At 35.8% G+C, this 139428-nt stretch overlaps 16 protein-coding genes and 2 pseudogenes across 25 annotated transcripts in view; 10 read left to right on the top strand and 8 right to left on the bottom strand.

The window, feature by feature from the left end:
* The window catches only part of LOC114713333 (replication protein A 70 kDa DNA-binding subunit B), a 3560-nt gene extending 2056 nt beyond the window's left edge, over window positions 1–1504 (bottom strand). Inside the window, exons 1-5 of the mRNA XM_028897956.1 lie at window positions 1300–1504; window positions 742–888; window positions 427–645; window positions 131–308; window positions 1–43 (exon numbers count right to left, since the gene is read on the bottom strand). The exon at window positions 1–43 is cut by the window's left edge and continues 228 nt beyond it. Of these exons, the coding sequence (XP_028753789.1) occupies window positions 1–43; window positions 131–308; window positions 427–645; window positions 742–888; window positions 1300–1427 (715 nt within the window). The 5' untranslated portion in view covers window positions 1428–1504. The remainder of the gene's footprint in view (window positions 44–130; window positions 309–426; window positions 646–741; window positions 889–1299) is intronic.
* A 7534-nt stretch (window positions 1505–9038) lies between these two features.
* On the top strand, window positions 9039–11938 carry LOC114713332 (exocyst complex component EXO70E2). The gene has a single exon (XM_028897955.1). It carries the CDS (start codon window positions 9787–9789, stop codon window positions 11722–11724), a length of 1938 nt encoding a protein of 645 aa, XP_028753788.1. The 5' UTR covers window positions 9039–9786; the 3' UTR covers window positions 11725–11938.
* A 5658-nt stretch (window positions 11939–17596) lies between these two features.
* On the bottom strand, window positions 17597–19172 carry LOC114713334 (presenilin-like protein At2g29900). The gene has a single exon (XM_028897957.1). The coding sequence runs from the start codon at window positions 19059–19061 to the stop codon at window positions 17685–17687; it is 1377 nt and encodes a 458-aa protein (XP_028753790.1). The 5' UTR covers window positions 19062–19172; the 3' UTR covers window positions 17597–17684.
* Window positions 19173–19442: 270 nt separating this feature from the next.
* Window positions 19443–22384, top strand: LOC114713337 (glycine-rich RNA-binding protein 3, mitochondrial). Of its 2 annotated transcripts, none has more exons than XM_028897959.1 (5): window positions 19443–19518; window positions 20121–20281; window positions 20384–20452; window positions 20573–20679; window positions 21007–22384. In XM_028897959.1, exons 2-5 carry the CDS (start codon window positions 20140–20142, stop codon window positions 21934–21936), a joined length of 1248 nt encoding a protein of 415 aa, XP_028753792.1. In that variant the 5' UTR covers window positions 19443–19518; window positions 20121–20139; the 3' UTR covers window positions 21937–22384. The 2 variants fall into 2 exon arrangements, with proteins under 2 accessions (XP_028753792.1, XP_028753793.1); XM_028897960.1 differs by lacking the exon at window positions 19443–19518 and adding an exon at window positions 19573–19687.
* A 1115-nt stretch (window positions 22385–23499) lies between these two features.
* Window positions 23500–25745, top strand: LOC114713335 (60S ribosomal protein L4). Its single transcript, XM_028897958.1, has 2 exons — window positions 23500–24759; window positions 25386–25745. Exons 1-2 carry the CDS (start codon window positions 23515–23517, stop codon window positions 25497–25499), a joined length of 1359 nt encoding a protein of 452 aa, XP_028753791.1. The 5' UTR covers window positions 23500–23514; the 3' UTR covers window positions 25500–25745.
* An 800-nt stretch (window positions 25746–26545) lies between these two features.
* LOC114713295 (uncharacterized) lies at window positions 26546–30932 on the bottom strand. The gene is made up of 3 exons (XM_028897904.1): window positions 29192–30932; window positions 27856–28277; window positions 26546–27341 (listed from the first exon to the last, which is right to left on the bottom strand). Exons 1-3 carry the CDS (start codon window positions 30093–30095, stop codon window positions 26586–26588), a joined length of 2082 nt encoding a protein of 693 aa, XP_028753737.1. The 5' UTR covers window positions 30096–30932; the 3' UTR covers window positions 26546–26585.
* Window positions 30933–35097: 4165 nt separating this feature from the next.
* LOC114713310 (phosphoserine phosphatase, chloroplastic-like) lies at window positions 35098–38346 on the bottom strand (annotated as a pseudogene).
* Window positions 38347–44898: 6552 nt separating this feature from the next.
* On the bottom strand, window positions 44899–45753 carry LOC114713294 (uncharacterized). The gene has a single exon (XM_028897903.1). It carries the CDS (start codon window positions 45507–45509, stop codon window positions 44958–44960), a length of 552 nt encoding a protein of 183 aa, XP_028753736.1. The 5' UTR covers window positions 45510–45753; the 3' UTR covers window positions 44899–44957.
* Window positions 45754–46208: 455 nt separating this feature from the next.
* LOC114713307 (mitochondrial substrate carrier family protein E-like) lies at window positions 46209–49862 on the top strand. Its single transcript, XM_028897923.1, has 9 exons — window positions 46209–46346; window positions 47225–47340; window positions 47517–47574; window positions 47788–47937; window positions 48285–48495; window positions 48838–48883; window positions 49015–49135; window positions 49208–49280; window positions 49453–49862. Exons 1-9 carry the CDS (start codon window positions 46289–46291, stop codon window positions 49673–49675), a joined length of 1056 nt encoding a protein of 351 aa, XP_028753756.1. The 5' UTR covers window positions 46209–46288; the 3' UTR covers window positions 49676–49862.
* Window positions 49863–54901: 5039 nt separating this feature from the next.
* Window positions 54902–58251, bottom strand: LOC114713316 (PLASMODESMATA CALLOSE-BINDING PROTEIN 3-like; annotated as a pseudogene).
* Window positions 58252–64760: 6509 nt separating this feature from the next.
* LOC114713306 (DExH-box ATP-dependent RNA helicase DExH14) lies at window positions 64761–87020 on the top strand. The gene is made up of 49 exons (XM_028897922.1): window positions 64761–64985; window positions 65297–65358; window positions 65456–65624; window positions 65925–66354; window positions 66434–66499; window positions 66762–66866; window positions 66964–67266; window positions 67612–67728; window positions 67900–67959; window positions 69001–69072; window positions 69170–69286; window positions 69372–69533; window positions 69874–69939; window positions 70034–70186; window positions 70263–70346; window positions 71137–71211; window positions 71293–71424; window positions 71511–71576; window positions 71862–71927; window positions 72035–72157; window positions 72313–72462; window positions 73308–73520; window positions 73839–73994; window positions 74074–74298; window positions 74382–74483; window positions 74574–74654; window positions 74763–74843; window positions 75970–76173; window positions 76272–76388; window positions 76495–76617; window positions 77226–77315; window positions 77400–77525; window positions 77650–77712; window positions 78109–78197; window positions 78522–78612; window positions 78993–79142; window positions 79216–79407; window positions 79498–79563; window positions 81772–81927; window positions 82006–82149; window positions 82604–82671; window positions 82749–82914; window positions 83076–83138; window positions 83469–83564; window positions 83669–83836; window positions 84841–85011; window positions 85663–85812; window positions 85880–86011; window positions 86583–87020. The coding sequence occupies exons 1-49, from the start codon at window positions 64879–64881 to the stop codon at window positions 86667–86669; spliced, it is 6255 nt and encodes a 2084-aa protein (XP_028753755.1). The 5' UTR covers window positions 64761–64878; the 3' UTR covers window positions 86670–87020.
* Window positions 87021–87525: 505 nt separating this feature from the next.
* On the bottom strand, window positions 87526–90681 carry LOC114713344 (flavonoid 3'-monooxygenase-like). Its single transcript, XM_028897973.1, is given in 4 exon segments — window positions 87526–88411; window positions 88743–88945; window positions 88948–89185; window positions 90137–90681. Coding segments are annotated over 4 exon segments (1521 nt in total). The 5' UTR covers window positions 90581–90681; the 3' UTR covers window positions 87526–87775.
* Window positions 90682–97247: 6566 nt separating this feature from the next.
* Window positions 97248–104071, top strand: LOC114713301 (diacylglycerol kinase 1). 3 transcript variants are annotated; one of them, XM_028897912.1, is made up of 9 exons: window positions 97250–97454; window positions 97563–97702; window positions 98044–99593; window positions 100165–100531; window positions 101016–101092; window positions 102137–102256; window positions 102407–102571; window positions 103046–103183; window positions 103653–104071. In XM_028897912.1, exons 3-9 carry the CDS (start codon window positions 98415–98417, stop codon window positions 103800–103802), a joined length of 2196 nt encoding a protein of 731 aa, XP_028753745.1. In that variant the 5' UTR covers window positions 97250–97454; window positions 97563–97702; window positions 98044–98414; the 3' UTR covers window positions 103803–104071. The 3 variants fall into 3 exon arrangements, 2 of the variants coding, with proteins under 2 accessions (XP_028753745.1, XP_028753744.1); XR_003737328.1 differs by lacking the exons at window positions 97563–97702; window positions 103653–104071 and adding an exon at window positions 102840–102924 and having other exon boundaries at window positions 97248–97454; window positions 103046–103118; XM_028897911.1 differs by lacking the exon at window positions 97563–97702.
* A 4361-nt stretch (window positions 104072–108432) lies between these two features.
* Window positions 108433–114125, top strand: LOC114713302 (SWR1-complex protein 4). 6 transcript variants are annotated; one of them, XM_028897917.1, is made up of 20 exons: window positions 108433–108604; window positions 108726–108759; window positions 109254–109310; window positions 109413–109561; window positions 109649–109735; window positions 110295–110360; window positions 110457–110516; window positions 110654–110710; window positions 111164–111293; window positions 111469–111536; window positions 111672–111764; window positions 111838–111885; window positions 112027–112179; window positions 112317–112427; window positions 112644–112739; window positions 112946–113008; window positions 113158–113194; window positions 113281–113315; window positions 113424–113511; window positions 113703–114125. In XM_028897917.1, the coding sequence occupies exons 4-19, from the start codon at window positions 109451–109453 to the stop codon at window positions 113502–113504; spliced, it is 1296 nt and encodes a 431-aa protein (XP_028753750.1). In that variant the 5' UTR covers window positions 108433–108604; window positions 108726–108759; window positions 109254–109310; window positions 109413–109450; the 3' UTR covers window positions 113505–113511; window positions 113703–114125. The 6 variants fall into 6 exon arrangements, with proteins under 6 accessions (XP_028753750.1, XP_028753749.1, XP_028753751.1 ...); XM_028897916.1 differs by having other exon boundaries at window positions 108726–108805; XM_028897918.1 differs by lacking the exon at window positions 108726–108759.
* A 1003-nt stretch (window positions 114126–115128) lies between these two features.
* LOC114713304 (uncharacterized) lies at window positions 115129–116422 on the top strand. 2 transcript variants are annotated; one of them, XM_028897919.1, is made up of 5 exons: window positions 115129–115466; window positions 115548–115666; window positions 115777–115965; window positions 116056–116107; window positions 116217–116422. In XM_028897919.1, exons 1-5 carry the CDS (start codon window positions 115188–115190, stop codon window positions 116325–116327), a joined length of 750 nt encoding a protein of 249 aa, XP_028753752.1. In that variant the 5' UTR covers window positions 115129–115187; the 3' UTR covers window positions 116328–116422. The 2 variants fall into 2 exon arrangements, with proteins under 2 accessions (XP_028753752.1, XP_028753753.1); XM_028897920.1 differs by having other exon boundaries at window positions 116042–116107; window positions 116217–116329.
* A 241-nt stretch (window positions 116423–116663) lies between these two features.
* LOC114713305 (nifU-like protein 1, chloroplastic) lies at window positions 116664–118032 on the bottom strand. The gene is made up of 3 exons (XM_028897921.1): window positions 117655–118032; window positions 117269–117405; window positions 116664–117164 (listed from the first exon to the last, which is right to left on the bottom strand). Exons 1-3 carry the CDS (start codon window positions 117992–117994, stop codon window positions 116973–116975), a joined length of 669 nt encoding a protein of 222 aa, XP_028753754.1. The 5' UTR covers window positions 117995–118032; the 3' UTR covers window positions 116664–116972.
* A 2731-nt stretch (window positions 118033–120763) lies between these two features.
* On the top strand, window positions 120764–123123 carry LOC114713330 (UDP-glucose 6-dehydrogenase 1-like). Its single transcript, XM_028897953.1, has 2 exons — window positions 120764–120854; window positions 121503–123123. The coding sequence occupies exon 2, from the start codon at window positions 121525–121527 to the stop codon at window positions 122953–122955; it is 1431 nt and encodes a 476-aa protein (XP_028753786.1). The 5' UTR covers window positions 120764–120854; window positions 121503–121524; the 3' UTR covers window positions 122956–123123.
* Window positions 123124–123980: 857 nt separating this feature from the next.
* LOC114713331 (plant intracellular Ras-group-related LRR protein 7) lies at window positions 123981–128059 on the top strand. The gene is made up of 9 exons (XM_028897954.1): window positions 123981–124237; window positions 125192–125261; window positions 125457–125503; window positions 126012–126120; window positions 126259–126344; window positions 126564–126654; window positions 127383–127468; window positions 127758–127844; window positions 127941–128059. Exons 1-9 carry the CDS (start codon window positions 124139–124141, stop codon window positions 128049–128051), a joined length of 786 nt encoding a protein of 261 aa, XP_028753787.1. The 5' UTR covers window positions 123981–124138; the 3' UTR covers window positions 128052–128059.
* Window positions 128060–139428: the final 11369 nt, after the last annotated feature.

The raw sequence follows: 139428 nt of genomic DNA, 5'->3' as shown, positions 1-139428 counted from the left end.
TCCTGGCAGCCTCATTAAACATTGTTGCTTGAATTTGAGTGCCCTGCATTGTTACAACCAGATGGAATTAAAAACTGCAGAAATACTCAATCTACAGTTAAAGAATAGTTTTTCACAGTTTGAATATTACATCTTCATCTGTCAATTCCACGTTGAAGACACAACCTTCCCCTCTAGCATTCTTGTAGGAACGCATATTCCCTTTGTTTGTTACACGAACCTTTATAGTCCAATTACCCTGATAAGGATTTAAGGAAACAAGAGGGCGCACCCTGCGTGTCATGGCCATCCGTACAGAAGGGGCAGTGCTGAAATATCAATTAAAAAAGCGTCAAATGCTCAGAGTCAAACCAATAAAGCTTAAAAGATTTTGAGCCTGAAATTTCATCAGGAATAGAATACAAACAATATCACAGGAATGCCTACTTTGTGTGTTGTTCGTATACAATCTGAGCGGCAGATTTGGACACCATTTCTTGCTTTGGTCTCAAAATAATGCCAGCAGCTTCACTTTTCGCCTCACTATTGATTTCACACTCTTGCTTTGGATTCAAAAGAATGGTGGGGCACTCACTCTTGACTTCTGTTTTTATCTCCATCTCAAGAGCGGGAGAGACTGATTCACATTTTGTAACAATAAGATATCTACAAAATAAAAGCAAAACAAGACATGGGATCTCAGCATATCATAAAAGTAGTTAATATATGAAGTCATGTGTTAGGGGCATCGCAAACACTTACTTCTCTGACTTATTTGGGATATCATTGAGAGTATAATCAACTATGCGGATAAGACCCAGGTTCTGAATACTTCCTGAAATGACTTGGGAATTTTGATTAGAAGGGAGGATTGCCCTTAACTTCACCTTTCCATCGCTAGCCGTGAACCTATAGCAGATCAGCAACCAACAATGTCAAAAGTCAATAGATTTCATGAACACAGGCACAGAAAACTATCAAATATCAGGAATAGCGACTGACGGGTTTTATTTTCTCCGAATAAAGATCAAAGCACAAATATAACAATAGATTACAAAGTCATAAACATCTCGGGTAAAAAGTTCGAGCACGGAGCCAAAAGAAGATAGTTTCAAGAATCCCAGTTTGCAAACCACAAAACCCACTCGTATTATAGTGGGTAGGAATCAGTTGATTATGCGAAGGAGAAAGAAATCCCCAGATAAAATCCCACATCACAAAGACAAAGAAAATAGAACACTTAAGCATAGCATAAAATTTGTACAGATTAAATTAAACAAACAAACATGTGATAGCAGAAGGTAAAGGGCGAAGACTCACATGAATCTATTACCGCTTTGCTTGAGATCCAGAACTTGGACGATGATCTCTGGAAGCTCCGAGGAAGAATCTGGCGAGGGGTTGGCAAGCAATATCGAAATCGCGTCGGAGGTAACTGATTTCGCCATCCTCTTTTGCTGTATATGATTTCAGGCGCTTGAAGCTAAAAGATGAACGGAACAAAATGACTAAATGAGTTCTGAAACTAAGTGAGTGGGTGTATTTGTATTATTGTATAAGCGTGTTCTGGCGGGAAATGGTCTCGAATTGTTTTCCTCCCGCTGCCACCGCGTTTGGGCCCAAAAGAATTTCCCTCTTTCAAATTTGCATCTAGTTTCGCGGTACTTTTTCAGCTGCCTGTCATTTCTTTTCTTTTTCCCTTTTTTTTTTCCAATTCTCAACCAGCATTTCTCGGCCCACCCCTTATGATTGCTAATTTCCGTCGGAGAATGAAGAAATAAATAAATACAGTGCTTGCTCAAATATGCAGGTCAAGCAAATTGATGGTAAAAAATTAAGAGCCAATGAGTTTTTTTTTTTGGCCTGAGCCTCTGAGTATTTTTTTAAATTTATAAGTTTTTATTGTTTTTGAAAGTTTAAAAAAATATAAAAAATCTTTTAAAATAATTTAAATAGTATGTGTAGCTTTTTCAGTTTTAAAAAAAATTGAAACAGGGCTTAAAAGAGGAGAGTTGTCAGACTCAAAGGTTAAGGCCATAAGAAGACTATTCTTGTAGAAAATAAGAAAAATGAGAGAAGCTGCACCAAATTAATCGTCTGCTAGACTATTAATTTGTAACTTTGTATCGTAATATCCATTAGGTAGATGCAGAGTTGTTAATAATTAGGAATTATGAGTGATGATAATGCTTATATGAATATAATATTAAAAACGGGTAATATGCGCAGCTGATTTTTTTTTCAGATAATTATCTGATATTTTTTTGAACAATTACCTTGTCGAAATTAATTAAGTTGTGTAAATGAAATTAAATTTTTATAATTAAAGCTAAAAAATCTGTTATACATTAATTGCAACATGTTTAAAAGTCTTACCTACGCGGCCCAGTGAAACAAAGCGGGTAATGGATTTGATGTCCATCTAGGTAGGTGATTTATTATTCACGTCAATATTAATATTATTACCTGTGTATTGTATAAATTATTTGTGTTTGATGCTGGTAAAAAAAAAAAAATTTGTGTTTGATGAACGTAAATTCACTTATACTACATGTCTCATATACAATTTATAAAACAATGCATTTTTATTATATACTAAGTCCAATACTTAATATAACAGCTACTTTGACTTTTAATTTAGTCATAAATATAAAAGTTTAATCCATTTTATCTCTTATATTTATCTATTTTTTCCTCATATAATTCTTATAGTACCTGTATATGTTAAGGAGTTACTGTCAATAAGTAATTCAAACACACATGATTAATAAGGGTATTTTAGGAAAGACAACATCTATTTACTACAAATAACTAACTCAATCAACTTCTTTAATCTCTCCAAATTAATTAACTATGTCTTATATTAAGAACTGGAGATAGTACTTATATTCTAACATGTGTTTCCCTGTTCAGTGTTAAAAAAATGATTCAAGACCAATGGCAATAACAGCGCGTCAGCACACACTCAAATGAGGTTCACACTCTTAACTTGGGTGTTGATATGTATATGCATATATGTGTTTAAATGGCATAAAATTAAAAAAGTTGAGTTATTTGCAGCTCTATAAATGATGTTACTTGCTATTAATACCAATTTCAACTGAAGTTTTTTTTGCTATAAACCAACTTCAACTGAAGTTGATAATACGTACAGCATGACTGAAGCAATCTGGCCCACCTTAAACTATGCGCAGCACACAACCCCCACATTAGTTTATGAGTACTGTATATGTGCGTGTCCAGGATTAACACTGAGAAAACTCTACAAACCAAATATTATACAGTGTTGATTGGAGGAAACCAATAAATGATTCCCCAACCAAGGTGTACAGAATGAGCATGCCACAAAAGAAATAACAAATTGAAAAAATGGGTCGTAACTGACTAGTCTAACTAGAGATATTATCACGTATTGCAGAGAGCAATCATGCATATAATTAATAAATTAATAAATAAACTAGCCTGTACGTTAATAAGATTATTGCATGGCATGCTTATAATGAAGCAACGGTTCTGGCAATTTATGCTAAGAGGCTTCTGGGAGCTGATGATAACCCAGCGACACCACACGTATCATTATTTAATGCAGCAAGTGAAGCAACAAAACCATTTGAAAGGAGCATTTGAAGATTGCTTTGATGCTTGAGATGATGCTTTTGAATTTGATGATTCTTTTGGGGTTCCTGTTTCTGCCGGCGTCTTCTGCTTTGGCTTCTCTTGTACCCCTTTTGGAGAACGCTGGCTCTTTTCTCCTTCTGGCCGTCTGCAAATCGCAAACACATACACAAACATGTTTCAGTTCCAAAGAGAAATTTATGATTCCAAAATGTAATATATTGAACTGGAAAATTGCAGGGAATGCGATAGGATTTACGAGAAACTCACGAGTTAAAGGCAAAAGACTTGGTGCTGCAATCTGAATGGCGAGAAAGTTCGTGAATATTATTAGTATTATTATTATTATGATGAGACTCATCGGCACGAGACGCCACAGAAACAGATAACAAATCGTAATCTTCTGAGTTTTCCATTATAACTTGTCTCATTGTCTCTGCAGCTTTTGCTTCAATCATTGGATCGTAATCTTCATGGAACCTCCCTACACTCTCGCTCATATCGCTGAACTTGTTTGCTTGGCTTTGATCACCTGTGCTTGTAACGTTCGGTTTGTTCGTTTGGCTCTGATCACTTTTGCCTGCGTCGTTTAAATTGTTCACTTGGCTTTGATTACTTGTGCTTGGATCGTTCGGTTTGTTATCTTGGCTCTGATTATTCGTGTTCCCACCATTGTTGTGGTCGCTAGTTAATGGAGGCAGAGGACCTGACATCTCGCTGTTCAACCAATTCAACTCTTTCGAGAAACTCATATTCCCCATGTGGATGCTGAACAGTGATTCGTTCGACGCAACGCTCCATTCTGGTGTGCCTGTGTTTGTTCTATCGAATACATGGGAAGGAATCCTGTACGCCGACGGTGTGTCGGGTTCCTCTGCTCGTTCCATTACCTGCACCGGAGGATTTTGTATTGCTGGTCCGGGATCTGGCATTGAGCTGACTGGGAAATCATCGTCGCTGCCGTCTGAATGTGCTCGAGAGACCGACGTCGATTTAGGGTTTGGAACATCAATTTTGGGTGGCGGCGGCAGCGGCGGCGACGGCGTCAGCGGCAGCGGTGGTGGTGAAGACGAAGAAGGATCTGGACTTTGATGATTTGTGGGGGAGGAAGATTGGGTTTCAGGCCTAATGGAGGGATTACCTGAACGATTGACGTTGATTGTTTCAGAATCTGAAAGTTCTTGACGGTTAGCAATTGCACGTTCATTGTTCGTTGCACTACTCGGTGTTTCCAATGAATTTTGCGGTGACGGTGGCTTATTTCCCGAGTTCTTCACGGTGCTTTCATCTGGTTGCTCCATTACTGGAAATGCTTTCTGCAGATCGAGCTGGCAATGGTTTGGTTGAAGAATGTTCTAGGTGATTGCATTCTTTGGAACTGAAAGGGATCTTTTGTCGCCAACTTTGACAATGCAGAGAATGAAGATGATCATGAAAATCTGTTGCAGCACCAGTTCTTCGATCGCCACTGGATCCATCGCCATAAACAGGTTCCATTAGCAAAAACCTCAGGTGATTCTCTATTTTGTGCCATGTTCAGAGCTAAAATATCATATCTCAATGCACAGACCCAAACAAGAACACGCGGATTTGCTTTGTTTCTTTGTAAGATTTATTACTTGTCCGTACAAGAATTGAGAACAATTTTTTTTAGCCGTGTGAAGTCAGAACCCATATAAAGTAAATGCAAATTTATCACTTCGCCATAATTAATGCAAATGCACATTTTACAGTTGACCACCAAACAAATTTACACGAGCACGTGTCAAGGAATACCAAAAATAGTTCTGGTCTCAAATTATTGGTATAACTGGAAAAAAATCACTAAGTTTAGAGAATATGTGTAAAGTTTGTGCATTTTTGAGACTTCAACTATCTCGGTTCCATTCTGCCCAAAGAAACTTGACGTACGAGCCTTGCACAAATGTAGCTATTTATTGACGATTTTTCGTACCAGATAACATGGAAGATATCCAGATTCCAGATTCTTAAAGAGACAGCCTCAGAAAAAAGATTCGATTTGAGTGAGTGAATTGAGGAAAATGGAAACTTACGTGGGAAAACCAATGAGCCAAAGAAGAAGAAGAATACAGAGACTGCCGACTGGACCCCTAAATCAGTTAAATTTGTGATGACCGGGAAATCAGCAGCCCCCCATGCCTCCAGACAATAGAGAATAAGAAAGGAATGAAGAAATAGGTAGGAAAAAAAACAGGAGAAGAAGGCGACGAAGTGAAGAGAGAGAGGGATTTTGGGGTGAAGAGATGGTATAAGAAATGCTTCAGATAAAAGAGATGGCGTGCCATAAATTTAGGCGTCTTATTCTGGCATAATTTCGTCTGTTTAAATTGCGCCTTCTTATTTTATCTTTGCTTGCTATATAGTTTCATTGAATGGGCGATTCAGAGCTTTATTCCCATTATGCCAGTTGCCTTAGAATCTTAGAAGATTGCTCCACGCAAAATACTCAAGGATTAGAAGATTTCCATCTAAAAATTACCTTAAAGTTTCCGATTTCCTTGGCTGAATAAGGAAAATATTTAAATTTTTCTATAAATCTTTTCAATTGTGGAGGGTTGCATTCTTATCAAAATAATCATTGATATGAAAATAACATGATGCTAGTATTTTTTTTTGAGTCAAACATAATACTACCTCCAGTCTTTAATATAAAATCTTATTTGACTTTTATTTTAATCCTAAATATAAAACCTTCAATCCATTTTGTTTCTCATATTTACATATTTTTTCAAGATAGTCCCCCTAATAATAGTAGTTATAACCAATACACTTAATTAGTAAGGATATTTTAGGAAAGACAGCACATATTTATTACAAATAACTAACTTAATTTCTTTTCTTAGTCTCCTCAAATTAGTCAATTAACTCTTATAATTAGGACCAGAGATAGTATTAGTATTTTTTTCCTTCAGTCCTTGGCAGTTCTCCCGCTGGGCTACTTTGGCAACCAAGAACTTGGAAGAGGCGTGCATCACCAAGAAACCTCTCGTAGTTTTTTTTCTCTTTTTGGTGGTTAAAGAGCAGATTAGAATTTTTTTTTTAATGTGAAAATTTAAAACAGTAACAGTTTTGTCTCAGCCTGAGATTACGACTCTTTCCTCATATTTACAAAACCTTTATTTTACTGGGCTATGAGACTATTGAGGAAGAATATGTCAAATTATGCTAAATGCACCACGACATTTTCCTTTTTGTTGAACATAGGTATCCTCCTTCGCATATGATCATGTTCAAGACACAATGAAATTAAAAAATATGACCACCTCTTCTAATAAAAATTTAAATATTAATTCCCCGTGTTTGTAACTTGTGAGGACCGGCTCATTTCATTAAATTTAAGCCTCTGTTGGGGTACCATATTGGTTTGTCTAGGGATGTCAAAATGGATCTGTTACCCCTTTTTTATGTACTTGTGTAGTGTTTTTCCCCCCTCGTTTTTTTTCTTCCATGGTTTGTTATTGTGAATATGATATGAAGTCATCTCACCGGCGGAAAAAAATTCGCATGACTTACAACTGCACCTAAAAAACAAATAGGAAAATAAGTCAACAGAAAATGATGCATAATTTTAAGGTATTGACTGAATTATTGCTGAAATTTTAAAGGAATATGAATAATAAAATGCTCAATATTCTCATAAGTCACACGAGTTATACTTTTTCTTTTCATTTTTCCACACAACACACAAAAGAAAATAATAATTAACTTGCAACTTTTTTCAAAAATCATGGTCATTAATAATGATCACTGAGTTTTTTTGGGGCCCCATTTCCTCCCACGTCCATTCATTAGGAATAGATAAGTATGATCGCAAATCCGTTGATAATCTCACGCTTAACATCAAATTCAAAGTAAACATTTTGATTGTCTTGATGGGCAAGTTACATGTTTTCCAAGCAGACAGCTAATAGTCCTGATTTGCAAAGTCAAGATTTTTTTTTTTGCATGACCTTTGAAAATTGGAAATTTCTTCCTAACTAACCCAGCCAATCAGCTTCATACGCGCCACTCCTGTCATTCCAATTGCCCTCAACGACCCAATTGGTACCGAAAGTTTTATCCTTGATTAAGTGTAAAATAGTACTACATCCGATCCTTAATATAAGAGCCTATTTGACTTTTATTTTAGTCCTAAATATAAGACCTCAATCAATCTTATCTCTCATATTTATACATTTTTTTCAAGGTAGTCTTTCTAATAATTGTAGTTCTAGCCAATATAGTTGATTAGTAAGAATATTTTAGGAAAGACAACGCCTATTTATTACAAATAACTAACTTAACTTCTTTCCTTAATCTCCTCAAATTAGTCAACTGGGTTTTATAATTAGGACCGGAGGTAGTAACACTCTTTTCCCCACCTTTGAAACCCAACTAAAGCTTGGACTTGTTCACTTTATTTTCATCACTTTCTCCATTTCCCATAGGCGTCAATAATTATTTTCAGATGTACATTTCAGACTTTCACCACTGAAATTTATTTACTGGTCATGCATTCAGTTATTATAATTTAAAGAACACTCGAATTATTAATTATTGAATTCATAAACAATTTTTGTCACCACCCAAACCCAATTACACGTTCCTTGAGTTCTATAATATAATATGGCACAAAAGCTTCTATACATTTGAAAAGAGGTATTATTGTGGCATAGCACTAGCCCACGCCTCCCTTTGAAAAACGTATATTTGGTTACTTGAATATCTTAAGGTAAGTTGCAAACTTGCATCTCTTGTTAAGTTTATATATTAATCAAATTATATTTTCTTTCAGATTAGAAGTATCCTTCACTAACATTAAAACTAGTGTATTTTGCAGGCCAGTATTATGAAAACTCTTCTATTGGTTCATTTTAATTAAGATTCTTCTGCACATAGCCATACTCACACCAGCTAGTTAGTAATTGCGCCACTTTGTTTTTCGTTTTGATTTTTACTTTTTAGGCACTATAAAAAATATAGAGAAAACGGTGGAAAAAAACCATTGAAATAGAAAAATTGCATACAAAGATGAGTTTGTAAAATTGTTGTTAAAACCCTACTGATATCATTGTAGGTCCTTATTTACAGTTTTTTTATTTTGATGATTTTTTTTTTATCATTTTTCCAAAAATATATTCGTATACAAAAAAAAAAAATATTGGGCTCTTTACAAACGAGACAAATTTTGGGTGTAGGAATACGGAGATCAGTATTTTATCGGAGCTACGACTGCTGCCCAATTTCTCGCAAGATTCAATGGTTATTTTTTATTGGCTAGTCAAATGCCGGTACGAGTCAAAAGTCAAAGCATTGTTAAAGGTGTAATGAAAGTGCTTTTGAGGGAGGAAAAAGCTCCGCCTGCACAATTCTATAGCTCCTTGAAGCTCCACTTTTTAGACGTCCCTTCCATATTCTTAGCTGCATAATCCCATTTTCTCTCTTGACCTCTTTGCCTCCACAAAATTTTCCCACACTTTCTCAGTTTCTCGTAGCAATAGCCAGCTTCTGCATCGGGATAACTTCTTGTGCCACTGTCTCAAATTTAAGTTTGGTCGGGGCACCGAACTCCTCCGGGTTTGTCGTTAATTTTCATCCATTTCTAGAATTTAGACTTGTGTGTGCGTCCTCTCCAGACTCCAGTGACTTGTGTGTGCGTCCTCTCCAGACTCCAGTGTCAGGAATTTCCTTGTTCAAGCTTCCCAGGAAGTTGGTGGGAGAGTCAATGGGCGGAGAGTTATCTTTTCTTTGCTGCGACTTTGATTGTGGGTTGAGTTTTGAGTTTATATTTTCTGGGAAGTGGGCCTGATTGTTATTAGTATCTGATTACTAAATGGGAATGAGGGCCAAACGGTCACACGACAAAAGTAGAAAGAAAGTTCTGATATTGTTCTTCCATACATGTTGTTCCTGATCCTTTTTAGATCGGGAAGCTTCACATTTTAAATCCATAGGGATGATGAAATAAACTTTCTTTTGTTCTGGTTTCTTTTCAATTTTCTCGTGTGAAAGATTCTATACCATTTTCGGTTCTGTATTGGACCTCCAAATGCTTCTCTGAGATCATCGGGTTTAGATTGTTAAAGAAGCATTTCAGAAATCAGATCCTATTCATCTGCAGAGGGTGCTCTCGGTTTTCAATTTCTTTCTCTCTTTCTTTGTTTTCCCGCTTTCTTTCCCATCCTCACCATAATGGAGGAACATGAATCTAGCATCTCTACCTATGAAGGAGAGCAACATGTGGTAGCTGCGGCTCAGCACATTTTAAAGGCATTAGCAGCAAGCAAGAACGTCAATGATGGTCTAAGAAAATCTCTCTTGGATCTTGAGAATCATTTGTCTTCAATGCCTACCAGGCTCGCTGACAGAAATGGAAAAGGTATCTGGGAATTAGAGAGGCGTCTTAAATGTGCTGAGGACAAGGTAATGAGTTGGGAGGCAAATAATTTGATGATATGGGATTCTGGCCCTGGGGAATCTTCCGAGTATTTAAATGCTGTTGGTGAAATCCAATCTGTGACTCAAAGTTTGCAGACCCTCTCTGTGAATGAAAAGGGGAAGCAGAAGGAACTTGTTCAGCGAGCTGATGGAGTGCTGCAAATTGCTATGTCGAGGCTTGAGGAAGAGTTGGTCCACATTCTTGTTCAGCACAAGCAATTTTTTGAGCCTGAATACATGTCTTTTCATTCTAATAGAGTTGATATGGTGTTTGATGAATCGTTTGGTTCAGCTGAGGATGAACCAGTTGAGGAAGTATCCCAGAGTGATGGTGATTTTAGCCAACCTGAGGCTTGCACTCTAGATTTGGTGCGTCCTGATGTAATTCTGGATCTCAAATGCATCGCAGACGTCATGTTTGCCTCAAAATACCATCAGGAATTCTGCCAGGCTTTCATCACTTCCAGGAGGCATGCCTTGGATGAGTACTTTGTTATTCTTGGAATGGAAAAGTTGAGCATTGAGCATGTGCTGAGAATGGATTGGAGTTGCTTGAACTCTGAGATGAAGAAATGGATTCGGGTTATGAAGATCATCGTCAAGGTATATCTTGCTAGCGAAAAACGTTTGTGTAAACAGATTCTGGGACAATTTGGATCTGTTTATGAGTCTTGCTTTTGTGAAATATCAAGGAATTTTATGCTGCCCCTTTTGAATTTTGCTGAGGCTATTGCAGTGGGAACCCATACCCCAGAGAGATTGTTCCGCTTACTTGATATGTACGAGGTTCTGGAGGATCTTGCTTTAGTTGTAAATATCTTGTTCTTTGAAGAAGCTGGTTGTTTCCTTAGGAACGAGTTTCAGAAGCTGGTAAGGAGCTTTGGTCACACTGTAAGGTCAACATTTCTGGCATTCGAAAGTACTATTGCAACTTATCCATCAACAAAGAAGTTCCCTGGAGGGGGAATCCACCATCTCACCAAGTACGTCATGAATTACATCAAGACAATCACTGGATATGAGGGCACCCTTGGTCCGCTTCTTGCGGATGTAAGTGCAGAAGCTCCACCAGATACTGAACATGATAGCACGACAGCCCTTGCAACTTGTCCAATGGCTTGCCACTTCAGGTCAATAACAACCGCATTAGAATCCAACCTGAGGAACAAGTCCAAGTTATACAAAGACGTGTCCTTACAACATATTTTCATGATGAATAACATTCATTACATGGTCCAAAAGGTTAAGAGCTCTGAACTAAGCCAATTCTTTGGGGATGAATGGCTTCGCCGAAACACAGGGAAGTTTCGGCATGAAGCTATAAGCTATGAGAGGGCCATTTGGAGTTCAGTCCTCTCTATGCTAAAGGAGGACAGTAAGGACAGTAGGCAACATTGCGCTTTGAGTTTAAAGGCAACCTTGAAGAGAAGATGCACAGATTTCAATACTGCCTTTGAGGAAGTGTATATAACCCAGACAGGATGGTTTATCCCAGATCCTCAACTTCGGGAAGAGCTACAGATTTCAATTTCTCAGAAACTGATTCATGCTTACAGGACTTTCATTGGGAGGATCTCATCCAGCATCAGTGAGAAATGGATCAAGTACACAGTAGGTGATCTGGAAGGGTTGATTTTGGATCTTTTTCAAGGTTCTTCAAAATCTTTGTCAAACCGTCATCGCCGAAAGTGAAGGGTTTGAGTTTTAACCATGGCAGCTCAAAGATTACTTGTCAGGCTTTCATTCTAGATGTAATCTTATAAAATTTGCTTGTCATTAGCAAATGGCTAGTTTAGCATTATTAAGTCCTGATCTGATCATCACTCGAATGAAATGGCTTTTTGCACTGTCTGTAAATTTGTATGAAATTGGCAGATTTGTTTTGTCAACACCATTTGCTTTTGCACTCCTATTCTTTCTAACAGGATAAAAATTTCAGAGTAGGGAAGGTTGGTACAGATGATCAGACATAATAAATATGGGATTTATCTGATCTCTCAAGTCTTAAACGCTCCTTATATGTGGCAAAAGTGATAATAAGCTCTGAATCTCTCGTGAATTAACATGTTTCATGTCTAACAGTAAGGAATAATCCAAATAACCACAACGATGACTGATTCTAATTGCTTTATGCCATCTATTGTTTTTATATGGATGCAAGTTTTCTTATTTTAGTTTCTTCATCCAAAGAGAGAAGTACGTTGGCCCTTTTCATTATTATTATTATTTTAAAAGAAGCCTCATCCCTGTACTTCTGAGTCTGGCTGAACAGTTGCAGAGGCAAGTAAAAGCTGCCTGTCCTTTTACAAATAATTGTGAACTTGAAGAGGCCAGATTCTGCGGGTCTTTAGGAAACATCGATTCATTGAATGTACAACAATTGGCTCAGGAAAGACCACATACTTTTCAGAATCAACTGAGGGGTAAACTTTATCTTCATTTCTAGCATTCAAGCACAAAAAGAAAAAGACCACCAAGAAAAGTTCATTGTGTTCGTATAGTACATGTGAAATGTATGTAACTAATCACATGTATAGCAGACGAGAAAGAGAGATGCTTCTTATTTACACGTACCAAGCGACGAAGTTTCCACAATCATAACTGCATGGTGCAAGGTAGAACTTTTCAAGATCTGGACAATTCTTCTGGTGGGACTTTCTTGTTTTAATTTTGAGTGCGAGATAGTGCTTGGTTAGTGTTCTCTGAGGTCACTGGAAAGTGGGAAGTTAATTCTGCTGTTATTGTTTTATGCAGGTTTTATTTGACACTGACGCATTTAATGTTTGAAATGAACTAGACCTTCTCTTTAATATCAGACTAGTCCCGTTTTTTTTGACCAGCTATCAGACTACTCCTTGGATTAAACTTTGTCGCTCACATTTCTCATTCCACATGGTTGGTTCCTAATCGTCTTTCTCGTGTCTCCCTGTTATACTGAGAATTTCTTATACTTTTTTCTGTTCAAGTGGAATTTTAGAATTCTACGCTCTTCTTTTACATTGTCTTTTTGCACGGACTCGAGGGTCTGGCATCACTTCAGAACTAAGAAATCACTATTTCTACATGGAACAGGCCAGTCGTGCAAAGCTAAAGAAGAACATTTAGTCTAAGTTTTAATTTTAAGTTCAGGTTGCTTCTCTGACTTATTCGTGTAGAAGAAAACCATGCGGTCCAGAAAGTTATTTCGGGTCTGACCTGCACATGACATTTGAGTTTCTTGGAGGCCAAGAATTGTCAACAACACGGGAGACTGAAAGGAGCCACTTGATGAGACGTCGAATTGATGGCATCTTTTGATTTCACCTACATCCTGCATGTGTTATTTAATGCAATATGATATGACTATGTGCTCAGTCTGATTTGTGAATTCAACTTTAATTCCATAGATGCTGTGCTTATAACACAACGCGAGGAGAATTCCCCCCTCAACGGGGAATATCTCCAGACGGGAGGCACGGGTTGGTGAGCTCAATCAAGGATAGTTCTTTTAAGATGTTCTTTACAATTACGTTCATGCGGATTCGATCCCATGGCCGTAGCCTTTTAACTATAAGTAAGATTCGAATTTTGACGGAGGAAATATCTACATTTGTTAACTTAAAAAAGAAATCAAATTTTGATAATTTTGTAGAAGCTCTTTTACTCTTAGGGTCCGTTTTCCATGGGGGAAATGAAAGGAAGGGAAGGGAAATTTTGAGGTGCTTGGTTTAAAAAATTAAAGACGCAGAGTTAAAAGTTTTTAATTAATTTTTATTTTACATATTTTCTTTATTAAAATTTTATAACCTCATATCTCTAACTTTTAAGATTTTCCCTCCCCTCTCCTCCCTGGCTCCATTTTCCTCATATGAGACAGGGTGTAAAAACTGAAAAATATGTACAAACTTTCAAGATATGCACAAAATACATATACTTTTAATTACTTTAAATTTTAAAAACTATATTTCCACAGTAATCAGCTGGGTATTTAATACTTGTTATACTATATATGTGTACATTTTCAAAATATGGAGCAAAACGGCGAAGTTCGAAAAATCAAACATTCAGAATGCAATATACGGGGAAATAAAAGGCTAGGATATCTCGTGAGCAGCCCGAGAATCGTAAAATACTTTATCGTGATTAGTTGGTGATTTTTTTGGTCCAGGGGCTTGAATCGTTCACGTGGGCGTATGGTAAATGGTAAGAATGTTGTTATGGTTGATGCCGGGTCCTCCCGGATGTGAACTCTACCAGAGAACGTGAAAGAAACAACAAACCAAGAAGCTGAGTTGTTATGGATTTTCCCTTCCTATTCATCATAAAAAGGTCGCGGCTCGCGATTCATCTGGAAGAAGCCTCTCAATTTTCAAATCCCCTTGGCTGTATTTTGTTTTAGAGCTTGCTTAAATTGGATTGCTAATTCTCCTTTTTTTTTTAAAAAAAAATTATGCATTAAAAAAGTTTTCTTCCGCCTCTGGGAGCGCATCCTCATTCTGAAGATGTCATTCATCAAGATATTACTTTCGGTCCTAATTATAAGAGCCAGTTAACTAATTTGAGCAGATTAAGGAAGTAAGTTGAGTTAGTTATTTGTCCTAAATAGGTGTTGTCTTTTCTAAAATATCCTTGCTAATCAAATGTATTGACCAGAACTATAATTATTAAAAGGACTATCTTGAAAAAAATTGAGTAAATATGAGAAACAAAGTGGATTGGAATCTTATATTTATGACCAAAATAAAAGTCAAACATGATCTTATATTAAGGACCGGAGGTAGTATTAGGTTTTCCCTTCAGTTCCCCTCCCCTTGTTAGGTATTAAGGTCTCTCCTGTTGTTGATCCTAGTTTGCTTTAGGGCTGGTAAAACGGGCCAACCCACGGGTTGCAGGTTGGCTTGTGGCGGGTTGTGGATTATTTGGGTCGGGTTCAAAAGGCCCGTTTTCTGGCGGGTTGGTATTCTACTAACCCTAACCCGCCAACCCGCCAGATTTTTTTTTAAATTTCTTATAAATAATAAAAAATTTAAAAAAATCAGAAATGATTTAAAGTATTCTAAGCATTCACACAAAATTATAACACATTAAAACACAAAATGTACAATTGTTCAAAGTTCAAACTCCAAACATGATAAAACACAAGTTCAAATATAAATTTTTTCCACCTTTCCAGCCCATTTCCTAATATTTTAATATATATAAAAATTAAAAAAAAAAATTGGCGGGTTGGCGGGTTGCGGGCTGACCCATGGCGGGCTCGGGTTGTGGCGGTGCAGACTTATATTTAGGTGGTGGTGGGTTGACCAAAGCCCAACCCTAACCCACCTCTTTTGGGGGTTCAACCCGCGAGTCCAACCCATATTACCGGCTCTAGTTTGTTTAGGTTGTTTATTAATGTATATTTTGTTTTTTTGGGGGGGGGGTTGCTGCCCTGTGGACTACAAGTCGTTTTGACCGCATCCCCTTCTTGGTTCCTTTTTCAAGGATTACCAAGTATCCTAAAGCAAACAAAATCGGCAAAACTAAACTTTGATTAAATAGAGATGACAATGATAGTTTCGCAAAGTTTCAAAACATGAGCACTTCGGGTGAGTAAGGATGACAATGATATCTTAGAAGAGACATAAAGCACCAACCCGTCTAACTTCATCTAGCTTTTTTTTTTTTTTTTTTGGGGGCGGACGTTCTATTTTCGAGTGAAAGGTAATTTCATAAAACGGTTATTTACAAGATGAGACTGTTACAAAAAGCAAAGTTTAGTTCAAGAGTACAGAATGATAAATTCTATTGGCCTTGATGGTATAGTCAGCCATTGCTAAAACTTCATTGACCGCTCGAGAAGCCAGCAGATCTTCCTGGCAGAAGATTTGGTGACTCCTTGCATTCCATAGCTTACAGCAAAGTAGACCAAAGGTTATGCACCAAGTCATGTTTGTCTTGTAAGAGTTCAGATTACTAACCAGCCAGTCGTTAAAGGGGCACCTGTAAAACTCGTGTTTGCATTCATTCGGTATGAAAAGAAACGGGGGGGGGGTGCGGGGTGGGTTTCTATTCTTCGAAGCTATAGCCTCTCCATCCATGGCTGGTAAGTCATATTATGTTATTGGAATATTCTCATGTCGTTCAAATTCAATTTCTCCATCTTCAACTCCACTCCTTAACTATGATTCTATAGCTATGAACAAGTGTAGCAGCTGTCAAAATAAAATACGAGTAGAATAAAATATCTGTGGGTATAAGCCTTTAATCCTTTGCAAGATTCAAAGCCTCCTCTAGCGCCTAGTTTTCAGTCTTGAAGGGCTTGCAAATAGGGATAGAGTATTCATGAAATGCACTAAGGAAAAGTAGCGATGGCCGTACGGAAAATTAGTACAAGCTCATTGAGGCCAAAGCTGTGTGCACGTTCATTGGGTTTCTAGTATTCAGTTAAAGTTTTCATGTATGTCTTCTATGTGATTTACACCCAAGTGACATGGCAGTAAACTGAACGATCTTTTCAACACCCTATATATAACACTATCCTGCTGGCTTCTACAAGCTAAAAGTTTTCCTTACTTTATAAAACCTACTTTCGAATTGGCCATAATCTGGCCTTCTGAATCTGGACCCATGAAAAATGAACCCTTCATCAGTCATCTTTCCAAGCCTAAGCTTCAAAATAACCCACACAAGATAATGGCAGTTGTACTCTCCACGCCTACCTTACACCATGTCATTTGTCGCATCAATGAAATCCTACTTCAAGAAGGAAAACCCTCTGCATCATAAAAATTGTATTGATATTCAAGAATAGACAGAACAAAACTTCTGAGATCATCCATATGATACCTAAATTGCCTTTAGATGAGTGCAAAATTAAGCTCCTAGGAAACTCAAACTCCAGTGGAATCAGTAAAAGAGTATTCAACACATGACCGCAATCCTCTCTTTGATGCATAATGTATTTGTATATCTATAGGCTACTCCCCCCAAAATGGGAAATTATACTAGAAAATACCACCAGAAACACGCTAATCTAACACTATGAAGTCACCTAATACGGTAAATCATTTCCAATCCCTTAGTTAAAGATGCATCTGATCATAATGTTGTGATTTAGCATCTTCTGCCACTGAATATGACGTGTTTTATTAAATGGTTTCTTGAACAATTAGCCCCCGTTGTATCTGCATTCCCTAATTATTTACTTTTCTCTGGAGAGTAAAATACTATCAAAAACCAAATGGTTTACAAAATTATTGCCATTTCAATAGAAATTCTTTAGCCGATGGGTTTCACAGACTGTTTTATATGTTATGTTTATAGGCGTCAATCGGCAAATTTCCTTGATTAGTCATATTAACGTAACTTCATAAGCTACAGAATGAAATTATTATTATTATTTTTTAAAAAAAGCTAGGTAAAACAGATCCTAAACATGCTATACTCCATATATTTTCCAATCACTTGGAAAAACTGAAAGAAAGAAAATTTGTGATGCTGACTGAACTGATTAATTGAAAGACAGAGAAAGTAAATAATATACAAGGTAAACAAGAGACACACTGCTTGAAAGCCTTCAGCCAGAGATGGGACATTAAGCACAGAATTTTAAACTAAGAATATATTCACGAAATGATGGAATTGGAATATACTTGATAGTCAACTTCCAAATTCAAGTAATATAGTTAACTTTAGAACATCAAGAGATTCAGGGAGCATTGTACCACAAATACCTCAAGCAAGAGCCTGGTCAAAAAATAAAACAACATTCCCAATGTAATTGACACTGGAAGAGCAGGGAGGGCTTTCTGATAGAGTGCCAAAAGCATCAAAGTGATTCCCAGACCAGCAACAATAGCAAGATAGCATGCATATACAGTCATAAAATCATACATTGCCGCCCTGCCAACCAAAACACTATAGAAGATGAAATCTCCCAACCCTAACTTGATTCCACCAGATGATGCTAGCCCGATTCCCTCCAGCATCGAATTTGCATTTGACACTGCTTCTGCTCTATTCAACTGGACATTCGTTCCATGGTCAATTAGAGGAGCCGAAAGCTCTGAATCAGTTTCCTGAACTTGTCCCTCTTCCGCTCTGACTAAATTTCTGTCAGAACAGATGCCATCAGAAGTATTAGAATTAAAACTTGGATTTGAGACAGCATTTTCCATAACCAAATTTGTTGCATTGTGAGTTACATCTGGATTACTACCATCCAAATTTGAATTCAAAAGAGCATTGGCATTGAGAGTGGAGTTTGATCCAACACTCAGGTTGGAATCAATTTGATTATTTGAATTCTCAATCCTCCTATCCCTCCATACCCGCCTCTGAGTCACACCAGCCCTGGGGTCTAAATTATCACAGTTTACTGGCCTAGCCTCATAAACCAGTGCTGGAATTTCTTCATCTCTCGATATTGCAAGCTCTACTAAAAGCTTTAGTGGTCCAATAGGCAATAAGACTGCTGCAAGATCATACAATGCCAAGGCAGCCAGTAGTACCCAAGTGGTCCATTCAGGTAACATAGTAAACCAGTAAGCGACCAACACTCCAATAAGAACCAAGTACCCTTGTGTAATAACAATTGCCATTTTTGACATAAAGACGGCCAACACACCAACAACAGCAAAATTGAAGGCAACTAGAGAAAATGTTATGCAATCAATTGGGACGCTAAAATGTTCAATTAAAAACATTGCAATTTCACTACCCAAGAATCCCAAAACAAGAAAAGAAGAAAAACCCATGTATAGTTTTAAGAATCTGGTGAATCTGAAATAGAAGAGAAGGACCAAAACAAATGTTACAACAGTAATAGCAACCACGAATGCCAAGGAATTCAAAACGGCGCCCACGAATTTGTCCCAGGAAGAGTCTGTGCCAGTCTCACTATATGCCATGGTGGCTATACTTGAGATTGACGATGTAGCAGAGCTGTCATTAAGAATTGAGACCAGGATTACTACCAACACCATACAGAGCGATACAGGTGCAAGGATTCTAACAATTTCTTCCCCCATAGTGTCAAGAACGCTCTGGGAGCTTCGGTTTTGGGCCATGGGAGAATTCAAAGATCGAAAAGATTCAGGCTTTCTTCGAATTACACAGGGCAGGCTAATTTATTCGCCGGTCAGTATTTCCACGATCGCAATGTCTCCGGTTTTGGTTACCTGGCAGCGACTGCTACTAACAGCTGACTAATGGATGGGCAGAACCAAGACGACATCCAGTTGATTTCCTAGACATGGGACAGGCATGTGGTAAAACGACGACGTATAATGCAAATGCTAGGGGGATTATAACAGCAGAAATATCGGTGCATTTTCACTCACATCTAACGGCTATTATTTCCCTCATATACGATCAACGGTTCTTAGTCATTCAAGCTCTCCACATAGGCCTCTCGCATTGGGTTCCACCTTCCACCTACATAAACCGCGTCTCAAATGAAAAATCTTGCTTAGGGTTTTAGCGTAGTGTCCACACTCTTGTAGAGACACAGTGAAGCAAGGGAAGGTGCCATACTACGTCACGATGCTTCATTTAATTTCAGTCTTATCTTTCTCTATGTCTCTTCATTTTTTCCTTACCTGAGATATTCTTTCTCTTACGATTAGCAAATTTCTTTCGTTGTTATATTGTCTCCTCTCGGTTGTTTACTGAGACAGGCCGATAGTTGATTCACGTACGATCTGAAAGTGTGGTTTTTTTCCCTTGAATCGAATCTTTGTTTTTATTTTCTGTCATCTTATATGTTTTTTTTTTTTTGTGATCACTGGAGGTACTTTTTGTAATGAATGGCAAGTTTGACGAATGGAAATGGAAAAACGATTTAGGTATTCATTTTGTTAGAGGAGAAGGGACTTGTGTCTGAGGTGGCTATGAGTATCTTAGAATCGTATAGTTTATCCGCCTCCTAACTTCGTATCTTGTTTGGATGTGAACAGGAAGATGATCGTAAATAATTTGATAAAGTTTTGCAGTTCATTAATTCTTTTTCGAGGGTTGTGTTGGAATACTATTTTCTCATTTCTTAGGCATAAATTAATTTTTGAAATATTTTATGTATCTTGTATATTAATCGATATCATATCTAATATATTCGTCGACGTGTACAGGGCTGCGCAGATTATAGGGATGGCTTTCTTTGGTAGAGTTGGGAATATACTAAGACAAGCTGCAAATAAGCAGCTCAGCACAGAATTTCGTTCAGCTCCATCTATTTTCCAGGCTATACGGTGCATGTCATCTGCTGCAAGTTCCAGGGTTTTTGTTGGAGGTGGATTTATAATTACTTTTTCATTTGATACGATGACCTTCTCTTTATGTTTTCTTAAGTTAATAATGATGATATATATGTATATGACGTTTCTTGTTGTAGGACTGTCATATTCCACTGATGAGCAAAGTTTGAGGGAAGCTTTTGCAAAATATGGAGATATAGTTGATGGTAAATTGCTAGGATTTCTGTTTATTGACTTTTAACTATTTTCAGCTTCATAGTAGTTCTGTGGAATTTTTTGGTGTGAATTTTTGTATTAACCTTTGTTTGATCTCATGAACTTTGTAGCAAGAATAATTATGGATCGTGACTCTGGGAGATCTAGAGGGTTTGCTTTTGTCACTTACACATCAGTTGAGGAGGCATCGAGTGCCATTCAGGCCTTAGATGGGCAGGTAACGGAGCCTTGTTAAGGATTAGAGTCTCATCAGTTGCTGTACCATTCTATTCACATTATCAATGTGTTGAAGCTGCATAAGCTGTTAAATTTTTGGATGTTGAAAAGTTTGTTTTAGCCCTATTAAATGCCCTTAGAAAGGTGTTAGTTGTTTATTTGTGACAGTCATCATAATTTGTTCATAGTACATCAAGAATTTTTACAGTATCAGCCATTAGGGAATTGCTTCCTTACCTGACTGCCATAGCAGAGCTTGCCTTTTTAATATCCTGCAAGTTCTTCTGGTGTCATGAATGTTTCTTATAATTGTTTATCATTTTCCCAGGATCTTCATGGTCGCCGAGTTAGGGTAAATTATGCTAATGAGAGGCCTCGCTATGGTGGTGGTGGTGGTTTTGGTGGTTCTTATGGCAGTGCTCCATATGGTGCTGGTGCTGGCTATGGAGGCAGTTATGGTAACCCTCCATATGGTGGCTCTGGTGCTTATGGTGGCAATGCTGCTGGAGGTTATGGTGGTGGTGGATATGGTGGGGGAAGCTATGGATCAGGTGGCAACTTTGGTGCCAGCCCTGGCAATGACTTTGCGTCTAACAATTTTGGAGCTGGAGCTGCAGGTGGCAGTTATGGAAATGATGGTAACTTTGCAAGTGGAAGCCCTTATGCTGGCGGAAGTGGCGGCGGATATGGTGGTGACAGTGGAAGTGGAGCTGCTGCTGACAGCTTTGGAACTGGAAGTGCTACTGGTGGCTTTGGCGGAACCAATTATTCAAATGATGGGAACTTTGCAACTGGAAGCACGTATGCTGCAAGTAGCAGTGGAAGCTTTGGTGGCAATAGTGAGAACTTTGCAAGTGGAAGCACTTATACCAGTGGCAGTGGTGGAGGATATGGTGGCAATGGTGGGAACTTTGGTGTTGCTGGTGGTGGTGGAGGCAGTGATAACTATGGAAGTGCTCCTAGTTTCGGTGCTGCTGTTGGTGGCGGCAGTGATAGCTTTGGCAGTGCCGCTGGATTTGGCAGCAGTGATAACTTTGGCAGTTCGGCTAATTTTGGTAGCAGTGGTGTTCCAGGTTCAGGCAGTAGCTTTGCGGGTGGTCAATTGGATGGTAAAGAAAGCAACAGTATGGGTCAGGATGTTGAAGATTTTGAGGACAAAATAGGTGAAAGCTACCGGATTGGAGATTTTGCAGACAAGATAGAGGAAAACTCCCGGGATGACGATGATGATACCGGGGATTTTGCCAAAAGGGCTTGAAGAAATCTCGCAGAGGTATTAGATATCTGATGAAGTTTTTCAAGCATGTAATTTCATTCAGAAGTACCAAACAGGGGAGAAAGTAATTTTTAAGGCGATTTTTCTTGTCATCCTTCCTTCCTATTCCAAGAAAAGGGCAATTAGTATTTGTGACGTAATTTGAGGAGATTTTTGCGTTTGGCCACGTTGAGATCTTTAATTCAGCTTGTAAATCGATGCTTGAGGTAAACTGCTATACTAATAATTCATGGCTGACGTGGAACTTTAAGATGTGCCCTTCCAAAGGCACTATAGTTGTATCGCTGCCAGCAGATGCAGTTTTTCTGTTCTTCTCCTGTATTGTCATGTGATGAAGGCTAGCCTAGGCTGGTTGATTGCCATGTTATGAACTCAGGAGCGGGTTAATTTTCTGCTCTGATCTGAGTGTGGAACCTGGCTTTCTGCGTAATTGTATGTCTTGTCCTCTTCGTCTCCTGATTAGTTTAATTTATATTGCTAAGGATAGACTAATTTTTATAATACTATTTTTTGTCTTTGTCTTTAGTATAAGAGCTAATTAGGGGTTTTATTTTGATATATAGGATTTCAGTTTACTCTCAAATTTAAATTTTTTTAAAGACTATTTTTATTGATTGCAATTAGATTCAGGATTTGCAAAGAACTTGCCTCCTGTGTTTATGTTTGGGCATTTTTTGAGCTGAAGGTGTACTCTTTAATCTGAAAAAAGAAAAAGTTTCCTTAACCATAATGATACGCTAAAGGGGTCTTTGAATTATTGATTTCAAATTCTTAAGGAGTCACAGTATAAATACCGAGGTAATGTATGAATGGAGGAATAGGTCTAATAAAAGAGAAGTATTTTATGCACTTGACCTGAAGGGATTGAAAAATTAGGATAAAAGTAAGTCGGGAAACTTTTATAAATTGCGAAAAAGAAGAAAATTAGAACTGGTTGAGTTTTTTTAGCCGTTATAGTACCACTTCAATTTCTCAAAAACTCAGCTTTTAACCGACGAGGTAAGATGCAATTGATAGTGATATTTTTCTCTGGAAGTCATTTCTCCCTTGCTCTCCCAACCAGCTATGCCTAATAGCATTATGTCGCTCTATATTTTTGTTTGATTTTGATTAGATACAGCGAGTCAACCTTGGAAATATGCAATTACTACGTCGGGTTCTTAATATAAGATCTTGTTTGATTTTTATTTTGGTCTTAAATATAAGACCCCAATTCACTTTGTATCTCATATTTATATATTTTTTTCCAAGATAGTCCTTCTAATAATTGTAGTTCTAGCTAATATAGTTGATTAGTAAGGATATTTTAGGAAAGACAATACCTATTTATTACAAATAACTAATTTAATTTCTTTTTTAATTTCTCAAATTAATTAATTGGATCTTATAATTAGAATCGGAGGTAGTATTACGTAAAGTGTTTCCTAAGAAATAAGCAAATTATTAAGCAATAGCCCCATCAACCTTTGAAGGCAGGCAGTCCGTTTTTAACCCATACCAGCGCCGTCCAATCCTTCTGCCAAGAAAATAGGCTATGACATATCATCCCATTGGGCCTGTATGGACGGGCCCATTTGTAGCCCAAACTTCTGCCCAAACCCGGTTTTCACGAAGCTATTTGGAAATGGAAACCCTACCCAAAACCCTGTTAATACTCTCAATCCCTGTCTTCCTCGCTTTCCGCCCACCTTCCTCTCCAGTATGGCTGCCGTGGCTAGGCCTCTTGTCACCGTGCAAGCCCTTGAGGGCGATATGGCCACCGATGTACCCCCAACAGTTCCACTTCCGGATGTAATGAAGGCATCGATTCGACCCGACATCGTCACCTTCGTTCACTCCAACATTTCCAAGAACAGCCGGCAACCTTATGCCGTCAGCAAGCGCGCTGGCCACCAGACCTCCGCCGAGTCTTGGGGTACCGGCCGTGCTGTCTCCCGTATCCCTCGTGTTCCCGGTGGTGGAACCCATCGCGCGGGGCAAGGTGCTTTCGGCAACATGTGCCGTGGTGGACGCATGTTCGCTCCTACCAAGACTTGGCGCCGCTGGCACCGTAGAGTTAATATGACTCAGAAGCGTCACGCCGTCGTTTCGGCCATTGCTGCTTCGGCAGTTCCTTCCCTTGTTATGGCTCGCGGTCACCGGATCGAGTCCGTGCCGGAGATGCCTCTGGTCGTGAGTGATTCAGCTGAGGGTGTTGAGAAAACGAAGGACGCCATCAAAGTTTTGAGGCAGGTCGGTGCTTTTCCTGATGCTGAGAAGGCAAAGGATAGCCATTCTATTCGCCCGGGTAAGGGTAAGATGAGAAATCGCCGATATATTTCTCGCAAAGGTCCTCTTATTGTGTATGGAACTGAAGGAGCTAAAGCGGTTAAGGCATTTAGGAACATACCTGGTGTTGAGGTCGCTAATGTGGAGAGGTTGAATCTGCTGAAGCTTGCTCCTGGTGGTCATCTTGGGAGGTTCGTCATTTGGACCAAGTCGGCTTTTGAGAAGCTGGATTCTGTCTATGGATCGTTCGATAAGCCATCACAAAAGAAGAAGGGTTACTTGCTGCCGAGGTCCAAGATGGTCAATTCAGATTTAGCAAGGATTATCAACTCCGATGAAATTCAATCTGTCGTAAGGCCGATCAAGAAGGATTTCAAGAGGGCTCCACTGAAGAAGAACCCACTCAAGAACTTGAATGCTATGTTGAAGTTGAATCCTTATGCCAAGACGGCTAAGAGGATGGCTCTTCTTGCTGAAGCTCAGCGAGTGAAAGCAAAGAAGGAGAAACTCGATAACAAGAGGAAGTCTGTCCCTAAGGTGCGCTGTTCTGAATTTCCTTGCTCACATTTAAAGCATATTATACAGAATAGATTGTTAATTTCTTTGTTCTGTGCCTAACAGAAATCTAGATTCTAGCGAAGTACTAGGTGAAATGGTTATTGGAGTTGTGTCAAGGATAAAATATGTCCTAGTCATCGAATTCATGATTCTTATATGGAATGATTTCATTTGTATATATTGACAAGCATACGGAAGGGGTAAATAAAATGGCGTTGCCAAGAAAGTATTTCCTTTTCGGCAAGAATTTTAGGAAATGATGCCCGACAAATTGTTAACTAACCTAGTTTCGTACATCCAAGGTAGCTTCGAAAGCTGAGCTCTTCCTTCTTTAAATAAGAGTTCTTTAGCAGTAATGAAGGGTTGTATGATAGTTATCCAATTTTAACCAATTTTCAGTTGAAAATGTTAGTTTTAATGCGCTGGTTACTTTTGATATTATTGATATATCGACGGTGTCATGGTTGATGAACGACATTTTTACTAGTTTTATGTCACAGTTGTTACTATAATTCTGCATTTTGAATGTTACATGCATCTTGTTACCCGTTACTTATTTATATGGTTGATGTTTTATTTAAACCCTTTTCTCTTGCCCTTTTCAGGAGGAGGCTTCTGCGATCAAGGCTGCTGGAAAAGCATGGTACCATACCATGATCTCTGACAGTGATTACACCGAATTTGAGAACTTTTCAAAATGGTTGGGTGTTTCCCAGTAAACTCTTGTACTATTGGGCGTCATTTAGATTTGGTTTTACTACTGTTTTGCTTTGGTCGTGTTACTTATTTGAGTCTTGAGACTGTAATGATAGGTGGGGATAAAAGTTTACGAATAATAGAGGTGATTTCTTTGCCGTTCCTTGCATGCTTGCACGTTTATATTTTTGCTTGTTTTCTGGATGGATTGAAGAAATATTATGTTAGATCGGGAAATAGATGCTCCAGCGTTTCTGTTTGCGATTCAATCTCAACATGATTGAGATTGATCTTAATGTTGATTATCCACTGAATATTGTCAAGTCTCTTAACGTTTTCGCACGAACTGGGATTCTGGGAATCTCCTTAAACCTAAACCACTGAATATTGTTCCTTTTGTCCACATTGAAGATCTATTAGCTGCATCCATCGATATATGCGCGCGCGCGCCCCTCTTCAACCCTCCGTTTTTGTCCGTTTGTTTTTTTTTGGGGGGGGGGGGTTTAATGTCTTCCTCTTGCTGGGGGGTTTAATGTCTTCCTCTTGCTGGTTTTGGTGCGGAAAAAATGGAGGGAAGGAAAGGGAAATTTTTTTTTTTAATGAGTTTATTTAAAAAATTATATAATTGTGGTTTTAAAATTTTAATAAAGAGAAGATATGAAAAAATGATAAAAATTAATTAAAAGTTTTAATTTTTTAAATTGAGCTCATTAAAAATTTTTTTTCTCTTTTTATTTTTAGCCCATTTCACCTTAAAGTTTGCAATTGAGGATAGATTCGCCTAAATGTTCCTCACACTTTGAAACAAACCTTCGTAATAGGGCTATCAAAATCAATAAACTAGCATTGTTTGAAGGCTTGTTTATGCAGGGATTCTGATGACATAAACGGAGAAACCAGGAAACTTGACTCGCCTATACGATGCTTATAAAATTAAAACTCACTTTTTTCTTTTCCTCTTTTTACTTTGAGAGACTGTTTAGACTTTAGAGACTTACAAAGCAGGAGCATTCCACTGCCACTCATTTGGCAGAATAGCACGTCAAAGATGGTAATAGAAAAAGGAACGAATCAAGGAACTCTGTTGTCTTGGTACTTTATATCAAATATCAACGTTCATCCTCATTCATAGAATGCAACAATTTTTGTACATTCTTAAAAGCAGGAGACCCTCTCTTGCTCCTGTCAAGAATTTGTCTTATCACTTGCCTTTCCATCTCATTATCACTATTACAATCTTCATCTCTTACAACAGCATTTAATTCACAAACATCAGAGCCTTGCGCTTCCAACATTTTCACTCTGCTAGAGAAGAATCTCTCCCCATTACCTGGGAAGAAAGTTGCAGACCTGTTTGTTCTGCCACGTTGAATTCCAAATAATCCTTCGTCATCATGGATGCCTGACGGTGAATTCACTTCTGACTCATCTGTCTTCATTAATTCTTCATAAGCTTCATTGTAGGCATCAAGCGCTTCGCCTGATAAATTCATAACTAGAGGCTGGGACATTAGGTCACAGTCATCATATGTCAACGGACTTCCTCCCCCAAAGGATGATGCCTGTCCACAGCTACTGAAGTTTCTCAGGTAACATCGCTTGTTCTCTGTTTCCATAAGCTGTACTTTCCTCTGGCTATTTTGAAGGGCAATTTCGAGTTCCTTTACACGTTCTTCAAGCCTCGATTCAATAACTTCATGCAATCGTAGGCTCAATTCATGAGGCGAAACCGCATAATTTCCAGGGAGAGGTGTGGCAGCATCACTGGTACTCTCGTCAGGGTTTTTTGGGGAAAAAGCTTTACCCTGGACCTTGTCAGGTCGCAATTCACCTTGAGCGAAATCTGCTACGAAGTCTGGGTCAACCTGTGGGAATAATGCATCATTAACATTAATGATCTTGCCTGATCATCTACTCCAGGATAATCACGGACAATTCTCTTAATTTTTCTTGTGCTTACTTTACCATGTTTTCTTTCATATTCCTTTCTATTTTTAATATTGCTAAACGCAAACTCTAACAAATGCCAGATAACATCAGAAGCATTAGGTCAGTCAAGGATTTGCATTATAGAGACACGTTTTTTGTTTTTGTTTTTAATGAACTGAATGGACTACATCATAGAGATTGAAAGAGGGAAGATTTGACTAAAATACTCTCCAGTCTCCACTAGTCTATTTTAAGATTTAAAAAATTTGGGCCATTTTTACTCCAATTATTTGTCACTTCCATCAAGACGGTATCAAATCAGTCAGCGCGTGATGCAAAGCAAAACAGCAATCCCCATCAAAACAGACATATTGTAAAATGATCAAAACAGCCATTCTAAACAACATATGTAGTGTGACTAAAGGTCCAGTGTTAAACATTAAGGCTGACCTCAACAAGCTCAGAAAGCTTTCTCTCCAGGCTAGAAGTATTCATTTTTAACCCCAATCTCTCCAGTTCAGCTTCAAGCTCAGCTTCAATTTTGCTCATAGGTTCTGAATTTTCTTCTTCCTTCCGGTCGTATAGTTCTTTGCAGCCATCTCTGGGAGAGTTATCCATATGCTTCTCAGAGGAAAATCCATTCAGCTCCCTATCATAGGAGGGATGGTCACATGTATCCTGTGACCCATAGTTCTCATTATTTAACTCCTTCACTGTCATTGAATCTTTCATTTCAAGCTCTTCTTGTAGATCTTGAACCAAGTTTTCTGTCTGCTTCAACAAATCTCTTAACTCATCTGCTTCTCTTCTACTAGTCATGATGGAAATTATTATCCCGAAAGAAAGCCCAAGACTGAAGAGAAATGTCACATCTGAAGGTTATGGAAATGTCAGTAAATGGAGTCATTACAGAAATACATCACAAGGCACAATCAAGTACCCGGCACATGCTATCAACCTATTCAGATGTAAATTGCAATTAAAGAGCTAGCTGAGGCAACAGTTTAACATGCTACTGCATATGAATTGAGACTTGAGATGGCAAATATAAAATTCTCTGCTAACTGGTGCTGGCAATGCCATTTTGGGATTTGAAAAAAATGGGAAAATTACAATTCAGGAGCTAAGGTTGAAGATATTTTCATGCTATAGGGCCTTTTTATTGTCTACGGAAAGGATCCTACGCCAAAAATTTTATAAGCGCTCAAGAATATGATAGTTTAAGACTCCAAGTTAAAATCTTCCACCCTAAGGCCCTGAAATGTAACTTTCCCGGGGACGCAGCCCCCCCCCCCCCCCCCAAAAAAAAAAGCACAAGAAAATCTCTTTTTTTATACAGCACAAAGAAAAACAATCCTTTCATATAGTAGCAATAACATTACACTATGTTAAAATAAAAATTCTCAAGAGAGGTTTATGGATAGAGAAACTGGAATCTATGTTCAGCAACCTAAGAAGTTTAAACCAGTTGAAAAACCATTTAATTTTAAATTAACAGAGGCATCTTATTCTCTGCTGCCCTTGGGCTGTATCTACATGAAAATATGCCCACAACTTAAACTAGGGAAGAAATCATAACAAGAATCCTAGAAATTTCTTATTCTCAAGCATAATCAATAAACGAAATGATTATAAGTAAGCATCAACTTAGAGAAGTGCCAGAAATACCCCCCCTTCCTCTCGCCTCCAAAACAAATAAAAACAACGACACATAAGTGACAAGCAAAGGAAAAACTAATAGAACTACAGCACAGGCTTGAAAGATATTTTAATTCGAGAACTATACCTAGCTGAGCATGAATGTGTTTTCTACTGACAGCACTGTCAGAAGAGCTCAATCTTTCACTCTGCAATTTTCCTGCCTTGTGTTTTGGCTTCCTATGACCATGTAAATATCCAACTTTTGGCAGGGAAGGAATCCCAAACATACTATCATCATGGTTTTGATAGGCTTCCTTACACCACTTATCTTCCTCCTTGCGAGTCAACGTACTGAAACATTTATGATTTGATCTGCTCATTACTCGACTTCCATTACTTACAATAAAAGACCTTGCAGGCGTAGGAGGTGGGGGAAGAGAGCTTAAGACATATTCTTCCATTTTTGAGTGTTTCTCGTATAGCTGAGCCATAAGGCAACTTTCTAAGGAATTCAAAGGTCTACCTAAATGTCCATACAAATGCTTATTCTTGAGAGAAGTTTTATTCCCAGCAGAATGATGGTTAGGACCCACTTCTCTGGCAAATGAGTCAGGAAAACCGAAACCATAATTACCACCAGCATCATAGATTTGCTCATTTCCATTGTCAACATCATTCAAGTTCTCATTTGGCGACAATGACAGCGGCAAGTTTGAGATTGAAAGTACAATGCTGTCATCGTGCGCCCCAGAAGGTCCTATCTTTTCATTATGCAGCACTTTGTTAGAAGTTATTTCCGTTGTTGAAAGACCATCCACTGAGTTCCATTCTGCAGGTTTTTCATCGAAAACCCTTTTTTCTGCAGAAACATCTTTGTCTAATTCATCTGTCCGCACTTCTCTGTGAGATAAGTGCCCTGGCGCCTCAAGATTCTCAAAATTGGGATCCTCCGAAGACAATTGACATGCACTATCATTATTCTTTGAATTTCTGTTCCAAAATTGAACTAAACCAGCTCCTGCAGCTGCTGCGACAACCCAAAGATCCATTTTTGCTCTTCCTTTCCTCCCACAGAGCAAGAAAACACTAGCCAAACTCCACAAGGCAAATTATCGTCTTTGTATCAATTATTAGCATCGGAAACTTAACGGAAATTTGTCAAGAATGTTGAGAAATTGCCAACAAGTGTTCAACAAATGATAGGTCAAAGAATACAGTATAGAAAGCCACGTCCACAGAAACAAAACCACAATCCTTTATTCACCGAAATAAACTTTCCTCCTTCCAAGTCTCATCATAAAACACACAAGAACCCTATCATTCATTAATCAAACTGCAAGAAACTATGATCAAAATTGAAGGATAGATAAACCGTTATCCTTAATCCCGGCAGTCGTTGCATTGTGGGCGTATCCCTCATTCCCATAACCACAAGAGCAACAGTAGTTGGAAAAGTTCAATCAAGTGAGAATCACCAGAAAGGAGGAACAAGAATAATCAAGAAAACATATTTATAAGTTTTTGTGAACTTCACAAGCATAAAAAATCAGCCAATGTCAGAAACAACCACCACCGAGATTATTACTTTCTTCGTAGAGAGCGGAAATGACTGTAATCAATAGCGGCATATCCACTCATTATACTGTGCTTCAGCAACACCGATGAACTGTCTGATGAAAGCAGCTTATTCACTTCAAAATTTATGTAAGAGACGAGCCCGTCACGAAAAATACAACTCTTGCTGCTGTTTCTCCGGCATTAATAAGAAGGGATATTAAAAAAAGTAATAATCTTAGAACCAAATCTATGAAGCCCAAGGTTCCCTCACGATGTTTGTCGAAGCTCGAAGGTTTGATGATACTTCCACTGCAAAGAAAAAGACCCGCTCCGCCGTTATCTCCAAGAAACACACGCCTGCACTATACTGCGCGGCTAAGCCAATGGTTTTCCCAAATTAATAAATTAGTCCAAAAAGTTCATAGGATAAATGATTAAAACAATTAGAAATTACTAAATGTTAAATAAAAAATTGTAATAAAAATTTAGAGTTATTTATAAATTCAGTGTTATCAATATCAAATAAAATATTGTTATCAAACATGATTTAACATTTAATACTGATTCTATTTATAAAACTTTGTTTATAGATTAATTTCTATTTTTTTATTATTTTTTCAAAGTCATAAATTTTTTTTCTTTTCGACAAGAACAATTCTCAAAGGAAGTTTTCTCACATTCCGGCTTGAGGCTTCCGCTAAAAATTGAAAAGGGAAATTATTACTCATTCGATCCTAATTATAAAACTCTTATATTAATGTTTATAAGAGTTTTATATCTGTATAAGAGTTTTATATTTAGGATCATAAGAGCATTATTTTTTCTCTGTTCTTCTTTCTTTGCCCTTTATTCTGTTCGTTTTGCCAGCAGAAAATAATCTACTGTTCTTTTTTCCTTATTTATTACTTTGTTTGTTTATACATAAACTTGGCGAAAATGTCAAAGAAATGGATGTCCAAATGGGAGAAAGGTGGACAAAGACATACCATAAGTCCAATGTATTTGGTGAGATTCGGTTAATCATGGACTAAATACATTTAGAGAAAATGACACTAAAATACCACTTGAATTCCAAAAAGACAGATAAGGGACCTGAATAAGTAAAATGACAAAGAAGGCTTCAGGTACCAATCTGGAATTTTGATTTTTGGCCTAAAGACTGAATTGCCCTTATTGTGTTCGCCTCCTCCCAGCGAAAGCAATTCCCCCCACTCGGCGAAAGAGAAACTGCCCCCACTTGACGAAACCAATCCATCTACTCGGTGAAACTAATCCCTCCCCTCAGTGAAATCGAATCCCTCTACTCGATGAAAGCAATCCCTCCACTCCACGAAACTGAACCCCCTCCAGTTAACGAAACTAAATCCTTCGCATCACCATTCTGTAGAGATTGTTGATTTGGTGGGTTTTGGTTGTGGGAAAGAGGATTTGTAGTGAGAGAGAGAGAGAGTGAACCGAAGCGGAAAGACGAAGCGGAAATCAGAAAACAATGGCAAGCAATTACGTAACGTAACTGCTGTCATATGCCTGCTGGTTTTTGGTAAATCCCATTACGTGAATGGTAAATTTCACTATACATGTAGTTAATTATGAATTTTACAAAATACATATTGTGATTTACAACTTTTGTAGTGAAAGTGACTACTTTGTTAATGGGTTTTGCAACCTGTTTTCAGGAGATAAACAACTTGTTTGTAAAAACTAATAAAATTTGACGCTGAATTTTACAAAACACACAGTGATATTTACAACTTTTATAGTGAAAATGACCACTTTTTAAATGAGTTTTGCAACCTCTTTTCAAGGGATTGACAACTTGTTTCTAAAATCAATAAAATTTGACACTGAATTTTACAAAACACACAGTGATATTTACAACTTTTATAGTAAAAATGACCACTTCTTAAATGAGTTTTGCAACCTCTTTTCAAAGGATTGACAACTTGTTTCTAAAAACCAATAAAATTCCATGCTAAATTTTACAAAACATAGAGTGATATTTACAACTTTTGTAGTGAAAATGACCACTTCTTAAATGAGTTTTGCAACCTCTTTTCAGGGGATGAGCAACTTGTTTCTAAAAATCAATAAAATTTGACGCTGAATTTTACAAAACACATAGTGATATTTACAACTTTTATAGTGAAAATGACCACTTCTTAAATGGCTTTTGCAACCAGTTAATTCAACGTGACTACAAAAGTTGTCACTTTTATTAGTTTTTACAAACAAGTTGTTTATCTTCTGAAAACAGGTTGCAAAACCCATTAACAAAGTAGTCACTTTCACTACAAAAGTTGTAAATCACAATATGTATTTTGTAAAATTCATAATTAACTACATGTATAGTGAAATTTACCATTCACGTAATGAGATTTATCAAAAACCAGCAGGCATATGACAGCAGTTACGTTACATAATTGCTTGCCAGTTTTCTGATTTCCGCTTCATCTTTCCGCTTTGGTTCACTCCCTCTCTCACTACAAATCCTCTTTCCCACAACCAAAATCAACAATCTCTACATAATGGTGATGCGAAGGAGTAAGATAATAGCATTTCCAACATTCTTCTTTCCTTCTTCCCGCATTTCATCAGCGTCGGTCTTCCTCTCTCCTTTCTCTCACTTTCAGCTTTCGGTCTTCCCGCATTTCATCAGGGCATTTGGGTCTTTTGGCCGAAAATATGAATTCCAGATTGGTACCCAGTGCCCTATTTGTCATTTTGCTTATTCAGGTCCCTTATCTGTCTTTTTAGAATTTAAGTGGTATTTTATTGTCATTTTCCCATACATTTATGCTTTTTTTCCCCAACGAATATATTCATGCTTTTTTTTTTTGGCATCAAAATATATTCATGCTTTTTGTGCATTAATGAAAATTTTATAGCATGAAAAATGAAAAAAACAGGAGGTCACATTAGAGGTTTGACTTAATAGCGTGTTATAAAAGTAGTTTTCCTATATACGCAATTTTTTAGCTATCAAGTTTTTATTTTAATTTAAATATAGTACAATATGATTTTTTATTAACATATAATAACTATATAATTTATCTAGTTCTTGAAAAGCACAGCCGCACAGACTTTGATAATAAGTTGCAGCATGCAAGGTTCATTTACGGATTTTTTTCCAGCAATTTTTTTGACCTGAAATCTATGAATAATTTCTTTTCTTTTTTCTTTTCCTTTGCCTCACTTATGTATAGACAGCAATTCCTTATCATTTTTTTAAAATCATATTAGTAACGTTCTGATTGAAAGTAATATGCTAATTAGAGAATCCCATCGTTTTCTAAAAATAATCATTTATTTTTCATAATTTGATACGAAATTCAGGGGGGAAAATAAACTTAGATTTTTGTACCAAATGTCCTATTGAAATTATTTAAGGATAGAGTATTTTTCAGTTCAATTTTTAAAGCTATATACCTATTTTAAGCATTCATATCAAATCAAAGGTTGAGATGTGACGGGTTTTAAACTAACATCAATTTCAGTGTGTGTGTGTGAGAAACCTATAGGTCTTACTGAAAAAAAAAATTGTTTTTCAGCGTTAACAATACAAAATGAAAACAAGTAAACAACACATCAATAAATACATTTTCGCCGTGCTCCCCCACAGCGTCGGCGGCAATAAAGAGTAGGGAGGGAGATTGCTTTCAAATACACACACACACACACACACTTTTCTCGTTGACCATTGGGACAGAAACATCGGCAATTCTATACTTTGATTCAATTTTAATTGATTAAAGGGAGTGGTTACTAAGATCACATCAAATCCCTTTCTTCCAAGTCCCAACTAAAATGTAAAAAACTGGCCAAAATGACAATCCAGCAACTAGTCATAAACTTTCATATACCATATTATTGATGTGAGGCCACTTTAATAAAGCATATGCTTGACTTTTTTTTTTTAATAAATGTAATGAAGTAGGTAAAAAATAAACGAGACTATTACTTATGGTGTTTTTTTTAAAATAAATAAATAAATAAAATTTTTAAAAAAATTAAATAAAAATACAAGCATTGCTTTGTTTCCACTCATATTTTCATTCTCTTTTATGCCTGACATCAAACTAGCTTCTGTCAACATTTTTATTAGTTCATTTATTATTGCCTCACGCAGTGCTATTTCCATCACATGAGAATCGGTAAATTTTCTATCCCCATGCCTAGATAATATGGACAACTGAACTAATCGTATCAAAATCAAACTGATCCAAATTATATTCAAGGTTCAGTTAGTTCAGTTATATTCACTGACTTGAAAAATCTTTGAACTGTGAAGAGAAATCCTACCACATATTATCATAAGACTGTTCTCTTAAATTTTCGTGTCAATTCTCATAGTTTTTTAAAGTCTTCTTGTAGGGCCAAGAGTATTTTAAACGTTTTATGCATCATTTTTTTTAAAACTTAATTTGTATTCCAGCAAAGAATATCTAGTGTGGTGTAAATTTACAATTAAAACAGGAGGCAAGGGCAATGACGAACTGATGGAAAAAGCGGGGGAGAAAACTTATTGGCTCTCAGAAGAATATATAGTGTGGTGTAAAATTAACACCTAATATCTAGGCGTCAATTTTCTCGCAGTTACATGATCCTCGATGGAGAGGAGTGCCATAACCTTTGGGTAAAAACACAAAAGGACTCTGATCAATACAAATGGAGCTACCCCAGCACATTAATGAGGTCTTGAAAATCCAAAACGAGCCAATCAGCTTTTGCAGCCACAGATTCTCGAAGTTGAACACCCGCATAGCAGATGAACAGGTCAGCAGCGCCTGGTCTACGAGCCTAAATGGAAGAACACAACAAACAGATTAGAACATGATATAAATTTCAATCACAGTCAGTGGCATATAACTAATGGTCTAAGATCCATGGAAACAAGTAGATTAAGGAAACTACGTCTATACATCAATATCATTATTTGATCTTCTTCTTGTCTATTAAAAAGGTTGAATATGCTTTGTTTGTATAATACGAATGAGACAATAAATCTTTGTTACATGTATATGCATGATTTTACTTACCTCAAGATCGGTTGCCCCGTCCCCTATCATAGCTAATGCTTTGTATTTATGAGCCTGAAAAATCAGTTCGACCAGACTTACAAGCGATGCATTTGGTAAAAATTAATGAGCAGGAGCAACTGAGCAACACTAACCTTCCTGATCTGTTCAACTGCAGTTGCTTTCCCTCCACTCCTTGAAGTATGTTCATTTCTATCAACCCTACAAACTCTCCAGAGCTTCCAAAAAGCAGTTGATTGGCGAAAATATTTTCTTTTGGGATCCCAAGTATTGATGCAACGGGCTTCACAACACGCGTCTTAGTAAGTGGAAATGAAAAAGTCTATCTAATAATGGATCCTGTTTATGTATGTAAAATAAACTTGCTCATCAAATATGAAAAGCACTACATTGAGCTCTTAGAACTCATGACAATGTTGAAGATGCTATAAGAATTTAAATATGACAGGCACTGGAAGATATAGACCCTAGTTGCTATTATTTTGGCTGTTATCTTTTTGACTAAAACACCAATTGCAAGACCACTGCTTCTCAGAATAATATACATGCTGGTTTATTTTTTCACCTGAATAAGCATCCTGCTTTAAAAGAACAGCAGCGATGACATTGGTCAAAAGACAGGTTTCTAGTTAAGGAATCTACATCTACAAGCTCTTGGCTGTCGTTCCAAATTCTAAATTCAGTGGAGATTTGATGGCTATTCTGTAACAGATGTGTATTTCAACATATTATTTTTTTAGTTATACTGAGGCTTGTATAGTCTTTTGGCGAACCATATAGGTACTCAAAACCAGGATGTGCCAGTTTCAAATTTCATCGGGTACAGTATCAAAATGAAGTCATGTGCTTAATATTATCTTTGAGCCAACAATGACGACCAAAAAAAGAAAACTACATATATTCTCCATACATTGATCATTTGACGAAAGCCTCCAGATATCAGATAAACATCAATGTGCTTAGCCTTCAACTTCTCAACTAACTCTTTAATACCAGGGGAAAGCCTGCATATCAAGAAGTGTTATCATAGTCTGAACTAGATCCTTCAAGATACTCATTAGAAAAACTGAAACTGTGAAAAAGAAAGAACAATAGTAGACGTTGCAATACAGATAATCATCATACATCCAATGTAGACTGTTAAACTCTCCAAATTTGAAGTCTCAATAATAATGATGATGATAACAGATTTAAATATAATGGCATGTCTCTGCTCCAGGCACCATGAAGCTTTCTTGTCACCACCAAAAGCAAGAATATTTGAAATTTGTAGGCGATCAAATAAGAATTTGGTAGAGAAATGATATAGCATTCCTTAGAAATTTAGTTATAGCATTATAGGAGACCAATCTGAGTGTGATATAACATGGCCGTTCGGTACAAGTGAATTAACTCAGTTTTGCTGCGGGCCTAACCAGATTACACAGACTTATCTGTTTCAGATCCCCAGGGGCACGGACAACTGGGTATATGTTAGTTCATGATAGAATTGAGTACACATCTGACACTTGAACCAGTCCTAATTTTGTCTGACAAAGTTTTTACAGCACATGTGATATCGGGTCAAATGGGAGACAAATGGTTGGGAATCAGGTTTTTCGATTCTGCCAAGCTGGAATCTAAGACGAGAATAACTGGAGAAGGATTATTCACTGGGAATAGCATGGCCAATTCCTTATGATTACAAGCCAATCGAGAGATTAGAGGATTATACAAAAAATATAACAATGAAATTATGATCAAAATGTTAAGTCTTCTCAAGAGAATGCACAAGTCAAGAAAATCACAAATACCTTGGGGGTCTTTGCTCAAGAAAATTCTGAACTTGAGATAAAGAAGGACTGAACAAAGATAGTCTAGAAGCCAAGGCATCCTCAAAAGGAACAGAACCACCCATCGCTCTAGGGAAATTCGAAAATTTGATCAGACACGATACGTTAAGCAAAAGTAATCAAAGAATTTTCAGCCAAGCGACCAAACCTAGCAGTCCACTCAGCAACAGCCTTTCCAGCACCGCAGAATTCAGCAAGCTCATCAATACCTTCGTCCAGACAGACAGTGCTGTCGACATCAAAGCACACAGCATCAACACTTCTCCAAAGCTCAAGAATCTCTATCATTTTAAGAAAGCAACTATCAACAGTATGACTCCACAATCGATATTTTCTCTGCTTTTTTTTTTTCCTTTCAGATAATTTCAGAGAGGTGGAAAACCTTTGGAAGGCAGCATGTTTTCGGGATGGCCCACTTTTGAGCTCCCCACTGGTTGAGCAGAAGCCACCGTTGTGTTGAATGATACGGACTGCTTCAATAGGCCAATCCGAGTCCCGTAGTTATTCTTCCTCAGATATAGTGCAGACGGAGGAAGAAAACGATATTCAAATTTTCTAGTATTATTACAAACCGGACTGATCCTATAACTCACCAACGCTTCCATGAAATCACCTTCTTCAAAATCTGAAAGGAAAACGTTTGATTTCTAAAATTTTCTCAAAAATTATATTTCTGATCCGAAAAATAACGAATCAAACAACGGTGAAAACTGTTCAAAACACCAAACGGATGCAGCTAATCAACTACTGACATATTCCCCTTTTTTTTTCAAAATGATATCGAAGCCAAACAATCTCGGGAGAAACTCACGATCTAATCTATAAGTATTAAGCTGCGTCATCCATTCACATCATGTTACGCACCTCACCAGGCAAGAATGTGAATCTTCTCCAGTGTTGCGAGGGAAAGCCAACTAACTTCTTTCCTCTTGCAAACTGTTGTGACTGGGCATGATGAAGCACATAGGCGACTCCGCTGGTTGGATCTGGGGGCCTGTAGTCTATTTGGGCGAACTAGGCCCAGGAAGTTGCGTTGGAGGGTATGTGGAGCATAGAAGATGAAATTCTGTCTTAATTTCTAATATTTCGAAGATATTCAATTGTCCTCAAGCAAATCTAGATTTTGGAGTCACTAAAAATTAAGAAGAGTGTCTGGGTAACTACAAAATCATAATTTTAAAAATACTTTTATGATATACAAAATAAATATATAAAAGAGTTTGTCTTGATTTACAAAAAAAGTGATTTTCAAAAGTATTTTTGGAGTTAGGCAAACATGTTCAAATAAGTATAGCAAAAAGTGAGTAGTTTTCAAATAGTGTTAATCATGTTCAATTAAGTATAGCAAAAAATCGGACCAAGCTAACATAATCTGATATCCAAGGCTTTAGTCCAGGTAAGGCCATTCATTCTCAAATCATCAACGAGCCACGTTAGGACTCTCAGCTTTAAATACTAGATCTAGGATAACCGGAAATATTGTCACTAAACATTCCTTCACGGATCATTATTAGATTCTATTTTTTGATGCACATGATCATCTTAAAGAGGCAAGTGCAGAGCATACTCAAAATCTTTGGCAACAGAAGAAAGACATTATAAGTGAGACTTTCAGAAGAAGAGAGAAATTTAAAAAAAACTCATGAGGAAAGCACACTAGTATTATACAAAGAACTTGATACAACTTCTTCTGCCCGTAACTAGTGGCAGAGTGGGGTTTATATAGAGGTTCGGTGCCATTACATGACAAAGTTTTAATAGTAGATATCATTATGACGGGTAGATGTCATAATGACTTGTTATTTAATAATCACAACCACCCTAATAATGACAGAACTACCAACTACTCTAATAATGACAACTACTTTACTTATTACAAGAAGATGAAATAGACTACAGGACGAACTACTTTAAAAGTGGATGGCGACATAAAGTAGTCTTCTGGCGGGTCCTCCTTAGACTATGAAAGTAATAACGGGGATTGGTTTTTCATATCTTCCTAGAAGGATATGGATTTTGACACTTGGCTTGGGAGTGACTTTGTTATGTTATGTTCTGACTGAAAAGCCAAAGAACCAAGGAAAGATGGATACATGGGTTGTTCAAGGGAATATAAATACCCTTAAGGATCATCATCTTCTTGAGATAAAGATTCAAAGTCAGTTTCTTCATCTTCAAAGAAAGGAAGAACATGTTATATTTCTTCATCCTGAGCATCTTGTTCTTTGATAACAGATTCGATGTCTTCATCTTCACTGATCATCAGAACAGTCTGCAAGTGTTCTAGTATCTTCACATCCTTTTTGTCTTGTTAGGACAATTTTTTGCAAAATGTGTTTTTTTCTTGCACAAATAGCACCTGTCAGGTTTCTTTGAATAAGGCCTGCGCCTTTTGAAATATCTCAGGAAAGGCTTTCTATATCTTATTTTGGAATAAGAACCTTTTGGATATCTGAATCGACGATAATGAGATTTTCTCTTGGTAGAACAAGAGCAATCCTTATGGTCTTTGCACTTTATCTTCAGATGAGGTTTTTTGCAAGCATGCTTCAGTTTTGACTGTCCTTTCAACATTCCTTTGAAGAATTTCTGTTGTTCACAGAGCTTGTCCATAGTTGCCAATGCCAACTGATATATTTCTCTTATAGAAATACCAGACATATTTCTATGAAGTGCATTGATAGTTCTATAAAGTTCTGGTTGCAGTTCATCTGGAAGAAAGGCAATAAAAGTATGTCTGAGATTGACATCATTAGCTCTTCCGAGCATATAGTATTTTTCAAATATTCTCTAGAAATGCTTTTGCAAGTCTCTTTTATCCAAGGAACAATATTTCATCTCAAAGTATTTTTGACAATGCCTTTAGTCAATGATCTGGAAATCGCCAATGACTTCCTTGTGAATGAGTCCCAGAAGAGTTCTTGCATTATCAACTCTAATAGCTGCTATCTTCTGGTAATCACTGAGGTTTTGAAACCATTCTCTTAATGTTCCAGTCAGTCTTAAGAGAAATTCTATAAGAACTTCCTCAAGATTTGTATTATGCCTGGCAAGCTGCAAATCAATCCATGCGCAGAACTCATGGAGTCTGTCTCCCTATTTTTCCAGAGGGAGGTCATCAAAAGTGAACCATAGACCTGTAGTTGACCTGTAATATGTTCTCTTAGGCTCGGATGTATCAGGGACAAATGGTTCTTCATCAAAAAGATCTTCAACTGTAGGATCTGGTTGGACCATTGCTACTTTGAAAATATCAGCATGATATGTTTCAGAGTCAGAATTAGAACTATACTCAACAGAAGGATCAGACTCATTTTCAAAGCTGTCATCTAAGGATGATTGATCTCTATTTAAGAACTGGAGAGTGGCTATGGTTTTGTTTGGATTAACAACTTCTTTTCTTTTTTCCCTGTCTGGAGGAGAAGTGTGTTTTGGTGGAGATGATGGTAGAGTTCTTATCATAACTCCTTGGGAGGATGGTGTTGGTTCAATGGGTTTAGTGTATGAGGATGATGGTTGAGAAAGTCTTTCAGGTGAAGGGAAATGAGGTGGTCTTACTGAAGGTCTAGGAAAAGGATTTGGTTGTACAGGTAGAAGAATTGGTTGAGGTTTTCTTGATCATCTTAAAATGGGATAAGACATTTTGAAAACCTTACTGTAATCAGTTTCTCTGAGATAAGAAGGAGGTGATGTCATGTATTTAGGAATTTGGAAACTAGAGGGTTAAAATGAATAAAGGGTCATAGATGGTTTGTGAATGATCTTTTGTAATATCCAGCTCAATTCTCTGCAAATCCTTTCGGATTTGTGACAATTCTTGCTCTTTCCTGGTAAATTCTGGTCCAATGTATCCTATCTCGATAAACTGCTTCAGATCTGCATCCAGTTGATAAGCCTAAAAAGACAAGGTCATATAAAGCTGTTTAACTTGATCAGAGATTTGTCAAGTCTGCTTGTCAAAGTATCAGTTCTGAGAGTCAGCAGGTCAACTTTTAAATCAATCTTTAACAGAGTTCTATTTTGATCGATTGCATTCTGAGTCTGCCAGTTAAGAACTTCTTCTATGGTTGAAACTGGCCCAGCCTCACCGGTAGGAGTAATTTCTATTAGGACAGAGAAAGGTTCTGCTGTAACCTTTGTTTCTCTATTAGTTCTTCTTTCAAGTGGAGGAAAATCCTACTCATACAGATCCATCGTTGGTATACACGAGATGGATTGCTGAATAACAGGAATCACTGGATCTGGCTTTTGTTTAGGGAGGAGATCTTCATGACCTATTTCTTTTAGCAAATCATATAGAGATAATCAGTCCTTATCAATTCAGAGTAAAAATGGACAATACGTCTTTTCTCAGAATGCTTAATCCTAAGGGAAAGATTTTACCAGACAGCCAGTTACTCCGATGGAAAGCTGGCTCTCTCACTATAAATTCACTGTCCATCACCTTAAAGGTCACTAGAACACTATCGCAGATTTCCTCCTAAGACCTCAGAAAGTTTCTCAGCTTCCAAAACTCTTGTCACTCTCTAAACACCAACTCCTTTTCATCCTAACCATCCCTAAACCAAGAATGCCTCAAAGAATGAGAGTCACTATTTTCCCTCTTGGATCCTATCCTATATCCCCAACAAATGCCCAAAACTTTGCCAGAAGTACTATGTTCTACTGGCTCCAGCATCTTCTCGTAAATACTGGAATTCACCCATATCCTTAGCACTTTGATGCCAATGCTCCATACCTCATCGTACCCATCATCAAAGGACCCATACCAGAGGAATTCTTATGGTACATTTGGTCCTTCTCAACCAATTATACTTGTGCCATAGCATTCTCAACCATAGTCATACATGACCATCTGAATGACTCCATAAACAAAAATTCTCCCCTTATCACACTCCTTGAGATGATTGCTCCTCTTCTCTACTAGAGAGGAAAACTTTAGAAAATTCTCAATGATCATAATGTTTGAGACTTGCCATCTCCCAAACAAAAGAGATTTTTCTGTTTGTATACTTTTTTCAGAAACAGTGGTATAAACACTGCCTAAAGGCTTTACACAGACAACCATCCGCTTCTCCAAGTTGCCACTCCCTCATGGCCAAGAAAAGAAAGATTGTTAATAGAGAAATTTAGGAAAACATTAACTACACTTAATCAACCAAATACAGGGGAAGACATTTCATGTCTTTCTCTTGAACCTTTTCCTCTAAGTTCACTGCTAGCCAGCAGCACAACACTTGAAGAATTCCAAAGAGATTTCATCATGAGTGTTATCAAACCTCCACCAAATAGGTCACAAGTCCCTCTACCAACAGAAACCTCCCAAGACCCTTATCAAGAGACTCATAGATTCAACTCACTCAGCCTGAAGGACTCTATCTCCCTCAGCCAAGTTTTTAGTCACAACTTCCATTCATTGCAGGAGAATCCCAGGATCCAAACCAAGATGATGATGATGAGACCCGGCTCGCAGTACTTGAAGAATTCTACTGTACAAGGAGACACTATGATTCAGATGATCCTAACCCAGAAGGCATCATGAACCTGTCCCCTAGCCATGAACCTATCTACAAAGACTAGGGAACACCATCATCAGAAAATCTCATTTTATGTCACTCTGAAAACTAGGAGGACCTGCTAGAAGATTACTTTATATCACCATCCACTTTTAAAGTAGTCCGTCTTGTAGTCTATTTCGTCTTCTTGTAATACGTAAAGTAGTTGTCATTATCAGAGTAGTTGGTAGTTATGTCATTATTAGGGTGGTTGTGATTATTAAATAACAAGTCATTATGACAACTACCCGTCATAATGATATCTACTATTAGGACTTTGTCATGTAATGGTACCGAACCTCTATATAAACCCCACTTTGCCTCCAGTTACGAGCAGAATGAGTTGTATCAACTTCCTTGTATAATACTAGTGTGCTTTCCTCATGAGTTCTTTCTAAATTTCTCTCTTCTTCTGAAAGCCCCACTTATAATGTCTTTCTTCTGTCATTAGAGATTCTGAGTATGCTCTGCACTTGCCTCTTTAAGAGGACCCTGTGCATTAGAAAATAAAATTTGATCATGATTCGTGAACGAATGTTTAGTGACAATCTTTCCGGTTATCCTAGATCTTGTATTCAAAACTAAGAGTCTTAACATAATCTGTTGATGAGTTGAGAATAAATAACCTTATCTGGACTAAAACTTTAAATATCAGACTATGTTAGCTTTGTCTATATTTTCTTCACTTCCAATTTTTATTTTTATTTAAAACGAGTAAAAAGTTTTTAAATATTTGGAAATTTGAATTTTCCTCAATTCCTCCCAAGTCCAAGCCTTTTCCTTGCAGATCGGTGCAGGCGCTCATACGTAGGCCGCAACAGCGCAGGGTGTCATATCCACGTCGCATCAAATTTCAACCAATAGAAAAGGCAAGTTTCATTGAGGGAGGAATGAGAGAATACAAAAGCAAACAGAAATCGAAATGCAAATAAAGTAAGTTGACTAAGGAGTAAGGAGGGAGGACCGAGCACTGAGCAGGCATCGCATCACACTCTCGCTGTTTTCTAGGTTTTGGTTTTGTAAAAAAGAGAGACTAAAAAATAAAATTACAGCGACAAATTAAAAAAAAAAAAAGGCAGATCACCGGCAAATTATACTCAAAGAAAGTTTGAACAAGCAGGAGACATAATACAATATTGAACATCACCATCTAATTACACCAAAAGAGAATTTGAAGAAGCTCGTCTAGTGCGATCTATGCTTCTATGATAGAAAGTGCAACTCAGATATTTCTGAACATATACTGATTTTAAAACGCCACAATTTTCAGCAGATTAATATCAAGAATGATTCGTGAATTGTAACTACAAATTTTCAAATAGTTATTTTTAGCTAATCATACTATCCACCAAATTAAGTCTGAACTGCAAACGTTGAGCGAGGAGCCCACGTTCATGAAAACATTAAGGGCCTGTTTGGGTGTTCCAAAACCGTGGTTTCAGAAGTACTTTTCCGTAAAACAAGGTAACCTCCTTCACATATTTACTTCGTAATCCGTAAAAACACTTCTGAAATCATGTTTGGTTTCTATCCAAACACTCGTTTAGACTGAAAAGGTATTTGGAAACATTTAAAAATATTTTTTTGTAAAATGAGATAATTTTTTTTTATTTATATACTATAAAATTATAGTTTTCATTCTATCCAAAATGTCTCACCCGATTTTTCATTCTTTTGGCTTTACATTTTACCACCCTTGGACTTCGGAGGGACAAAAAATCCCTTCTGCTTGACGATGATCGAAATTCAAAAGCCATAACTGGCTGATTTCTGGGAAATAATTCTCACGACTCAACGCAGCAAGTATCTCACATTGATGAGAACTCCTTGCTCATAATATGAATTAAACGTATGATCTTACCATTCATATTTCAAAAGTTAGGTTAGAGCAGAAAATACAGGAAGCTGCAGCCAAAGAAGAAACTACTTCTCTACATCAAATTCTGAAAACCAAAAGGCCCATCAAGATTTTCACTTCCTCGACTGGAGCTCAACCAGCCTCTCCGAATTTTTTCGCACTCTTCCGCGTCGGCCAAGTCAATCTTCGAAATCACGACATGGAAAATCATCTTGAAGTCTCTTCTGTGGCCAGTCTCTTGAGCCAGTAAAACGGCGTGGCTTTGAATATGAGGTTTCAGATACTGGCCCAAACCGGCACTGATCGGCAACGACGCCAGCTGTGCCGAAAAGATATAATCTCGCCGGTGCAAGGAAGCAGGGCCGTTATCAACAAGAAGCCCCAGAGGAATCTTGAACCGCAAAGTGAGCTCCGGCGAACTGACATAGCGGTCGTCCAGGCTGACTCTTCGGCCTTTCATGGGTTCCAAGATCAGAGCGTAGTTTTGTCGTATGCGAAGCTCGATTATGGCCTCCGAAGAGTTAACACTGGCTGGCTTGTCTTCTTCTGAAATCTCGGAGTTTACAGTGAAACTATAGCCGGTGTGCGGTAGAGGGGTGAAGGGCGGGTAAGTAAAGAGGGACATAATATCAGTGAGGGTTATATGAAGAAGATAGACCCAAATGTGTTTATATAGAGACCAGAGAGTGAAAGTCGGTGTCGATAGAAATAAGGATTTCTTGAGTCTCAAGTTAAATTTCTTTGTAATGGTGAAGGAGCGCAATAGCAATAATCTGAGCGCCCAGAATTTGCAGAGTAATTCTTCAGAAGAAGAGGGGTTTTCTTGCCACCGGCCCAAGAAGGGTTTGAGGAAGTACAAGAATTGCGGGTAATCGTTAGTGAAGCCAAGATGATACCCAACGCGCCTTCTTGAAGGGGAATTTATTTCCTTGGGCGAGTTAATTAATATTGTTCTGATATTTAGTAATTTTAATTTTTTAATATTTTTTCTAATTTATATTTATAATTGATTTTCTAAAAATGGCAACCAAAATTTTTGCTATTAGAATTCATTTTTTTTTATAATTTACAACTAAGTTATCCTCAAAACTTTCGGATTAAAGATACTAGTGCATTTGAGTTTGCTAAGCGCGTCAAGATGCATTAATTATATAAGCTTATAAAGTTGCGGTCATTTACTTACATTTTTTTTAATAAAAAATCTTAACATTATTTTAGGTTCCTTTGCGATGCGTGATTCTCAATTGCTGATATAAGAAAGAAACAAAGCGAGAGAAAAAAAATTATAAATCGTGGCGTTCATTTCCGGAAGCCACAACTGTAATCCGAAGTCTCAAGAAATATATGAGCGCGCGCTTTTAAAACCCTAGAAGGTGGGAGTTGAGCATTGCCTCTGCTATTGCCATGGGGGCTGACAACTCATCTTCCGGGAGAATACAGGCTCCTCACGCTCATTTCTTTGGTAAGCTACTGACTTCGAAGTGGCTCTAATTTTAGGTTCATGAAGAAATTTCGACGGCCATGATTAATGAAAAAGAGAAAGTAGAGACAACTGGATGCGCTAGTTTAGTTATAAGTTGTTCCAAAAGTGGAGGAAAGATTTGAATGATTTATTTATTATTTCAGTCTCATGGGACAAGAATTAACGTATTAAGCTTCACTAGAAGTAGCGCTGGTTATTCTCATAAATATCTTTCTTGGGGAATAGATGCATTACCGTGATCATTTTTAAGCTGGTACATCAGTTACTTTGCTTCTCTGGGAGAAATGTTCGAGTGGTGTTGAAATCACTTCTTGTGGGGAGCAAAATCGATGTTGTGTTCACATGCTAATTTGGGGATATTTACAATTCAGATCACTTGGTGGCTTGATGTGCTACATGACTTTAAAGTGTTTGGTTGTCCTTGCTTTTTCCATTCTGATGGTCAATTAAGTAATCTGAGGGAAATTTAGATATGCCTGTCTAGTTGGCGTAAAGTATGTATTATTTTTCTTTTTAAGTTATTGAGGACATTATTTATCTTGTGAAAAATGTGTTCATAATATGACATGAAGTCCAATGATCTGGTATTCTAGAAACCGCATGGAAAGATGCTGGCCCTTTTGCTGTGGTTCGTGAAATTTATTTTTGGCTTTGTTTGGAAGGTGCAAAGAATGAAAAATGACTTCCTTTGAAGGCATTTATTTCATCTCAATAGATAATAAATGCGTGTTCATGCTGTCTTGTTTTCATTTCTTCCAAGCAGAGCTTATTGTCATGCGAACATTTTTTCCCCTTTTATTGAAATCCAATCAAAAAGAATAAATTTTCTTATTTGTATTATATTGATGTTATTGAAGTCTGGAGAGAGTTTGTTTGGGGAGCTATTGCTGGGGCTTTTGGGGAAGGAATGATGCATCCAGTGGATACCATTAAAACACGCATGCAAAGTCAAGCAATTATTGGTGGAATTCAGGTAAAATGACAGCTTGTAAATTCATTTAGACATTACAGTTATTGATGCTTGTTCAAACATTGGTGTGGATGTATTGTCTCTTGTAAGCTTAGCAACAAAAGCTACATGGACGCTGGTGTGTCATATGATTTAGTTTTAGCTAATCTTTGTCTTGGAATTTTATTCCTATCATCTAGAATCAGAAGAACATACTACAGATGGTGCGGTCTGTTTGGCAGGCTGATGGATTAAGAGGTATGCCTTTTTGAGTTATAATTGTCAATGCTTTGGCTATAAAATATGTTGATAATTTTGTTGATTTTGATTGTAAATCTTCATCATGCTAATTTACTGATGAATATATGCTCGATATTTTTCTGAAAAAGATTGTTAGACATAAAGGTTTGTACACCCTGGGCTATGTGCTTTGTAAATATTTGTCCTCCATGATTGATTTGAATTGTGCAGGCTTTTACAGGGGTATAACACCAGGTGTTACTGGGTCACTTGCTACTGGTGCAACATATTTTGGTGTCATAGAGTCCACTAAAAAGTGGATTGAGGACAGGCACCCTGGTCTTGGTGGCCACTGGGCACATTTCATTGCTGGAGCTGTTGGTAAGTCTGGATTCCATGCTTCCAGCTATTTTTATACCATCTTGAGTTTCAAAAGTTGTATATTTTGCAGGAGACACTGATGGACATGCTTAGGAAAGGACCTGTAACATATCTTCAAGTCACAAATTGTCGTTATGTATTGCTATAATAACTTGTGAATTGCTGTTCAATCTCATGTCTGGAACATGTTTTAGTATTTCATCATTCCACTCCGCTGCTGTATGATGTCATAATGTTCTTGTTGCTGGTACCAGTGCTTGTAATTGTGTATTTTATGCATCTACACTCATGAGCATTTGAGTATACTTCCAAGGGCTCAATCTCTGCCTTGTTGTCCATTCTTTCAGGAGATACACTCGGTTCTTTTGTGTATGTTCCATGCGAAGTGATAAAGCTACGCATGCAGGTTCAAGGCACAACCACATCTTGGAATTCTGTCATTATGAAAGATAGAATTTCGATGAAGCCTAGCACTCAAATATATGGTTACTACACAGGAATGTTTCGTGCTGGTTACTCAATATGGAAAGCGCAGGGCTTAAGGGGTTTGTATGCAGGGTAACGAGAATAGATCTCTTATTTTAATGGGGCGATCTAGCATTATTTATCATATTGCCATTGGAGGCCACCTTTTTCGTCTGGAAAATTGTTGGATGTGGTGAACTTTTCAACATTATATCTTGGGCACAAACCAAGCTACCCCCTTCTTGCAATGTCATGATTATGCATATATTTTGCTTTTCACAAGACCCAGAGCAGTTTACTAGTAGGTTTTGAGGCTTTTCACACATGCAAAGAGATAGGGGCATCTACTTGTTGGTCAATATAGAAGTCTGAATTCGTTCTTTCTTTTCTCTTGATTTCATGCATAAATATAAATCCTTTTCTTGTTTCTGGCAGATACTTGTCTACACTGGCAAGGGATGTCCCATTTGCTGGACTGATGGTATATACATGATCCATTGTTTTAGCAGATTCATGTCCCATTTCCTGACTCCTGAAAAAGAACCAGAAATTTTATCATGCTTTATTGCTTTTTTTTCCCCGTCCATTGAAACAAAGCGTTTTTACTTATAGGTCATGTTTTATGAAGCTATGAAAGAAGTGACAGAATATGGGAAGCAAAGATGGACATCAAGCTCGAATTGGCATGTTAACAGTTCTTTAGAGGGACTTGTGTTAGGAGGCTTAGCTGGTGGTATGTCCTATGCTTTCCTTCAATTAGCAAATTGTTCAGGTTTAATATGTGGTGCGAAATGATCTTATTCAGGTCTTAGTGCTTATCTCACTACTCCCTTGGATGTCATCAAAACAAGATTGCAAGTGCAGGGTTCAGCTATAAGGTAGCAGGTCAATTCTGTGTCTGTTCATTCAATTTATCGTGGTCCGAATTTGTCATGAGAATGCCTATATTATTCTTTTCCATAGAATAATCACGGAGTTGGGGATTATTCTTGTTTCTGGGGGACTGAGCTAATTTAATGCTGGTAATTATGTTTTGTTCTGTTGTTTTAGGTATAGTGGTTGGTTGGATGCGATCCGGAACATATGGGCTATGGAAGGCATGAAGGGGATGTTTAAGGGTAGCGTCCCTAGGATTACATGGTATGTTCCCGCTTCTGCGCTAACATTCATGGCTGTGGAATTCCTCAGAGATCATTTTAATGAAAGAGATGCGTGTGGAAATTTTCAAAAAGTTGCTACATTACAAGTGGACAAGAATAAATCTTCTGTATAGCGTTCGGGTAAGGTTTTCTGGCTGAATAGTGTTACTTCGCAACCGATTTTTTGGGGCAATATTGTATGAATCGTTGAAATTCTTAGACATCTCAATACATGAAGAGAAAAACCAAGTGTGAGCTCAGAATGTTGAGCCTCAGGAAAATGAATGCGAAAATTATTATTTTTTGGGTCTTATATTTAAATTTTGTGATTAAGTTCATCAAGTTGAATTCTTATTACTCTTCCGGTCCTTATTATAAGACCCAATTTGACTTTTTATTTGGTCATAATTATAAGACCCAATTCATTTTCTCTCTTATATTTATGCATTTTTTTCCAAGATAATCTTTCTAATAATGATAGTTTTAGCCAATATACTTAATTAGTAAGGATATTTTAGGAATAACAACACTTATTTATTATAAATAACCAACTTAACTTACTTCCTTAATCTCCTCAAATAAGTCAATTGGGTCTTATAATTAGAATCGGAGGAGTATTATATTTTTGTCAGCGTTGTCTTGTCAGCGTGGGTGTGTGATAATTTTGTTGTGAAATAAACTGACTTGAAAAGTAATAGAAGTATTAGAAAAGAGATAACGTAGACTAGAAAAGGTCTTTGTATTATTTCACAACTTTTCATATTCATAGCAAATTTTATTTGCTGTTTTTATTATTTCTGGTGACATAAATTATGCATATTCTGAATGTTAAGATGACGTATATTAGTAATCAGTAATATCGATACAAATAAATATTCCAAAATTTAGCAATGGCAATTGAATTAAATTTTCATAAATTATAAAAATAAGTAAATTTTTTACGAATAGTGAGAAATATTAAGATCCAAGTTGTTTAAATCTAAAAAGTAATTGTGTGAGAACAATAAATCAAATTTATTTAGTGATACACAATAAATGCCATGCATTTCCATAGCTTGCTCTTTTTTTTTGGTATCAAAAGAACTGATGATTGGCAAACTTTAAAATAAATTATCATCTTTTTTAAAGAAATTTAAAAACTTAAAATTGATTATTTTTTAATTTTAATATAAGATTTAATTAACTAATTTAAATAGATTAAAGATATTAGTTGAATTAGTTAATATAAGAGGGTTTTTTTTAAACACTATCTTTTTAATTTCTCCTTCTCTCTTCTATTAATTATTGTTGAGTGAACATCAACATGGTTAATTTGAAGGAAAAAAAATAGTTGATAATTACTCTTCCGGTCCTTAATATAAATCCAATTATTAAATTTGCTTTTAATCTTAAATATAAGACATTTATTATATTTATTAGTTTTCTTTAAATTATCTTTATGGATGTTCCCTCAACCATAATCAAGTAAAAGAAAAAAAAAGTATTAAAAAAGATGATTATGATATATTTAGAAAAAAAACATGTCACATTTCTTATAATTAACTAACTTATCTAATCTAATCAAATCGTTAAATGGATATTATATCAAGGAGTGAAGAAAGAGTATGAAATAATTCTTATTTTGATAATTAATTAAGTGCACGTGTCGTTTCATATTTGCATTTGGAGTCTGAGGGTCATAGTACTTCTGATTCTATTTATAAGACATCTTTTGAGTTAGTATAAATTTTGGAGCGGAAAGAATCCCCAGCTGAGAGCGCGAAACGCTTTTCTTATGCCTGCGTGAGCTTCAGTTTTTTGGCCAACCTGGTGAGCCGCCGCGACGTTAAAAAAGGAAAAATTTCTGGGTCACCTTTATCAATTTCAGGGGAGAAAAAGGGTGAAAAATACGTTCTCGCTGTAACTTGCACTGCGAGTCTCTTCTTGCTGTCTATGTGGGTCATCGCTCATTCGTATTATTGGTTGCCGATTCGCTCATAGCAGCAACCGGCAAGATTCACAGACTAAAGGCGGCGTCAGGAAATGGATGCCATTATGAACGTGAAAGGTCCAGGAAGGATTAGATTAGATTAGATTAGGTCATAATGGCACTCACATTCGAGATATGGGTTGCTGGGACCGAAGAAAAAGAGCATCAAAAGCTATCATGGACTATTACTACTGAATGCGCACACACCAGTGCCTATAAACACACCATGTGCGTATTCCATTACAGATAGACAGACAAACAGAGACTGTGCTAACATAATAAATGAATCAACCCGTTAAAGTCTTCTTTCTATTCATGTAGATGAGATGTTATTAAGATATGCAATAATATAATTAAGGGTTGTATGGCTAATTACTGTTGTCTCCTTCACACACAAAAAAGCATGCATGTATATTATTAAAAAAATGACATAATGAGCAGGAAAATAGCTTTTTTTTTGAGAGAGGAGGAGAGAATCGTGGATATTAACATTCTTAACAGCACGTACATCTACTTCTATATAACGTAAGCAAGCAGACAAGATTTCAGTACAAGGCCAGCTCAGCTCCCACTTGTGAAACGGTATAAATTGAACTATTATAGACATTCAAAATGATCACCAAAAACAAGATACCGGGCAACAGATTAGTTTAAGTTTATATTTGTCCCCTTTATGCAAAGTTTTAAAACTTAGTGAGCTTGTGTATGATAAATTATCATTAGAAAGAAATATTCATCATATGTGATCAACTCTATTTATATTACTTAGGGCTTATTTGTATTTATTTATTTTAAATATTTATAATTATTTTTACATAAGTGGAGACAAATTCTCTTAACATATTTACTTAGTATTCCGTAAATTATGAGTAGAAAGTTGCTTATAACTTATTTCAAACAAATCCTTACAAAGTCTAACATGACCTTCCTATTTGAATCTTATATGTGAAAAAAAATGTGGCCCAGACAAATTTTACACTCATAATCCATCTTGGCTAGTAATCGGAGCCTAATTTAATGATATGATTTTCTAAAACCAAGTGGCATTATTGAAGAAACAAAAGGAAGCTGATATGAAGGACTTAAAAGGAGACAAAATAAAAATGGTGCAGCACGTGATATGCATAGATATTCAGAAGCCAGAATTTAAAATTGGAATGGGGATTCTGCATATCATTATTGTTTTTATATTGTTTGTGTGACACGAAAATGACGCAACAGCCAAATGAGAACAGCCACACAGTCACACATTTCTCATGTAGATTCTCCCAAATACCATAAGTAGTGGCCCTCCCGCTCACACTGTCTAACATGTGACTCCATTTTCTAGACTGTTCTTCTTTTCTGTTTACGTACTTGTCCAGCGTGACGTGGCTGCCATCAATCATGAAAAAATCTCACCCAAAAAAAATTTAAAATTCTACATTTTTTTTTTTCTAAAAATAGGGGTGTAAAGTCCTAAAAAATCATAATTGTTAAAAATATCTCGAAACATAGTTTTAGGGTGTTTGGGTGAAACCAAACTATGATTTGAAAAATAGCCGTTGGAAAATAAATTCATAAGATAATAGATTTCTGTGAAGAATAAATTTTATAAAAAAGTAATTCTGATAAAATGAGAATGTTCAAATAGTTGTTATCAGAAGTACTTTTTATATATGTAATTACTAAAAAAAACATAAGTTAATATGATAATTAAATAAAAATAGATTTTATATTATTTTAATTTGAAGGAAAAAAATACTAATAATATATTTTTAAAAAATATTAATAATATATAATATAATATAATTAATTAATAATTAATATGTGTATATATATTATAAAAATATGATATTAAATATGTTATAAACAAATAATTGAGAAGTGTTAAAGTCATATTATCGTTAAAATCTACTCTGACAGGCACAATCATACTCTCCATTTGAGTTACAAGCAGAATGGATTTACTCTTTCTGAAACTATGGTTTTGAGTCCCAGACCATGATTTTGACCCAAAATCATGGTTTCTATTTTTTTCTCGTGTTTGGCAAATCTGGGATCCAAACCATGATTTGGCTCCCAAACCATGGTTTTCTGTGTTACCCAAACAAGCTCTTGATGTTAAAAATGACAACTTCTCAACTATTATTCTTTTCAATTATCATAAAAAAATTTTGTAAATATATTTTTTAACACTTCATTGTAATTTTCCTGTAAAATAAGCTATATAAGTGCTTCGAGATTTCTGCTACAATATATTTTGTTGTATAATATGTGTGTGTATATACTGAGATTTTGAATAAATAAATACTAAATTTAATTCATAATATAGATTTATATTTTGAACCGAAAGTAGTAATAAAATAATTACTCAAATTAATATAAAATACTAACTTAACATGCTGCATTTATGCATTAATTATTGACATTACTAGGTTTAGATCCAGCCAAATGTGTTTCTCGAAGTTTCAAGACGCTGGAACAATACATGTATAATTACTCCCAGTTTCAACTCTGCGAGTTCACAAATGAGCAGCAATTGAGACTTCATGTACAGAATTCTACGATAAAATGCTCTTTCATTGAAAGAACTAAACTACATTTAGTAAGAAACATTAAAAATAAGAAATTACAATTAGGATTACAATTAAAAAAATCTATTAAAAAGCATTTAGTATAAAAAATTACTTCTTATATTATATGAAATTCATCAAACCCATATACATAAGATTAAAAAATACCATAAATTAGAAAATACCACAAGAAAAAAATGATATTCCTTAATCCTACCTTTATAAATTTGTCTAATTCCACATAAACAAACAATTATTCCTACTAAATACTATTTTAATAATTTTTTCAAATATAATCCCAACCCCATCTGTTATTTTTAATACTTCCTATCTGTCCCCTTGAAAGTAAAGCTATGGATCTTTATTACCCGAGAAAAACAAACCAGAGATAATAGCTTGTTCAAAAAGGCGAACGAAAATGAAATGCATTGGCGCCCCATGCTGATTAGTAAATTCACCTCGACAGAAAGAAAAGAGCCAAGGAATGAGACCAAGTTCTTATCAAAGTAATTAACTAACCTCTTAGAGAAGATCCAGAAGATGTACATGAAGAGAATTGAAAAAATAGAGAGAACAGAAGAGAATCCCATAAGCAAACTACTACTCAGAAAGAATCAAAAGCCCATGAGGTAGCAGATAACAGAACCCAAACTAATTTATAAAGACCTCATGTTCCTAGTTCAAGTTCAAAGTTCAACACCTAGTTAATCACTTCTGCACAGTGAAAACACAGCATCATGTAAACCCCATCATTGATGGCCAGAGTCATATCCCACTCACTGCTCTCATCCTTCAAATATTTCCCAGCCCCGCCCACTAGAGCCTCATCATCATCATCATGAAGCCTGAGAAGAGGATGAGAATGCAGAGACTAAGATATGGCCCACAAGTCTCAGCCCCCCATCACTAGTGTCATCAGTGGTCATGCCAGCTCCAGTAGGTCCCATGCCATTGCCAATCCCTCCTAATACCCCCGGCGTTGAACCATAAGGCGTTGCCGTTGTTGTGGTAGTGCCTGAGCCGGTGGTTGTCCCGGTTCCAGTTCCTGTCCAGTGCCAGTGCCAGTGCCAGTGCCAGTGCCAGTTTCCAGTCCCAGTCCCAGTCCCACCGGTGTAAGGAGAGCCTGTGCCTGTGGGTTGGTGAGGTTGTCCCAGTTGTAGGGGCTGTACCAGTGCCTGCATTACTGATTAGAGGAAAAAATGTCCAAACTCAATCAAGGAACTTAAAAACAGTAAAAGCCAGTAATTCTAAATTTGTATGTTGTGGCATAATAAGGCTGTCATTGCTGGAGAGGATCAAACCAATCAGCAACCTTAGCTCGTGTCTTTCATGAATTGTAAAGAATACGAAGGCAGAGAGAAGCTAGGAGAAGAGCAGAAACATGTAAATTCAATTATGAGAACAAGCATTTTATGAGCATGGAAAATCTTTCTACATAACCAGAAAACCAGTTCAGGCCCAAGAGTTTTAACCATCAAAAACAATTTCTATCGATGTTTAACTTCCAGAAATCAAAGAAGAGACACAACAGATAGCAGTGGAAAACAACTTAGACAGGGGAAAAAATTAAAAACTGGTTTGAAGTCATTTCCAGGCAAACATTATTCCAGCAAACGACAATAGACGAGAAACAATGAATACGATATTGTAGGCCAACCTAAGATGATTCAAATACACCACAGATCTTTGTACATGAGCAAAAAAAACAAACAAACGCAAAAACATGCAAATATTACGGACAGTTTTTTTGAAAAGTCTTTACCTCATATGCTCATATGATAAATAGTGATTATAATAGTATAATGTAATTATCTTGGGTCAATATGTCTCGCTAATGTTCTTCCTAGGGTAATCTGGGGCCCACATCCCCATGAGATAGTGCGGCAAGCAAGACGAATCAAAGAAAAGAGGACCCAAGTCCCGGCTAGTGGCTGCTACTCCCATTCCCATATGAGGCAGTGAGAGAGACTAGTCACCACACAAACCAAAAAACAAGGACGTTTTCTCTAAACTTTAGCTCAGATTTCAAAGCAAACGTACATCTATCTACCTGGTTTGGTTTGGTTTGCTACTTACCAAATGGAAAAAAATAAAGAGCATTGGATAAGGGCTCAATTTTAACCACATAACAAAAGTTTAAATTTTGTGGTAATGATGCCCTTTTGAACTAGGTTTTTGTTCCGTTTGGTTTTTAAATTTCCTTTTTAGTGTACAAGAGCTGTAATGATGGCCTTTTTATTAATAGTAATGAGTTTTACACTTTACCAAAAAGGTATGGAATCCCAATTATTGCAAATCTTTAATGATGTAAAAGTCTTGCTGCAACAGCCATGCTCATCAATAAACAGACAGTATGGGGCATAGTCATGAAATTTCAAGGCGGTGACAAATAAAAAAAAAAAGTTAAAAAATACTGTTCATCCCCGCGGGGCCACATTAAAAGGACGAGGGGAGATAAATTTTATAGTAAAAGCGGTGGTTAAAAAAATATTATAATAAAATTACGAAATTCAACTACTTTTTATTGAAAACTCCATGCCCATTCCGTTAGCCTGAAGAATGAAAAAAAAACGTCTAATAAAAAAGTATGAAAATATTTTTAAAACTAAACATTTTACTACACATACTTTTAAGCTCCCGTTGGCTCTTATGAAATTTTTCGTTTGCCTCTAGAATGTTAGAAAGAAGCAAATATGCGAAAATTATAAATCCCACCGCTTTTGTGGAATTTTTTTTTTTTTAAAAAAAAAAACCACCGCTTTCAAGTTCCAACTTTATTATTTTGCCGGACGTCATCTTTTTCAAGGAAATTAACCAGTGTTTTCCCTGTGGCCGAATACCCTCACGGCTATAATAATTATCTCATGGCATCACCTTTTCAATCCAACGAATAGCCCACATCGCCATCTCCAACATCACAAAGCTATATGTGAAAATCAAATGGCAAAAAGCCTAAATCTACAAGCTTTACAAGCTGCGAATATGCCCATCCTAAACCTCCCTACCCCATTCCCTCAAAAAGATCCCTTTTGTGCAAAATAAATTCATGGAATTTAAGAAAGAGACCTGGATCAGGTACCCACATCAAACCAAGGATTAAAGAACATAAGAACGCTGGATCGAAAGGCTGGAAGAATCACATTCCAAGCTAAAAAGGAATGAAAGAAGTTTTAAACCAAAAAAAGTTGCAGATCAAAACACATACCTAGCGCTTGAAGGGTAGACACAACCAGAACTACCTGTCATCAACAACAACAAAACAAACGTTAAACTTCAAAACAGAGTCATCCCAGGTAGCTCTAGTTTCTCTTCTTGGTTCTTTAGTAAGTAAAGAAATATGCAATGCATATTATCAAGGGAAAGTAAAGAAAGAAGAAAAACGAAGTTGGGGTTTAAAGAGTTACTGGGGTCAGATGCAGTAACGGTGGCCGTTCCGGCGAAGTCACAGGTCCCTGGGCCTTGACCTTTCCTTTGGAAAAAACTGTTCACGGCGTAGCTGCAGTGAGCCCTAACGTTGTCAGGGTTGAAACAAGGTCCGTTTTGATGGATGGGGGTACAGTCAGCCCCAGCTCCACAAGCATAGTCCAGTGTCTTTTGAAGGATTGTGTCACTTCCTTCTTTGCAAACACACCAATTAGCACCTTTCAAAATCAAAGAGAAAATGTGAGTGACACTGACCCTGAAACAGACACAGACACATCCTCTACATACATATAAAGGCCAATCCACAAAAATATGCAGCAAGAAAGTGCAAAGGTCTCGCCTTTGAAGATTCTGCCACAAAACGAAGAGGAAAGAAATAGATCAAAATTATCAGAACCCCTCACCAGGAAAGAGATATAGTAGCGAACAGATCAGGTAAGTTAAAAGAAAAAAGAAAGACAAGATCTTTAACCCACAAAGAGAAAGTGTAGCTTTGCAGCTTCAAAGGGGGAAAATAAAAGACAGAGGGGGAAAATGAAAGAGAGTAAATCAGTTTGAAGGCGTACTTGTGGAACCAGAGAAGGCCAAGAGAAGCACTGCAAGAGCTAGAGCAGCCATGTTAGCTAGCTAGAGGAAGAAGAACGGCTCAGAACAGAGAATGGTGAGATAGAGAGGGGTTGTTAGCGATACTGAGCAGAACAGAAAGAGTGGTGCAGCTAAGAGAGGGAGAAGAAGAGGAAGGGAACAATGGTGGTGGGTGCTTGACAGAGGTGAGATCAGATGAGAGTGGTGAAGAATATGAAGACAAATATAAAACATATGGAGATTGATGTAAAGTTGTGAACGGTGGCGTGATAGTGGCCCCGTTTAGTGTCGACTTGTGGGCGTAGCGTGGCAACTTTTTGGTAGTTTCGAATTCAAGCTATAAACTGCAAGTTAATAATACTTAGTTAATACTAGTTAGTATTAATTATATTAAATAATTAGTGAATTATTTTTTTAATCACGCTCCATCCTTTCTTTACCTTATATCAAGGAACGAAACAGAAACAGTCTCGCTGGGACTCGCGAAAGCTTTGCCAGTGTGAGTCCTTAAGCAGTGAACTGACCTCTGAAAATGTGTCCCTGTTGTATCCTTTTTCGATTGCTTTTGTCATTTGTGTTACGACTTTCGGTATCCAAAGCGAACCAGAGGAACAAGTTCAAACATTTTTCTTGACCACCCCTCCCTAGGGTCTAGGAGTCTAAATTCACCAAAATAGCTGGAAGGTTAATGAAAATAATTAAATATAAAACCTGTTTTTACGTGAAGAGAAAATAAATGTAAAGCCTGATGTTTCAAGTTAGTACTGATACAGTGATATTTGAATCACAAATTCTTTTTTACGGACAAACAGTGAAAAAGTACAGTTCTGCGGGCAAAGACGAGAGCATGGGTGGTGGATATGATGCAGATGCGAAATTTTACTTCCGTGGGGCCCGCCTGATTCATTGTTGCTTTGAACTGTACGGGCCATAAATAATGACCCTGGTTTGGACTGTGATGTGGGTTTTTCTGATCATCTTCTCTTGCTGAAAACCTCAGCGACAATAATGGATCCCCGGTATGCAGAAAGGGGCAGGGATCAGAAGTTGGTCCCATATAAACCAGCTGGATAGAAGAAAACCGAGAGATTTCACCAAAACAAAGCAATAATAAAAAGGAAAACAGAGAGATGATGAGTGAAAGAGATAGATTAGCCAAATAGTTACGACCGTTTCACATGATTTATATATACTTTTCAATCTTACCTCAACTAAGGGTGTGTTTGGATGAAACCAAACCATGATTTGGAGAATAGCTTCTGGAGAATAGATTCTGAAAAAAAATAGATTTTGGGAAGAATATTTTGTGAAAAAGTGATTTTAAGAAGTGTGAGTGTTTGGATAGTTGTTATTAGAAGTACTTTTTATATATACAAATTGGCATAAATTAATATGATAATTATAGAAAAAATATATTTTATGATATATTTTAATTTGAAGGAATAAAATTGTTAATATATTTTTTATTAACATATATTAATAATATATAAGATAATATAATTAATAAATAATTAATATGTATATATATTTATAAGATATAAGATAAATATGTTTATAAAAAAATATTTATAAAAAAAATAACAAGATCTAATCCTATAGGCTCTCACACTCTCTTTTTTCTCCAAAAGTAAAAATTTCTGCTTTTTCCAAAATCATGGTTTTAGAGTCAAAACCATGGTTTTGATTTTTTTTAAGGGTGTTTGGCTAACATTTTTCCCAAACCATGTTTTGGGAATAATCTACCCAAACACCCCTTCCAAAAACCAAAACCATGGTTTTGAAAAAAGCAAAATTTTTTTGCTTTTGGAGAAAAAAGGAGAGTGTGAGGGCCTATATGATATGTATCTTGTTTTTTTTTATAAACATATTTTTTATAAATATATTTAATCTATATTTTATAAATATATAACACATTAATTATTTATTAATTATATTATCTTATGTATTATTAATTATGTTGGTAAAAAACATATTATTAACAATTTTATTCCTTCAAATTAAATATATCATAAAATCTATTTTTTCTGTAATTATCATATTAACTTATGTCTTTTTTTAGTAATTTGTATATATAAAAAGTGCTTCTAATAAAACTATCCAAACACTCTCACTTCTCAAAATCACTTTTTTACAAAATCTATTCTTCACAGAATCTATTTTCCCTAGAATCTATTCTCCAGAATCACTTTTTCAAACCACGGTTTGGTTTCATCCAAACACACCCTTAAAATGAGATGCCAAGCAGGGCCTCAGCAGTTCCGCAATCCAAAAGCTGTGATAAGAGATCCACTGAGAAGCTATCGACGATGGTGCAACAAACTAAGAATGCATAATCTAAGTAAAACAATAACAAATGAATGCCTGTAAAACAAATGATCCATGATTTGGAATAAAAACAAATGTACATGGCTCTCTGCGTGCTGTTTACTGTTTTATGTTTTGGTTTTACGTGAGGGATAATTACAGGGCCGATAATTGCAGGGCGTTCGGTTGGGTGCAAGGAAAAATTATCAGAGACTCGTTCCTGTCATAGTGTATACTTCGTTAACTTTTGTGCAATTTATGTTAAAGCTTGTTGCAGCAGACTTTTCAATCTTACCTCAACTTAAAATGAGATGCCAGCAGGGCCTCAGCAGTTCCGCAATCCAAAAGCTGTGATAATAGATCCACTGAGAAGTTATCGACGATGGTGCAACAAAACTAAGAATGCATAATCTAAGTAAAACAATAACAAATGAATGCCTGTAAAACAAATGATCCATGATTTGGAATAACAACAAATGTACATGGCTCTCTGTGTGCTGTTTACTGTGTTTATGTTTTGGTTTTATGTGAGGGATAATTACAGGGCCGATAATTGCAGGGCCGTTCGGTTGGGTGCAAGGAAAAATTATCAGAGACTCGTTCTTGTCATAGTGTATACTTCGTTAACTTTTGTGCAATTTATGTTAAAGCCTGTTGCAGCAGAGAGCTGTGAAAATTAATTACTGATCTCCAGCCCCAAATTGTTAATCAACGGTCAATTTTGTCCTCAACTTTCTAGGAGGAAAGACACCAACTACCCTCCTACTTTCCGTACATCTCTTCCCAAAGCAACCTTTCCTTCTTTTTTTTTTTTTGGCATGAATACTAAATAATACTACTTTCAGTTCTTAATATAAAATTTTATTTGATTTTTATTTTAATTCTAAATATAAAACTCCAGTTATTTATTTTTTATATTTATTATTTTTTTCTAAGGTAGTCTTTCTGACAATAATAGTTCCAACTAATATATTTGATTAGCAAGAATATTTTAAGAAGACACACCTATTTATTACAAAAACTAACTTAAGATCGGAGGTAGTATTAGTAAACAAAAGAAACAAAAACACAGATACAGTCGTTATTCTTTTGATCAAGATTCACCCCATGAATTTAAGGTGAAAATCGATTAAAGATACCCAAAAAAAAAAATCTAGCCTTCAGTAAGCGCATATGATTGGATGCTATATGCCACTACATGTATCGATCACCATGTTTTTGGTTTTATGTGTCAGTGATAGTAACGATATCACAAGGTTGCTACTTGCCAAGTTGGTAACGCATGTCCGGGGGTTTTGTAAGCCAGCAGCTGCAGACTCTTTTATAAAGGAGAGATAGCGAGCTCAATTCAATTAGTAATTTTAACGGTCAATGGCTAACAAAAGTTGGTTATGGTGAAAAATGTTAGGGAGAATTACAAAAATATTACCAATAACTTTTAATGACAAATGAGTAGTTATTATTTCTTATATTAAAACTTGTCATTCTAAACTGTCTTCTTGTTGTTGAGATTTTTTAGTTATTATATTTTTTCCTCATGAGTCCGGAACTATTCTCTCGTTAAGTTAGTTTTCTGCAATGTCATAAATTGAAGTTTAAATCTTTATTAAGAAATGTGTTAACATTTAGTATTTGATAATATCTTAATATTTTTGCTTATAAAAAAAATTAACCACCAATGTCTACATTTTTAATTCAAAGGAAGAAAGAAAAAAAACAACAGTGCATGAGATCATACGTGGTTTGGTAGTTGCTAGAGGCACCATTTTGTTGCAAACCTAATTACAAATATCAAGGTGTGTGTATCACGACCCCTTTCTCCCATGCCTTCCCATTCACCAAACCGAGCAGCTTTTCAGAAATTTGAACTTCTTCAGCGCCTTGTTGCGCCACCTCCTCAAAACCCCAGTTTCATATCACGGTTGTTTAACAGACATTCTTTCCACGTTCCCTATCAAGTTCAGGCCACGACATTCAACTAGATTACATCATGCGAAAAGAATTTGTGTGGTTTGGGCTCATTTATAATTTTCAACCGTAATTTATAAAATACGAGGTGAGTTATTAATGAGAGTTTTGTACTTACGTGAAGTGTTGATACATATAGGTCCAAATTAGAAGGGTCAACTCGCCTCTTTGGCGACTCCCTCTCGTGCCTGCAGTCATAAATGTGTGTAAACCATCTTCATGGTAGTTTGGATACACTCTTAAAAAAGTCGTTTTTGCACTTTATGAAACAAAAAATTTCTTGTATGCTTACTTCTTTTTTAGGAGAATGACAAAATAAAAAGAAGTTGAAAATTACAAATCCTAAATCAAGTTTGGTAATAAAATTTTATTTGGTATTGACAAGTCTGAATTTGTAAATAACAACAAATTTCTGTTGATATTTTTTGTTTGGTATTTATAAAATTCAGTTTCTTTTTTTATCATTGACCCTGCTTCTTTTGCCACAAAATAATTTAGAACAAGTTAACAATATGGGCTTGAAGCACTGCTGCATCTACTTCTTCGTTTACCGCTCAATTGGCGAGGTTTTGAATAGCCAACCAAAGAAAGGCTGAGAAAATCATAATTGTGTATGGTGTATTATGGCCTTTGCACCAATAATCTTCTGAAGTTCGACGCTTCAACGACTCTCGCTCCGGTGCACGAGACAACGAACAGGCAAGCATGTCAATATGAAGGCGATTAACATACATCTGGAAGAATCATCTCGGCATCAAAATATTAGACATGGATTTTGGAGGAATCTGGGAATAAAAAAAACTTAATAAAAAAAATAAACAAAAACAAAATTTCTTTCACATACTAACCCCATCCTAATTATAAAAACTAGCTGACTAATTTGAAGAGATTAAACAAATAAACTAAGTTTGTTATTTGTAATAAATATGTATTATCTTTCTTAAAATATTCTTGTTAATAAAGTGTATTAGTTAGAACTAGCATTAGTAGAATGACTACTTTAGAAAAAAAATGCATAAATATGATAAACAAAATAGATTGGGATTTTATACTACCTCTGGTCCTAATTATAAAAGCTAATTGACTAATTTGAGGAGATTAAGGAAAGAAGTTGAGTTAGTTATTTGTAATAAATAGGTGTTGTTTTTTCTAAAATATCTTTGCTAATCAAATGTATTAGCTAAAACTATCATTATTAAAAGAATTACCTTGGGAAAAAATACATAAATATGAGACAAAATGGATTGGGATCTTATATTTAAGATCAAAATAAAAATCAAACAAATTCTTATATTAAGGATTGGAAGTAGTATTTACGATCAAAATAAAAGTAAAACAAAGTCTTATATTAAGAACAGGACATAATATTTAACATAAAGCTACTTAAAAAAAACCAACCCAGACAACATACACAGCATGTTTTTACGCAATCAAAGTCATCATTTTATTTAATACTACCTCCCGTCCTAATTATAAAATCCCGTTTGTAGATTGCAAACAAGGTTTTATAATTAGGACAGAAAGTAGTAAAAGGAAAAGAAAAAAAGTATACAAGCTCGTCTGATTCTAGTAATCCGCTTCTTAATATAAGACCTGATTAACTAATTTGAATAGATTAAAGATGTTAGTTAAATTAGTTAATATGATATGTTTTTTCCAAAACATTATAAATATCTTTTTTAATTTCCTTTCTCCCTCTCCTACCTGATTATTACTGGAAGAATATCCATAGAATTAACTTAGAAAAAAATTGATAAACATTTATGTGAAATAGTTCTTATGTATAGGACCAACACTAACTCCCTAATTAGCTCATATATTAAAGACCAGAGGAGCGCTATTTATTTTTGTATTTCTAAGATAATTATGTAAAATATTTTTTTAAAAGTAGTTTGTTTTATTTGGATAATTACTCTTAATAAAAATATATTGCAAAAATGTTATGTTTCCTCTGTTCCTTAATATAAAAGATATATAACTAATTTACAAATATTAAAAAAATTAGTTAAGTTAACTATTTATAATGAATGAGTATTTTTAACTTGAATATCTTTATTAATTATGTGAATAGAAACTCTTTAAATCACTATATGAATTATTTTGGAGAAAAATAAATAAATATTAAAAATATAATAAATTGAGTTTTTACACTAATTATTAAATTGAATCTCTTACTAGTTTTTATATTTAGGATAGGAAGTAATGTATTTTTAGAATAATTTTTTTAACTTTTTAAAGCACATAAAAAGACATTTTTTGGGCCAAAAAATAAAAATACATTTTAAAACTAATGTTTTCAATTTTTTTTTTTTGTTAGGAAAAAAACTCTTCTGGGAGCAGAAAATCAAACAGTTTCCCTGCTGATCGAGAAAGACCGGCGGTCGCGGCAAAATGAAATAAATGGAAAATAAAACTTCGATTCTCAGTGGCCGGAGACTTGTATCCACATTGCTGACTTCTGCCACCCTCTTTCTTCCCTGATACCTTCAAGCTTTCCCAGGGCTCAAGCAGCTGTGAGAGCTTTCTTTCGACGATGTTGATTCAGATTCCCCGGCTAACAAACTCTCTCAGAGGCCCATTCGATGTTGATCAGGCGTATCTCCACCGCAAACAAATTCTCCAAAATCGAGAGCCTCGCAAGTAATTTCGATATAGAGGACGCTTTTTTCAGATTATGCTTTCATTTATGTTCTGTTCGGTTCCTAGGAAAATTTGCGCGGTAAAACAATAACGTCAGTAATTTTATTGCAATTCATCACAGACTGGCCCTTCTGCTTGCTATCCATTGTGAACTTTGAGTCTTATGAGTTTCATGGCTACCTTACACGGACATTTATATATGTAAATATATACCTGGTCTTAGTTTCGTAGTCTAGTGTTAATTTGCTCGTTTCATGTTCGTTGTGTGCTATAATGCTAATAAAACTTGGATTTTAACTTTTATGATATAGTTCTGCTAGTTCGCTTGATGACTCAGTGCTGGCACGGAAGATCGTTTATAAATGGGAAGAAGGTATGTGCAGTTGTTAGCGATGAATTAGTATGTTCAATTAGTGACGTAATTATTATCAAACTATAAGATGCTTACATGCGATGGATTGGTGAAGCAGCTTCATCAGAAGTGCGACATGCATACAAACAGTTTATAGGTGTGGTAACGCAATTGATTGATGAAGAAACGTCCTCTGAGGAGTTCCACGAGTTGGTGCTGACTCTTTACCGTCTTTTCAGCAGTTCGATGGAGGGGGATGATATTGATAGAATAATATCTGATAAGAAGTGAGTATTGGGCTATCGACTGCCAGAATTTGAACAATTTCCGAATTCGAATGAATTTCTAGTGAATTCAGTAAAGAGTCAGCAAGTGTTCAGAAATTGTTCAAATATCTGAAAGTGGAACTCACTGTCTTGATATTGCATCCTAGTGTGCTTAAATACTTTATACTGTCATGTGCATATCACTAAATGCTGATGCCATAACATGGAATTCTGATCCGCATATCTGTTAGTCTCGAATATAGAGAGAACAGAGCATATGCTAGAGAACCTCGACTTCTGATATGTGAAACTGTTGTTCAGGTTAGAATTGAGAAAACTCCATGGTTATACAGTTGCTGACGCCACCTTGAGGCAAGTTGCATCTCTAGCACAGACGCTACTCAAAGTGCAGCCTAGCAATAATATAGAAAGAAATCTCGATGCCAGTGAGGATTTAGAATTTGGAGCTGATTTTAATTTTGTAGCACCAGCCCGTTTCTTAATTGATGTGACTTTAGACATTGAGGATATGATGGATTACAAAGGCACTGCTCCTCTAGCTGTTCAAGAAGGACATTATAGCCATGTTGGCCCAACAGATGATCCTGTTGTGGATAGGGCAAAGTTTAACTTGAGTTGGTTAAGAGATGCATGTGATAAGATAGTTAGGAATAGCATCTCACAACTATCCCGGGATGAACTGGCAATGACCATTTGCAGGGTGCTTGACTCAGAAAAGCCTGGAGAAGAGGTATTGCTTGGTGTTAATCTTCTTTATCAGGCATATAAATCACAGACCTGTCTAATTTTTTTTTCCCCCCCGTGTGAAGATAGCAGGAGATTTGCTGGATCTGGTTGGTGATGGTGCATTTGAAATGGTGCAAGACCTTATATTGGTGAGGAAACAGTTGATTTGCTTACTTACATTGATGGCTATATCTGGCTGGATCTTAGTATATTCCACTGATTATTCAAGTAATGATTGCTTTATATGTTTTAAGATTTGAATTTTTATTGTTCAATATAATAATGTTGGTTTTGCTTGGGAAATTTAAACCCTTTTTTTTTCTTCATTCTTTGAAATAACTGCTTCAGTACTCTGTATTGAAGTTCTTGGGAATTTACTTGCATTATAGTTGTCTTTATGTCCAATTGCAGCATCGGAAGGAGATTGTTGATGCCATCCATCACGGATTATCAGTACTGAAGTCTGACAAAAATGCTTCAAATGCTCAGCTGCGAATGCCTAGTTATGGGACTCAGGTACTGACCTTGTTATTATTTTCATCTAGATTTCATCCACTTGTATATACTTTCTATGGTGACAGGCTATCTCTTGTGAAATTAATTTTATTTTCAGGTAACTGTTCAAACAGAGTCAGAAAGGCAAATTGACAAACTTCGACGAAAGGAGGAAAAGCGGAATAGACGTGGAATAGATCATGCAGGTGATGGTGACTTGTCGGCAGCAGACTTTTCTTCTCTATTTCGAGCAAGTGAGAGGAAAAATTTAATTGATGATATGATTGGCTCTGGGGATAAGAATCAGTCAATAGCTGTCACTGCTCTTCCTCAAGGAACTGTTAGGAAGCATTTTAAGGGGTATGAGGAGGTCATTATCCCCCCAAGACCAACGGCACCAATGAAACCTGGAGAAAAGCTGGTATATATATAAAGTTTATTGTGAGAAAGCATCAGTTGTGTCTTAATGAATCATATGAGGAAATAATTTTTTAGCTGCTGTCTATAAATACTTGATGAACATATTAAATGAGAGATTGGACTCTTGGCAGTTGATGGTTCAGGAATGCTTGCATTGACACTTGTGTCTTAATGATTGGCTGCTGATACCTTGTCTCTTCTAAAATCCACATTTTGCATACCTTCTATCTTTTCTTACTTATGTAGAAAATTTTACAACTACTGCTCTCAAAATGATCTTGAAGGTAAGGCTTTGTTGATTGAGGTAATTCCTTATTGGCATTTCTGTTACAATATCCATTTTCAGATCGAGATCGGGGAGCTGGATGAATTTGCTCAAGCTGCTTTTCATGGTTACAAATCACTAAATCGTATTCAAAGCAGGATATTTCAGGCTGTTTATGGCACGAATGAAAACATACTAGTGAGTGATCTTTGCTCCAGTTTTAAGTTTGCAGGAAATTAATAACAGACTACCAAAGACGAATACTGCTTAAGAATATCAGTATGCCAAAAAAAAAAAACAGGAAAAAGAAAAAGATGAGTTTTACCGTTGCTTTTTGATATTTTGTAAGTGATTTTGATGTTTCTGCAGGTATGTGCTCCTACAGGAGCTGGCAAAACTAATATAGCTATGATTTCAATCCTGCATGAGGTAAATAGTATCTTCTAATGTACTTATGCTGACAGCTTTAACTCTTGTATGATTTAGTCACATTGCCTCAAATCAACGCTTTAAGTTGATGTTTTCTTCTGATTATAATCCTAAATGGGAGTGCAATGTAAAAGCATGCCAAACTTTTGACACATTATTCATGTTGCAAAAAATCCACATCATTGTTGATTGGAAAAAAAAATGCCATATCTTTCAGGACAGCTTTGTGTGCGCTATTTCCTTACTTTCTTCCACCATCCTCAACCTTGTCTTTAGAACTATCGAGACTGATTCCTTGCTAATCTGTTGCCATTCATGGTATAGACCAAACTAATTCTCCTTACAACAAATTTCCTTAAATTTGGTACAAATGGCTACTTATGTGTCACAATCTTTCAGATGAATCAGAAATGATCAGGAAGGCTGGTTCTTCCATCACTTCATTGACCAATGTTAAGTTTTCAATTGTAGTGTATTCAATTTTGTATTTCTGTGTAACTTGGAATGATTTTGGATTTGAGGTCTGATTGGTCAAGAAAAGAAGTGTAGATTACTGGATCAATGAAGTCATCAAGAAATTTCTCTTGACTGTTAGCAAGGCTCTGAATATGATGAAAAACTTATAGATCTATGAAAGGACTTGCATCCTTTTTTTTTTTTTGTGTGTGTTTCTTATGGATCTAAGAAAGGACTGAAAGATTTGTCTTTTCCTTTGTATTTTCTGTCCTCTCATTTATAATCCTTCTTTTTGTAACGAAAAATTGCCCTGAAACTTCTATACATTCCTGTTTCAAGAAGGGATGGTCCATGACTTAAGGCTTGGCTTCCAAATAGGATATACATATATATATATATTTATATTGATTGATTGATATTGTCGTATATTTTCAGAGTTCCATTGTTAGATGTGTAGTGCAGTAAGAGTTTATTAATTATTTTTGTATTGATGATGTCCATCTCTATTCTGTGCATTGTTATTTTAGTAATTGTACTAGGAGGATGTTTAATGCTCCAATTATGTGCTTTCTTTGCTGTATGCAGATTGGGCAGCACTTCAGGGATGGGTACCTGCACAAAGACGAATTTAAGATAGTTTATGTTGCCCCAATGAAGGTATTTGGAAGCCTTTGTCCTTCGTTCTGTATTTCTAATGAGCTTTTCTTTCTGTTCTCTGAACCCTGTTGTCTATTATTAACACAGTCATTTATAGGCTTTGGCTGCAGAAGTGACAAGAACATTCAGCCAACGATTAGCTCCTTTGAATATGACTGTCAGAGAGCTTACTGGAGATATGCAACTGTCTAAAAGTGAACTTGAAGAAACTCAGGTTTCCTGTTATCAACATTGCAGGTTTTGGTTTTTCTTTGCAGGCTTGGGAACTTAGTGTCTTTTTTCTCCCTTGTTTGAATCAGATGATAGTGACAACACCTGAGAAATGGGATGTTATTACTCGCAAGAGCAGTGATATGTCGCTCTCAATGCTTGTGAAGCTTTTAATAATTGATGAAGTGCATCTACTTAATGATGATAGAGGCCCTGTAATAGAGGCTTTAGTTGCTAGGACTTTACGTCAGGTAAAGTCTGTGACTTTTTTTTTTCCCAAATGAGTTTCAGTTCAAGTAAGAAGTACATTATATTTCTTTCCTTTTTTTTTTTTTGGGTCTTTGTAAAGGAAGAAATATTGCTCAAGAAAATGAAAAATGAATACCAAAAAAAGTATTAAAAGGTGTCCTTAATGATGAAAAGCAGAAAGGACAAGCAAGGTTCTCAATACACTAATGCTCTCCAATCCCATTGTTAAGAGGACTCCCTTTTAGTACGATCACTTATAGTATTCACTATAATGGGCATTGGATTAGCATCATCTTGCCCCCTTTTCCTCTGCTTCTTTCTAATCTTCTTTGAACTAACCAGGTTGAATCAACTCAGACAATGATACGCATTGTGGGCCTTTCTGCAACTCTTCCTAATTACCTAGAGGTGTTTGATCTCAATAATATATACTTATGTTCATAAACTCTATTTATACATGCTGAATGCTGAAGTGTCTATAAGCTATGACTGTTGTTACCAGGTTGCACAATTTCTCAGAGTGAATCCCGAAGCAGGACTTTTTTTCTTTGACTCTAGCTACCGTCCAGTTCCTCTTGCTCAACAATATATTGGAATTAGTGAGCAAAATTTTGCAGCACGTACTGAATTGTTGAATGAGATATGCTACAAGAAGGTCTCTTTCTTCCTTACTTCATCTCTAAAAAATCTTGCTGTGGTGATTAATTTGTTTTGTCTGGTGCTTGAGCCAGGTTGTTGATTCTATTCGGCAAGGCTATCAAGCAATGGTATTTGTCCATTCACGGAAAGACACTGCAAAAACTGCTGAGAAACTGGTTTGTAAATTGAGATGTCTATATTGTTCTGGTTTATGAATTAGGATGTTCTACGCAGTCCACTATCTGCTGGAGTTATTTTGCCTGCATGTTGGGGGTGCTTTAAACATTCTTATTTTTATTCTTCAAATTTGTTAACTCGTTATTGTAAGGAAAATTTCTGTCATGCCACCCCTGTATGCGTACATGGGGGGTCAAGATTGGATCAGTACAGTAGGCCCCACCATAGAGATGAAACCCTGACCCTTCGTTGTACACTCTGGGAGGGCATGGTAGCATTGCCCTGTGGAAGGCACTTTGCAAAACTTTTTTCTTTTTTGTGCCCAACATACAGTTCGCACACCAATATATTATTGTTCTTCTCTTTGCACCTTTGTTCTTTATTTTTTCTGAGTAAAGTTGTAGAGTGACTGACATCCATATTTTCTTTTTTTCGTTTAGATAAACTTTGTGGAAAAAAGCTATTCCTTCAGTGTGAACAAATATTTGTTCTTGAATGAGTATGCGTACTGCTGCTCTGCTGAATGATTAATTTAGCATATTACTGTACAAGCTAGCCCCTTTGAGGGCCTTTCCAAATTATGCATATCTGTTTCTTAACTGTATTTATAATTTGGATATGCATGCAGCCCTTGTAGTTTTGCTAGTTACATTCATAAGTTTTGACCTCATACACAGAAGTAGTAATCTGTTCCACTCTTTCGTAATAGCTCTATATCTTAGTAATTGCTAACAGTAGCAGCGGTCTGTTGCAAGCTTAAGTATCACCACTTATATACCTGTTTGATAGGTTGAGTTTTCACGAAAGCATGATGACCTGGAGCTCTTTAGGAATAATGAACATCCGCAATATAACTTTATCAAGGTGATTGAAAGATGTGCTTCATTCTTTTGGTTCTTCTTGTGTTATCTATTCTTTATGTGATATCAATTTTATGTTTTGCAGAAAGAAGTTATCAAATCCAGAAACAAAGATCTTGTTGAACTTTTTGAATTTGGGATGGGCGTTCATCATGCTGGGATGTTACGTGCAGATAGAGGGCTAACTGAGCGGCTTTTCGCTGATGGACTTCTGAAAGTAGAGCTTGTCCTTCGTTTGAATTTCTGCTTCGATTTTTGGAGTTTGCTGGCAATTTATATAGTAATGCCATTTTTTGCTTTTAGGTACTTGTTTGTACAGCAACTTTGGCATGGGGTGTTAATCTACCTGCTCACACGGTTGTCATTAAGGTTTGCATGATCTTATCGTAATCTGATAACATTATAGACGAATGTAGTTTTGCATCATATGAGGTAGATGTTGAAACTTCAAACTCTGATGCTTTCACATCATCTTGTAGCATTATTATTATCATTATTTTGATGTGTAACGTAAAATATTATGTAGATAGCTACTGGGTTTTAGTTCACAATTTTACAACGGCAGATAGGTTTTGATATTACATTCCTATAGATTCTTTGTCGTTTTTATTTACGTTCATGTTAAAGTTTGATCTAAACTGTGTCATTCTCTAGGGCACGCAATTGTATGATCCCAAAGCTGGTGGGTGGCGGGATTTGGGTATGCTTGATGTTATGCAGGTAGGACCATGAACTTCCTTGTAAAGTACGTATGAAGTTTTTTTTTCTCCTTTTATATTGGCTTAATCAATAGCTAAAGTGCCATTTTTATCACATTTTCACTCTAGATATTTGGTCGGGCTGGGAGGCCCCAGTTTGACAAAAGTGGTGAAGGCATCATAATTACATCGCATGACAAGCTAGCATATTATCTCCGCCTGTTGACAAGCCAACTTCCTATAGAAAGCCAGGTACTGTGTGGATTACACATTTGCTTTACTGGTTTTTTGACTCTAGCTTGCTGCGCATTTATAATGCACAAGATGTTTTTTCCCTAGAGATAAGTTTGCAAAATGTTCTTAATGAATTGCGCGCCATTTGCTTAGTGACTTTTTATTATTTGCAGTTTGTTAGATCCTTGAAAGATAATTTAAATGCAGAGGTAGCATTGGGCACTGTGACTAATGTTAAGGAAGCCTGTGCTTGGCTTGGCTATACATATCTTTTCATAAGGATGAGAATGAATCCTTTGGCATATGGTATTGCGTGGGATGAGGTAATTAATGTTGTGTCACGTACCTCCCTAATATATTTCCTTTTATCTATAACATACAATTTCTTTGTAAGGGAATTTCTTTCTGTATACTTTAGTCTTGTCTCATGTTGAACAATGCATGAATTTTTACCCCTTTAGTCTTACCCCTTCTGGCTTTTAGTCACTGAGGTTATTATTCCTAATGATTTATTTTTTTGGTAGAAAATTTTTCCTATGTATTTTGACTGACTGGATTAATACAACTACAAAGATCACCATTAGTTAATATTTCCGTATGATTTTAAATTTTGGATAATCTAGAGATGATGTTGCCTTAAAGTAAGAGATAAGATGGGTATTTTAACTTGAAACATGAGAGATGGGGAGAAGCTTTTAGCAAATATTTTGTTTTGGGCACCAAGTTTTGAGAGTATGGTTTTGCAAGAATTTCAGGGCACTTCTGCCGGAATTTCAGAAATCCGATGCCATGTATGCGTTCCTAAATATCCACTTTGCCTCTTTCTACCCCAAATACCGGGGGAACCTGCTAGTTAAAATGAGAAAACTGGTTTGCTGAGTCAAGGCTTGTTTGATCTTCCCCCGACTTTTGATTGAAGGGGAGCAGTTGTGTATTATTTCTGTCTTTTGTTCTCTCTTCTTATCAATAAACTCATAATCTTTCTCCCCGAACATAATACATAGTTACCATCACTTCAAACTTGGAAGTTCAATGCAGAGTTTTTATTGTTTCCTCTCACTTATCATTTTGAACATCTTCTACTTGGTTACCTTTGTATATATATTCAAAGGTTGATTCTTGACTAATTCTATATATGATCTAAACTGTGCTTTCTCTATTGCTTTAGGTTATGGCAGATCCTTCTTTGAGTACTAAGCAAAGATCTTTTGTAATTGAGGCTGCACGTGCACTTGATAAAGCAAAAATGATGCGGTTTGATGAGAAAAGTGGGAATTTTTACTGTACTGAGCTTGGTCGCATTGCAAGTCATTTTTACATCCAGTATTCCAGTGTTGAAACATACAATGAAATGTTGAGACGTCATATGAATGATAGTGAGGTTATTGGTTTCTGATTTGTCTCTTTTTCTTTCTTCTCTTTTGTTTTTGCATTTTTGGGTTTTTGGCTATTAAGTATTTTCTTTACTGTTAAAGGTTTCTGCTCATGCTTGTCATATACTATCTGAGAAGTGACTTTCTTGCTTACATATAGTGCACTGATTGTACCATAAGATTGGATAAGATGAGGCAATTGACAACTAGTCATTTTTCATCTTGGTTCAGTCTTTTTCGGAAACATCATCCAAATAACGATCAATATTATTTGTAGGTTGTTCATTGTGTCCCTTTACACTTACTTTTACCTCGTGCCACTCTAGGTGATAAACATGGTCGCGCACTCTTCTGAATTTGAGAATATTGTTGTCCGGGAAGAAGAACAAAATGAGCTAGAGATGTTAGCACGAACATCATGCCCATTAGACATTAAGGGTGGTCCTTCCAACAAACATGGAAAGATTTCTATTCTGATTCAGGTTTTTGATCATAACTGATTATGTTTTCTTGTTTTTGTACAAAAACATGTCTATATAGTGATGGTCTTGTGGTTTGCAGTTATACATATCTCGAGGCTCTATGGATGCTTTTTCATTGGTTTCTGATGCTGCATACATAAGTGCAAGTTTGGCTCGTATAATGAGGGCTTTATTTGAGATTTGTTTACGGAGAGGATGGTGTGAGATGACTTTGTTCATGTTGGAATATTGCAAAGCTGTGGATCGTCAAATTTGGCCGCATCAACATCCCCTTAGGCAATTTGACAAGGACCTCTCTGGAGAAGTCTGTCCTGATTATTTTATTCCTCCTAACTTCTAAAGCTATGTTTCATGCTCATGTGTGATAATCTCTCTTTGGTGGTCTAGATATTACGGAAGCTTGAAGAACGTGGGGCCGACTTGGATCGCCTTTATGAGATGGAAGAGAAAGATATTGGAGCCTTAATTCGATATGCACCTGGAGGAAGGGTATGTACCTTGTAGGATAGCATTCAAGGATTCCTTAGGAGCTGAACATAGATGCTAAAAAATAGTTAACTTTTTTCCTTCATGTTTTAGTTGATCAAGCAATACCTTGGATACTTTCCATCAATTCAGTTATCAGCAACTGTGAGTCCTATAACCAGGACTGTCTTGAAGGTAATACTGTGGTGAATATTTCTTTTCAGAATACTTAAGATTGCTGTTCCTTTTACATCCAAATATCTTCTCTTGTATCCAATTTCGGAGGCAAATTGTTTATTGCAGATTGATTTGGTCATAACTCCTGATTTTATTTGGAAAGATCGTTTTCATGGCGCTGCTCAACGTTGGTGGATTCTTGTAGAGGTGATGCCATGAGAATATTTCTGATTAAATTTTCTTGGTATGATCAGTGATGTTGTTAGGTTCTGCAGAAGAGAGTAAGAATTGGGAGAGTAAAGAGAGGGAAAAGAACAGATGAGAGGGTAGAAGAGAGATATGTGAGAGAGAGAGAGAGAGAGAGCGAGGACCTAGAATCAGTATCTGAAATCCTAGGAGAGAAGAGGGAAATTCCTGAATAATATACTTTCATTCATACCCTAATGTCATCATACAATAGATTTAAATAAACTGAAAACATAACTGAAGGTAACCGCCTAATAACTTCCCAATAACCTCCTATATTCTAGGTTAAGGATTATCAATAACTGACAATAACTATAACTAATATTTAAATAACCCACTGTAATAGTCTGAAAGGATAACTGAAATATAACCACCTAAAACTGAAGATTAAAAATAACCAATTTGTAAACTACCCCTAACATTGGACTCTATCACATGTCAATCAATCGCTGTGTTATTTTGAAAACCTTTCCAGCTATGATGCATGGCAAATTACGATCATTCAGCAAATTATTACAAGTATAGGATTTAAGGCTGGATCTGTTTATAGGATAGGAGCATTAATATTGAACGCCTAACGACTAACCATCATTTGATCAAATTTTTTTGGATTATATTATTATGAAATTAACATATCATTCTAAACTAAATCTGGTTTAGATGCTACGTTTATTGTGAATCCTATTTAAAACGGATACTGGGCTATTGTTTTCACATTGGCTGTGCTTTTTGCTCAAAACTCCCACTTTGTAGTCCCATCTTCTACAGCCCCGTGTGCTGCAGTCGGGGAAATGCTTCATTGGTTTAATATTTTGACGTGCTTGGAGTTCTTTAGTTTAGAGATGCCCAAGAGTCTTAGCCAGATGCCACCGGTATTCACTTTTATTCAGCCTGCAACCTTAAAGACTTACCTTAAGTGCAAATGGCAAATGTATAATTGGATGTCGCAGATGTGTTGTATTTTTTGGTTGATGTAACTTGTCATAGGCCCACCTTTCCCTTGAACCATCTATTCATGTCATTAAATATTTCACTTATTGATAATTTGGTGCTCTAACTTGAGTGCATGCTCAACTATTCTGAGCAGGACTATGAGAATGATCACATCTTCCACTCAGAACTCTTCACTATGACAAAGAGGATGGCTAGGGGAGAACCACATAAGCTTTCCTTCACTGTGCCTATATTTGAACCTCATCCACCACAATACTACATACATGCCGTTTCTGATTCTTGGTTATGTGCAGAGGCGTTCTACACTGTATCCTTTCATAATCTAACACTACCGGAGGTAGCTGGTGTTTATTTATTTCTTGTCTCTAGCACAATTTTACGGTAATTAGCTCCTGGCAGAATATTTATCTTACAATAAGGCTGTGCTGTCTTCAGGCTCGTACTGCTCATACAGAACTCCTTGATCTAAAACCTCTCCCAGTGACTTCTCTTCAAAACAATGCTTATGAGGCTTTATATAAATTTTCACATTTTAATCCTATACAAACACAGGTTTGTTTAAATTGCTTTACTACAAGTTTTATTTGGTTATGCATAATGGATTCTGGATATATTGACACATGAAGACTGTCTTTTTATGCCTTACTGAACATGGCAGACATTCCATGCCTTGTATCACACGGATAATAATATTCTCTTAGGAGCTCCGACTGGAAGTGGAAAAACTATATCTGCAGAGCTTGCTATGCTGCGTCTCTTCAGTACCCAGCCTGATATGAAGGTTTGCATTTAATTTTGTTATATCCTCTTAAGTGCATATAGTCAGAGTAATGAAATTGCAGGAAAAAAATAGCAAACAGTATACAGATGTTTTCTTTGGGGGAAAAAAAATGCTTGCTTGAGCATTGGAGAAGTGAATTGAGAGCACATCAAGATATTCATGTACTGCTGTGGAACTTTGTGAGCATAGAAAATGTTAAGTGGATTATTTTTATGCATCCCAGGAAATGAAAACCTTGTAGTGCAAAAAGAGTAAAAAAGTTATCTATCCTTTTAATCTGCTATCGTCTTGCAATGATCAGATGCATCTGCTTTATGCCTTTAACTACTGATATCCTCTAGTGCAGTGGGCAATATCACCCTTTTCAAGTTTTTGATTACATACTTCTAAGCAAATGAAAAAGGAGGGTCTTTGCTTGGCACCCTATTCTCTGTTGCTTGCAGATGATATTTTTTTTGAACCTCTGGTGTTTGTTTCTTGAGTGGTGTAACATTTTGTTTACATTGTGTTTAATTTTATTGCGATACATGATTGCTGACAGAAATAACATTCTGGGATGCTACTTCTCTGTGCATTTCTGTGTGAGTCACTGCTGTCATAAAATGCAGGTTATTTATATAGCACCTTTGAAGGCTATTGTTAGGGAAAGAATACATGATTGGCAAAAACGTCTTGTATCTCAGCTAGGGAAAAAGATGGTATTAATCTTTTTTGACTGATTTTCAATAAATGATACTCATAAATATATGGTATTGATAACAATGATGCCCTGTTTCTATCAGGTTGAAATGACGGGAGACTATACACCGGATCTGATGGCCCTTTTGTCAGCAAATATTATAATATCTACTCCTGAAAAGTGGGATGGTATTAGTCGTAATTGGCATAGTCGAAGCTATGTTACAAAGGTTCATTCTTATACATGTCTTGAGCAGCTGTGTTGATCTGAATATAGCATTACATGTTAAATAATAAACTATTTTTTTAATGCTATCCATTTCACATTTGCATTTTGCTGGCACTGATCAATAGGTTGGACTTATGATTTTGGATGAAATTCACTTACTGGGAGCTGATAGGGGGCCCATCCTTGAGGTATATGTTGATGAACCAGTGACATATTGTCCCTCTAGCCTTTGTTACTTCTCTTGATTTTAAATTCCTTAGTAAAAACACATGCTTTAATGTTACTCAAAATCATTTTGGCCCAAAAAATAAATTACTCGGGAACATTCAAACTCAAAATCTTAAGTTATGAAGTAAAGGGCCAATGAGTAGTTCTATTACAAACCCTAACATGTCCTTTAACACAAGCCTTTTGGGCTTTAAGTAAACACTCAGCACAAACCATTCCTTGTGCTGAAACTTAATTACTGATCATAATTTTGCATTAACCCAATGTTTTAACTTATTCAATTGTGTATGTTGGTTTTCTTGGCTTGTTTTATAGATGCATTCTCATTGTTCAACTGAGGAATTTTCTTTTTATAGGTCATTGTTTCTCGGATGAGATACATATCATCTCAAACAGAGCGTGAAGTGCGGTTTATTGGTCTTTCTACTGCTCTAGCTAATGCTGGGTATGTTTCCTCTGAGCACATTTCATGAGAGAAGCCCTATCCTTGTTAGCTTGCCCATTTCCTGAGTCTAAACTCCATATATGTCCATGCATGTGTGGATTGATTGTACTTGTTTAGTGAGTAAAAGTATGTTGTATTTTACTTGTTATGTGTTGTTGGATTGATGTTGGCAATGCAAAATTTCCATGGTACTTCTGCAAAATGTTATTTGGGGGATTAATTCTGATCTTTTGGATGAATGTATCTTCTCCCTAAGAAAGTATCTGTTAGGAAATCTTTAGATAAACTAATAACTTGCCTTTTTTCCCTTTTGGCAACATATAGTGATTTGGCTGATTGGTTGGGGGTTGAGGATATTGGACTTTTCAATTTCAAGCCAAGTGTAAGGCCTGTACCTCTTGAAGTTCATATTCAGGTGAGTTATCCCAGTGGTTTGCTTGCCCATTTTTATGGCATGATGCTTGGTTGCAGTTGTGTTGGTCAAATGAAATGGTGAAGAATGAAGTGAGGGGTGTGCTCTGACTTATGTTGTCCGTCTCTTTCTCCTACCAAGAACTCCCTAATTTTTTCATGTGAATAGAACAGAACAATAATCCTAATTACTACCTACAGAAACATGCAATAATAAACAAGAGATAAGATATTTGAGAGGCTTTTCGGTTAAGTCTCAAGGTTTGATAACCAGAAACTTCAAATTGTTTAGTGAAATTTAATCTTAAGTTCTTGATTGTTTTTTATTGGAAGTGGAAGAGAAGGTTGCATATATGTCATTATAACTTTTTCTTCATCTTGCAGGGATACCCTGGAAAGTATTACTGCCCAAGAATGAACAGTATGAACAAACCAGCTTATGCCGCAATATGCACACATTCACCAACAAAGCCAGTTCTGATATTTGTCTCATCACGTCGACAGACAAGACTCACTGCATTGGACTTAATTCAGGTGAAGATTTAATCTCATGCTGGGAACAGTAAACATTTGAACTTCTATTTATTTTTCTTCTGTGTGAGTGTAGTATGCTGCTTCAGATGAACTTCCAAGACAGTTCCTCAATATGCCAGAAGAAGTAATGCAGATGGTTCTATCTCAAGTTTCTGATCAGAACTTGAGGCACACTTTACAATTTGGCATTGGCTTACATCACGCAGGTCTTAATGACAAAGACAGATCACTGGTGGAGGAGCTATTTGCAAATAACAAGATTCAGGCATACATTTGTAACTTGAAAACTTTAATCGTCAAAAACTATATTCTGGCTCTCGCTGGACTGATTAGGTATTTTATGGTATCAATGTAGGTATTGGTCTGTACAAGCACCTTGGCTTGGGGTGTGAATCTTCCAGCTCATCTAGTGATTATCAAGGTGATTGGCTCACTAGCATTTTTGTTCCCTTTTTTTTTTTTTTTAATGTTTTGTGGGGTTGGTGAGTGATTGTGGGGCAAAGTAACACCTGAAAGAGGTGACCTTGTGCTTTCTTTATCCATATATAGTAATACTACCTCTGGTCCTTAATATAACAGCTCTTTTGACTTTTATTTTAGTCCTAAATATAAGACCCCATTCTACTTTGTGTTTCATATTTATTCATTTTTTTTTCCAAGATAGTCCTTATAATAATGGTAGTTCCAGTACACTTGATTAGTAAGGATATTTTAGGAAAGATAACATCTATTTGTTACAAATAATTTACTGGTTTTCTTAATCTACTCAAATTAGTTAACTAGCTCTTATATTAAGGACTAAAGGTAGTATGTTATTTCTCTGGCGAGTTCAGGAGACATAGCGGAAACAAATTTTCTGGATGAGGTAGATGTCATATACAGTCCATTTGATATTGCCTATTCTTTTAGTCCTAGTTATGTTTTCTTTTATTTAACTGGGTGATAACTTGAATAATTCAAACTGCCGCGCTTGTCTACGAAACAATGTTTGAACCTAATATAATTTTTATGGAAGGGTAATCTTATTGACAAGTCACTTTTATTCCCTTCATTCACATACACTAGTGTTTTCAGTGTATTGCTAAGAACATGTTCATAATTATTATCTTTTGAATGTTTTGAAATGTTTCTATCAAAATGTCAATCCAAGAGTATAAACTGTTAAGTAGAGGCCTATAAATAATTTTCATTATAATCTCTCATATGTCTTATCTCACAAGAGCCCATTGAGCCTGAAGCATATTGATAAAGCATAGGCCTATCAGACCTTGTGCCAAAATTTAACTCGTTTAATTGGAGACTTGGACTGACAAGGATACAACTCTAGATCACTTTGTCATAAGAGATCCATTACCATTTTGGAACCACTTTTTTAGGAACAAGTGAACCAGCTGCGGAACTTGAGTTTTTACTACTTCCCTGAGCACATATTATTACACTACTTTCAGCTTACAGCTGATTCCCTCCAAGATCCAACACCCTAATACACCCAAAATATAAACATACGGCAACTAACACAAAATGATGCAATGGCTATTGATGCATCTCTGTTACAAAGTACTAAGCAGTATACAAATTACAATGGGCACTGTTAAAACTGAAGATATGGACCATGGTTTCAAAACAATAGCAAATAAGATAAACATGAGGCTTAAATACATACCGCACGAACAAACATTAAAAGTCACAAGCACATTATGGGTTTGCCAACTTTCAAGAGGTTCTCTCCACCAAAAACCTGACCAGAGTTCCAAACCCCTTTCCCCCCTTTCCTCTTCAGTTTTCCTCTTTATATATCCTATCAACAACTTTTAACTGCTCCCTCTTATCTCTTCGTCATGACTACCTTGTGTACTCCTTCACTTTTCTGTATTAATTGGCTCTCTCTGTTTTCATCTAGACCAGTAGTCCCCCATGTTCTACCCTTTCCTCTCTTCTGTGCTTTCTTCTATGTGTTTTGGTTGTAGCAGTGGGTTAGGTACCATCACATTTCAAGTCAAAATTTTAGGCTGTTATCAGACTTGTGAATGCTAAGATGTGACCAAAAAACTATCTTGTACTCTGTATTGCTTACCCTTAAATTGTCGTGTAGCTCTTAACATCCTGAATTTTATGGACTGAGGCTTACATAATTACTACAACTGTCAGGATGTGTGAATATTGATTGGTGAGGATCAGTTTAAAATTGATCTAAAACGGATATAGAAGAGATTATGTCTGACTTAATCTGGTCTGTGCCTCTTGTTAGGAGGGTCATTGGGAGGTGGCACAATGGTCTGCTGAATCTAATGGCTTCTAATTTATTGCTACGTTCAGGTTACTATGAATTAGAGTATTGACACACAAGGCATTTTCTAAGCAAAGGCTGAACTAGTGAAAAAATATTTGTATTTTTCTTGGATTCTTACCAGTTATCTTTTCTCTAGTCTTGTTCATGATTATGTATTGGTTTTTCTTGACCTGTATGTACCTTTACTGTTTCTTTGTTGCACATATATCGTTCATACTGATAAAAATCAATTTCATGATATGTTGCTCTGGAATATGATATATGTAGTGGACGACCATGTACTACTGTCTTCTCTCTGAATTTATTACACCTTTTAACAATACTTCGTTTCTTTTGCAGGGAACAGAATACTATGATGGAAAGACAAAGAGGTATGTTGATTTTCCAATAACTGATATCTTGCAAATGATGGGACGTGCTGGACGTCCTCAATTCGACCAGCATGGGAAAGCTGTCATTCTTGTTCATGAACCCAAGAAGAGCTTCTATAAAAAGGTCAAATTGGATTTGGATAATTATAATTGCCCATACCTGGATTTTCTGAGGACTGGAATAATTTTGCTTCTTTTGCAGTTCTTGTATGAGCCATTTCCTGTTGAGAGCAGTCTGAGGGAGCAGTTGCATGATCACATTAATGCAGAAATTGTTTCTCAAACAATCTGCCACAAACAAGATGCAGTGCATTATCTTACATGGACTTATTTATTCCGTAGACTTGTAAGTTTGGGCGCTTACTATAATTGGATGATGCAGAAAAGCGTTAGGTGTTGTATGCTTGTCAAGTCATATTAAATCTAAAGCATTTTGTTTATGGTTCCCATGTCTGACCTTGTTAAAATTTTGGCCAAGCTTATTCTTGTCATCTGCTTGCTGCCTTTAAGTATATATCACGCATAATATGGAATGCACTAGTTATCTATTTTCATTTGCTTATGCAAACAATCATATATGAGCAATCTAACGATTAATCCAGTACTGTTGTGAAGCAGTTATTCACAGGAAGTTTACAGTATTTTTTTTTTTAATTGCCTTTTGGAGTATTTTAAGTTGTGCCAATCGTTTCCTTGTATCGTTGTGTCTTATGTTGATCAGAAATTGATCTAGTACTTATAGATTTAGCCATTGTAGTATTATTTTTCTGCAGACATGCTTAATAGAATTTTTTTATTAGGTGGTCAATCCTGCCTACTATGGATTGGAGAATGCAGAACCTGAAACTCTCAGTTCATATTTGTCTAGGTAATGCCTTAAATTCTGGACCTTCTTGAACCTCATGTTAGAGATATCGTCTGTATCAGTCATGTCTCTTTTGGCAGCCTAGTGCAGAACACATTTGAGGATCTGGAAGACAGTGGATGCATCAAAATGAATGAAGATGAGGTGCAGCCAATGATGCTAGGTTCGATAGCATCTCAGTATTATCTCAGCTACATGACGGTATCTATGTTTGGGTCAAACATCGGTCCTAACACATCACTTGAAGTAAGCGTTCTTTCTCCCCCCCCTTAAAATTTCCTCTTTCTCTTATCTTTTTGGTGTTTTCGTAATTCTAAATGCTTCTTCATTACTAATTGAAATTGCCATAAAATATATTTTACCTACAAAATAGAATAACAGTAAAATATTTTATTTTTTGGCTGTAGGTGTTTTTGCACATTTTGTCTGCCGCCTCCGAATTCAATGAACTTCCTGTGCGACATAATGAGGTACTGTTTTTTTTTTTTTTTGTTTACCTAAATTTGCTCTTAATGAGAAGTCTCTCTTTTCAGATAAAAAGTGGCAAAATCAGGCGTAGACTGTATTATTCATGCCATTTAAATTTAATGTCTGTGGGGGATGCAACACAATTTTAAAATGCACTAAAACATAGATAATTGCTATATTAAAACGCCAACGAAACTTGTGGCCTAGTGCCCTTGCTCTTAGTCTAATCACTGTTACTTTTCCTTTTTTACATTTAGTTGAGTTTACATGCTGCTCTCAGAATCATATTCATTCATCAAAGCTGACAACATTACATCATCCTTATGCCATAGGAAAAGTACAATGAAGCATTATCTGAGAAAGTTAAATATCCAGTGGATAAAAATTGTTTAGACGATCCTCATGTCAAAGCAAATCTTCTATTCCAGGTCAGTTTTGTGTCTGTAAGAAGGAATTCAGCATGCTACAATTCTTTTATTTTCACTGATTATTTTGTTTGCATCTCTAATTATACAAAATTTTGGGGTTGCAGGCTCATTTTTCTCAATTGGAATTACCAATCAGTGACTATATTACCGACTTAAAATCAGTATTAGATCAGAGTATACGTATAATTCAGGCCATGATTGATATATGTGCAAACAGTGGTTGGCTTTCAAGCTCAATTACCTCCATGCATCTTCTGCAAATGGTCATGCAGGTATTATATAAACATATGTATATATATTTTTTGGGGGGAGGGGGGGCTCTGCAGATTTGTTACCCCAAAATCCATCCGATGATAAACGCTACTATGCTTTTGCTCTGCATAGACTTATTATACTGGATTATTGTGGAAATCTCCAGATTAATTAGCATTAGTATGATTTTATTTATTTCCCTTTTTCTCATCATTAATGTGTAAATAGTCAAAGATGGATTTTATTTTCTACTCCTTAGTTTCTTGCTGAGATTAATCATTACTGTGTAAATAGTCAAAGGTGGATTTTATTTTCTACTTAGTTTCTTGCTGAGATTAATGTACTGCTTGGTGGATATCTTGTAGCCAATATTGATCGATAAGAATTGGAACGTATTTTGATCTCCCTGCTCGCAATTATTTAGCTATATCATATTCTAACTACATGGATCATTATACTGTCCCCTGAAACATAAGGTCACATAACGTGCAAGTCATAAAAATCTGGAAGAACACTTTTTTATGAAGTTCCTGATAAAGTTATTATTCAGTTCGTAGTCTTTTGCCTATTCGACGAGGAAAATGTGAACGAGTACTTGAACTCAAATATGAAGGCAAAATAAAGTATTCTCTTGTTTAACGATATCTACTGATTTTTCTTATACTTCACTGTTATTCGATTGAGTAGATTGAGCACACCACTTTTTGATGATTGCCCATTGTAGCTTGATAAAGCAGAGGAAACACAACATATTCCAATATTCATTGGCTCTCTAGATCATTTCTCTCTCTCTCTCTTTTTTTTAAAAAATTAACTTAGCTATGGATGATGAAAAATTTATAACTTTGTTGATGATAATGTAGTAGCCTATGGATTAGACAAAAATAATGCTTGGATTACTACTTATCATGCACACGCGCGCACATGGTATTCAAGGACGGTTTCTGGCCGCTTGACAGTTTATTTCCCCATCTGGAGTATTCTTTGCTTTTTTATTCTCTGAAACATCGTGCTATCCTTTCAGGGTTTGTGGTATGATAAGGACTCTGCCTTGTGGATGTTGCCATGCATGAACGCTGATCTGATAAGTTCATTAAGCAGAAATGGAATTTCTACTGTACAGCAACTACTGGATATTCCCAAGGCCGCATTGCAGACCGTAACTGGAAATTTCCCGGCTTCGAAAATATATCAGGTAAAGTGCCACTAACTTTCCCTCCTTTTTCTTATTTGAAACTTTTTTCCTGTTTTCATACTAGTTCTAAATTGTGATATGTGCTGACGTAATCTAAATAGCAGAGTGATGGAAAGTGCAAAGCACTATTGTCTTTCGCATTTGGTAAATTATTAAAAACCACAAAGTTCATGCGTATTGGAGAATTTGATCATTACTTCTTCTTGCTTGAAGAAGCAATTCATTTGCAAAGAAAAACCTGTCAACTTGTATTTGTTAGTCAGAACCAGTCAGCTGTTGTGGGTTTCTGCGAGTTTTGTAGGTTGTCTTGGATCATGGGCAGGCTTATTTAGCGGTCAGCCTTGCCTATGAAGCATGGCCTCTTGAGGAAAAAAGCTTTGTACACGTCCATGTCCAACAATTATGACATGCACATTAGCTACATTGTGACACTTAAAAAAATTCCTGGCCGATTAATAAGTTTCTTTTACTTGCCAAAAGAACGTTACGTGTACGTATTTATTATGATCCAGCATCACTTGATAGAAGGGAAGTGGTTGATGGGTTACATGTGACTCCTGTCCTGCATATCGATGGTCTTTGTCAAGTTAGACTTGCATTTCACCTTTTTAAGTCGCCATCTGTTAGTTACTGTCTTTTTGCCGAACCCAGGATCTGCAGCACTTCCCTCGTGTCAAAATGAAAGTAAAGCTCCAGAGAAAGGACACTGACAGTGGAAGTTCCCGCGTTTTGAACATCAGACTGGAGAAGACGAATTCTAGACGACACTCTTCTAGAGCTTTCGTACCTCGATTCCCTAAGGTGAAGTTCTTAGATTGTCCGTTATTAGTTGTCTCAAACTGTAATTAATAATTCCTTTTTAATGCAGGTTAAAGATGAACAATGGTGGTTGGTTCTTGGTAACACCTCTACGTCTGAGCTTTATGCTCTGAAAAGGGTCTCTTTTTCCGATCACCTGGTCACCTCCATGGAGTTACCGCAAACTCCAGTTACTATTCAGGTAAAAATGGTTTTCCCCTCCCATATGTGGTCCTCAATCCCTTTCAGCGTGGCTTATTTTATTTTTATTTTTAAGCAATTTCAAATTAAACTATGATCATTTTAAGCTCATCCAACATCATTTGAACTTAGACCTAAGGGTCTTACGTAGGTCCAAAGGGAATTCTTAGTTATGGGTGGACTTTGCCTGGATCAATTTCGCAGTTTCTCAAATTTTTTTGCAATTTCTTTTTAGATTGAATACTGTTAATTTATAAACAGTGCAGCTTTCTGTAAATTTTATTATTAATATAAATTATATAGACAACGGGAGAAATTCCAGATTACTGTTCAACATTTGGGCATTTTCAGAGTACTTGTGATCTGTTTTCCGTGGTTGAACTTCTACTACTTCTCAAACGTGGACTGGGATAATATTTTTAAGAAGCAATCAATCCTGTTGATAATTTTTCTTTGGTAAATAGCCTGTTTATAGGTTTGATTGGACTTTAATATTGTTTACTAAACTTTGGGTATTCTGATGTATTTTGATCTAGAGTATCGCTGTATTTTTCTAACCTTTTTATTTACAGGGCATGAAACTGATTTTAGTCTCAGATTGTTACATTGATTTCGAACAAGAACACTCGATCGAAGAACTGCTAGGTGGTCAACAATAGGAGCAGGATTTAAGTAATGGAACCGTCGCCGGTGAATGTGATGGCATAGAAGATGTTCTCTTCAGAAGGAAATTATCTTTTGTGGTGTCTTTTTCTGCGTGTTATTTGTTTTTTTTTTTTTTTGGGGTGGTGGTCGTGGGGTTTCAAGGTATAGAGGTCAAGGTTTATAGAAATATTCTTTTTTTCCCCCTTATGTGAAATCAATGGATGGAGATTTCGACCAAAACAAATAATATAATCGGACGGAATGACAGAGGATTAGGGAATAAAATGAGAATCGTCACACACATTTCTCATCCACTAAACTGTTAATTTAGCTCACAGTTAGATGCCCTAAGTGGTTTACAGAAATTTTCAAATTTTCTTGTCCGTATAATTTTATGATGAGGACGACTATGAGGGAATTGTGCTCTGAAAAATGAGAGGATGATTCACCCGTGGGGAAAAAAAAAAAAAGATTCACCCGCAAAAAGGATGTATGAGCTAATTAGGATTTTGATTTTGATTTTCAATGTAAGATTTTAATTTACTATTTTTCTCATATTTTTGGCATTTTTTTCAAACCAATTTACTAACTTACAAGCTTGTATATAATACTATATTATATAATATCAGCTTTAATCCTTAATAAAATTAGTTAAGTTAGTTATTGGTGATAAATAGATGTGTTTTTTAAAAATACTCTGATTGTGTACTAATTGTAACCAATATTTTATAAAATTTTTAACATGTGTAATTTTTATAAGCATTATCTTAAAAGTCAAATTAGTTTTTATATTAAAAATCAGAAGTAGCAGTCTTTTAGAAAATTAGGCTAGATAATTTATTTAGTTTTTTGTTAACATATTCAAATTAATTAAGTAGTTTGTGTATTTAAGATCAGTAATAAGAAACTACAATTTTACTATGAAAATAATTGAAAAGTACATGTAGATCATTTGGTAGTACTAGTTGATGTAGATCTTTCAGTTGTCTCGTGTTCTCTTTTTCATAACCCGTCTGAACTGAATTCCCCGGCAAATTGGATACGCATGATCATTGTACTACTCAGTAAAAGCACTAGGAAAGGCGTATCCACAAGGGTCTGAAGAAGGCGATGTTCATGATTAGTAGGCTTGTGGTGAAAGTCTGGGCCTAGGGTGCACAGTCAGTGGGGCTGCCCGTTGGAGGGTCAGCCCATAGGCTTCATCCATATTAAGCTTCTCAGGGTGAAGCCCTTCTGGCAGGTCCCAATTGAAGGCATGGACCAGTGTCGCAGTTAGTAGTTGAACCATGCGAAGCCCCAGGCTCATACCAGCACAAATTCTACGTCCAGCACCAAATGGTATCACCTCAAAGTCATTGCCCCTAACATCCACGTCAGCTTTCTCGCCACCTGGCAGAAACCTTTCAGGCTTGAACTCCAATGGGTTAGACCATTCCTTGGGGTCACGACCAATGGCCCAGACGTTGACCAGTAAAGTAGCTCCTTTGGGGATATGATAGCCGAAGATCTCACAGCTTTTGTCTGCTATTCGTGGAAGAGAAAGAGGCGTTGATGGGTGAAGACGGAAGGTTTCCTTCACCACGGCCTGCAAGTATGGGAGGTTGGGCAAGTCTAGTTCAGTCACGAGTCGATCTCGACCCACCACAGCATCCAGCTCTTGTTGGACTTGGGCCAGCATTCTCGGATATCGAATTAGTTCAGCTATGGCCCACTCTGTTGTACTTGATGACGTGTCGGTTCCCGCAGTAAACAAGTTCTGCAAGAATGGACCCATGTCATTGACTCATGCTTCCCAAAAATAAATGTTTCGTTCTCTTCCTCGGGAAATTCTAGTTGCAAAGAGGAACACGTTGATCTCTTACAATCCATGTTTAATTTGAATGATTTATATTTTAATTTTAAATAAAATTTATTAAACTTAAATATGATAGTATAATAAGAAAATCAAGTTATTATCCAATCATATATAGTCACGTGCTTTATATTTTTCTTCATGTAAATTTATAATTAAATAATATTAAATATAAGAAATTTGATAAAAGCATTATCCATAAAATAATTAGTGAGTAACGAAGACGAGTAGGTACCAAAAGAAGAGCCTTGATCTCGGTGTCAGTGAGTCTGGTTCCTTCATCATCCTGAACGTCTTTGAGGGACAACAGGGTACTCAACATGTCCTTGTGCTTCTCGCTCTTAGAAACCTTGTGCTCGTCAATGATGCTCGTAAGGAAGTCATCGAATCTTTTGTGCAGTTTTTTCATCTTAGCTTGCACTCCTTGCAGGTCAAGAACTCCAAGGCTGGAATAAAATCGCCGATGTTGAAAACTCCGGCCAATACCATCACTTCCACCACCATACTCTTAAACTCATCCGCCCTGGGATCGCACCCAGCGCTGCCGTCGTTGAACACGCGCCGCCCTATCATCACTCTGCTCAATGCATTTGTCGTGCATACGTTAAGCAATTGAGCCAAGTTCACCGCGTTTGAGTCGGCACTGGCTAGATTGCGCGTCAATCTTGCTATCTCTTCCTGCATTTACGTATATGCATTTATTAATTTAGGTAGTAAAACGGATGCCAACAAAATTAGGTATTAAAATTGTTATTTAGACTATGACGCGTGGCAATGGACCCCATATTATATTTAGATTATGGAATATAATAAAAAGATCTCATAAACTCTTCTCGTTACCTAGAAACAAGGTCACATTGATTTTTGTCTACTTTGGCGATGAACTAATGGTATTAAAAAGATACCTTATTAATTTAAAAAAAAGATCTCAAATTATTACACATGATACAAAAATTATAACAACATTATTATATAAGAACTAGTTTAACTTTTAATTTAATTATAAATATAAGATCTCAATCCATTTTATTTCTAATATTTATCTTTTTTTTTTAAATAATCTTTATAGTAGTTACATATTTTAAGAAGATATTATCAATTTGTAATTCAAATACACATGATTAATGAAGGTATTTTTAGGATAGACAATATCTATTTACTACCAATAATTAATTTAACTAACTTTTTTAATCTTTTTAAATTAATTAATTGGGTTTTATATTAAGGATCGAATATAGTATATGCTGCAGCCCATTTTTATGTTTCTTTTTTTCTTTTTAAATTTAATGTCCTTCTTAAATTAAAGCCGGCCTTTGGCTCCCTCCACAGTACAGACCTTTGAGACGTTCAGATTCAAAGGTGATTAGGTATAAAGTTGTAGTTTATGATTCTGTATATTATCATCTAAAGATGGAAAAAGAATGACTGACTAGTTAACGACGAACGCGCAATGAAAAATCACAAATAACTACCAACAATAAATCACAAAGCACCAAACAAAAGAAGACGCAGAAATGAGATCGACCGATCCCTAATTATCAAGCACGAAAATAATTTACGTAAATCGATCACTCCATATCAAGAACGAAACAAATGTAGGCGTTTCAGAAAGAAAGAGAGTTAATTAACCTGTCTGAGATGTCTGAAATCATCCAAGGCCTTGCCGGAGAAAAGATGAACGGAGCTAATTTTCCGGAGCATTCGCCACCGTGGGCCGTAGGGAGCAAACACAAGATCTTGATAATTATAAGCGATGTATTTGGCTCCAGCGTTGGGTGGCCGGCTGGAGAAGTTGGCGTCATGAACCTTCAAGAATTGCGCCGCGACAGAGGCTGACGCTGCCACGACGACGTTCACGAAACCTAGCCGGAGATGCATTAAAGGACCATAGGTCCGAGCTAGGTCCGCCAGAGCGTGATGCGGCACGGGACCTAGGTGAGGCAAGTTTCCGATGATCGGCCAGGGCCATGGACCCGGCGGCAGAGGATGCGAAGGGCGAGTGACGAGCTTCAAAAGCCTGTAAATCAAGATGGCCACCGTTAAAGTGGCCAATCCAAGAAGCAAAGGAGACATACTGGCGTCGCTGGGTTTCGACTCCGCTTCTCTCTACTTCAAGCCGTGAGGAACAGAAATTATTAATTGGAATAGAAACAAAAGGGTCTCATTAATTGGTGGGTATTGAAGAGCTCCATCTCAGTGTTATATATACAGGGATCTGAAGCAAGCTGCCTCTGTGGGTCCGGATCTTCAGACACACACACACACAAGTTTTTATTCTAAAAAAATAATCTTTCTCTCAAATTTTTATAATAATTAGTTATTGAAATTGGTGAAGCATACCTACTTTTGATTTAATTTTAGTTTTGTTGCTTCCAAACGAAATTAGGATGACTATCATAAAATTAATGTAATTTTTTGTTTAGTGTGGATTTGTATTTATTTTAAATGAAAATTTAAAATAACAGTGCTGGTCGGGTGTTTGAAAACACTTGAAAAAAAGAAATTTGATGTTTCACAAGATTTTTTTTTTTTTTTTACATATTTAACTCAACCAAACAGTCATTAAACAGTAAACAATTCTTTTTCACGGCTATTGTCGGGCGTGCTCACGATACGCATGAGCGGTGGTTGAAGCGTGGTTGCTACCACCATTTTGTGATTTGTTAGGTTGATTATTTTCGCAAGTTCAATTCCATAAGTTGAATGTTTGGTTAGTTACTTTCCCAATAAAAATGGTTTGTTTCGCTATTTTTTAACAACACGTGGACATGTTAGCTCCAAAATTTGATTTGATGTCTAACGTTTGATATATTAGAAAATATTATTACTATTTAGATTAAAAATACTATCTTAAATTCAAACTAGTTCATACGTTAAGAAACATAATATGTAATGAATAAGTAAAATTTAAACCGTCAAAATTTAATTTAAATAGACTAAAGTTGTAGTAAAAAACATTTTTAAACATATTTTTTCATGATAATTTTAAATTGTTCAGGTAATTTATTTTAAAAAATTAGATTTATTTATTTCTTATTATTTATAATTATAGTAATAATTTTGTAATATATTAATCTTATCAGTCACAAGGGAAAATTTTTTAGTGCCTGTTTGATTAAGTGGTGAGAACTCAAATAAACTCATTTAAATTTAAATAAGTGATTATGGAATATGTTTATCCTATTTGGGTAATTTGATTTCATTCTTCCGTTGTACTTTTAAAATATGTACTAAGAAGTAGTTTATAAGTTTAAAAAACCTCAATCAATTTTTATCAACTGAATTTTTTCTGATTTACCTTCCCGCACTCTTCATAAAATCTCTCCCCAAATAATTTTATTTAATAATATTTATTAAATTCATTTTTGGTAATTATGCACCCATAAAATGGAAATAAAATATAATCATAATTCTTAAAGTCACTTATAAAAAAAATATTTAAATAAAAATCACGATTAACCAATATTATTTATAACCAATATTGCTTATAAAATTTAGGATTATCTAAAATTACAGTTATTCACAGTTGATCTAAACGAGCACTTAGATTTTGGGGGGGAGATAGGAGGAGTGGAGGAGGAAAGCAAGAGTCCTGAAAGAAAAAAAAAAAGAACACCCCAAAGTATTAAGTTTTAGTATTTTTTTCACCCAAAAAAAAAAAGGTTTTGTGCTGTTTACGGCCCTACTAAAACCCCGCCTTAATGACTATTTAATAGCTATCGTTATTATTCTAAATATAAGAATTAGTTGAATAATTTAAGTAGATTAAAAAAATTAAATTAGTTATTCGTAATAAATATGTATTGTTTTTTCTAAAATATCTTTATTAATCAAGTATATTCGCTAAAACTATCATTGTTAAAAAAACTGTCTTAAGAAAAAAAAAGTATAAATATGATAAACAAAATAAATTAAGATATTATATTTAAAATTAAAATAAAAATCAAATACTCCTCCGGTCCTTAATACAGGACCTATTTAACTAATTTGATTAGATTAAGAAAGTTACGTAAGTTAGTTAATTATAAGAAATGTGACACGTTTTTTCTAAAACACCATAATCATCTTTCTTAATATCTCATCTCCCTCTTCTACTTAATTATAATCGAGAGAGTATCCATAAGGATAATTTAGAGAAAATTGATAAATATGAAAAAAAAAGTCTTATATTTAGGATAAAAAATAATTTAATAATTGGGTTCTTATATTAAGAACATGAAGAATATGTTATACTACGGATCGGAACTCTGGTAAAAAAAAAAATTACGGATCGGAACTACTAAAATTACATGGCTATTTTAATCATAATCCCTACCAACGGTGTAAGGCGTGGTAGTTGTACTTGTAATTGAGGAAGCTAGGGCCAGAAGCTCTCCACCTACTACCACGTTGCTTCGTTGGACAGGCTACTAGTGAGTGAATGTTAAAGAATTAAAATATATAAAAATTGAGATTAAAAAAAATACATGGACTCAAGTATTAAATAATGTTGCTGTATTTAATCCTACCCTTAATATAAAAATTAGATAACTAATTTAAAAAGATTAAAAAAATATTAGTTTAGTTATTTGTAACAAATATGTGTTAACTTTTTTAAATTATTTTTATTTAATTATGTACATTGAAACTAAATTTGGGTACAAATACTCTCTCCAGTCCTATATATAAGCTTTATTTTTAGAGAGAGATTTTATCCAAAATATAACTTTCACTTTTTTGTTTGTCTGAGCATTTATTACTTATTTTTTCCTATTCTACCCTTAGTTGACTGTATTTAGTACCTATTTTCTCTCATTAAATACCCTTATATATTCTCTTTTATCACTTTTTCATTTATTGCCTCTCTCATTTACTCTCTCAATAAATAAAGAAAAATTTGAAAAAAATTATATTTCTGACGTATTTATTATTTTTAACTATTTTTAATTTTTAATTTATTAAACATGATTCGATTATTTGAAACTTATATATAGAACCTGAAGAAGTACCCTACAATTAATAGGGATTTTTTAGAACACATTATAAAATTAGAAAATAAAATATATTGATATCTTATATTTAGAATTTTCTAACATACTCTTATATTTAAGATCACATTTAACAAAAATATACAAATCGTTTTTTCAACTGGTTATTTCAAATGCATGCAGGAGGTCGTTTAATAAATTCGATAGTAAAAAAAGATTATCTGTGTAAATTTAAAACTTGGTTGTTTATATTATAAGATAAATAACTCAATTTTCAATAAAATTTTGCACGATTAACCATTAAGAGGGTAAAAGGGAAAGGAAAGGAACATTGTTATTATTACTTTCATTTTTTTTTCCGTCAAATTGAAAATAATCGTATTTAATACATTATTAAGTACTAAATATAAGTATTTTTCTCAATAAAAACTTGAATCTTTATTTGCCCTGTTGTAATGAAATAATCCCTTGCGAGCATGAATTTTTTTCCTTCCCTTCTTTTAACAGTGGGCCCCAATATGAAATTAGCAAGTTAAATTACAAGGAACCATTTCTGTGCATAGGATTACCGGTAAATGAGGTTGGCAATTAATGTGCACACCTTTGGTCCCAGTCAATAATTGACTTGAGGCCATCCCTCTCATTCATGTCGTGTACTCCTTCAAATTTATCTTAACCATCAGTTTGGTTCTGGTTAAAAAAAAAACAATTTGATTCGTAAAATTTAATTTTTATTACTATCTTCGGTTCTAGGTATAAAGGCTAGAAAAAAATTTATCTTATTTTAAATATAAGATTTCAATATGATTTATCTATTAAATTGACAATTTTTCCCTAAACATACTTATAAATTGGACATAATAAAGGATTTTATCAAGAATAGTTACAAATGCACATAATAATAAAAGAGATATTCTTAGACATATTTAACACCTGTTAAGAATAACTAAAATAATTAATTTTTGTAATATTTACAAATTAATTATATAATTCTTATATTAAAAATCCAATGGAGGAATTAAGTTCCTAAAACTCCATAATCAGACACAGTTGGTCCTTATAATTATCAATAAAGATTAAATTTCAGAGACAAGAGAACCAAAAGTTTTATTATTTTTGAAAATAAAATAATAAAGGCCGTCACAGGGGCATCTAGATTTCACGTGTGAGGACAATTGGTGGTTGGGCACGGGCGTGTGATTACATCAACGGTGGAAAATATAGCTGGTTGTTGAATGTTGAAAGGAGGGTGTAAATGGAGAGGCAGGAGAGCAGAACGAGTGAATGAATCTTAGCCGTTGTTTAGTTGGTGTGACTGAACAGTCTAATTGGACCCAATTTTTTGGGAAGTCAATAACTTCCATGAACTTTGGCCCAAAAAAACCCTTCCATGAACATGATGGAAGTTAGCCTCCCATTGCTCTCAATGGAAAATGTGTATTTTTTTTTTTTGGGTTTGATCCTTGGGAGATATGTATAAAAAAAAAATTATCGGGAGAAGTCCCAGCTACGATGCCTAACAGTATCTAAAAATTTAGTTTTTTTACAGTTCAGGTGGAAAAATACTCTGGACAACTAAAAAAAATACGTATTTCACTTGACTTTTTATGCTATTGTGATGTTGTTAGGAAAAATCATTCCGTAAGTACCTATAATTTTCCTTAATTTTTAATTCAGTATCTATATTTTTTTTTCTCTTAATTAAATGCTACTTTAATTTTGCTTTGAACATATCTGAGGGACTGAGGCTGGCATCGGAGTGCTTAGATTTTGGGAATAAACAACAGAATGACGACGGAAATTGAAAAGGGGAAAAACTCCGATCTTAGCAAGTCACAGAGCCACGGCCCCAGCTTCTCCATCAGGCATGGGTGTGAAGAGAAGGAAAGAAAGAAACAACAGAGCAGCCCAATGAGACCCGTGCCACTTGACCCAAACCCAAAAAAAAACATTGGGCTGGTGTCAAAAGATCCCCCCACAAAAAAAAGGGGACACAATTTGGTAATTTAAGGGAAAAGGGAGGAAATGGCCTCCAAGCCCCTCTCAAACAGTGTCAAGCTACGTAATTTCCATGAAATTACTGTTTGGGGAGACTTATATATGGCGCCAACTATCTTGCCAAATTATTACTGTGTCCTTCATTTGAATGGCAGGTACGGGAGGGCGAGTAGCTACTTTAATTATGGTTAATAATGGGCAAGGAGTATTTTTATTTAAATAAAAAAAAAATTGTAATGGGCAATTGGGCATATTGCCTTTCATCCCCATCCCATCCCATCCCTCCATCACCTGCCCCTCTGCTTCAGCCATCCTTTCATTCCCCCCTTGTTCTCACTCTTGCTCCTATTTCAATCCCATTCATATCCCCAACCCAATCCATCAGGATATTCGACCAAGGACGTTACCTCCAGTCTTGGTTGATGAGGAGGGAGTTGTTGAACAGGGAACGGCAGATCAAGATATCACGTGTATACAGAAGCCAGTCGATGTGCTCGCCACCTGGCTTTCTACAGGCATTCATGACCTGGAACCTCGCATCATCTGGAGGTGCCCACGAGAGGAAGCAGAGAACATGCCGAAAGGGGACAGAATTAGAGAAGAAGTATTAAAAAAAATATAAGTGACAAATAAATAAATAAAAAATCAAAATCCCTCCTTTTGAATGATAAATAATGCTAGTAAGAACCAGAATGGTATACTTGGTGTTTGTTTGGATTAACTTACTATCTCCCTATCTCCTATTGTTAATACAAGAACTAATTAACTAATTTAAATAGATTAAAAAAATTAATTAAATTAGTTATTTGTAATACTACCTCCAGTCTTAATTATAACATTTAATTGATTAATTTATTGAGATTAAAAAAATGAGCTGAGTTAGTTATTTGTAATGAATAGGTGTTGTCTTTTCTAAAATATTTTTGCTAATCAAGTGCATTGACTAAAAGTATTATTGTTAGAAGGACTACTTTTTAAAAAATACATAAATATAAGAAACAAAATGCATTAAGGTGATCAAAACAAATGTCAAATAAGGTCTTATATTGAAAACCGGAAGTAATAAATAAGTATTATTTCCCCCTAAAATATTTTCGCTAATCAAGTGTTATTTGACAAAACATTTAACATGGGAAACTATTACAACAATTACTTTAAAAAAAAATTAATATGAGAAGCAAAATGAATTGAGGTCTTATATTTAGAACCAAACAAAAATCAAATAAGTTTTTATATTAAAGATCGGAGATAGTATTTGAGTGCTCTCAAATATATTTTACGTAAATTGAGACAAAATTCCTTTAATATATGCCTATTTAGAATTATTTATAAGTAATTTTTTAATCTTAATTTACAAAATATGAAATGAGTGAAAAGAGTTTTATTTTTTATTTTCTAACGAGAAGAGTTTTTGAGGCTTATATTTATCTCGTATTGTCGAAGGCATTATACCAGTAATTAATCGGAGTTCAGAGTCCAGTGAGCATTGCCGTAATGAATTATGTAAGGAAAAGGAACGTTCTCGAATTTGTTGAAGAGATCTTCTTCTCGCCGTTCACTTCAAAACGACTACGCTTTCCCTTGCCGACGTCCAAGGCATTGGGATCAATAACACGTGTCCTACGTCTAATGCGATGTCCAGTCATTCAGAGACCGCCCTTGAAGACACTGGGTCCCACAAGATGCCAGCCCCATTAGCTACCTGCCCTCTTTGTCGACGTGGAACTCGAAGAATTGGATTCGCATGCTTACTTCTCCAGGTCACCATCTCCAATTTTCCCCGTAAAAAAAACTACGAGGAGCATATTAGATTCGAAGCGCGAGAGTATTCTTATATTTTCGCTGGAGTGTTGGAAAAGCTACGTCCTCCGTTTGTGATTGCTTCGATTGCTTCCTTTGTTTTCCGAACTGTAACCCTCTCTGTAAGTTAACTAGGGTTTTCGCTGATCCATTAGATTGATCCTGCTGGGGCAACAGAAACTGTAAGTTCTAAAGTTTCCCCACATTTGATAACCATGAAATGTCTGGAGATTGTGATTTAATCAATTCGGGGTTAATTGGTGTGAATAGTCATTATGTTGACATTATAGCTGATCCGGGTGGGAAAGCTTCCGTTGGGTAACTGAGAAATGGAGGCTGGAAAAAGAAGTGACAGCGACGGTGGTGCTTTCATTACCTTGATAACTTTGGTTTCAAAAACGTTGCTAATGACCTCTTTGTACGCCATTAGGTCTGGGAGCTTTTTTATACTTTCATTTTGTTTTTCAATTCTCCTCTTGACTTACGTACGCTTGTTTTGGCTCCCGCATTCTTCACCCTGTTATCTGAATATTGTTTTAAGCTCAACTATCACTTTGATTTGGGTAGGGATACTTTGCAGTCATCCACGCCTCGTGCATTTATCAGTTATGTGCAAATATATTTTATTAATCTTTTTGGTTGGGTTTGGACTTTGGTTAATGGTTATCAAAAGTTACGTGGAAGGAGCTAAGACGGCTCCTGTCATAGTATGTCTCCAATGTGCCTATTTAGTTCCTGCAACGTGAAGATCACACTTTTCTTTGGGCGTAGGTTTTCTGCACGTGTGGCATATTTCAACCGTTGTAACTGAGAGTTAAAAAGTCAGCAGATTAACACCGGGTGGTACAGGAAAAATAAGGAAGAAGAGTGTCTTTCTAGATCACGATATTTCTGAGTGGAAGAACGGGTTGTCATATCTTATGCAGCATGTCAAAGCATATCTGGACAATTGTAGAAGGATGAGAAATATGAAGTCAGATTTTAAGATGATGTTCACGTTGATGATGCAATTTTTGGATTTTGGAAGCACGCGTGGGTGTATGATCCTGGAAATTATCTGAACTAGGTCATCCTGTTGCCCTTGGCAACCAAACAATCCTAAATACCACTACAGTTGCAATATTGTGGATTATAGTTGAGTAATGGATGATGAAAGAGAGTTTGAAACGTTTCTCCACAGTTGGAATGCTAAGAATCCTTCTGACAGGATTTTCTTTGTTTCTTGCTTTATCGCTGCTCTAGTTGGAATTCTGACCATAGCCTATACAGCCTTTCAATGGAGGAGAAACATCAATCTAAGTTGGATGAAAGCCATAGCCAGATCTAAGAAAAATCCTAAGGCAAGGCACAAAGTACCTGTGGCTCCGCATAATTGGGTTTTGGAATCTGTATCTCGTGGAAAGAGTTTAAATTGCTGTGTGTGCTTGAAGTCCCTGTCCCCCTCTCAAACATTAGGTCCTATGTTGGCTTCAGAGAGTTTTCTTCACCAGTGCAGTATTTGTGGGGCAGCAGCTCATCTGAGCTGTTCTCCTAATGCTCCTAAGGACTGCAAATGCGTCTCAATGATTGGATATGAGCGTGTCATGCACCAATGGGCTGTTCGTTGGACAGATGTTGCTGATCAACCTGATGAAGGTTCTTTTTGTAGCTATTGTGAAGAGCCTTGTGGAGGGTCTTTCCTTGGCGGTTCTCCCATATGGTGTTGCTTGTGGTGTCAAAGACTGGTTCATGTTGATTGTCATACTAGCATGTCTAATGAAACAGGTGATATATGTGATTTAGGCCCATTTAGAAGATTGATACTATCTCCACTATATGTCAAGAAATTGAACCGGAACCTCCCAGGGGGGTTTTTGAGCTCAATTACTCATGGAGCAAATGAGATAGCATCTTCAGTGCGTGCAAGTATCAGGAATCAAAGCAAAAGGTACAAACATGGAAATGAGCCCTCAAATGAAACTGGGAATGGTGAAGCTGCTTGTGAAATGTCCACAGAAACCATTGGTGCTGTTCATACAAAAGTTAATGGCCGTCATGAAATGGATGAAAACTGCAATGGTCATGTGAATAAAGAGTTTCAACATCAGGATGGTGACGTCATTCCAATAAACAGTAAGCTGGATAAGAAACCCAGTTTTGGGCGCTCTTCGCCAAACAGCCAGAAGGATGAGTCCCATGCATTAGCTGTGAAACAGCAATATGAATTGATTGATTTGCCACCGGATGCAAGACCATTGTTAGTTTTCCTAAACAAGAAGAGTGGTGCACAGCGTGGTGATTCACTCAGGACGCGTCTGAATATACTTTTAAATCCTGTTCAGGTTTGTTTCTTGTGATGTTGTTACTCTTGCTGGTTATCATCTGGCCGCTTGATTTTGTTTCCTATTTTATTTGCCTTGTTGCTTGTAGCTATTCCAAAATATGCGCCTTTGGAAGACATTATCAAAGTCTTAGCGGATACATTAATGTAACCTTTTTGAAAAGCATTGATTTTATTTCTATGAAGCATGAAAAGAACCTCTATCATGCATGGATACAAGTTTGTAAGAAGCAATAACTGAATTCTATGAAACATGAAATTCCTCTGCAGTAGTTACTGGAACATTGGAAGTGCAATGAATATAAGTTGGAACCTTTGGTGTTTTGGGTCTCAGACGTATGTCGTTAGCCAATAAGCCACCCCTATCTATTAAGCATTAATCTCTTTTCACTAAATTACCTTTGCTTTTCTATTTTTTGTATAATTTGAAATCATAACTACATAATTGTTTAATTACTATTTCCTGTAAATATGCATGAAATGTGCTAAAAATGCCCTTTTGGTCCTCTTGTTAGTTGGTTGTAAATAATTTCACTAAACACAACTGATAAACCTTTCTTTGGTTTGTTTAGGTTTTTGAATTGAGCTCATCACAGGGGCCGGAGGTGGGGCTATATCTGTTTAGAAAGGTGCCTCACTTTAGAGTTCTTGTATGTGGGGGAGATGGTACTGTTGGTTGGGTTCTGAATGCTATAGACAAGCAAAATTTTGTTTCACCTCCCCCAGTTGCTATTCTTCCTGCTGGCACAGGAAATGATCTTGCTAGGGTTCTCTCTTGGGGAGGTGGTTTGAGTTCTGTGGAGAGGCAGGGAGGCCTTTGCACATTTTTGCAACACATAGAGCAAGCTGCAGTTACTATTCTTGATCGGTGGAAGGTGGCAATTGTTAATCCGCAAGGGAAGCAGCTCCAACCACCAAAATTTATGAACAACTACCTTGGTATGAAAATTCATTTTTTTCTTCTTAAGATTAGTCCGTTAGAATATTTGAGGTGATTTAGAGCCTCTGGTCAGTTTGCTTAGGGAGTTTTAGATTATGACACGAGCCTTTGGGGGTCTGGAGATAATGTCATGGTCTGATTTGAGTGTCTGAGAGTTAATCAGGTTGAGGCAAATTGAAGGGTTTATTTGGTTTTCTTTAGTTCTGCTTCTTAGTCCAGACTAGGCTGATTCTACTCACCTGTTTTATATCTGCATTAAGATTTAATGCTTATAAATTTTACCATGCAATTCAAGCTTGCAAACGTGTCTTCATTCCTGTTACCTTGGTTCATATTAAGTTGATATTAATCATTTGTCTCCTTTTGTAAATACTTATGCTATCAGCTTTTATGTTGACACGTGAGTACTTCAATCATCGATTATCATGAATATATTAGCATTTAACTTACGGGTTCTGAATGCCTGACAATATTTGGTTTTAGGAATTGGTTGTGATGCAAAAGTTGCCTTGGAAATTCATAACCTTCGAGAGGACAATCCAGAGAAGTTTTATAACCAGGTATGTAATCTTTAATTATTAAAATTAATCTGGGATTACTTGTCATGTTGAACATCCAGTCTAGGAAAGGTGGTAACTATCAAAAGTTGAAACTGGAGCAAGACTGCATTTTTTTCTTCTTCTTTTGGGTACAACTATCTGGTATCTGGTCCTACCGAGTTAGATTTAGCATTGTCAAGCCTTAATAAGAGTAATTCTCCAAACATTTCGTTTTCCATCCACATGGTTTTAACCCATCACTTAAGGGTTATCAAGCCCCTTCCATTTGACTGCTGGTGTGAGATTGCTTCATTTTTAAGGGTTATCATTGATGCAGCTTTAGCATGATTTTAGAGAACCCTTCCCTCATGGTACTACTTCACTATCAGTCACCCAGGAGTATTTAGCCTTGCCTTAGGCTCTTATCTCAGGATGCCATGCTAGATAATTGGGTATTCTGTTTGACTATTCCTGGGTAACAATGAAGTGATGCAAACTATTAACTTCTGAAAAGGCTACATATTTAATAAGATATCTTGGACTCCACGTTGCTCAACGATTGATTCTTTTCTTCCATTAAGGGCTTAGAAGAAGGTGATGAGCATACTATTTTTTGGTTGGCTGGTGAAAACCTCGTATATTTATTGTGATTGTGGATGTTAGGTTTGCATAATTTATAAAATGAAATTGTTTCATGACTATTGGCGATGCTGCTTGACATAATTCTTGGAGGCAGCTAAGAATTTCTATTCTGGGAGGGTTTCTTTCATGTGTTCTTTTGAGCTTGTTAGATAATTCTTCTAAGCCTTTTGCACTCTTGTATGTGATGGATGATCTTTCAAGTTTGTTGTATGCTCAAATGATATGACTAACAGACCTGATGTTAGTTTAGGCTAATGTGTGCATGAACTGATGATATGTGAACTTTATCATCCGGCACCTTGAGGTGAAGAATTCATCATGGCAGCTGTCTTGTGCCTTGGCTATCTTAAATTTTTAATTTTCCTGTACTGCTCTTATTTTTTGAAACTTTTAGATCTGATGCTGATACTTGAACAAATGCAGTTTATGAACAAAGTTCTATATGCAAGGGAAGGCGCTAAAGGTATTATAGATAGAACATTTGCAGATTTCCCTTGGGAGGTTAGAGTTGAGGTGGATGGTGTTGAAGTTGAGGTTCCTGAGGTGAGTATATTTAGGGAAATTATAACTTTCCACTCCCCCAACAAACACCATAAAGAGAAACCCAAAAAAAAAAAAAATAAAGAGAGAGAGAAGAGGAAAAAGCAATACCCCCATTCATGGTTTATTTACTCTAGCTTTTAATCCGTTCAGGATGCAGAAGGTGTGCTGGTTGCAAATATTGGAAGTTACATGGGAGGTGTAGATTTGTGGCACAATGAGGATGAAAATTATGATAACTTTGATCCCCAATCTATGCATGATAGGGTGCTTGAGGTTGTGGTCATATCTGGGACATGGCACCTTGGCAAGCTGCAGGTAGGAACGAAATCCTGACCTCCGTTCTAATGACGAACTGTATGTTTGGAATTTTGGTTATGATGTAGGTAAAGGGGAATTTAAGAACACTAGAAAATCTCAGAGAACCCACTGGGGGCATCTGTATAAAACCTCTTGATAGTGAGGAAAGCTCAAAGAAGAACATGGAAGTGATTAACTTCAATTTGAAATGAAATCTGAAACGAATAACCCAAGGAACGGGGAAGTAAGATACCACGAAGGTTCTTGTTTTATCATGTTTTTTCAGGGACTGAAACCGCACGTCAGTTGGGTTTAGCTTGTGCATCCTTGAGCCATATGTCTGTATCCATTCTGTTTAAACTTAATTATGGGTTAGAGCGAAACTCTTTTGATGCCTGACTGTGACAATATTTATACGCGACTTATTTGAATATTTGATTGATGAAATCATGGATGTCAGAATCATCTGACAATGGCTTTGTATGAAAACAGGTTGGGCTTTCTCGGGCACGTAGACTTGCACAAGGACAGTCAATCAAAATACAATTGTGTGCTCCATTTCCTGTTCAGATTGATGGGGAGCCTTGGTTTCAGCAACCTTGTACATTGTCCATCACTCATCATGGCCAGGTTTTCATTCTCACACTCAAGGAAAAAGGGAGCTGCAGGCTTAATGCATCACCCTATGTTGACAATTAGTACATTCATTTTTAACATCCCTATTCCTTACTGTTTACTGAAATTCTACCTTTTACAAGCTAGCAGAGATCTGATTACGGATTTTGAATGATACTGATCAGAGAAATGACCTTCTGTTGCTAAATTTTTAACTTACAATGCATCTCAGGAAATGCTCATGATACTACTAAGGTTTTCTGTTTGGGTACAAGTTAATGTGCTGTTTTTCTAATCCTCACACCAGTATCTCTGTTCCAGTGCACAAATTATTTATTGGTTTCATACGATGGTTTAAATTTGTGCTTTTGACTTCAAGACAACTACATAAGATTAATTAATCGTCCCTTAATTGGCTAGTTCTTTAAAATCCTCGGTGCCTTTTCTCCGTTATCTTTACTTTTTTATTTTGGGTGTTATTCAGGCCTTTATGCTGAAGAGAGCGTCTGAAGAACCTCTAGGTCATGCGGCTGCAATAATCACTGACGTGCTAGAAAATGCAGAAACAAACCAAGTAATCAATGCTTCACAAAAGCGAGCTCTTCTTCAAGAAATGGCGCTGAGGCTGACTTAGACGCCTTCTTTCGGAGATTTTGTAGCTGCCGTTTTGAATGTGTGTGTGTGTGTGTTTGTGTTGTATACTTCACTTGTTCTTCCTTTTCATTTGTAAGCATCATAGTATGAACTTCCTGCTACTTCCGAAGCAGGCTTTTATACGAATATTATATTTTTACAGAAGAGAGAGAATGAAAATCAAATAGCTTGCTGAAACAAATCATGTGATTAAGGCTTCACAGAAGCGAGCTCTCCAAGAAATGGCACTGAGGATGTCCTACGCTTCTTCCCATTTCCACCTACCAGGGGTTTTTTTGGCTGCTCTTTTGAATATATATATATATATATATATATATATTTATAGGGCATATATCAAGTTGCTTAAGTCAAGTATGTCAAGTTAGCCCATCAAATTATGTCAGCTGTATCATTTTTACATATAATCATTTAACCCCAAAACGACTCTTGAACCCCGTTAAAACAAGTCTAGAAAAAAATGTTTTTTTTTCTTTTCAAATAAAAGACAGACCTTTAAACTTTGTGCAACTGTGAAGAAAGGCCGTGATCGTGAAAGAGAGCATACGGCAGTCAAGGACAACAAAGTAAAAATTTGCAACGGCCATTAATGCACAAGCTCGTGAGTAGAATTGGTAGTGACTCGAATTGGCGGCAACGCAATCAATGAAGGAGAGGGTGCGCGAACTGGTTTTATGGGCTATGAATTGCTTTTTGACTTAGAGAATTTATCCATCATAATCATATTCCCTTGCGCGCCTTTTCCAAATAGTTTTGAATTGTTTTTTAGTTTGATTTCATATATTGATTGAATCAATCATAAATCTTCATTGTGTATCTTCTTATGCCGTTGAAATAGAATTAAAAAAAAATGAAATGGAGGAAACACCATTCGCTTGTTACATTTTTTAATATGGAGAAATAAAGTGTGTATGAATTAGTGACTGCAGCTGCTTGGAGATATAAGAAATTTGATGGCGTTTAGAAGAAAAGATGTTTTTGGTCACTGAACCCAAAAAAAAAGATATTTTTTCAGCCTTATTTTAATGGTGTTTAAGAGTTATTTTGGGGTTAAATGATGATATGTAAAATCAATGTGGCTGGCATAATGTGATTGGCTAACTTGACATAGTGTCTGTTTGGGTCAGTGTTTATTGGCCAAACATGACTTAAATTTGAAGATAAGCCCGATTGAAGATTTGTTGATGTTTGGTGGGGTATATAGTATATTAGGTTTATTGAATTTTAAGCTCTCTCACCGTGCGGTTGGAATAAGTCAGGAGGAGGGAGCTTATTTTCCAATCTGAAAAGCTTATAGATCACCGTTCTGTAAGTGTGTCAGCCCTCTTTATTTTTCTCTCCCTTCTGTCATTATTCCCACGTGAGTTCACTTTTTTTTTTTTTTTTAGCCCAGACCTCTCACCCACGAGCTCTGCCACCTCACAAAGCGACCCTCTTTTCCGCTTGATTCTCCCACCTCCATTAACTCGTCACTTCAGCTCTTAACTGCTTCAGGTGAAAAAAATGTCGACAGGAATAAAATTGCCCGGTGTGATTGCTCCAGATGCTCAGCGAAGCTCCAAATTTCACTGCTTTGGTCCAATCTTGATGTCCGATTGTCAGGTCCATTTTAAGGGATGAACCTGCAAGTGGAAAATGGGAGAAATATGAGAAACCGGTGTCAATAATCTTTGAAATATTTAAAATATTTTTATGATTTCTCTAAAGTTTTCAAATTTAATTCACTCATTATATTATTTCAATTTTTTTTATGTTTCATTTTATATTTAAAATATTTTTTAATGATTTATTTAAAGTTTTAAAATTTAATTCACTCATTAAATTTGACTTCTTCATATTAAATTATTTTAATTTTATTGTATTATGTAAAATCATTTTTTTAATCATGTTTCATTATTTATTAAAACTCATACTCATTTTGATCATTTTACAATCAAACTTATTTTTACTTAATCATAATCCAAACAACTTTTTACTACTCTTACTTTTACAAACTAACTTTTCTAAACTCAAATCCAAACATAATTCAGTTTATCCAATTTAACTTTTACCCAACTTTACTTTTTCAGAAATTAAATTGATAATAAACTACTTTTCTAATTCCTAATCTAAACAGACCCATATTTGACTTAAGTAACTTGATATAAGCTTTGTCCACGTATACATACATATATATTGTGCCTCCTGTCTTCTTCCTTTTCGCTTTTGAAACTTTGGTTGCCAGCCATTTTCGTTTTTGAAACTTAATTGCCTGAACACTGTAGCTTCTGGAGCGGGCTATTAGGCGGACCATGTATTTATGAAGAGAGTGAATCAAAATCAGATAGCTTCTAAATCCATTGGCATTGAAATCATATAGCACCTCCAGTTATTTGTGCCACGACATGAGCTGCGAGAAGCGCTTGTGTCTCTTGCCCATGATTGTATTATTCAATTTCTATTTCGAAATATAATTTAACAGAATAACTGTTGTAAGTTGGCAGAAGCTTGTAAATAGGAACATTTAAATTTCCACTCTTCAAGTGAAGTACGAATGCAATTCAAAATTTTCATATCCGACTGCTTCTGGGGAAGCTACAGTTTGCAGGTTGTAGTGAAATATAGCAACGAGTACTTCCTTGTCACCGAGGTTACAAGCGACCAATGCTGTGATATACTACCTCCGATCTTAATTATAAGATCTTGTTTCTAGTCTACAAACGAGACCTTGTAATTAAAATCAGAGGTAGTGGCTCAGGAACACTCTTGACAGTTTATAATTTATTTCCCTCCTCTTTCCTCGTTATCTAATTTGACAATCTGATGAAATTACCTTCATACAATTATTGGCGCCTCATCCTTTATTAATTCACAAATACGATCGCCTACTTGCTAACTCCATCAGTTTCTCCGTGGTTCCCCAGAAAACCTTGCTTCACCTTCATCCATAGCCGTGCAACGAAACCTTTAACTCTTGCTCGCCTCCTACACGATCCTTTTTCCGCCGCTTTCTGGCCAGAAATGCTCCTCGGAGTCCTCGCGCTCTCCTTATAGATTCGATTCAGCTGGTGACGATACAACGGAGAATTTAGCCGGAAAAAGTATGTCGGCGAGGCAGCGTTAGAGCCTTGAGCAGCCTTCTTCATCTTGTCTCTCATCTCATGGTAAGCTGGGCAGGAAGAGGCTTGCATCACCTTATTGAGCTGATGAGTCATTTGTGTCAGCTCAAATGAATCATACAAGTCACTGCCATTATACTGAGTTTTGATTCTCCTCGTAGGACTAGTAGCTCCTACCTCTTTCTCTGGAATTTCCATGGAAGTATCAAGTTACATTTATACGATTGGCAAATCTTGCCCAAAATATCAAAGTCCAAACTTGCAGTTCCACTCTCGTGTATTGTATTGCGAGGTTTAAAAGTTAGAATAGACTAATCAAGTATTGGGCAAGTTAGTTGCCTTGTAAGCAACGCGGTCAAGTGCGTTTCTAGCAAGGAGATTTTGCTTTGCTTTCCACGTTTCCCTACGTGGCCATGTTTTATAACGAAGCAACCAAGTACCTATAAAATTTCTTAATCTATGCAACAGTATAAAACCTTAACCAGTGTTCCAAGCCAAACATCTTTCGTGAGAGAGCATATTCTTTCAATATAGAGAGGAAATTGAGGCTTATCAGCATGAGAGAGGAAACAGGGTTAAACAGAAAAGTGCATGGACCGAGGAAGAAGATTCTGTTCTGATTTCTGATAAAAGAGATTAGTATTCATATAAAGAAACGAGGAAGTTTGCTTCTGGAAAAATGTGCATGTGTGACAATCTAGAACCTGGTTATTTGGGTCAGAATAAATTTGGCATGTCCATTTGGTTGCTAGAACTTAGTTATTTGGGTCAGAATGAAAATGAGAATGAGAATGATGTTGCTATCCTGTTTGGTATTTTTGTCGATTAATGTATCCATTTCATTATCAATCCGTATTCCAAGAGTCAAAGCATTTGGCATTGTCGAGCTTTATGGTTCAAATGGTACTAAACATCTCGCTTACATCTTGTTTTTTTTTTTTTAAAACATGAGGTTGTGAGTTCCAACGCTACATACATAATAGTTTAAAAAGACTAAAATACCCCCATTTTCACTTTGACATTGTTTTGCTTCTTATAAGACTGTGGAGATGTTCACTTCAGCTTCAACCAACAAATAATCTCGGGGCTAGATGGTGCTGCTGCTGCAATTTTCTTTATAATTTTTTTGCCAAAAATTTTCTTTATTATTTTTATTAAGTATTGACATACATTTTAAATGGGTACTTGTCATTTTTTAAATTTAAAAATGAGAAATATTTTACAAATAAAATATTTTTACAGTTTAAAGAAATTAAAATTGAATATTTAACTGACTTTTCATAATATAGATAAAAAAGATTTTATATTATTGAAAAATTAATGGCATATATTTTCATTTATTTTCGTGCCAAGAACATTACGATTCACAGTCAAGTTCATTTTTTCCCTCTCTCATATCAAATAAATATGCCCATCTCATTTTCTTCTTTCATTCGATAAATATATGTCACGAACATAACACATTCTTAAAACTGCATGCCAAACCGGGCCTAAATTCCCAATCCGGAGTTGCCCCCAAAAAAAAAAAAAATCCCCACCCGGTGTTTTGTTTCACCATTTCCGACGTTCTTCGTCGTCTCTTCCTCCCTCCTCTTCCTCTTCGTCGGCAGCTGTCCCACGTCGGCCGTCTTCGTTGAACTTCGCTGGCTTTCATTACTCTCCTCTCTTCCGCTGCTCCGTCTAAGTGGTACTAATTTTATTGTTCCCCCTTCTTCGTCTATATGATTAATGTCTCGACCTAAAATCACTGTAGTGATTTTCGTCTTCGTCATTTTCTTTACTCCGTCCATTGGTTCACACCCTTCCAGCCTCCCGTTGATATACTCCAAGTTCACCAGCTAGGTACCTCCTTTTCCATCTGCAATAGCTATGAGTTTCCTTTCTTTAAGTATTCTGCCCATGCATTTTTCTCAAGTAAATGAATTTAATTAAATGTTGAGCTTCTTGTGGCTGGATTGTTTAATATTTATGTTTCTGGATAATATTATGTTTCTTATGGTTTCTGGATTATGATTCAGAATATTTAGAGCTTCTGGTTTACATTTTGTGTTTTTTTTTTTTTGGTTTTGGCTGGAATATATCCTGTTAAATCGTTAACTTGTTTATTGTATGGCTGGATGTTGATTGAACATATCTCAGGTTTATATATCATGTTTCAACTTAATTTGCGTGTTTAAGAATACTGTTAACCTGCTTACATATTGTGGCGGGAATACATTCTGCGCCCCCTCCCCTTTTGAAATATATGTTGCATACTTGTGCTTGGGTTGCTTCAGCTCTACCTTTCGATGATGGATGCATTATCGCTTAAAATCCTCTAATTGCTTTCCCTGCAGGAAAAATATTGAGAAGACCTCAGTTCCTGAAACTGAAGACTGAATTCTTGAATCGAAGTATTGGAAAAAGCCAAAATTTTGACAAGATTTAGAAACCCTGTTTTACATTTATGAGATGTGCTTTTTTAATTTATGTTTTTTTGGTTGTACATAAATAAGGTGGATTAGCTTGGCCCTAGATTTCCTCTGAAACTCCCATGGATGCCAAGGACATCCTTGGTTTGCCCAAAACCTCCTTGCCAATTCAAGAGAAAAAGTCTAGGCCCCAAAAAGATTCACAGAGAAAACCAGATGGCATTTCACGGGAGGTATGCAATCCGCATTTGTTTATGTTTATTAACACAATTTATGTTCATTTGCTGAAGTTCTGTAAATCTTTATCGGGGTGTCTGTAGGTATATGCACTCACTGGTGGTTTGGCGCCTCTTATGCCTGCAATTGATTCGTCTCAATTAAAGAAAAGGCCTCCATCTGACGAGAAGGTTCTTTCATTTGATTTTCTTCAGCTATTTGTTATATGCTTTAACTTTTGTTGGGAGAAATGTTTCGTATGCATCATTTGGATGCTTGAAGTATTCTAGAAGCACACTGATGGTTTCAGCTTAACTCATATTTGAAGTGGTGTTGCTTTCTAGTTTTCTCAAAGCCATGGCAATATACATAATTCTCTATTTTGAGCATAGCATGCAAATGTAGTCTGTGCTTTCAGGTGGTTGTACTTTTAATACGTTATTTTTACAATTGAGGAAGGAGCTATGCTATACAAACATAAAAGAAAACTTTGTGATGATGGTAAATGAGCAAACTGAGGACATCTGACCTTCATCTTCTATTTTTTACTCTATAGGTTGAGCTCTTTGTTTTGCTTCCAAACGATCAAGTATGCTGTAAAAACATTTAAAGGAAAAAATGCTAATAGATATGAGCAAATCCTGCAAAATGTTACCTGGTTTTCATACTTTATATAATGCCTTTAGTCGACTATAGATATTAAGTTATGTGTCATTACTAATTATTAAATGTTCGGGATTCTTCTGTCAGATCACTTGGCAGTGGCTTCCTTTCGCCAATTCTGCTCGTAAAGATAATCTTCAACTATACCATTGGGTAAGATCTATATCTTTTTTTTTTTTTTTTTAACCCCGTATAATCTTATACCGGTTGTGAGCTCTGAAAATGTTATTTCATTGTCTTGTGTTGCAGGTCCGAGTTGTGAATGGTCTTCCACCCACTGGGGACTATTCTTTTGCCAAGTATAACAAGGTAAATGCCTGTGCACACTTAAGCCGTGGCCTGTGGGCCATGATTCCATGAGTGATTTTCTTTAAAAACCATTTCAATTATTGAGTTCGGCATCTTTATTCATATTGGTGAATGCTAGTTAATTTGCCGTGGTGCAGTCTGTAGACATTATCAAATACACAGATGAGGAGTATGAGAAGTATCTGACGAATCCAGTAAGCTTCATGCTCGAGTAGAATGTATCTGTGCTGTTCAATATTCTATCTTTTGGGTTATTCTGATGATAATGCTACAAATGATGCCAGTTGATAATAGTCTTACGACTTTTTTTTTTTTAATAAATTTAAAATGATTGTTGCCTTGGGATTTTATGAACATGCAAAATTTAGCCTGGACTAACTTCATTCTTAGGATTGTAACCTTTTCTTTTTCCTCGTCAATGTACATGTATTGTGGCCGAAGAGGGAGGCAGATTTGATGCCATTTATTGTATCTGGATATTGTTTTTACTTCTTTTGTTATCCTTTATTTCACCTTTGTTTTCTTTTTTTTTCTTTTAATCCTTTAAGAGTCCAAGGATATTAACACTAGAACAGTGCATCCTACATCTTTCTCTTTCATGATGCGTAAAGCGTCCTGCACTCATCTGTTGTATTTCAACCACGCAGATGTGGACCAAGGAGGAGACGGATCAACTCTTTGACTTGTGCGAGAGGTTTGATCTTCGGTTCATTGTGATAGCTGACAGGTTCCCATCATCACGAACTGTAGAGGAATTGAAAGACCGATACTACAGTGGTACTTGTCAATTTATTGATTGAACTACGCTGTGTTGCTTGCTTGCTGCCCATTGGATTCATTTTCAAATACGCATCATAGCTTGAGATTTATGTTTTAATTGGATGTTTATAGGCTATATAAGTGGAATTTAATATTTAATTTAATTTTGATTTTCTTGATTATTGTCCTGTAGTATCTCGGACTCTGTTAATTGCTAGGGCTCAATCTTCCGGGGATGTTGCAATGCATCCTTTAGTTAAGGTACATTAAACTTAAATAATACCTCTAGGGATTTATTACTTTGTTTCCTTTTTGAGCAGACTTTTCTCTATAAAATGAAACTTGAATATCATGACACCATATGAACCTAGCTTTTGTTCATCTGTCTCTTTGTAGGAACCATACAATGTTTCACAAGAGGTTGAGCGGAAACGAGCACTGTCTATGTACCTCTCTCAAACAAAGCAACAAGAGCGAAAAGATCAAGAGGTTTTAACTTATCCATTTTTTTTGAATTATTCGTTTATGTCAAGTTTGCGCTAATGTACTTAATTTTATGTAGGTTCTTGCTGAGGCAAAAAGAATAACTGAATCACGCATGCCTGCTAAGGTCCTAATCCTTTTTTGTTTTTTTTTTTTAATTTTTCTTTCAATTCTGAATTTTCATTTTATTACAAGTTTCTACATGAATTCTCCACACATTTATGCCTTTGACAGTTGATATAATGTGCCTGATTTCCTACATGTTTAGGTTGCTGAAGAGTCTGAGGCTGCTGCTGCATCAAATGCTGGTGCGGAAGAGAGAGCTGTCTCCGGTGATCCTCCATCAAGTGTTCAGCTTCCATCAACGGTTGTTCCATCCACAACAGCAGATAATGCAGCCACTCTTGCTTCCCTTCGCATGGTAAGCAAATGCTCCCCCACCTCTGTTCACACAGTCCTGATAACTTTCGTAAGAGTCAGTTTTTAACATTCTGTTATTCGTTTTTACTTTTGTTGTCTGTTATTGACATTATAGTCTAACACTGAGAATTATTTCAGCTTCGTGTGTATCTAAGAACATATGCACTTGAGCAAATGGTCCAAGCTGCAAGCTCATCTGCTGGACTACGGACCATCAAACGGGTGGAACAAACACTACAAGAACTTGGGGTTTGTTACACTCCCTTAACAGTGCAATACATCTATTTTATTACTCATGCAGTCATGAAAATGCCATGTGCCATTTTCACTCAAACCTGATTATATGAATATTGCAAGTTAGTCAGGTTACACTTTAGTGGATTTTCATAATAAACTTTGTACGACCATCTTCATAATTATTGGTTTTCTTAGACATTGCTTTTGTAACTTTGTCCTTGATTTCAGGTTAATTTAAAACCAAGGGTTCCAACCAAAGCTGTTTGTGCAGAACATCTTGAATTAAGAAAAGAAATACTAACTCTGCTCAATCTTCAGAAGCAGGTATTTGTTATCGTCCATAGAAGGGTGATTGGCCGTTATGATTTCTTATAATTAGATGAAGATAAGCTTTCTCATCTTAAAACGCCAAAAAGGTTGAAATTGATTCTTCATTTTAAATTTTAATCAGAAATGTCAGCAAAGGCTTCGTGTCTCTAACTTATTTGTTGATTTGTTTCATTTAATTGCTTGTGACCTATGTGTTTCAGCTGCAGTATAAGGAGGCAGAAGGTCGTGATGGTTCATACACTGAAACACCTGGCACACCGAAGGTTAGGAAACTAGTTTTTTGGGGGGCTACTTCTCTCCATTTGTTTCATTGTATTGATTTTGTGATTTTCCAAGCACACAATTCTAGTTCCAAACCTAGAATTAGTGATAGTGAGCATACTGACGGTGTTTAAATCATGTTGGGGATCAGGATAGGACATTTATTCCAGATTCTATGAGTTTTGGAGGTAATGTGTTAGTTTTGGGCCACCTGCTACCTTCTGTTTTATTAATATCTTAATTTTTGAAGCCATGCTTATAACTGTGATTTCAGGTGAGAGGATTGGTAAGAGGGACCAGAAACGCAAGGTGCGGTCTTTTTTGTCTTGCTTGGATTTTAATCATTTTTTTCCTGTATGGATCATTTGCATATTGCGGCACATTGATCCTTGAAACTGTTTTAAATTTTTCATATAGGCGCCTGGGAGGATATCAGAAGCTCCATCATCACCGGCTCAGTCTAAAAGGCCTAGAAAACTGAAGGCATCTGATCTATAGTCCGGTGGTAATGAATCAAAGTCTAATTGAGAAGAGAATACAAGAGGGCTTATAGCAATTGTCATCCATTTATCATTTGAGATCTATGCATTAAAATAAAGGCTATTCCCATTTGCATTTCTTTTTCGTATGAACCAGCATAAGAAAGCATGATATTTCACCGGATTTACTGACTTATGTTGTGCTGTTGATTGTCAGGTGTAATGGGAGAATATAGAGTTACAGAATTCTGCTAACGAGGATGAGGAATGCAGGGTAAAGTAGGTGTAAGCTCATGGCCCAGAAATTCAGAATTTCCAACTGAAGTACTTTGTTTCCTTTTGGGCTGTTGCCGGTCACAGTATCTAGCGTAAGATGGAGCACAAATAGTGATGGAAATTCTGGGTTCTTCTAACTTTTAGGTACCTCGTGAGCTTAACTTTATTTTTATGCTGGCAAAGCTTTGTACGGTTGTTAGGTTTTTCTGACCAAATTGTCATTGAGAATTTTTATGTAAATAAGCATTCAGGTGAGGATTGTTCGAACAAATATAGGGCCTCTAAAAAACATGTATTTGTGCCTCGTGAATGGATTCATATCCTAAACTTCTTCAACTAATCGAAGGCTGATATTTGAATGAAACTGTGAATGGATCGCCAGTCAAAAGTAATTGTGATTCGTGATTGTTAATAACTTCCTTTGCATGGTGAATATCCATGGCCTCAGCATAGGGTAAGAATATTAATTTTTCCTATTTTCATCATTATTCTTTAATTTTTTTCTATGATAAAAATATTAAAAATGAGTACTGAAAACGTTTGAAGACTAAAAAAATGAATATGGAAAAAATTAAATATCACGGAGAAGATCAAACATGAGTATTAAAGATCGCTGAAAAGATCAACCATGAGTAATTAAAAATTAAAAGCGTAACTTGAAAAATTAGCAAGTCCCTTTTTTTGAATCTTTCTTTTTTTTTTTTTGGGAAAAAAAATTTATGAACGCTTAGTCTCAGGTTGAAAGATTTTCGTTTCTTTTCAGACAAAAGAAAATGAATGAGAAAACGGCAGGAATCTAATAAATATATTACCTCCAATTCTTAATATAAAATTTAGTTTGATTTTCAATTTGATACTAAATATAAGATTATAATTTATTTTGTCTCTAATATTTATCTATTTTGTCCTTAAGTAATTCTTATAATAGTTGCATATGTTAAGGAATTATTATCAATGGATAACTCAAACCCAAATAATTAATAAAAATATTTTAGAAAAGACATTTATTTATTACAAATAGATTATATATGGATTACAGGGTAGAACTATACAGTCTTGTTCTTAATGAGATGTGTGAATTCTCGTCTTCTAGTGTTTTAGTGAGTTTATTTGCAACTTCAGGATTGAAGTTTGTTGTCCTTGACTCCTTGTTGGTTAGTTTTTTTGTTAGATTGGTGACTGTAATCTTGTTTACTTTAAATGAATGAATACTTCTTCTGGTAAAAAAAAAAACCGAAGTGCAAATTAATCATAATTTAAAAAGCAAATTAGCGGGATTTTTTTTTTTCCCCGCGGGTTTTTAATGCTTCCACTTAGCCGGGCTGGGATGCCCTTCCATCGTCCGATCGTCTTCACATATCTTAGTTGCCCTGCAACGAAATAGATACGGAATGCCTCCCTGAATATCCAGAGAAGAAGGAAGAATATGCAATCGCTGCTTGCTTCGACTTGGAGCTTTTCCTTCTCCCACCCCAACCTCCCTCCTCGCCATAAAATATCCACACCTTATCTTCTCAAGCCTCTTTGTGCTCAGAGACAACAAAACACAACAAGCCCTACAACTTCATGGCCTTCCGTGACTCTTTCACTTTTTGGTTCTGGCTTCTTCATCGGCCCCCTTCTTGACGGCCTCCATTCTAGAGTCAATCTCGTTGTGTACCGATCAGGTTCCATTGATATAGGCCCCCTCCACACTAACGTCTGGGTATCGCCTCATTTCTCTTCTCTTCTTTCTGCGATTCCTCCCTCTTTCTCATACCTCTCTCCTCCGAATGCATCTCTCTAGGTTCCTTTCTTGCTGGGTTCGTTTTACTGCGTTCTTGGGCTACTCCAGCTCTTTCTGGATGAACGGGTCTTTAACAACGTTCGAGACGGAAGTTTTCGAAAATCAATTGCCTCTTTGATGTAAGAATCTACTCTGTCATTTATAAACAGGCTAATGTTATGGTTTTTTTTTTTCCCAATATTTTCAAGAACAGTAAAATTTACGTTCATATGATCATATCTGGCCTCAGATTGGTAGCATTATTTATTGAGCTGAGTGCTGAAATTTACAAAGCCGGGATAGCAGACAACACTGAGGCCTACGTACTATTCGCTGCGGCAGAGTTATTATGGTTTTTGTTGGATAGGACATGGCCTGGATTCACACTTGCATGCTTTGTTGGTATTGCTTGCCCACTCGCTGAGATTCCCCTTATGAAGTAAAGCTTTCCCCCTTCCCATTATAATCTCTGTCAAATAAACCATGGAGATGAGCTTTTCTAAAGCATATCTAAGCTTGATTATTTCAGGCTTTTCAACCTTTGGTACTATCCACAAGCCAATATTGATATCCTTGGCCAGGTACTTCATCATCTGCTTCTGTCCAAGTATTCCTTACATTCTCTTCCACGTTTTGTCAAAGACTTAGTTACCTCCTTTCGACCTTAACCCCATGTTTTGATTGATCCAGGGACTAGTTACATGGACGGCCACTTGCTACTTCGTGTATACGTTTTTCTTAATCAATTTATCACGATGGTTCAGAACTGTTTTTACTGCCAACACAGATAAGTCAGCCTAGAAGCATATGCATTGTGTAATGTAATATAACAGTACTTATTGGTTTAATATGATCAATGTTATTGGGCCAGCCCAACAGGGAGCATATTGGGTGATCATCAAAAAGATCATAGATGCTTATCTAGATTGGATTTATTTAGGATGATCCGGATTTAATTTAACTTTTTATATTTTAATGGATACTTAATCTAAAATGAAAACAATTTTATTGCTTAAAAGGTTTTGAATATGAACCATCCAAATTTGCTAAGATCTCATAAAGGGATGAGTACCGAATGTGAACAGAGAAAGAAAAGCAAACAAACATTAAGATTATCAAGAGATTAGGCCAGCAACATATCGGTAAAATGACACCTGTTATTGGATTATAATGACATAGATGAAGCATTTTGAATTGCTGCCAATGACAATATTTCCCCATCATGCTAAGGCCTTAACTTCTGACCTCAATTTCTCCCCAGCTGAATCAGCTAGTGTTGTCTACAAGACAACCCCCCCCCCCCAAAAAAAAAGGGCCAAGAGTAACATTGTATGCTTCGAAAGCTTTAATAATTTTTCGCACATTATGCTGCTAGCTTCCCTCCATGTTTTACTCATTTGCTAAACCGCACACAGTGGCCACTTTATACACAGATCTCTCTCTGTACTAATTCTGGGAGAAAGCAACATTCACAACGTCTGGAAACTTCTCCTTGATGGCTGCTTTGATTCCTGATCCAATGGAGTCAGGCCCCACATACTTCACATAGCACTCCCCTCCTTCCACAGACAATACTTCCACACTGCCTCCATAGTTCTTAATGGCGGGTCTCAGGATATCAAGATGGTTATTCACAGCCTACAATTGCAGAGCAAACCCCAACCAAACCATCAACATTCTTTTTCATATCAACTTGATTCATTTATCAATTCGTGGCAGGAGAAAGAAAAACAAAAACTTACCTCAACAGTTGTCTCTTTCTTTTCTTCATCATATATTTGCTGTATATCCTTCACTGCATCTCCAAATTTCTCCTTCAGCACACGTTCAATTCCCATCTTCATCGTCGTCGTCGAGCTGGGACAACTTTCACACGCTCCTGTTCATCATTACAGGTGCAGGGAAGGCAACATTTCAATACATCATCACTTTGATATGAAACTGTAATTTGTAACCACTCAGAAAGCAATGGTAGGAACAAGTGCTTTTATCTGCTAGACTGCTAAAATCAGTTCTGATTTTCTTCAGAAAGCAAAAAATGAAAAATAGTTCGTATGAATTCCGGATTTAAAGGGGAAAAAAAGGGGAAAAGGAAAAAGGGAAAATGAGAATGGACGCGAAAAGGGACCTTGGAGTCTGAGAGATATAACGCCATCTTTGACGGAGACGACGTCTACGTTTCCGCCATCAGCTATGAGATAAGGACGAACATCTTCGAGAACGAGGTCGACGTTTGAAACGGTGAGATCGAATTTCTGGGCAGAGTATAATCCAGGGGAAGACCCCGTAGGCGCACTTGACTGATTGGAGACGAACGGAATTGTGGTTTTCTTGAGACGGAATCGCGCGGGAGGGAAGAACTTGTTGTGTTCATTGGGCGATAAGAAAACTGGGTATTGATGGGATTGAGCTCTGATTACGCAACCAGCTGCGATTTTCGGAAATCCTGAGGCTGCGAGAGTCGCCATGGTCGAAGTCACGGACGGATTCACAGGTGAATTGAGGAATCGTATTATAATTATAAATATAAATTATTATAGCATAATATTTACATATGTGTATCTGAAATCTGGACGTAGCCTAACTAGATTTTTTCATAAGTTGTAGTTGGGCTATGATACGGGCCTGTACGTCATCAGCCCACTTGCGCATGTTTTAGTATGAGGCCCAAATAATCCGTTCTTTCTTTTCCATTTTAGGATTAACTTTATTTTAAATTTGTACAAATCCAGCGAGGCGTGGAATATCTTTTTTAATTGATTATGAAATTTCCCAAACACTAACTAACAGGAATTGGGTCTAATAAAAAAAAGGTTAATCTGTCAGAATATGGTGAATTAATGCTTAAACTTTTGCTAAAAGAAATGCTTATATTTAACAATATTTTGAATAGAATTGTCTCTAATAAAATTATATATATATATGCCTAAATAATAAAAAAAAACCCAGACACCGCAAACATACAAAGTTAGTAAGAGAACATAACGTATGGTTCAATTTAAGATTGTTTACTCCTATTAGGTTAGGAAGATTAGTTGATATTTTTATTTTACATATAAAAAAGATCATTTCACTCTTGGATGTGTGTGGACGTGTCTTGGAAATTTTCTTGTTCTGGACGCGTAGAATTGGAATTTGGAATATAAGCAATAAGTGACGTTTACCAATGACCTTTTCTCACCAACAAAATGGCGGCATTTGCGGGATTAAAGCGTGGAAAATTGGATCAGGGTGAGACACCTATTGACGCGTCTTTTCTCTTTCCCCCCAAAGGATTAATAGCTGGCTGTTTCTTCTTCTTTTCTTTCTTTTTTCCCCCCTTAAAATTGGTTTCATCTTCTTTCCCTATTCTACCATCAAGCTACAATGAACTTGGATGTGCAATGAATATGTCACTCTTCTAGTCCAAATATATATACTCCTCCGGTCCTTAATATAGGACCCAATTATTGAGTTAGTTTTGGTCCTAAATATAAGACTCATTTCTCATATTTATCAATAATCTCTAAATTACCCTATGGATACTCCCTCAACCATAATCAAGTAGAAGAGGGAGAGGGGGTATTGAGAAAGATGATTATGGTGTTTTAAGAAAAACGTGTCATATTTATTACAATTAACTAACTTACCTAACTTCCTTAATCTGATCAAATTAGTTAAATGGGTCTTATATTAAGAACCGGAGGAGTATATATTACTCTTGGAGGTCTGGGCTACGTGTTTCGCTTTTGAGAGAAGTGTGCTGGAACAAGAGATTGAATAATCACATGTGATTGTGTTTTTAGAAACCTTAATTCTTATTTTGACTAGTTTGCCCATTATGTTTATGAGCCGAATGCTTTTAGAAAACTAATTCTTATGGATTTGTTGCTGGTTTATAGGTCCAGTTGCTAGTTCATTCTTTTATATCGTTTTGTGTGCGCGTGTGTTGTGGACTCATAGTCATAGTTTTAGTTTGATTATGCATTCTCTTTTGACCGGTAGAATGCATGATCAAACGCATCTTGCTTTTCTATATATGTTGGAGAAGTTGGATTTGATTTGGCCTAAGTTCATGCTTCATCATTAGTGTTGAGGTAAAGATTTTTATTTGTTTTTATTTATAAAAAAAAAAGAAATATGCGATTCTCTCTCTCTTCATACCATTAAATAATACTCCCTCCGTTCCTTATTATAAGAGACAAATAACCGAAGTACGTTGATAAAAAAAACAGTTAAAATTAGTTAAGAACAATTAATGTGTAAAAAGTATAACTTTTTTCCAAAAATGCCCTCATTAATAAGGAGAGAGAGCATGAGAGAGAATAATTAAATTATTAAAAGAAAGAGAAGTGGGAGGGAGAGAGAGTGTGAGTTGGAGATAATAAATATGGGTAAAATAGTAAATCAACACAAAAAAGTAGAGACAACTTGTAAGTGTCTCTTATATATAGGAACATGCCATAAGCATCAAATGTCTCTTATAATAAGGAACGGAGGGAGTATAATTTAAAAGTAAAGGTAGATCCACCATGCTGATTTTATTTTCTAGGTATATTCAGCACTCTGATTTTAGTTATAGTGTATTAAGTATCCTAATTTTATTTATAACATATGCACCACTTTAATTATTAGGATGCTGAATATAACTAAAAAATAACATTTGAGTGCTGAGTATATCTTCACTGTAATTTTTAATTGAAGGGATAAATTAAATTGTTAACTGTGAACTGTTATAGAGTGATAAAAAGAGAGGAGAAAAAAAAGCAAGTTACCAAAAAAAAAAAGAGGAAAGAAAGAAAAAGCAGTGTCGTACACCTTTTATCCTGGTAAAGAATTTATTTGCAGCAAATATATATTATTGTTTTGAGAATGCACCACATGTAATTACAGAAAATTCAATAAAAAAACTTAGAAGCTCGAAGTGATGTTAAATGAACTAAAAAATTTTCATGACTTTGTTAATTGGGAGAATCTCCATTATTTTTTTTTCCTGAAAAGAGTTCTCAAGTTTATATATTTTGTCACTAATTCTTATCACCATACTTTTTAACTTATTTTTAAATGCAAATTTCATATACATAAATTCAACTAGAAAAATGTAAAAATAACTTAGAAAAAGATATATCAAATTTGTAAACTTAATTAAAACTTTCTTTGCCAAAAAAAACTCACCTATAATTTCCGATTTCAGGTTGTTGTAGTATTTAAGGATATATGGATTGGTCTTGGAATTTTGATAAGTTCAAGTCGCAGCCTCTTTCTCCCCAGTCAGCGATCACTCTGCTTCCTGTGTTCAACTGTGATCAGCTTTGAAGTTCAAAGAGGAAGCAGATATTTACATTATAGGTACTCTCCAAATTGCCTTCGCTTATCTGCTATTTATTATGATATCTCTCATCTCTGAGTTAACCTATCCATGCATCTAACCAACCTTGCGTGCCAAATCGTATCATCTTTTCATTACAAGAAGAAAACGTAGGAGTATCTGATTTTGGCGTATGTTAAACAATTTTCTGGTCTCTTTTCTCTCGAATTGATATTCTGAATCCGGTCGCGTTTATTTTCACATATAGATCTTGATATTACATCATATAGCAACTATTGTTATGATCTTTGATTAATTTGCTGGACGCTGATCACTTGCAAGTACTCTTGACAGAATGTCAGAGTGAATTTACGAAGTTTACTTCAATTTTGGATCTTCAATCTATTTTCTGGCTTAGACAAGTACAACAAGAAGATTTTTCCTTCCATATCATTTCTTATGGTTGTTCTTATCTTAACGTGTGCGAAAAAGCTGCTTTGAACTTAAAATCACGCCCTTCTAGATTCAAGCAGCAAGGATTTTTTAACGGTTCAAATTTCGACAGCAATGGCCAGTTTTTGAACGCATTAAAAGTAAATTAGTTAGGGTGTGCTTGTAATCGAACGACATTGAAGGAGAAAAATGGAGCTTTGTTGAGATCTAATCGTAGCCTCAAACTCATGTTGCAGGTTGGGCTCGAAACCGAAGAAAATGGTGAAGATTTGTGGAATTGGAGCAGGGTACGTAGGAGGTCCTACGATGGCGGTAATTGCTCTCAAGTGTCCTTCAATCGAAGTAACTGTAGTGGATATCTCGCAGTCTCGCATATCAGCTTGGAACAGCGATCACCTTCCCATTTACGAACCTGGTCTGCAAGAAGTGGTTCAAAAATGCAAGGGCAAGAACCTTTTCTTCAGCACCGATGTTGGAAAGCACGTCTCAGAGGCAGACATAATCTTCGTTGCAGTTAACACACCAACAAAATCCAGAGGCCTGGGAGCCGGGAAAGCCGCTGATCTGACCTACTGGGAAAGTGCAGCGAGGGTGATCGCAGAATGGTCCAAGTCAAACAAGATTGTTATTGAGAAATCCACTGTTCCTGTCAGAACAGCTGAAGCTATTGAGAGAATTTTAACTCATAATAGCAACGGTGTTTCCTTTCAGATCCTCTCAAACCCAGAATTTCTCTCTGAGGGAACAGCCATTGAAGACCTTCTGAATCCTGATAGGGTTCTTATTGGAGGGAGACAAACGCCTGAAGGGCAAATGGCGATTCAGACACTGAAGGGTATTTATGCTCACTGGGTTCCTGAAGATAAAATCATAACGACAAATTTGTGGTCATCTGAGTTATCTAAGTTAGCTGATAATGCGTTTTTGGCGCAGAGGATTTCATCCATAAATGCAATGTCTGCTCTGTGTGAGGCAACTGGAGCAGAAGTTTCAGAGGTGTCACATGCTTTAAGTAAGAACAGTAAAATAGGGTCCAGGTTTTTGAATGCCAGTGTTGGTTTTGGTGGGTCTTGCTTTCAGAAAGACATACTCAATTTGGTGTATATTGCTGAGAGCAATGGCTTAGCTGAAGTGGCGAGCTACTGGAAACAAGTGATTCAGATGAACGATTACCAAAAGGATCGGTTTGTGAAAAGGGTTGTCTCCTCCATGTTCAACACGATCTCAGGTAAGAAAATTGCAGTGCTGGGTTTTGCATTCAAGAAGGACACTAGTGACACAAGGAAGACTCCTGCCATTGATGTTTGCAAAGGTCTTATGGGAGATGATGCATGCTTGAGCATTTATGATCCAAAGGTAAGTGAAGATCAAATTCTGAGGGATCTGGCAATGGATAGTGTTGAGTGGGACCATCCAGTTCACCTCCAGCGAAAGATTAGTCCCAATACTATGAAACAGGTTAGGATTGTTAAGGATGCTTATGAGGCAACGAAGGATGCTCATGGGATCTGTGTTCTTACAGAGTGGGACGAATTTAAGACCCTTGATTATCAGAGAATATTTGATAATATGCAGAAACCTGCGTTTGTTTTTGATGGTAGGAGCATATTGAATGCTGGGAAGCTGAGAGAGATTGGGTTTATTGTGTACTCAATTGGGAAGCCATTAGACCCCTGGCTAAGGGCATGAATGGTGGATTGGATCCTATGAAGGGGCAAATTCTGAATACAAGTTGATGAGTGAAGACGAAGATCTGATCCCTTGAGATTTCATCCCTATAATATCTATACTATATGTTGGGATTTATAGTCAGTCTTTATTGCCAAGAATAAAGTTTTTTTCAGATTTTTTAAAACATTTTCTAAGAGAAGTTCTCTAGCTAATGAAAAACTTGAAGGGTGTGTGCATTGGGTAACAAGAGCATTATAAGTACTAAAAGAAAATAAGAGTTTAAATACAGAAGAATTACACAAAAAAAGCTGAAATTACTAGATACTAAATCAGATTTAGTAACAATACTCTAATAGATTTTGACAATATTAAATTTGGACATAACAATGCATTTTTGTAAAGATTTCTTATTTATAATTTGGTATTTCCAAACTTTGTGTGAAATTCTACCTTCAAATATATCAAAAACCAAATATCCCTGGGAAGGAGTGCTAAGAATCCTAACAGTAGAACTTAGCAAGTCAACCAAACGGTACCTTCATTACTTCTTTAAAAACATCATTAAAGGTCCTCTAATCTTCATGGTGTTAACCGAAGGGCTTGAAAGCATATTCTCTTTATTTTGTTTGACCAGGCCTGCCTTGATAAATCAAAGAAAATGACCTCACTCTAAGGAAACAACGTATTATAAATCAATACATAAATAATGCCAAAAAAATTAATGGATAATTTCATCTAGATGTGATTATTAAAATTTTAGTTAATTTATTGGTAAATTTACCATTTCAAGAAATTTAATCTTTATTATTTATTAAAAAATAGAGTAATTAATTCTTAAAAAATTGTTAAATTTAAAAGTCAAATAATCATCCGCATAACATAATATATGCGCAATTCCAGTTAACGTGATGTATTTGACAATTTCCAAAATAGTATAACATCTTTATCCATTGTGCGTCACCATGTGGTCTCGTAAGTCGTAATTTGCGTGTTGTTTACTGACAGCCTATGGAACCGGAACCGGAAAAAAGAAAACGCGGTTTTTGGACCCCGCCATAACGAACGCCCCTCCTCCATATCACTGGACATTTGACTCTGCTACAGCCTTAATATAGTCTTTTTGGACTTTGGGGAATCTAATCACTGGAAAGCTTCTTCAAATTTTACATTTTTCATATTTTTTTTGGTTTTCGTCCCAAAAATGGGATGCTGCTTCAGCAAAAACGCCGATACAAAGGCTACTAGAGTTTCGCGGTGGCGATCCACCGGAATTGTTGCTTTGCGCGACTCCAAATTGAAGGTAATTGTTTTATCTGTTTGGCCACGGTTTCAATACAATTTAAATTTGCTGTAGTTGCGCTAATGGTTCTGCGGCGTTCTCTCCCTCTCCCTCTCTCTTTTTCTAGTCTGTAATGGTTTTTCCCCTTGCTTGGAGTTTGCCACTCTCTCGTTGTACTGAATGGAACTAACTTGATTGTGTATTTTGATGTGTCATGGGGGATTGTCATTTTGTTCATCAATCTCAGTGCTAGCCTAGTGGCCTCTGTTATGCTGCTTCTCAACTGAATTCGATTTTTTTTTTTTTTTAAAGAAGGGTATTGTCAGGGGTATAAAGTTCTTAAATGAATTATGCCACTGGGTGTATTATATCGTGGTTGAGACTTGAGATTATTGGTTCATCCGCATGGTATTTTCGCAGGATGACGGGTTAAACAGTGTACTTCTAGCAGGTAAATAAAAGAGAATAGGTTTAATGAATTGTTCTCTAATGTCAACTTAATGAGAGTAAGATGCCCGTTAATGGGAATGTGATTGAGTGATTGAGATAAATGGTGTCTGTTGAGGCAGTTCCTTCGCTCTTGAGTATTTTACTGCTTGCTTTCCTCTTATCATCTCTTATTTTTCGTGTCATTTACATTGAAATATGACGCCGAGTCAGAAATTTGTACATTTGTGTTGAACGTCTTCCTTTGGATCATGTATCTTTATTGTTTCAAATGTGCCGCTCTGTAAATTAAGGTTTGTGATTGTATTTTGTTAATCCAATTTTGCTTCATGAAGATATGTCATGAGATGTAATATTCATGACATCTAAAAGTTGGATGAGATCTGGTGTTTTTTTTTTTTTTTCCTTCCCAAAGTCAATGTTTGTTGTTTTGCTTCTTTCTGTTGCTGTTCCTTTTGAATGCATGCATACACTAGAGCTTTTTACCGCATGCTAACCATGGTGCCTTCTTTTCTCATCGGAAAACAGACGCTTCCGGATGAAATTCTTGACCTCGATAGATCTGTGCGCACTCTTGACTTAACACATAATCGAATAGGTATGCTCCTTTTTCTTTTCATTTCCTCCTTTGTTAATATAAAGCAGGGATGAGTCCCAGTTCTGTTAGTTAACAGGGCTTTATTCTAAAGTTGATAGTATAAATTTGACATCTAAGAAAACTGTCTTTTCTTTTAGGATTATTTGTATTGTTTTTTTTTTTTTAACTACTTATCAATTCAATTCTTGAATACAGTTGATATTCCCATGGAAATTAGCAAATTGGTTAACTTGCAGCGCCTGGTAAGAGTTATATTTCCCACTATATGCTTATAACCTGGTAACTGTTTGTGAACATATAGTACTTGCTACACTTTTTGATATTGAAAATTGAAAAAAAAAAAAAAGAAAGAAAGAAAGCTTTTGGACTTTATCTACTTTTTTGATAATTAAGAAGCACTAGAGGAAATTCTTTCCTTTTCCTGAATCAGTATTTCAGCGAATCAGCGTTGTTACTTCTTGTGTTTTCTTAAGAAGTTTAGCTATGAGACTTAGTACTTTGGATCGTTGATTCTTGAATTTGTTTGAAGCATTAACTTTTGAATTTAATATTCTTTTTTGAAAGTCATATGATTTTTGCACATGTTATGCCTGCAAATACAAGATTGCCTTCTATTTATTTCCCCTGGCTAGATAATATGCCATGGAAGCGTTTTATTAAACTGGTTTGTGGACTCTTTACAGAACTGAGGTTATATAACACTAGGTTTGATAAAGAGCATTACTTATCAAAATTGCGCTGACTTTACAGGTGTTGCCAGAAAATCTCATTGAGAGACTGCCAGTGAATTTGGGGAAGCTCCAGTCTCTAAAAGCCTTGATCCTTGATGGAAATCGAATTACTTCCTTGCCTGATGAATGTAATTCCCTCTGTGAAATAAATTGGTTTTTTAAGAATAAAATGATTATCTTGTTTTCTTCATGACATTGGCATTTTCTTAATGGAATGTCTCTTTATTGTCAATCTGTAATTTGTTTGGTTTTTCCCCCTTCCTTAGTGGGTCAATTGGTGAGGCTTGAGCGCTTATCCATATCTGGGAATTCGTTAACAGCCTTGCCGGCTACTATTGGCAGCTTGCGAAATGTAAGTATTTGTGAGTCTGAATACTCTGATTGTTCTACTGCTTTTGTTATTTTAAATTTGAAGCATTCACTTAATTGTAGAATTTGAGGAGTTGGGGATATTGTTCTCCGTTGTGATCGACTTAAAAGGTTGTTCACTTTGGTAATTGTTGGTATAAATTCAATACATAACCAGACTATGATTAACATCTAAAATATGCTGCACTGTTTGATAATGCAGCTTTCACTTTTAAATGTGGCGAACAACAACTTAGAGTCTCTTCCAGAATCTGTGGGAAGTTGCTTCTCTTTAGAAGAATTACAAGCCAATAGTATGTTTCTGATCTACTTGCTTTCTTCATGCGTTGCATCAGCATTTAATGCAGTTTGTTTGTGCTGGTGTTCTGGAGATGGTTGTTTCCTTTACAGATATGCAGACAATGGAGAGATATATTCTATTGATGTACTCTTTATTTTTATGGTTTTTTTTTCTCATGTTATCCCCCTGTTTCCATCATCTTTCTTAATGATAGCTAGGTTACATGCCACAGGCTAAAAGGTTGTTGATGGGCAGCAAACTAACTTTAAACAGGACAAACATTTTTGGATGAAGTACAATTTACATATACTTGACCATGGGATCTATTTTCAGTTTAGGAACAATTAGCCCAACAAATTAGTTAATCAAGTCCATATTTGAGAAATTTTAACCGCTCTTTGGGCCTAAAATTGATGATGTCCTCAGTTCTGCTTCTCCCTACCTCCTTGTGAACCTTTTACCCCTACAGTTCATATTACGATAATGATTGCAAAGATTATTATAACCTGTCGTATTTCATGAAGATGTCTTAGATGTAACATAATTCTGTGTCCAATATTCTGCTTTTTCCCTACATATTCAATCAATGTGCATATCCATAGGATTGATTCTCATGTCATTAACTGTTTTCATGAGATTCGAATATGGATCTCTGGATCAATTTAACAATTTATGTTTTATTAGCTGTTTGGTTTTGCATCATAGTTGATTGAAGCTTCAATCTTCTTGCCAAATTTTTAGATAATAGTATTGAAGATCTTCCTTCTTCCATGTGCAATCTTACTCACTTGAAGTCACTTTGCCTAGATAACAATAATGTGAAACAGGTAATACTTCTGACTCAGAGTACTTGAAGCCTTGTATGACGTTTGTTAATTGCCTAGTAATCTGCCTATTATCTTATAGGCAGCTAATCTTCGTTGGAGTGCAACCCTTGCAGTGTCTTATGCTTCTTCTTCTTCTTCTTTCTCTTTTCTTTACTTTTATGAATCTATATATAGCGTGTCAATCTATGGTTTTGCTTGTAGCAATTCCCCCTCATGCAGTTGTTACAAACCTAAGAACCGTGTCCTTTGATTTCAAATGTTCTTATGCCTGTTGGGTCTCATTGGCTAGATACCTGCAAATCTATTGAAAGACTGCAAAACTCTTCAAAGTATATCTCTGCACGGCAATCCTATATCTATGGATCAGTTTCAACAGGTAAGGCTTTATTTCCCGAATTTGTTTGCCTCCTTCGTCTCCTACAAACCAACAACTTTGCTCAAGTTTCAATCCAACTACCATTGAACCATCTAGATGGACGGGTTTCAAGAGTTTGAGGCGAGGAGGAGGAAGAAGTTTGACAAGCAAATTGATTCAAACGTGATGATTGGTTCCAAAGGTCTTGATGAAGGTGTGGATTTATAGCCACTTTTGGTAAGGTGATTTTTAAGGTTCATCTCTGGATCAGCTTTGGATGTATGAGATAGAACACAAAGCATTTAGTCTGCTATGCTTTTTATTTCACATTTTAAAAAATGGAGTTCCATTGCCTTCAACTGCAAGTATGCGTGGGTTGGAGCCATTCGTCAACATTGATGAGGTCATGAAGTCCTTTTCATGGCATTCTATTCTGGAAGCTGTAAATTAGTTTGAGCTTTGATGTTAATATAGAAGACAAGGCATTTGTTGGTTCCATAAATTGAATTGGAATGTGTTCATTTCTGGAATTTTCCTTTCCCATATCTTGTTTGCCTGCTGATTCTGGTATATGCTTTGATGATATGTACAAGGCATGATAATCGTATGGTTATCTCCTTATCAAGCAAAATAACAAAAGTTGACTCTTGAACAAATCCAATTAATAGTTTAGTACCATCTTGAAATCTCATCTGTATGTTTAAGATTTCTTTTTGCAGCCAAATAGTCACGATAAAACAATTGGAGATTATATAAAAGATAATGGGACAAAATTAAAAATTAGAATACTATTTCTGATTCTCAATATAAGATCTCGTTTGACTTTTATTTTGGTCTTAAATATAAGACTTTAATTTATTTTATCTCTCATATTTATTTAATTTTTTACGATAGTCTTTTTAATAATGATAGTTCTAACTAATACACTTGATTAGTTATAATATTTTAAAAAAGATAATCTAACTTAATTTATTTTCTTAATCTATTCAAATTAGTCCACTAGTTTTTATATTTATAATCAGAGGTAACATTAATTTTCTTTACAATATTAAAATCATATCCATCTAGAAAAATAAACTTAATACTACTTCCGGTCCTAATTGTAAGAGCTAGTTGACTAATTTGAGAAAATTAAGAAAATTGACTGATTTGAGGAGATTAAGAAAAGAAGTTAAATTAGTTATTTGTCATAAATAAGTGTTGTCTTTTCTAAATTATCTTTGTTAATCAAATATATTGGTTAGAATTACCATTGTTAGAAGGACTATCTTGAAAAAAATACTCCTCCGATTCTTAATATAAGACCCATTTAACTAATTTGATTAGATTAAGGAAGTTAGGTGAGTTAGTTAATTATAAGAAAAATGACACATTTTTCCTAAAACACCATAATCATCTTTCTTAATACCTTATCTTCCTCTTCTACTTGATTATGATTGAAGGAGTATCCATAGGGGTAATTTAGAAAAAATTGATAAATATGAGAAATGAACCTTATATTTAGGATCAAAACCAACTCAAGATCTAGGTCCTATATTAAGGACCAGAGGAGTATATAAATATTAGAGATAAATTGGATTGGGGTCTTATATTTAGGACTAAAATAAAAGTCAAATAAAATCCTATATTAATGATCGAAGGTAGTATCGTTTTGATTAAAGAATCTCAAAAATATAAAAAGAATCTCTTCTCTCTTTTTTTCTCTCTTTCTTTTTTTGGATAACAATGGAACATCTCAACTCATACTGACCCGATCACGAATAGTAGTGCGATCAGAGTCTAAAATAGACAAAAGTTCGGCAGAAACAGAAACAACTAGATGAAAACCACTAAGTGCCAAGAGACGCTGCTTGGCTAAAAAATCCGCAGCTCTGTTGTGCGATAGACTCACGTGCTGGAGTTTCACAGTCCAATCCCATGCCAACATTTCTCGAATCTCTTTAATGACTCCATGGTCAGCATGGTGTTCATCCGCATGGGCTGATATCAGGTTTAAAGCGTTACTGGAGTCAGATTCCAAAACTAGTTTACGGTATCCTCCATCCCATGCAAACTTGAGTCCGAGAAGGCACGCCCACAGTTCTGCATGGAGGGCGTCGCCGCCTTCGAGACGATGAATGAAACCCCGAATGAATCGTCCATCGTCATTGCGGAGAACACCGCCACTTGCACAAGCTGAGGTGCTATGAGAGAAGGCTCCGTCAACGTTCATCTTAATCCACCCGTGTGCCGGAGGTTGCCAAGCCTGTGTCTCCTTGTGGAGGCAGCTACCTGGGATTAAAACACCAGATAGCTCGCATTGTACCTTGCGGAGGTTGCTTAGAATGTCCATGGAGCTAGCAATAACGGCTTCATTGCTAATGGTCTTTTCTTCAAAGACAAAGAGGTTCCGTCGTCGCCAAAGCCACCAGCAGATGGTAGCAAACAAATCCATCCATTCCTTCCCTTGTATCGTGTTAGTAGTAAGGCTTTGTTTGGTTCAATGGAGGGGAAGGGAGGGGAGGTTAATTAAGGGGAGGGGAGGGAAAGGGAAGGGAGGTCACGGATTTTGTTTGGTTGGAGGGGAGGGGAGATTTCTTGTTTGGTTCACAAGGAAAGGAGAGGGGAGGGGATTATAAATTGACAAATATGCCCTTATCTTTATATTTAAACTGATTTATTCTTTTATTATAATATTTATATCAAAATTATTATTTCCTAATTTATCAATTTCAAAAAAAACCAATTACCTCACTTATATATGATAAAAAAAATTATGAAATAAAAGTATAATATATATGAGAAAAGTGAATGGGAGAAAAAAAGACAAGACCTTAACTATATAATAATACCCTTCACATATTAGGAAATAAAAAATATATATGATATTAATAGTGTCATTTTATAATTATAATATATTAACATATATGCATATCATATTTGTGTGTGTGTAACTGAGTGACCGCGAAAGGGAATGCAAAGGTAATCATGCAAAACCAAAAAAATATCAAGAGGACACTACAAGAATATTCAAAAAATGGTATGGGCATATTTGTCAAGATTCTCATAATATTTCTCTCCCCTCTAAAAACCCCCCAATTTAAGAGGGGAGGAGGGGGAGGGGAGGGAGGGGGAGCACAAAAGGACAAGTTTTTTTAGCTCCCTTTCCCTCCCCTCCTCCCAACCAAACACATTCTCCCCTCACCTCCCCTCAAAAAACCCCAACCAAACAAAGCTTAAGGTTCCATCGCCAAACTTTGGTTTGGCATTTTTGTCTGAGAATTTAAACATCCTACCAATAAAAGGAAAGGTCTTTTACGAAGTGGGTAAAAGTATTTGTAGATGGAGTTATTTAAGAGTTTTCGAAACGCTCTCTCTTCACCAATGAAAAAGAAAAGAAAATCCAAAACAAAAAATTATAATTTGTTTTTTGGTAAAAATGATTAAGGTTTTGATTCGGGCCATGTTTCTAATATTTTGTTTCACTTACACAGCAAAGCAAAGTCATCCGGGCGCCCAAAAAAGGACAAAGCAAAGCTATCAATACGTCATTGGGCTTTTTTTTTTTCCTTAAAAAAGAAGAAAAAAGAAAAAAGAAGAAGTGAAAGAGTCGGTTCCAGTTATTTTCATTCAGAAATCAGATCAAGAAAAAAAGTCAACGTAATAACTTATACCCATTTAATACACTAACATGGGTGTCTGAGTTTGTATGTTTTCTTTTTACCATACTACTTCCTGTCCTAATTATAAGAGTTAGTTCACTAATTTAAGAAGATTAAGAAAATAAGTTAAATTAGTTATTTATAACAAATAAGTGTTGTCTTTCCTAAAATATCCTTAGTAATCAAGTGTACTCGCTAGAACTATTATTGTTAGAAAAAACTATCTTGGAAAAAAAATTCATAAATATAAGAGACGAAGTGGATTGAGATCTTATATTTAAGACCAAAATAAAAGTCAAACAAGGTCTTATATTAAAGATCGGAGATAGTATTTTGGATTTGTTATTTGATGAAGATTCTTTATTTATGCAGAGTCATGAGTTCTAATAGCATTTTATTGGGACAAGTTGGTGCTGAAGAATGACAGCGTCTCTTGTGGAATCTTTGCTGCAGCCTGCAGTTAAACATGGTGCATAAGCGTCCGTTCGACGCAGCGAAAATATTTGAGGCGTCTTTTAAAACACCAAAAACAAGAGGAACCTAGCAATCAGCTTCTCTCATTTGCAAAATCTGTTTTCCCTGAGGATGTTTGCTATTTAACTACAATTTCTGGTGCAATTTGCCAATTTAAAATTGTGCTTACGTGGGAGTTTTTTTGCCTGTAATCCATTAAGTTATGAAACCAGTTCTGTTTCATTAACTTTGTTTTGGTGGTCAATCAGCTCAAACTATGACGATTAGATTTCTTGAAAATGTCCTTATTTTCTTTGAAAATGTTATTAACTTGCCCTTTGACTTGTCACGTTTATGTTTGCTGTTTTGACCATTTGTTAGACAAACCTTTTATGAACATAACATTTTGTTTTGTTTTGAATATATTACTTTCCATTTCAATGGTGTTGTCTTCTGAGAGTCAGATTGCCCTGAAATGGGTGGATCTTAAGGATCATCCGATACTAACTTCCATAGTTTTTTCCACTGCCACAAATTGCATTATGATTTTTTCACATTGTGATGTGATTGATAGATGAAGGTGGACGAAGACAAGCTATTACTGATGATAATGACAATGTTGGAAAGGGCCGAACTGATTGTAGCTGTGAAGATGGTGGATTTGTGAGATGTGTCAGATTCCATATTGTGGGAGCAAGAGAAGAACTCATCAAAAGCATTGGGCTAGAGAGCTTGACTGAATTAGGTTTCTCTTACATGGGAGAGCAAGTAGCAGAAAAATGGAGTGCAGAAGATGAACAGATTTTTCATGATGAGTTTGTCTTCAACAATCCATCATCGTTTTGGAACAATATTTCAATTGTTTTTTCCTTCTCGAACAAAAAAGGTGTTGTTGAGTTACTACTTTAAGGTGTTCATGCTTCGAAGGCGGGCAGAGCAGAACAGAAATGACCTTTTGAACATGGACAGTGATAAAGATGAAGACATGGACCGTGTTGTTGATTCTCCTGTCTATCAACATGTTACTGATCTTACGAGCTGCCAGAGAAATGATCTGGAAGATCATGCTGAGTGTGCTGCAGAAGAAACTTTTGACAGTAATGAAATTTTGTCATGTTCAAAAAGTAAAGCTGACCTCTTACCTACATGCAAGAGACTTAAAAGAGTTTAAGTTAGCGGTTTACTAGTGTGGAGGCCACAATCATATATGCTGGTTCTGGTTGTTCTCTGTGCTGGAACCTTTCTGCCTGAGACACAATGAGAATTTTCAGTCAGCAGAGCTAAGAATAATGGGAGTTTGACTTTAATTTCCTTTGTATATTAAGATTAAAGATGAAATCTTCATTGTAAAATAGCGTTTTCCAAGGGGGAAGCCATTATTTGGTTTCGGCCTTGTTGCGATTAGCATTTAAAATCACTCATAGGCATAATAAATGTAATCTGAGATAAAACTTCTCTTACATTTTTATCTTGTATTCTATAAATTACGATTAAAAACTATTTATAAATCACTTCAAACGGACCCTTCGTTATGTATTCTTTGTATTATTAAATCATCTACAGGAGTTCTTTATCCAAACATTTGCCTTCACGTAATTTATGACATTGTTTGTCTTTCTTCCGTAACAAACTACATAATGGAGAGTCCAGATGCATTAATTAATTTATTTGAAAATCTGAAGCTGCTTACAAGATTGAACTTATATTTCCTTGCTAGTTGTAGGGTTAAATAAAGGCCATATAAATATATAATTTTAAAAATAAAACCGAAAGTTAATGACCTTCGTCTCTCTTATGAAAAGCCAGAATGAATGAATGTAACGCAAGTTCATATTATTTATTTGCTTACCCTGTCGGCGATGCATTTTTTAAGTTGGTTGAAATCTGTGTATCGGTTTGTGCCTGTGATTTTCAGTTCCATAGCTTCCTCCAATCCAAAGACATTGACCAAACAACCTTCTTCAGCCTCCTTTCCTGCTTAAAGTTCATTTACTAAGTGCCCACTTATCTTAATAATTTGCGTTGGCAAGTTTAAGTGTGATGAATCCATGTGGGAGCAAGTTATAAATTAGAGTACTAACCCCACAAAAAAGTGTATATAAATCAAATGACTTAGTATCTTAAAAGTTTTTAGTCAAAATATAATATTATAGATTCATTTATATGTATTTTTATGAAACTGATCTAAACTTTGAAAAAACAAATCCCTCCTTTAGAATGTGAGATGTCTTAATCTCTCCTCATTTATATGCTTAATGGATGAAATTTCCCCTTTTTCTTACATGAAAAATCTAATTAATAATATTTCATTTTGAGTATCCCTAAAGCATTTCTGGTCACACTTACCTCCTCCCTAACACACACATGCACAATTATTAAATTACCTCCCCCAGGCAACACATGCTCTTCTTTAGACACACACATTATTTTTTAAATATATATTATTATTTTCTTTTCACTATATCTTTTAACTGATAAACCGAACAGTTTAACTATCAAGTTCAGTTATTCGCAATTATACTCATTTATGAATGTATATTGTTAACTTAATTTTTTAAATTTACACTCATCTTTTTTCTTTCGTTTTGCCTATTCGAATTTATTCACACACACACACACACACAATCATTTCTTATGATTGCAAAAGATCTCTGATGAATTGGTTAGATCAACAAGAAGATTCCGATTATTGTTAGCTTGAGATTTGATTAAAGGCAATCAGCTACCAAAGTAAAAGGAAGCGCCACTTTTAAATCATTTTATATATATTAGAACTTCAATATATATCACTGATATGTCATCCACATCTCTAAACTGACTAATCAACAAAATTGAAACCTTGGTTAATTATACTTCCTTTACATCTACCAAACTTTGTGTGCATATATTTATTACTATTATATATATACTTTAAGTTTAAGTTTCATATATGAAATAAGCCTAAAATTAAGGACACAGTCCATATAATCTTGAAAGTGGAAAAGGAAGTTTTCCAGGATTAAATTAATGCGTTACTGTAATTACACTTCATAAGAATGATGAACTGGAAACAACTAAGGGCCAGAGGTTATGCCAGAAACTTGTAAGAGATGGTTCTGAAGGTTAGGCCTAAGGAAGGACCAAATTACAAAGAAAAGATTCCTAGGCCAAGTAGGGACCTAACTATAAATAATAAAAGTTCTAATTGGCCAATGCTCAGAGTTAGCAAAAAGGGCCCAAATGACTTAGAAAAATTTCAGAAAAATGGGAATAGGATCCAGAGCTGATATAAGGCTAGAAATCATAGAAATGCCTGAAGTCATTCCAGGTTTTTAGAGAACTTGAGATAGTAAATTAAATTGAATTATTTAAGCTATGAGACGGTCTCAAATAACCAGGAAAAGCTAGGGAACAGTAGTTGAGGAATTTACACAGATTGTAAAATTAATTCTGTCCCTAAAAACTGATAAGGTTAGCTTTAATTAAATTTATACCCTATCCAGGGAAAGCCAAAATAGCTGTCCAAAATTTGACTTTTGACCGAAGAAAATTAGAGGAATTTCCTGTGATGAAAGGGAAAAATAAACCCAGAGACAGATCAACAGAGTTACGAGCCGATAGAAAGAATTCGGAGAGATAACCCTGATTAAGTATTATTTAATATTTCTGAGAAAAGGAGAAAGAAAATATCTAAAGACCATCATGACGACGCTGAGTCACCAAATGCAATCTGACACCTACGAGTCATCATGCTGAATTTAACTTCATAAGGAACCTTACTGCCCTTGTAATGTACTTAAACTTTTAACTAATAAGAATCATTTTGTATTTAAGTTTCTATGATACCAATGAAGGCCAATATTTTCCTCCTAAAAGCCACTTTTTGGTTAGTTAAATTAATAAGCCAAACCTAAACTAACATATAAGCTAAAACAATATCGCGTTTTTCTCATTTATTTACATATAATGACACTAAATAAATATTTTTGTCATATATTGAACGGAGTTTAAAAGATAAATCACGTTGCTTATGTTATATCGGAGAATAGGAGTACTCACAAATTGGCACCGACAATGAGATAGTGAAAGAATGCTTGAGGATTAAGGAAAGCAAAGCATCTTGGACTTAAGAGAAGTTCAGTATATAGAAGAAGAACAAGTGCGAGGCAGTGTCTCTGTTCATTCTTTTCTTGGAACCATTATGTTTTTTCAGTTCTAATATTATTCCCCCTTCACTTTTTAAAAAAAAAAAAATTAATTTTATTTTTGCCCTTTTGCAGAGCCAACACTCTTACCCCTCAAGTGAAGTTTTCTCACATGCTATCATCAACCTTCTGACTTTGACGCATACCCTCATTTTATATTTATTATTTGTGGGTGTGGGTGTGTGTGTGTGTGTGTGTGTGATTTCTACTTTCTAATTTGAGTTCTGTTTATGGTATTTTTATATACCTACTTAACTAAGCCAATAAACTTGTTTCGGTAACGCTATATCAATGTCATCAGGGTAATTCTTTTAAACTATAGCCCAATTTAGTTTCCCATATTGCATAAAATCTGAAATAAATATACTGTTTATAAATTAAACACATGTTTTGGTTTCTGATGGATTTTATATTTTACGGTGATGAACTGATAAGATTTAATTATATTTGTTAGACATACAAAATATGAGATGATTCAACTGCAATAATGTATTAGTTATCCATATCCTTAAATAACCCACGTTTTATCTATTGCCAAAACTCCAAAATCCAAATTAATTGGTATTTAGCATATGTGATCGTGGATGGATTTAATTATATATATATATATATATATATCTCATTAAGTTAAATGTTTATAAAGTAAATCTGAAAAAGATAAGTTAAAAAATTCCCATACACATTATTATTTTTCATCCAATATACACTTTCTTTATTAATTTAGATCAAATATAGACTTTAATTGCCGATGATCTAAATCTATATAATCATCACACATCACTAGGCATACGGCATATATATATGCTGATACACGTGGCCTAATAATTAAAGAAAAATGAATGTGGGTAACAAATTAAAACGCTCTCATATTCTATAATTCTGCATTATAACTCCAATCTCTCTGCATATGATCACACTTACTAGTTCTCTGATCATCCCTTCATTAAAATTATATACTCGTATTATCTCTGGTTCTTTTTTAAAGTAGTTTTATAATAATTATATGTGTTAAAGGTTTTATCAAATAGTAGTTCTAATTAATAAATATGATTAGCAATAATATTTTAAAAAAGATAACACGATTATTACAAAATAAATAACTTAACAATTTTTTTAATCTACTCAAATTAGTTAACTAATTCTTATATCACAGATAAGATGCAATACTAAAAAAACAAAAACCGAAAAAAAACGAACACTTATATATAAATTATATATATGGGTGACAAGTACAGCTAAACATTGTACTAAGTTGCCGGCTAGCAGGGCACAATTACAGTGAGTGATCGTTAATTACTTCAGAGACATATTAATATATAAGACATTCATCCTACGATTACTGCAATGAACTTGGCCGGCGCGGCTTTCATTAATTAGTAACGAGCTGATAATTTAATTTCTTAAATTATTGGATTGCAAAAAGTTCTTAACTAAATATTTTGAGCTTGATATCTCATTAATTATAATATAAGCACAAAGTAGATTGATTAATTATTAATATGATAAACGCGAGTATCGAAAAAGTTAATTAGGAAGCGAGCATGAACTAACATCCAAGGTCGCCTTTGTCTTAAAATAACAAGGCAATCACAACCCTCGACAGCTTGTACTGATGATTAAATATTTAGGATCCATCAAAGGGATCACTGATTCTCTCGTCCCTAATCCGATATGTATACCTTAAAAATTTAGCATTAATCATATTGTCTCACCCCCACCCCCTACTTCGTGTGCGAGCGCGTGTTCATAGAAATTCAGTATTTGAAATTACAAATCTTTTTATGAAAAAAATTTAGATAAGTTGGATCGTATTTATTAGGATTAGGATATACTTGCAAAATTATTTACTGATCACCCACTAACAATATTCTTATATTAGAAATGGATTTGCATTCACAACTTTATAAGTTATGAACTCATTCCTTATTAATTGGATCAATTCTTACTAGCTAATGGTTATAATCCTGTGCGAGCATGTGTCAGAGAGAGGGAGAGTAGGGTGGATATTTCAGATAGAATTATAGCTAGAAGCTGTCACATGTCAAGTAATGAACTTTACTAGTAAACTAATAAGGTATGGCGTTATCAATTAATTATATATATATTTATATAGCCTTTAGTATTAGGTCAGATATCTTGGGTGCGGGTAAATGAAGATTCAAGGAGAGATGGATGGATCGCAGATTAAATGATGGCAACAAATCATCCAATACCAACTATTGTATTGTGTGTATTTATTAATAAAAAAGAGTATATAAGTTTTTAGAGCCTCAAATTATCATTTATGTAAAATATATATAACTTAATTTTATTTCATTAGTGCAGGTTACAAACTTACAAGTCAATAACGGATGATATATATATATATATATATATATTGAACTTTATTTGGAAGTTGCTTTCACCTAACGTGACATGCAATTTTATATGTAGACTTCTCAATTAATGGAAATAAGGACTTTGCATTTGGTGGAATTACTTGTAAGAGGGGCCTTCACAAGACACACAGAATTAAATTTAAATCCTTTCAATTTTCTTATTAGTTTTGAAGGGAGATAATAAAATATGTTCATATATACTTTTTAAATAATGCCTAACATCAATATCTCAAACAAGAATAACACAATTAAGATAATGTTGTGCGCAAGCAAAACAGAAATGCTAATATATAAGACTTAATTGGTCGGTTTAGCAGGTGTTTACTATCCCTTAAAGAAATCACTAGATGCTCGTTATTAGATAAATTTTTTTAATCGATTTATTTTAATATATCTATCCTATACGGCTTAAAATTACTTAAAATTTATTAGATTGTTTTGTGTCAAAACTACAAATCTTTTGTGTTAGAAGTAGACGTGTCACTTAATCGGTGGATTTGTTAGAAACTATATACTACCTCCGGTCTTAATTATAAGAGCCTGTTAACTAATTTGAGGAGATTAAAAGAAATAAGTTGAGTTAATTATTGGTCCTAAATAGGTGTTGTCTTTCCTAAAATATCCTTACTAACCAAGTGTATTGACTATAGAACTATCATTGTTATAAGGGCTGCTTTGGAAAAAATGTATAAATATGAGAAACAAAGTGGATTAGGGTCTTATACTTAGGACCAAAATAAAAATCAAACAGGATATTATATTAATGACCAGAGGTAGTATATTTTATACATAATCTGCTAGTTTAATTTATTGATTAGGAGAAAGGCTCGATCCAATGGCTAGCCAGTGTGTGTGTATATAAATATGGGTAAAATATTATATGTTGGATAATCAGATTCCTCTTTCAATCATTGGGTGAAGCCAGGCCAAACGGATTAGATTTCAAACA

This window comes from Neltuma alba, unplaced genomic scaffold (assembly GCF_004799145.2).
Source record: "Neltuma alba isolate B1F8T4 unplaced genomic scaffold, ASM479914v2 tig00011422_pilon, whole genome shotgun sequence".
NCBI lineage: Eukaryota > Viridiplantae > Streptophyta > Magnoliopsida > Fabales > Fabaceae > Neltuma > Neltuma alba.
The sequence above is the reverse complement of the archived record's forward strand: the minus strand, read 5'-3'. Positions and strand labels throughout refer to the sequence as shown.

Excerpts from the sequence above, each read along its gene's own strand:
- LOC114713330 (XM_028897953.1), top strand. The coding sequence starts at position 121,525 with ATGGTGAAGATTTGTGGAATTGGAGCAGGGTACGTAGGAGGTCCTACG.
- LOC114713305 (XM_028897921.1), bottom strand. The coding sequence starts at position 117,994 with ATGGCGACTCTCGCAGCCTCAGGATTTCCGAAAATCGCAGCTGGTTGC. Across the intron at positions 117,406-117,654 it reads TATATCTCTCAGACTCCAAG|GAGCGTGTGAAAGTTGTCCC; the intron begins GTCCCTTTTCGC and ends AATGATGAACAG. Across the intron at positions 117,165-117,268 it reads AGAAAGAGACAACTGTTGAG|GCTGTGAATAACCATCTTGA; the intron begins GTAAGTTTTTGT and ends CTGCAATTGTAG.
- LOC114713306 (XM_028897922.1), top strand. The coding sequence starts at position 64,879 with ATGTTGATTCAGATTCCCCGGCTAACAAACTCTCTCAGAGGCCCATTC. Across the intron at positions 69,534-69,873 it reads TTGCTAGGACTTTACGTCAG|GTTGAATCAACTCAGACAAT; the intron begins GTAAAGTCTGTG and ends TGAACTAACCAG. Across the intron at positions 74,484-74,573 it reads GATATGCACCTGGAGGAAGG|TTGATCAAGCAATACCTTGG; the intron begins GTATGTACCTTG and ends TTCATGTTTTAG.
- LOC114713307 (XM_028897923.1), top strand. The coding sequence starts at position 46,289 with ATGGGGGCTGACAACTCATCTTCCGGGAGAATACAGGCTCCTCACGCT. Across the intron at positions 48,496-48,837 it reads TTAAGGGGTTTGTATGCAGG|ATACTTGTCTACACTGGCAA; the intron begins GTAACGAGAATA and ends TGTTTCTGGCAG. Across the intron at positions 49,136-49,207 it reads GTTAGGAGGCTTAGCTGGTG|GTCTTAGTGCTTATCTCACT; the intron begins GTATGTCCTATG and ends GATCTTATTCAG.
- LOC114713332 (XM_028897955.1), top strand. The coding sequence starts at position 9,787 with ATGGAGGAACATGAATCTAGCATCTCTACCTATGAAGGAGAGCAACAT.
- LOC114713295 (XM_028897904.1), bottom strand. The coding sequence starts at position 30,095 with ATGGATCTTTGGGTTGTCGCAGCAGCTGCAGGAGCTGGTTTAGTTCAA. Across the intron at positions 28,278-29,191 it reads ACACATTCATGCTCAGCTAG|ATGTGACATTTCTCTTCAGT; the intron begins GTATAGTTCTCG and ends CATAACCTTCAG. Across the intron at positions 27,342-27,855 it reads AGCTTTCTGAGCTTGTTGAG|GTTGACCCAGACTTCGTAGC; the intron begins GTCAGCCTTAAT and ends TTATTCCCACAG.
- LOC114713304 (XM_028897919.1), top strand. The coding sequence starts at position 115,188 with ATGCAATCGCTGCTTGCTTCGACTTGGAGCTTTTCCTTCTCCCACCCC. Across the intron at positions 115,966-116,055 it reads GCTGAGATTCCCCTTATGAA|GCTTTTCAACCTTTGGTACT; the intron begins GTAAAGCTTTCC and ends TGATTATTTCAG. Across the intron at positions 116,108-116,216 it reads ATATTGATATCCTTGGCCAG|GGACTAGTTACATGGACGGC; the intron begins GTACTTCATCAT and ends TGATTGATCCAG.
- LOC114713294 (XM_028897903.1), bottom strand. The coding sequence starts at position 45,509 with ATGTCCCTCTTTACTTACCCGCCCTTCACCCCTCTACCGCACACCGGC.
- LOC114713335 (XM_028897958.1), top strand. The coding sequence starts at position 23,515 with ATGGACGGGCCCATTTGTAGCCCAAACTTCTGCCCAAACCCGGTTTTC. Across the intron at positions 24,760-25,385 it reads AGAGGAAGTCTGTCCCTAAG|GAGGAGGCTTCTGCGATCAA; the intron begins GTGCGCTGTTCT and ends TGCCCTTTTCAG.
- LOC114713331 (XM_028897954.1), top strand. The coding sequence starts at position 124,139 with ATGGGATGCTGCTTCAGCAAAAACGCCGATACAAAGGCTACTAGAGTT. Across the intron at positions 126,121-126,258 it reads TACTTCCTTGCCTGATGAAT|TGGGTCAATTGGTGAGGCTT; the intron begins GTAATTCCCTCT and ends CCCCTTCCTTAG. Across the intron at positions 126,655-127,382 it reads AGAAGAATTACAAGCCAATA|ATAATAGTATTGAAGATCTT; the intron begins GTATGTTTCTGA and ends CCAAATTTTTAG.
- LOC114713337 (XM_028897959.1), top strand. The coding sequence starts at position 20,140 with ATGGCTTTCTTTGGTAGAGTTGGGAATATACTAAGACAAGCTGCAAAT. Across the intron at positions 20,282-20,383 it reads TTCCAGGGTTTTTGTTGGAG|GACTGTCATATTCCACTGAT; the intron begins GTGGATTTATAA and ends TTCTTGTTGTAG. Across the intron at positions 20,453-20,572 it reads ATATGGAGATATAGTTGATG|CAAGAATAATTATGGATCGT; the intron begins GTAAATTGCTAG and ends TGAACTTTGTAG.
- LOC114713301 (XM_028897911.1), top strand. The coding sequence starts at position 98,415 with ATGGATGATGAAAGAGAGTTTGAAACGTTTCTCCACAGTTGGAATGCT. Across the intron at positions 102,257-102,406 it reads TTGAAGTTGAGGTTCCTGAG|GATGCAGAAGGTGTGCTGGT; the intron begins GTGAGTATATTT and ends TAATCCGTTCAG. Across the intron at positions 102,572-103,045 it reads GGCACCTTGGCAAGCTGCAG|GTTGGGCTTTCTCGGGCACG; the intron begins GTAGGAACGAAA and ends GTATGAAAACAG.
- LOC114713334 (XM_028897957.1), bottom strand. The coding sequence starts at position 19,061 with ATGGCCCAAAACCGAAGCTCCCAGAGCGTTCTTGACACTATGGGGGAA.
- LOC114713302 (XM_028897918.1), top strand. The coding sequence starts at position 109,451 with ATGGATGCCAAGGACATCCTTGGTTTGCCCAAAACCTCCTTGCCAATT. Across the intron at positions 109,562-109,648 it reads CAGATGGCATTTCACGGGAG|GTATATGCACTCACTGGTGG; the intron begins GTATGCAATCCG and ends GGGTGTCTGTAG. Across the intron at positions 110,711-111,163 it reads AGAAGTATCTGACGAATCCA|ATGTGGACCAAGGAGGAGAC; the intron begins GTAAGCTTCATG and ends TCAACCACGCAG.